Raw genomic sequence first — 144,179 nt, 5'->3', positions numbered from 1 at the left:
GTTTAAATTGTGTCTGCAGTCAGGGACATTTGTTGCTTACCTTGCTTTGTCCTTTTATTCAGTCTGGGACCTCAGCTATTTCTCATTAGCTAGATAGATGGAGATGGAGATGGAGACAGAGATGGAGACAGAGATAGAGATAGAGACAGCGACAGAAACAGGAGACAAGTATAGGTATAGATATATGGATATAGAGATAGATAGACAGGCATTGATATAGAGATAAAGATACAGATATAGGTAGAGAAGTGATATAACTACATTATAATTTCAAAATAAAGGAAATAATTTTAAATAATGAAAAATTTAAAAAGCCTTTGTGTTAAGAACTTAGAGTTAGGTTAAGCAACACAAGGGAGACAGTGAAGCACAGCAGAGGAAATATGTAGGAAGAAACCTGAAATTCTAGGGCCACAAGTAGCTGAAAGATCATTTAAGGTCATATAGGTCAGATTAACTCTACTTTATTCTAACATCAATGAATTTAAAATAAAAGAGATAGTGTATAATTTAAATATATCAGAGTGACATCTGTATGGAAAATGATCTAGAGAGAGGAAAATTTGACCTTGGAAAGGCAAAGCAAGGGGCCAGTACAATAATAGTTCAAGGATGATGTCACAATATGTGAAGGTAATTTGGTTACAGGAAATTACAGAGAAGAAAATTATACAGAACACTGGTAGCCTACATAAAATTAGAGACAAGAAATAGTTTAGAGTTTATGTTGATTCATGAAGCCATTCAAAAATTATATGCAAAACAATGAATTTCTATTTTAAGAAACTGTATTTAAGTTGTCTTGCCTAAGAGCTAAAATCAGGTCAGAGCTAAATATTCAGGTCTGGAACTGGATACTGGGTGAATGATAACATTGGCAAAATAAAGATTAATACTAGCTAGGAGAGAAGGTATCAGTGTAGACAATGGAGAAGAAATCACCAAGGGCTTCAGAAAGATAAATTAAATGAGGCACATCTTAGAGGCAAGGCAAAGGATGTTCAAAAGTGACGAGTTACAGTGTTCTGTGTTGGTGATCACGTTCTGAACATCTAACCAAGAGGTGCACAGTCTGCACTCATCAGGGTTAGCTTTAGAGTGACATTGGTGGTCTCAACTTGAGACTTGACTAGATTCCAGTAGAATAAATATTCAAGCGAAGGTTTGAAGAGACAGGAAGGAAAGCAATGAGCCAAGAAAACCCTTATGAGAGGTTGGAGTACAAAGGCCCTGAGATGGGGTGGTAGCTAGAAAAAGAAATAGCTGTGGTTTTTAAAAATAGAATAACCTCCTTCAGAAAATCATTTGAGTCACTTTGTGATAAATGTTAAATGTACTATAATGTCTAAACAGAAATAGAAAAGTGCAACTCTTTCGAAGCTGAGCAGTCAAACACCGTTCAAGAGAGGTAAATTGTGATTGAATATGGAATTTTACTTAAGACAGCCTTCAAACTAACAGTAAGAAAAGAGTATGGGTCACATAACCTTCATTAGCTAATGGCAATAGTAAGAACAAATTATATTAATCCATGACTTGCAAGGTGCACACAGTAGCTCATTTGGTTCCTGTTAAACACATAGACTAGTTATTTCTGTAAATTTTTTTTTCCTACAGGGAATGAAGAGCCAAGATTACCAAGTAGGAAGTAGCAGAATGTACGAAGCGAACTACTTTGATTTCAAGCCCACACTTGTTCCTTACTCTGCTGCACAGCTGGATGGGTGCTGCTCTTCAGGGAAGTCAGAGTTCCTTCTGATGTGAATGTCTGAGAAAAACTTGTCATATGGGATCTCACCCACAGAACACAGGGTAGCATCATGGAGGATGCCCATGTGCTTGTAGTAGCCACCTCAGCCAGCTACTATGGGTACATGGCAGACAAGAGCAGCCTCTGTCCTATCCAAGAAGCTTGCCCGGGTTCTGCTTTCCCCTCCAACTTTACAGCCTTTGCTCACTCATTTTGTAAAATTTCCATTGGGATATCTCTCTATAAATGTCCCACTATATTGAGGTTTTTGAACATTTTACTAACTGATATGGTCAGGATATCTTTCCCTCCCTCCTTCCCTTCCTTTCTACATCTCTTTCTTCCTCCTTTCCTTTTTCTCTTCCCCTCTCACTTCTTCCTGTCCATTTTCTTCCACCTTATAGCTCTCTATTTGCTCTATTTGAGCCTATCATCCTTATATTAACACACACACACACACACACACACACACACACACATACACACACACATACACACACATACACACACATATATCATAAAATTTCAGGCAATTAAGATATAAAAGAATGAAAATATTAAGGATACTTAAACCATTCCTCTTTATAATCACTGTTAATAATTAAACACTCACTCTAGCCCTTTCTTGTGTTACACATATCTTCTGATTTAGGTTCTATGTTAACACAGTATTAGTGTAAATGAAATAAGACTATAAGTGGAAATTTACAAGGTACCTTCTTTGTTTATATATTTTGAGTCATTTCTAGTAACACATTTTTTTTGTAAGAATTCCACTATCCATTTTAAACATGGAGTGGTATCTCACAGGGAGGGTAAATGTTATATTATCACCTATTACTTTGCTAGGAGTCAAGTTTTCTTCTGGTTTGACAGTGATGGATGATGGTGCTCTAAACAACATTTCTGTGCATAGGAGAATTTTTTCCCATGAAAAATATTTTCCCATGAAAAAATTCTAAGAGGTTAAATTCTAAGAGGTTAAAATCAGAATTTTGTTTATTTAGAATTATTATAAGCAATAGTAATGTTAGAAAAATTAGCCTGTCTCAAAGGTACTGTTTTTAGATTAAGTATGATTATTTGTAGAAAATGGTGCATGCTTCTCACTTACAAGTTAATAGTAATTATTATTCTAGATTTATAAACTATGGCCAATCATTGAGGTGAGTTATGGGGGGATATCAATCTCACATGAGAATAATTTTCTATAAAACATTTTATTATTCAAACTCCTTATAAAAACTCTTTTAATCTGGTATTGCCATTTGAGATCATAATGAGAAATACTTCTGTAGCTTTCAATTTGGCAAGCATTGAATTAAGAAATAATTTTGTGTGCAGATGTCATTAATCTTCACATACATGCACGTTGTTATTATAGTCACTTTACAGATGAAAGTGAATCTGCAAGTTTTAGTCTGAGACATCCAAGTTTTCACAGATTGCATGTGGCTGGCCTGGGCTTCCAGCAAACATCCTAAGACCAATATCATACCATAGCTACTCTGGGAGGGAAGAAAAATGAGTCAAATTCAGGGAGGTTGTGATTATATTTAATATCCAGGTAAGCATATTTATGGACCTTTACACATTAGTGACATGGCAAGAGGCGAAAAGGGATGATATTTTCATAAGAAATCTAGGTAAACAGCGGACACATCATCAGTGGTAAAGCTGTTTGATCTTAATGCTTTTGTACAGTTGTTACTTCAAGGATAGGAAAATGTGTGAAGTGGATACTGTTCCAAGACTGTGGTTTCTCTTGATTTTTTTCTCACTTCCTTTTCTAAGTGGATGGAGGAAGATTTTGTGGGCTTAAAATACGTTCAAATAAGTATTTTCTTATTTACTGAATATATATGTCCCTAGTGATGTCAAGAGATAGCCAAACATCAAAACCCACTTTAGGCTTCCAGCATATCCTCTTACTTGACCATCTGAGTTGCTCAAGAGCCTGAGCACAGGGGACAGGTGTATGGATATTTGTAAAATCTAGCAGTAAAATCTATCCTATTAACAAATAGTGGACAACTCATTGCTTTGTTAGGATTTTCATAATGCAGGTGGTATTGTTTGAATCACTCAATAAGGACTCTCTTTTCCTTGGCTAGCTTTCCTAGTTCTAACCAACTAAACTATCTGGCTCAAGTACATAGCCTTTCAGTGAAAGGAGGTGGTGATTTTGGAGAGAAATACACGTTAAATTCTTGTTTCTGTTGTTTATGAGGTAACCATTTTCTTCCTATTGTGTGCTCTTGTGTATTTGCTTGTGAAGAATAATGAGATGGGTTTGTAGAAGAGAGATGTTGTTCCATTATGATAGATGGAATGCATTTATCCATCTATGGATAGATAAGTAGATGCAGAACCCTTTGAACTTTAACACTCCAGTGTTAATTCTCTTATTGTCAAGAACTGTATCCACTTCTGAGGTAGTGGGAGGATAGATGGATGTATCTGAAACAGTGAAGCTTTTTTCTTCCTTCCTTCCTTCCTTCCTTCCTTCCTTCCTTCCTTCCTTTCTTTCTTTCTTTCTTTCTTTCTTTCTTTCTTTCTTTCTTTCTTTCATACAATATATTTTAATCAGTGTTTCCCTCTCTCCAACTCTTTTTCAATTTTTATTAGATATTTTCTTCATTTACATTTGAAATGCTATCCTGAAAGTCCCCATATCCTCCCCCAGCCCTGCTCCCCTACCCACTCACTCCCACTTCTTGGCCCTGGCATTTCCCTGTACTGGGACATATAAAGTTTGCAAGATCAAGAGGCCTCTCTTTCCAATGGTGGCCAAGTAGGCCATCTTCTGCTGCATATGCAGCTAGAGACACGACCTTTGGGGGTACTGTTTGGCTCTCTCTTTCCAGGTCTTCCCCACCTCCTCCAATGTTAATGTTCCTTCTCTTTCAAAATAACAAAAGAGAAATCTCTCCAACCAAAAAAACCCCCACAAATCCAAACACAAAAATAACCTATTGAAAAATTAAAACGGAAATTGAAACAAAGAAAAACAAGGTAAAATGTGCATACAAAACAAAATGAAACAAAAAAATTCTACTAAAACAAACAAACAAACAAGCAAACAAATACACCAACACTATGGCGTTCTATTTGTGTTAGCCGGTTATTACTGGGTAGGAGGCCTGACCTGGAGTCTTGTTTATATTGCCAGACTCTGTTGAAGAAAACTGATTTTCTATTTGGTGGTGAGTATTAGCTGCAAATAACCGTTTTGGTAAAATTCTCAACCTCAGGTCTACTTCCTACCTCTCAGTACTGGGATCCTGCCTGGTTTAAATCTGTTGGGGTCTTGTTGGTGTGTTGCCACAGTCTCTGTGAGTTCACATGTATGTCTATCCTCTTTGTGCCAGGAAGGCACAGTTTCCTTGGAGTCATCCATCACCTCTGACTTTTACAATCTTTCTAACTCTTCTTCTGCACAGTTACTCCAGACCCAAAACTTACTTTACAGCTTTTACAGGTCATCTGCCAGTTTGGTTTCTAAGCAGATCCTGAGGTCTGGTGTTCTCCTCCACATCTTCTCCTTTCCTAAACTTGCAATTATTCTTGTCCTAAAGAAGCTCTTAATACTGGCACTAGGATTGATGAACAAGGGATATAAAGAATGTTCTGGAGTGGGGTGGGAACTGGCTTGGTAGATCTTAGAAAATTATGAAGAGCACAGAAATTTAAAGGAACAAACAAAGCATTTGTAAACAAACACCCCACAGTATAAACAAAAGAAACCATACAACATTACAGGAGTGCAGATGTAAGTTCAGTTGGGCGTTGTGGCCTTTCTCTGACGATCACAGAGTCTGGCCCTTTGGATGCGTCCCAGACTGGACATGCGGAAATATGTTCGTAAATTCTTGCCAAGTAAAGACAAGAGAAGGGAGCCATCTGGTGTGGGAGGTACACGCTGGTTAACTCTATCAGGAAGCAGGTGGCCAGGCAGTAGGGGGTTTCCAGGCTGAGAACTAGCGAAAGTACAGACTGCACTGGTGTGATGGACAGTGAGCATCAGCACAAGAGACAGAAGTCTACTAAGTGGGAGGATGGATTTCATGAGGAAAAACTGCCCCTTTTGTTCTGTATTTGATTTAGGTAGGATTTAATTTTTTTCTGCAAGCATTTATTTAATGCCTACAATGTATAGGACACTAATTTTGGCAAAATAAGAAGAAATGTCCTTTTAGTAAAGGAAGATATATTCTTTAGCAAAGAAATGATTCTATAGGCACAACGCCTCATAGCTTCCTAAGTGTAAATGCATGACTTCAGGTATATGAAAATCTAGGTTTGTTACTTAACACAAGAAGGATGCTCACTGTATTTGCAATACACATCTCCTTGCTTTGGCAGCTTACTTTTCTTGGTGATATTACAACTCAGAAATAAATACAGAAAATTTATGAATTAAAAAAAGTTACGGCAACTTCTTTACTAAAAGACTAAGTCAAAGTGAAGAAGCCACTAAGTTTTGCCCAAGGTCACATGATTTCTTACAGCTAAAATTTGGGTCATTTTATATGTGTTTTAAACCTAGAGGTTACAGTGCAGCTAGCATACATGGCTTTCTGAATATGAGAAAGTATATGCCACTGTCCTTCTGATCTTCGATGTTTCCCTCTTTCACACACAATCCTCCTAATGATTCCATCATTTGTTTAAAATTATGTGAGTCTTTAGTCAATAGTCATTTAAGAATTTTACACTTTTTTAACATTCTGCTAAAATTACATTTTTGATTGTTTTCTAAATTAGCTGCCTATTCACAGCTAAGCTTTCTGAAAGTACCTCTGGCCAGCTGGAACATTAGGGCTTTTTCCTGTTTAAGTGAAAAAGTAGTGGGATACTTTAACTTTGCAGTGTTCACATCCAGTGCTTCACCATGCCTGAACCCAAGCCATTGACTTTCTTGGCTTCCCAACATGATAAACTACATCCCATATCACTGAGATGTATAGCTATTAAGATGCTGGAAATTTCTAGAATATTCCTAGTTATGTTTCTAATAGCTTTGTTCAGATCTAAAATTCTGTAGTTTGCTACACTTGAAAAATGTACTTTCCTATAATCTATATGTGGTGAGATTGAGAAAGATTAAATCAGAAGGAGTATTTTGTATATGAAAGACAGAATGCAAAAACTGATTTAAGGTTGGCTATAAAATATCAATGTGTTTTCTCTTTTTTCCTGTCTTTCTGTTTTTGCTTATTTAGACAGTACACACAGTGTAGTTAGGAGAGCTTTGAACTTGCAGTGACTCCTGCTTCAGCCTTACAAGTACATTTTTTTTTCTTAATTTAATGGAATTTTGACTGAAAAAAAAAAACCTGACAGAAAAGCTAAGGGGATGCAATCAATGTTTGAGGAAAGACTTATTTAATTATAACATACAAGAAATCTGTTCTTCCTCTGTGTTTTATTTATAACCTGATCTTACAAAGACATGTTAGAAGAAACCATGCATTCTGGCAACACACTGTGTAACTCAGTGAGCTGACACTGCCTGATCAACTATAAATACTGAGGCCCTGATGAAAGCTGTTGCTGCAATCTGCTACAAACCAGTTCTGCTCTTTCTCTACATGTAACAGCGGCACTTTCAGTCTACAGACCAGTGGTTATAATTCCATAGCAATAAGTAATTTCATACTAGAGCTCAGATTTTACACACAGTGTTTTGAAGTATCCTTTATTCTTCTGTACTGACTGAGACTTCTGAAATTTGGCCTACAAACAGCACTGAGTTGAGCTCTGAGAATGTAGACACTCAACCCTTGCAACAACCTGGAAAGCAGCCATTTTCATTATTTCCATTATACAGATGGGAACCTAAGTCCTCAAAGAGATGAAGTAAATTATCAATGCCATTCAGTCAGTAAGTGGGAAGACTAAACCTTGAATCCAGTTCATAAAACCCAGAGGCTGTATTCTCCACAGTTAAACACTGATAGTACAACAATTAGTATTGTTTGTGACAGTGACTTAGCTTATAATTCTGTAGCCAGCAGTTCTCTGTCTGCCTAGTCTCACTGTCAGTGGACTACATTAAAAAAACAAAACAAAAACAACAACAAAAAATGATGATAGTTGTAGGTAGAAAAATAAAGTTGTAGTCATTAGAAAATGATTGTTATCATCAAGTAACTTTCTGAAAGGAGGTTGAGCAAGCCAATGACGTTAGCATCCCCTGGGGGCTTGTTAGTGCAACTGCTATCTGTCCAAGAGCCTTTCAAACAATTTCTAGATAATGGCTTACATGTACATAGACCAAAGAACTTCTCATCTCAAACAGTATGTCAGACCTGAGAAGAGACTAAAGTGTTCACCCTAACTATTCAAGCAGAGAAATGCAGTATGGCTTTTATTTTTTTTTTCATTTTGATCTTTTGATAAATTTGATACTCCAAAATTTTATTTGAAACATAAGTATTTGATGCTTAAAAGAGTTGAAAACCATATCCTTTTACTCAACAATGAAAAGATACACGAGGAAGGTGAAGTTTTATTAACAATTTGCTCAAAGCAAACTACTAGCAGATCCTAAACTGGAACTCAGAAGTTCGCTTGCCTGCCTTTCAGCTCTCTCTCTCACACACACACACACACAAACATATATCTATATATATACTATTATATATAGTAGTATATGCAGACTATATATATATATATATATGTTATGAGGAGAGAGACTCATATATTTACATATGAATAAGCAGAGTTCTAGCTAGACCTAGAAGCAAATAGCATGTTCAAGGTTAGTATATGTATATATATATATATATATATATATATATATATATATGTATATGTATATGTATATGTATATGTATGTATATATATATATATGAATATGTATTAAAAGTACATACTAATATATATTCAATAAAATATGTACACTCAGTGTATTATGTAGGGATGACTGGCTGGATGTGTTTATAATGACAAGACCAAGGTTTTATTATGGATCTGTCTATAATAATAAGTTTGGTTATTATAAACTTGCTTGCCGACCTAGTTTGGTTCTGACTTAGTTTCCATGACTATAAACATTACAATGATTCTATTAATTGTCCTGACCAACAACTGACAGAAGCTTCTGAAAGGAGGAAGGATTTCTTTTGGTTCACAATGCTAGAGAGCTCAACCTACGTGACAAGGATTGAATGGTAGCTAAAGTGGTTTGATCTCTCTCTGGTAGTCAAGCTTATGGAAAGAGCCTCATATCTTGACAGATGAGGAAGCAGAATTTAAGGAGGACCTAGAAGCAGAGAGCACTCAGTGTCTGTGTCCAGTGAAGCAGTTAGGCAAGGTAGCATTCACATGCTCTTCCCCAAAGCAGTTACACCAGCTGGAAACAAATGATCAAACATGGGACATTCTATATTCAAAAGCAGTGGAGATTTACATAATATTTATTTCCATCCAACTTTTGTATCCAAAGATGTAAAAATATCCCCAAATTACTAATATGGCTAATATTTAAAAGCAACATACAAATTATGCCATAATAAAAATAAATAGCTGAAAAATAAAATTCAATGGGTTTTCTTCTACTCTCCTCTCAGCTGTGGCTCTTGCCTCATAAGCAAAAGCAATGCTTTGTCCTGGTACTTACTTACTTTCAGATGTTTTTTTTATGAATCCCTGATGTGTGTGCTGCATTTATGTTATAAAAATGATTCTTCACTTTTGAAGTTATGTCTTTTGTGGCTAAGGAGTTCAATGGTTACTTTTATGACTGCAAATTATACCCTTAGTATTTGTTCGTTTATCCTTTAAAGTATTTCTTTTGATAGTTCTATCCTGCCTGCTATTAGAAACAATGTAACAACTCTTATTAACTCTACACATTGTAGTTTGATTCCAAAATTGGAAAGCTAGCAAATAGCCATTATGGGAGGAGATGGATATAAATGTTGTTTACGAAGATTAACATTAGAAGGCTTTCATGTTGATGCCCTTACCTTGAGTGCAGGTGGAGCATTTGACTTAGTTTTCATGAATAGAATATGGCAAAGAGTGTTGTCTATAAGGACATAATAATTTGTTCGTGTGTTCACATGCTGTCTCTCTGTCCAATAGCTATTAGAAAAATAGGGAGACTGAAAATATAGATCAGTGATAAAGTATGTGCTTTATATGCATAAAAGTCTGGCTTTACTCCATAGTCCCCAAAGGACATAGAAGTCTCATTCTTTTTTTTTTTTTAATTTCTTTTTTTATTAGGTATTTATTTCATTTACATTTCCAATGCTATCCCAAAAGTCCCCCACACGCTCCCCTACCCACTCCCCCACCCACCCACTCCCACTTCTTGTCCCTGGTATTCCCCTGTACTGAGGCAGATAAAGTTTGCACGACCAATGGGCCTCTCTTTCCACTGATGGCCAACTAGGCCATCTTCTGATACATATGCAGCTAGAGACAGGAGCTCTGGGGAGTACTGGGTAGTTCATATTGTTGTTCCACCTATAGGGTCACAGATCCCTTTAGCTCCTTGGGTACTTTCTCTAGCTCCTCCATTGGAGACCCTGTGATCCATCCAATAGCTGACTGTGAGCATCCACGTCTGTGTTTGCTAGGCCCAGGCATAGTCTCACAAGAGATAGCTATATCTGGATCCTTTCAGCAAATCTTGCTAGTGTATGCAATGGTGTTAGCATTTGGAAGCTGATTATGGGATGGATCCCTGGATATGGCAGTCTCTAGATGGTCCATCCTTTCGTCTCAGCTCCGAACTGTGTCTCTGTAACTCCTTCCATGGGCGTTTTGTTCCCAATTCTAATAAGGGGCAAAGTGTCCACACTTTGGCCTTTGTTCTTCTTGAGTTTCATGTGTTTAGCAAATTGTAGCTTATATCTTGGGTATTCTAAGTTTCTGGGCTAATATCCACTTATCAGTGAGTACATATTGTGTGAGTTTTTTTGCGATTGGGTTACCTCACTCAGGATGATGCCCTCCAGGTCCATCCGTTTGCCTAGGAATTTCATAAATTCACTCTTTTTAATAGCTGAGTAGTACTCCATTGTTCTTAAAAGTACAGAGGGATTAATTCTGTTAACAACTGTCCCGACCTGTGGGATAGTCTAAAAGTGTCTGAGGAACCATCTGTGGAGAGAATGGAGAACAAGAAACACAAAGAACGTACAGCAAGCCTCATTGATCAAGCTGACAAATTTTATTTTCCCAGGCAGGTTTTATACCCATAGAAGCAGGATATGGGAAAGGGGATGAGACAGAATCACTTTGTTTCTGAGAAAACTCACATGTTTCCCAAAAGCAGGATATTGGCTAGGTAAAAAGTTCAGCAGGAGAAACACAACAGAATGGGTTGCTAGGTACCTGACCACAAGACCTATAGTTATTTGTTCTTAACTGGGGGTAGTACTTTCCTACAGAGGCCTCAACTTTTCCCACAGAAATCTCAACTAAGCTAGTACTTTTCCACTAAGGCCAAAACTTTGTAAGTAAGCACTTATGGCTGACAAGGCAGTTAACATTTAAACACGGTCACTCCTAACAAACAACAACCAGAATGAGTAGGAAGGTGAATTCTTTTTCAGTCGTGGCTCCAGATGAGAATGTAGCCATGCAGATACAAGCCAACACTGACTTTGAGCATAGAACAAACTAACCTCTACTCAAAGAGATGACCAGCAGAGATCACAAATTAATACATATATGCACTTTTAAGATCCTGCTTGCCACATCTTGTTTTATGAGTTGAAAAACTAATATAATGTAGATTCAATAGGTATTATTTTATCCATAGAAAGTGTAATTTTATGCCACTAAATGTATATCAATCAAAAACAGAATTTCTACATATTAAGCTCAGATTCTCTCTTAATACTACTTTACTACTTCATTTTTTATACTCCTACTTTTAGTAGGACTCAAATGCAGTTGGCTGAGTCAATTAGGTAGTTCATTTTCAATTGGTTATCATCTTTGGTTTGTGAATAATCTTTTGTTTTTTCTCTCCTTTTGCCCTACTCTGTCTCTGCTTTGTCTCTTTTTTTGCTTTCTCTTCCTATTTTCTACTTTCATTCTTTCTCGACTCTAGATATATACCACATATAGTTCAATGTGTAGCCATTTATTTGCACATGTTCAATGTACAGTTACCAAATAGGAATTGTCTCATAAAACACTACATTATAGATTTTATTGTTTCTCACCTTTTCCACCAGCACTGTGGATTTGGACCTACCACACTGTGCATACAGTAGCTACTTATTTTATAATAGCTTGGAGTGATGGTTTATCCTTGTAATTCTTATACTTCAGGGTGTTTCAGTGAGTTTAGAACCAGCCTAGCCTAACAGCACTACTCACAGTGAAAGGCTGCAGATCACTCCATGGCAAGCATTCCTTCTGATTTCATTGAGTTTCTTTTTTTTTTTTTTTAAAGATTTATTTATTTATTATATGTAAGTACATTGTAGCTGTCTTCAGCCACTCCAGAAGAGGGAGTCAGATCTCGGTAAGGATGGTTGTGAGCCACCATGTGGTTGCTGGGATTTGAACTCTGGACCTTCGGAAGAGCAGTCGGGTGCTCTTACCCACTGAGCCATCTCACCAGCCCTCATTGAGTTTCTTATAAGAAGGCACAATTACCTTCTTTAAATTTCTGATATCATAAATAAGGCTATTTATTCAGTTTTATTTTTTAACATGAATTAAGTACTACAATTATCGATTAAATTAAAATCCAGCTAAAATTTTGATTGGATCAAAGAGGCATTTAGGTTAGTAAGAGACATCTACCATCCTTATTAATGTAAAATAAATGAAAGTGCTATTTATTTATATGGCTTACCAGATTTTTTCCAATGATACATCATTAAAATCTTGAATTGTTTGATTATGAAAATAATATTCAGGTTGTCTCTTTCTCCCTTTTCTTTCCTTCTCACTCATCCTTTAGTTTTTTCCATCTCCTTTCTTTCATATTTTTCCTCCCCATCATGTGAATATTAAAATAATTTTCAAAGAAAAATCTTAATCCTTTCCCTTCAAATAATGTCTCTTGCTACTTTTATGTGTAAGAGTTATCTACGTCTCTTGGTTGGGCTATGTTATACAGTGATGTAAAGCACATTTGTTTGTTCTTGACCTTTAACTTTAAACTATTAATTGAAAATCATAATTAAAATTATTCTCTCCTTACAGGTTCCTTATTCACTATTGTATACCAAGATGCCTTAAGCTTTCTACCATAGTCTTTAATCACTTTAAAACATTTTAATGTAAAATTTCAAAGAAACACATAAGTAGGCAATGTTTTGTGAACCACTACAAACCTGTAATTAGCCCCAATTACTGCTGTTTCTCCCACTTTATTTCAACTCCCATCCCTCCCTTCCTTTCTTCCTTAAATATTTTAAAGAAACTCCCATGCTGTTTCATTTAATGTGTATCTTTAGCTGAAAAGAATTTCTTTTACAAAACTGTCATCTCACTGTAACACCTAACTAATGAACTACCATTCTTTAATATCATTTAATACCCAGTCTACATTCAACTTCCATCTAATTATCTGAGAAATATGTCTTCAGCTCCATTGGAAAAATGAACAAAACAAGATCAACTCATTATGTTTGGTTGTTAAGTTTCTTCGGTAACTTTTATCCTATAATTGTTCCCAGAATACTAAAAAAAGACATGCTATGAAAATATGTTTAAGCTACTCCCAATCTGGATTTATGAACTATACTTTCATTTTGTAGGTCATTTCACAAAATTTTCTATTCTATGTGTCTCTAAATGACTTGAAGAATTTGATTTAATAGGTGTTCTGTTCTATTCTTTATCACAACATTATTTTTTATTTAGAGGTAGACATGTCCTTCTGTGTCTATTATACCTTATGAAGGAAATTTTCAGTGCCACACCATTGTGCTATAATTTTGCAACTTCGTGGAGTGGCTTTGGAGTATGATTTCTTAGGGGAAACATACTTTCCACTCCACAGGGACAGTCACAAAGTCATGGGATCTTCATTTCAGGGCTGGTTTGAAAACCAATGGGTTATATTTTTCTTTTCATAAAATTTTAAATTGATAATATGCTTCCATTTTAAAATTGAATTTCAAATTCAGTTTTATTCACAATTACTTTTATAATAATTACTTCTGAGACTGGGGCATTTCATTCTCTGGTTAATTATAAGTTTTGCTTTTTAAATCACTTTTACAAATCAAAGTATCTAGAGGTTCCTTTTCCCCTGTATCTTAATGTATGTTAACTACTATTTTAATTATGAGAAATACTTTGTGACTTATGTTATAAAGGTCAAATATGAAAAGATGCTTTTAGTTAGAGGTCATATTTAATTACTTAGTAGCACATAAATGAGTAAATAAAACTTGATAAATTTGCTTATTTAATGGCAATCTTTGCTCTATGAAATAATTTTAGAGGTCAAGATATAGTTTAATGAGATGACTGCAATTGAAGTTCAATCTAGTACAATGTTATACCTATTTTATTGAGCTGTTTTGCATTGACATGAAGAATTGAGTTGGAATTTTCATGGGGGTTGATTGTGCTTAATAAAATGACTGATAGATCTGATGATGTTCAAAGGCAAGATGGTCAATCACCTGTGTATTATGGAAAATTTAGTTATGTATCTTAGTTAGAATTCATTTATTGTTGTAGAATACCATGACCATATGAAACCTGGAAAAGAAAGGGTTTATTTTAGCTTACAGATCACAGTCCAATACCTAAAGAAATCAGGGCAGAACCTCAAAGGGAGAACTCAGGAAGATATTTTCTAGTTCCATCCATTTGCCTAAGAATTTCATGAATTCATCGCTTTTAATAGCTGAGCAGTATTCCATTGTATAAATGTACCACATTTTCTGTATGCATTCCTCTGTTGAGGGACATCTGGGTTTTTTCCACCTTCTGGCTGTTATACATAAGGCTGCTGTGAACATAGTGGTGCATGTGTCCTTACTAAATGTTGGAGCATTTTCTGGGTATATGCCCAGGAGTGATATTGCTGGATCTTCTGGTAGTACTATGTCCAATTTTATGAGGAATGGCCAAACTGATTTTCAGAGTGGTTGTACCAGCTTGCAATCCCACCAACAATGGAGGAGTGTTCCTCTTTCTCCACATCCTTTCCAGCATCTGCTGTCTCCTGAGTTTTTGATCTTAGCAATTCTGACTGGTGTGAGGTGAAATTTCAGGGTTGTTTTGATTTGCATTCTCCTGATGACTAAGGATGTTGAACAATTTTTCAGGTGCTTCTCAGCCATTTGGTATTCCTCAGTTGAGAATCCGTTGTTTAGCTCTGTACCCCAATTTTTAATAGAGTTATTTGGTTCTCTGAAGTCTAACTTTTGAGTTCTTTGTATATATTGGATATTAGCCCTCTATCAGATGTAGTATTAGTAAAGATCTTTTCCTAATCTGTTGGTTGCCATTTTGTCCTACTGAGTGTCCTTTGCTTTACAGAAACTTTGCAATTTTATCAGGACCATTTGTCAATTCTTGATCTTAGAGCATAAGCTATTGGGGTTCTGTTCAGGGAAATTTACCCTTGTGCCCATGTGCTCCAATATCTTTCCCACTTTCTCCTCTATGAGTTTTAGTGTATCTCGTGTTATGTGGAGGGCCTTGATCCATTTGGACTTGAGCTTTGTACAAGGAGATAAGAATGGATGGATTTGCATTCTTCTATATGTTAACCACCAGTTGAAACAGCACCATTTGTTGAAAATGCTGTCTTTTTTCCACTGGATGGTTTCAGCTCCTTTGTCAAAGATCAAGTGACCATAGGAGTGTGGGTTCATTTCTGGGTCTTCAATACTATTCCAGTGATCTACCTGCCTGTCACTGTATCAATACCATGTAGTTTTTATCACAATTGCTCTGTAGTACAGCTTTAGGTCAGGCATGGTGATTCCACCAGAGGTTTTTTTATCCTTGAGAAGAGTTTTTGCTATCCTAGGTTTTTTGTTATTCCAGATGAATTTGCAGAGTGCCCTTTCTAATTCGTTGAAGAATTGAGTTGGAATTTTGATGGGGATTGCATTGGATCTGTAGATTGCTTTTGGCAAGATAGCCATTTTTACTATATTAATCCTGCCAATCCATGAGCATGGGAGATCTTTCCATCTTCTGAGATCTTCTTCAATTTCTTTCTTCAGAGACTTGAAGTTCTTATCATACCGGCCTTTCATTTATTTAGTTAGAGTCTCCACAAGGTATTTTAAATTATTTGTGACTACTGTGGAGGGTGATGGTTCCCTAATTTTTTCTCAGCCTGTTTATCCTTTGAGTTGATGAAGGCCACTGATTTGTTTGAGTTAATTTATATTCAGTTACTATGATTAAGTTGTTTGTCAGGTTTAGGAGTTCTCTGGTGGATTTTTTTTTTTGTGTCACTGAAGTATATATCATATCATCTGCAAGTAGTGATATTTTGACTTCTTCCTTTCCAATTTGTATTCCTTTGACTTCCTTTTGTTGCCTAGTTGGTCTGGCTAGAACTTCAAGTACTATATTGAATAGGTAGGGAGTAAGTGGCAGCCTTGCCTAGTCCCTGATTTTAGTGGGATTGCTTCCAGCTTCTCTCCATTTACTTTGATGTTGGCTACTATTTAGTTGCATATTGCTTTTATTATGTTTAGGTATGGGCCTTGAATTCCTGATCTTTCCAATACTTTTATCATGAACTGGTGTTAGATTTTGTCAAATGCTTTCTTAGCATCTAAAGAAATGATCATGTGGTTTTGCCTTTGAGTTTGTTTATATAGTGGATTACATTGATGGATTTCCGTATATTGAATCATCATAGAAAGAATTGGGTAGAGTACCTTCTGTTTCTATTTTGTGGAGTAGATTGAAGAATATTGGTATTAGATGTTCTTTGAAGGTCTGATAGAACTTTGCACTAAACCCAACTGTTCCTGGGCTTGTTGCTGTTGTTGTTGTTGCTGTGAGACTATTAACGGCTGTTTCTATTTCTTTAGGCGTTATGAGACTGTTTAGATTGTTTATCTGATCATGATTTAACTTTGGCACCTAATGTCTGTCTAGAAAATTGTCCATTTCTTCCAAATTTTCCAGTTTTGTTGAGTATAGGCTTTTCTAGTAGGATCTGATAATTTTTGGATTTCCTCAGTTTCTGTTGTTACGTCACCCTTTTCTGATTTTTAAAATTTGGATACTGTCTCTGTGCCCTCTGGTTAGTCTGGTTAAGGGTTTGTCTATCTTGGGTTTTTTTTGTTTGTTTTTTGTTTGTTTGTTTTTGTTGTTTGTTTTTGTTTTTGTTTTTCTCAATGAACCAGATCCTGGTTTGGTTGATTGTGTAGTTAGTTGTGTTTCTACTTGATTGATTTAAGCCATGAATTTGATTATTTCCTGCATTCTACTCCTCTGTGTGTATTTGCTTCTTTTTGTTCTAGAGCTTTCTGGTGTGCTATTAAGCTGCTAGTGTGTGCTCTCTGCAGTTATGTTTTGGAGGCACTCAGAGGTATGAGTTTTCCTCTTAGCGCTGCTTTCACTGTGTCTCATAAGGTTGGGTATGTTCTGCATCCATTTTCATTAAACTCCAAAAAGTGTTTAATTTTTCTTATTTATTTCTTCCTTGACCAAGTTATCATTGAGTATAGTGTTGTTCAGCTTTCATGTATATGTAGGCTTTCTATTATTTATGTTTTTTAAAAAACTATTTTACTTTAAATTTTTAATTTAGTTTTTATACTCCATATTCCATTCCCCACACCCCAACACACCCACCCCCTGTCTGCTCCACATCCCACACGTCCTTCCCACCCTACCCAGTCTCCACGTGGATGCTGCCACATCCCACTCCACCTGACCTCTAAACTCCCTGGGGCCTCCAGTCTCTTGAGAGTTAGGTGCGTCAGTTCAGAATGAACACAGACCCGGAAGTCCTCTACTTTATGTGTGTTGGGGGCCTCATATCAGTTGGTATATGCTATCTGTTTGGTGGCCCAGTGTTTGAGAGACCTCGGGGTCCACATTAATTGAGACTGCTGGTTCAATTACAGGATTGCCATTCTCCTCAGCTTCTTTCAGCCTTCCCTAATTCAACAATATCAGTCAGCTGCTTCTATCTGTTGGTTGTGTGCAAATATCTGCATCTGACTCTTTCAGCTGTTTGTTGGTTCTTTCAGAAGGTAGTCATGATAGATCCCTTTTTCTGAACACTCCATAGCCTCAGTAATAGTGTTGGGCCTTGGGACCTCCCCTTGAGCTGGATTCCACTTTGGGCCTGTAGCTGGATCTTCTTTTCCTCAGGCTCCTCTCCATTTCTATCCCTGTAATTCTTTCAGACAGGAACAATTATGGGTTAGAGATGTGACTATGGAATGGCAATGCCATCCCTCACTTGATGTCCTGTCTTCCTGCTGAAGGTGGGCTCTATATGTTCCCTCTCCCTACTTGAGTTCTCCTGTATTTCTTTTAGAGAGTTATTTAAGCCCTTTTTAAGGTCCCCTGTCAGTATCATAAGATGTGGGGTATCGAGGACATGCTGTGTTGGGAGTTCTGGGTTCTGTTGATGCCAAGTAGTCTTGGTTTCTGTTGGTAAGATCCTTGTATTTGCCTTTTCCCATCTGGTTTTCTCTAGTGTTAGTTGGTCTTGCTGTCGCTGGCTTGAGCTTGTCCCTCCTGTGTGCCTGTAAGCCTGTGTCAGCACTCCTGGGAGAATAGCTCTCTCCTGGTGGGGCCTTTGTAAAAGAGAACTATGGAATAGCCTTAGCTTCGGTGCAGATGGGGATCAGAAGGATCCTATTCTAGCTGCTCCACTGTTCCTGTATCTTGTGAGCTCCTGGCTGGTCCTACTTTGGACAGTTATTGGAGAGAAAGTGGATATCTCACCTCTGAGCTTGGTGGTACGAGCAGTCCTGGGAGATCAGCTCTCTCCTGGCAGGACCTGTGTGCAGAGGGCTGTGGAATGGCCATTAGCTCCTGGGTGCAAATGGTGACCAGATCTTTTTATTCTTTAACCCTTTTTTACAGTCCAGACTTCATCCTTTCCAGGTCTGTCCCCTGACTGCTCTTCATCCCATACCTCCTCTCCCCTGCTTCCTTCCCACACCCCTACCTATCCCCTTTCTCCAAGAGGATGTTCCCATCCCCACCTCCACCGGACCAGGCCTCCCCACTCCCTGGGACATCTAGTCTCTCTAAGATTAGGTACATCTTCTTTTACTGAGGCCAAACCAGGCAGTCCTCTGCTGTATATGTGTCAGGGGCCTCATATCAGCTGGTATATGCTGCCTGGTTGATGGCTCAGTGTCTGAAAGACTTGGGTGGTCCAGATAAGTTGAGACTGCTGGTCTGCCCATGGGGCCTTCCTCCTCTTCTGCTTCTTGCAGTTTTTCCCCAATTCAACCACAGGGTTCTCCAACTTCTGTCCATTGGCTGGGTGCTAGTACTTGCATCTGACTCTTTCAGCTGCTTGTTGGGCCTCCCAGAGGGCAGCCAGGCTAGTTTCCTACCTGCAAGTACCGCATAAGATCAGTAACAGTCTCAGGGCCCCAGTGCCTCCCCTTGAGCCATTTTGGGCCTGTCACTGAACTTCCTTTCTCTCATGCTCTTCTCCATTTTTGTCCCTGCAGTTCCTTCAGACAGGAACAATTCTAGGCCAGAGCTTTTGACTGTGGAATGGCAACCCCATCCCTACATTTGATGTCATGTACCTCCACTGGGGGTGGACTCTACAAATTCCTCCTTCCCATTGTAGAGTACTTCATGCAAGGTCCCTCCCTTTGAGTCCTGAGAGTCTCTCACTTCCTGGGTCTCTGGTACATTCTAGAGGATCCCCCACCTCCTACTTCCCAACGTTGCCTGTTTCCATTCTTTCTGCTGATTTCTTATAGCACCCAGGGCCACCAGCACAGAGCCGCATCACCTGCAATGTCTGGTCCCTCCCACACGATTCACTAATTAAGAAAATGCATTATGAACTAACCAGTACCCTGGAGCTCTTGATTCTAGCTGCATATGTATCAAAGGATGGCCTAGTCAGCCATCACTGGAAAGAGAGTCCCATTGGACTTGCAAACTTTATATGCCCCAGTACAGGGGAATGCCAGGGCCAAAAGGTGGGAGTGGGTGGGTAGGGAAGTGGGGGAGGGATGGGGGACTTTTGGGATAGCATTGGATGTGTAAATGAGGAAAATACCTAATTTTAAAAAAAAAGAAAAAAAAAGAAAGAAAATGCCCTACTGGCAGAGCCTGTAGAGCTTGATTATATGGAAGTATTTTCTCAGTTGAGGTTCTTTCCTCTCTAATGACTTTAACTTGTGTCAAGTTAACATGAAACTAGCCAGTAAAGTTAGCTTATCACATTTTGAAAGGTTGAAGATTAAAGCTAGAAGTTAGAGCCAGTTAATGAAAAGAATATAGATAACCTCCTAGAGAGGTCTCTCCTGGGACTATTTCCTCATAATTCTGAGAGAACAGAATTTATGATTGATAAACAATGGCCCACACTATATAATAGAACTACTTTAAGCTTGATTTCATAATTGCTTTACTGGCATTGGAAGTTAACTTTGGTGGAATGTTTTCAGTGAAGAGGTAAGCAGGTGTCAATAGAGCATGGTCTAAAAGAGGCAATAGCGATCTTAAAAGAGGGATGAAACTCAAGAAAGGAAAGCTGCCTGTTGCTGAAGGCATTGGTGAGCTCATGTCTGCTAACTGAAAATCAGTAAGGTAAGGTGGGATTGTTAAATATGGGTACATGTATTTTATACAAATGACACTTTGATAAAAACATTGGCTAAATTTGAGATGAATCTCCTATAACCATTTGAATGATAAATAATCACACTAAGAAAGCCTGTAGTTAGGGCTGTGGTCTTGTGAGCTTTTCCTTACCTGCATTGGCATGTCCATTCATGCCATCCTTGTTCAGCTCAGATTTAGACATTCATCTTGATGAGATATTATGGCTGTAGCTTCTGACATTACTAGGAGACACAATCTCACAGCAAACACCCTGATCTTCTGGCTCTTATATTCTTTCTGCCCATTCTTCTACAATGGGCCCTGAATTTTAGGTGTGACGATATTTTGTATACATAGGAAAGAACACAACAGTTGGTTGTCCAGTGCCAAGTGGTTAGCCAGGAAAATATACATACAAGTAACACAACATTGACTGAGTAGGTGATAGTTAGGAATACATGCATATGTATACATATATGCATGAGATAATAATTAATGAAAAAGGATGTCATGCATTTGAAGGAGAATGGAAAGGGGTATTATTATATGAATGCTTGGAAGGAGGAAAGGGCAGAAATGTTGTAATTATATTATGATCTCAAGAAAAATAAATTAAAGCTCATAAAATAAAAGAAGAAAGTCTGTTGTTAGATATGATGCTTGCTTTTGTATTGAATATTCATTTGTCTACCAAATATATAAATTCCTACTGTTTCTAGCGATACAACAGGAGAATATACGCTTCTAAGATTCTGATGGTAGGTAAAAATAAAAGTAGTTTTCTTATGAAAGTGTTTTTCCAAAATGCCCCGAACAGGAGAGCAGGCATGATCAGAAAGAGGAGTTAGAGGACTAGGTATAAACTCATGTTGACCAGTTGAGAGCTTAATTGAAGAGGACCGGGGTCTAGATATTCCTTTATGTGCTTGCTTTCTTGGGAGAGGTACAATTGCTTTAAGGGTTCATTTTAGGGAGTTCCTAGTGGCATTAGAAGTAATTTTTTTATGCTGTTATCCCAACAAATCCCCTACTGGTATTTTAAACAATAGACTCAATGTAAGTTTACCTAGACAAAGCAGAAATCTACAAGGTCACTTACTCAATTTAAATTGTGCCTACATTTTAAGTAATGGCTTACTCTGTGCTTTGTTCTGAATTGGTCTTTAGGGACATAAAAACTTACAGAACAAGTAGCCACTGAATACATTTTGTAGTATACGAGAAAGATTTATCTCTAGAGATTGAAATTCAAGGAAGTATTTTTCTTAATTATAAACATAAAATGTGTCTAGAATGCATTCACAAGCTATTCCAGAATCAAATGGGTGCAATGAATTGGTGAGCTGAGCAAGTAAATAAAGCAAATTTGAAAGTTCAGAGGCATGCTTCTGATTTAGGGGTCAAATTGAGCTGGTCATAGATAAGACAGAAACAAAGGAGTAAGATCTCAATTTACCAGTGGCATATGGAGTATGAGGGAGAGGCAGTAAGGGATGAATATACTTGTCTGTTATAGCACCCTTTCAGAAGATACTGCAGTATTTTAAGAAAGAATTTGAGATTTCACCAATAAGTTAGTTATAAGAATACAAAGAACCATATTTGTTTTTGTCATCATGAATTAGATGTCTGTTAGGGGGTCTGAAAAATGTGAGTAGCAGAGACATCTGTAAAACACAGGGACTTTCTTAGGTTGTAATGCTTCCGTGTTGCTCTGTATGTAGTGATCACTGACAAAATAGTATTGTGTGCTAAATTCCTTGTGTTCCTGTATCATACTTACTTCCTTACCTTTTACTGAAGAGCTGCACAGTCATCTCTTCATTCAGTAAACATCTCTCATACACCACATCCTGTGTGGCAGGCTAAGGGTAGAGATATAAAGAAGCAGCAGGCTTTGTTCTCCAGGAGCTCATAGTATAGCGAGCCGGTTTATAGCAGTCTTTCAACGGGCTACTGGTTGATGTTTCCTATTTCAGATAAAAATAGAAAACGTGCTATTTCTTCCCTCTCCTTTTCCTCCTGTCTCCCTATGATGCCAAACTTACAAATCAGTAGTCATTGTATGTTTCCAAGCTTCTATCACAGATTAAACCTATTTTTATTCTGGTCAAAGCAACTACTGTACTAGGTTTTTCTCTTTATCTCTTTCTGTTCCCTCCTAATTATTACTCCTAAAAATAAGTTGTTGACTGTATAACCGAGTAGAGCACTGATTTCAAAATTGCTTTTTATTTCTTGCTCTTTCAAACATGTTCTTAACATAAAAATATATATATATTTTTAAAAGGCCTAGCTTTCTAAGGAGTTTATAACCCCAAATTCAAACCCATAGATCAGGAGGACCTGATGCTTTTAAAATGAATCTGAGTTTCTGTGCTCCATTTCATTAAAGAAAACTCAGCATGGGTCTCTAAAATGGATCTCAGTTAGAACAGTAAATGAAGGCCAAACTGAAAAAGAAAATTCACGACCTCAGAGATTTGATGACTTTCTCAAAGGCTGTATGTCAGGACTGACAAGGAGAGCACTTTTCATAACCCACTGAACTTTCCACAGAGAAAACAAGATGGATGTGGTGTTGCATCCCTGAGGCAGCAGACATCTGGTTACTCAGTCTTAGGTCTATAATTTGTTACTGGTAAGACATCCCCACCTCTGTGCTGAGGCTTCAGCTGATACTCCCTGAACTGTGCGTTTACTTTTGTTGTGTTGGGATCTGTTTAAAGAAAGCATTCTGCAATTTTTTTCATTTATCTTAGAGACAACATCTTAAAAAAAAAAAACTGAAAATAAATTGTGAAAATCAGGAGAGTTTAACATGATCCTTCTTTGAAGTCCGAACTACTGCACAGTCTTTATTTCCTCAGCTTAGCTGTTATGACCTATGTATGACCAGCTCCTGCTGCTTGGACACCTTGCCTGCAAGTGAACACTGAGTATCTGCAATCAACTCTTTTAGAACCTACTTAGTCTCTCTGTATACACTGTGCATCTTGTTACTGAAAGACAATGTCATTTCCAGTATGTCCCTGACATTATACTTAATAACTAAATATATCTGCAAGGTTCAGCAGTGCCATTGGCAACAAAAGTTTCATAATTCTTCTTATAAATTAGCAATTTATAATCTGATATTAACTGTCAGGTTTGTGTGTGTGTGTGTATGCTAATGGGTTTTCTTTTTCTGAGATGTGATCTTTTCTCTACCCAATAATTAAAGGTGACAGAACAGAATTTCAACGTCTATTTTACATTTTTGTGTTTTGTTCCCCCAAAATATTATTTTGCATCTTCATTTTAGATAGTTATATTTTATTAGGCATTCTGTTCCTATATATAATCCTGCTCAGCAAATTTTAAGAGCAGCTGTTTCCTTCTAAATCTTTTTTTTAATAGAGAGAAATATTTTGAGGTATATTTTATCATAGCAGTATGCCAGCAGAGCTTTCCTAAAGTGTGCAAATATTTCAACCTTAAACAACACATCAAATCAAAACTTATAAAAATATGTTTAGTAAAGTAAATGGCTTGAGGAAAGAGACTTTCAAGTACACTTAGGCAAAATTTAAAAGAATGCCTGCCTGAGAGTTATGAAAGGACCGAGCATTGGATGAGCACTAACATTTCATTTTATTGCCAGTACAAAGTGTGAATATTGAAGTACAGCCTATTATGAAATAGAATGCGGTGGCAGCGGGAGTAAGGGTGTACCTAGTGGGACCATGCCAAGGTGTCCCCTGAGAAATCATGCCATTCCATAAGGAAGGTTTATTGTAAGAGAAGGGAAGGGAACAGGGACCTGGAGAAGGGGTAGAGGCAGAGAAAGGGGGAGAGAAAGCAGAGAAGGACAAAAAGAAAGAGAAAAGCCAGCTGGGAACACATGGAAACAGAGAAAGAAAAGGAGAGAGGGAGAGGAGGAGGGGTGAGGAAGAAGAGGAGAAAAGACAGAAGACTACAGAAGAGAAGAGAGGAGGGGGCTAGGGTAGAGAGCGTGCTCCTCTCTATACACTGCTATACCTGGCTCTCACTTGGCAGGCAATGGTGACAGATAGTGATGCAAGCTGTTGCTAGGTCACTGTTGGGAGGAGCCTAGCGGCCAACACAGTCTTTGTGTGGTTGTATACTTCCTTCCTGTTATACTCAGATTAAAAAAACAAAAACAAAACAAACAAAAAAACAAACCATGGATTGTGGTTTAGCTTGCAAAGAACTTCTTTTAAGTATATTTAGTCTCAAAATATTTACATGTAGCCAGAACTTTCCAGGACACATCCAGAAGCAAACCTCCTTGGTGATGCTTTATTAGAATGGTATTAATAATGAGGGGAAAGGAAGAAGCAGAGAAATACAAACAGCAACTATAAAGTGGCTTAATACTGAACTGGCCCAGCTACATTAAAGAACAGCAGCTGTCTGTATTTCACCATTCAATGAAGGTAAGTTCAAGAGATCTAGCACACTTTGAACAGTATTAGAACGTGATACAGAGAGGAATGTGTTCTCTCTCACCACTTTGGGGTCTCGTTACTTGTCCCATTTAGACAGTCCCTGTGAAATCCATGTCATCCACGTGGCATGGCATTTCATGGAGGTTTAGAAGAATGAAAAAGTTAGAATCTTGGCTTAGAGTCTGGAGCTGCAGCATACACTATTCTGATCCCTGTAAGCTGATAGTTCTTAGGTGTTTCAAAAAGGTAAGATGTTTCCAAAGCTCCCTGGGCAGTAGAGGGACTACAAAACAGATAAGGCAATGCACATCTGGGAAGACATACACATTGTTTATCCTGTAAGCCTCCTTTTGTACCTTTCAGGTGCATTCCCTATGATGCTTCAGAGCGGGTCCTCCAGGTTTTAAGAATATGCTTCTTCAATTTATCCCTAAGAAAGGAAGCAGTGGACGCCAGATCTTTTTTTAAGATGGTAGTTAAATATAACCTCTGTAAAAGTCAGTCTCTAAAACACGATAATCCCCTTGTTGTTAGTGCTACTACAGTAATTGGTAGTGTTTTTCAAGGGATTTTTACCTAGAAGGACCCTTCTCAATAAGGAACAAAAGTCTTTAGTTGTGCTAGCTTTGCTGGAATGTGGCAGCTGCTTACCACTGACTATTGTCCTGGACAAGTAAACAAGAAGAGAGTAGCTGTAAATTCTTTACGTTTACAAACTCTCGTTGCCCCAGTATGCTATGGTAAATAGGGTTCCCCTAGCTCCTCCATTCCTATAATTTTTTTAAATTTTACTTGTATTCTCAAAGACATGACAAGCACAAATGGCTACATAGTTGTCATCGGTTCTAAGCCAATGGAAATATCAATACATTTTCCAGTAGAAGTAGTAACCGTCTTTGCTACTGGACCCAATGTTCTTCACCTCCAGGTCTTATGCCTTTAGTTTGCACAAATTTGGCAAGTTGGTCTCCAGAAGTAATGGATAGTTTGTTGTCTGTATATTGAAGGCATACAAGGTATAGAAAGAACTTTATGGTGGACTACAGGTGGGTTAACAAGGAGAAAGATGGAAAATGGGTTTTTATGGGCACTATTAAATATTACCCAACAGGAAACTAACAAATATGTACATATAAAATTAACATTTCAAAAGAATGAGAATTGCGGCCAGCATAGCATCTTAAATTCTATTAGTACTCACTCTCTTAATTGACTGTGCTAAGCCATTTCATCTGAGACAGTTTTTCTCACTTGCTGCAGTTTCTGAGCATCACCTGCAATGGGCCCCTCTGCCAATGTTTGGCAGCTGAGTCCTGTAGACTAGAGTCTATGCAACCTTTCTCGATGAAATGCACTTCATTATAGAGGGAGTTGTCACTTCAGCCCTCAGGCTCTTCTCTCTGAAACAGTCACTGAGGGGACATCACTAAAGAGACATCACAGGGACATCATTGCTCACTACATATTTATGATGAGGGTAGTCTTCAAATTAGCTCATGGTTTCTCAATCTCATGTAGTATTTTTTTAGGTCCAAGTTAAATCAGTTTGGAAAGATAGCATTTATACAGGGACTCTTTATCTCTTCTTTTGACTAAAATCTGTGAGTTAATCTTCAAGCACAAACAGCTACAGCGATGATGGAGAAACTGAACCACAATTATTATGGTCACAGTTTTTGGTTTATTCTCATTGGCTTATGGGTACTCTAGTGGTTTTTGTTGTTGTTGTTGTTATTGTTGCTGATATAAATCATTTTGATGTCATACTGTAATGGTCCATGATTTGCCAACAAATAATACCCTGGATTCAAATGGATTAGTATGTAATCGAAAAGAGCATTTTATGCTGCAGAAGTCTAGAATGCTTGGGTCTCCCACTACCAAGAAAGAGAGACCCTGAAGTGAGCTAGCTAGGGGAATTGGGGAGGGGGTAGGTGACCTCTATCTTAATCTTGGCTCTATCTCTAAGGACATTCCAGAACCATTGCTGGCACCTGGGGATGGATGTGTGTGTGTGTGGGGTGTGTGGGGTGTGTGTGTGTGGGGGGGGGGTGTATGTGGAAACTGTTGCTGGGGAAGTCTAGAAACTGTTGCTAAGGAAGTCTGGAAACTGCTGCTGACCCATTGTTCTTGCCCCAGGGCAAATGGCCAGGCAGTTTCTGATGGTAGGACAGTTTCTGACTAACTGCCTAAAGTGTAGTTTTTGTTTGTTTGTTTGTTTTTGTAATTGACTTCCCTGGGCTTGCCTTGACTTACCTAGCTCTTAGGCATAGTCTCCTGGACTGCTAATTTAAAGCCTGTCATGGTATCAGCCTAGCCTTCTCAAGAGTAGATTATTTCTTGAGCTAAATTCTGGAATTCTTATATTTTTAGTATTTTATATCCATTCTCTATCTTCTGACAAGATTTAACCAGTGTGTGTGTGTGTGTGTGTGTGTGTGTGTGTGTGTGTGTGTGTGTGTGTACAGGTTCATATGTATGCAGATGAACATATATGTGTGCACACATGTGGAGGCCAGAGATCGAGATTTAATGTCTTTCAATCTCTTTCTATTTTTCCACGTATTAAAATTATTTATTGTTTGCAGGTGTGTCATAGTGCTTGTTTGGAGGTCACTGGAAAACTTGTAGCAATTATTTCTTTCCAACGTGTGGGTTCTGAAGACTGAACTCAGGTCATCAGACTTGACAGCACATGCTTGAATCCGCTGAGTCACATATCTGGCTTTCCTCCTTACTTTCTGAGGTAGGATTTTTCACTTAAACCTAGAGCACACCTATTTGGGTAAGCTGTTTGCCCAGCCAACTCTAGGGATCTGCATGTCTCTGCTTCTGTGTGCTGGGATTCTTAGTTTATGCTACCACATTTAACAGAGATCCTGGCATCAGAACCTAGATCCTCATGCTTTCTTTTTTTATTTTTATTTTTTTGAGACAGAGTTTCTATGTATGGCTCTGGCTGTCCTGGAACTCACTCTGTAGACCAGGCTGATCTCGAACTCAGTAATCCACCTGCCTCTGCCTCCCAAGGGCTTAAAGGCATGTGCCACCACACCCTGCTCACTGTTCATATTATTAAAGGTCATTCTTATTTTCACTTTCATTGATATTCTTCTATACTTGATCTTAACCAACAAGTTAGAAGTAATTATTGAATTTTATTCTTTTTTTTTTTTTCCATTTTTTTTAATTAGGTATTTAGCTCATTTACATTTCCAATGCTATACCAAAAGTCCCCCTTACCCACCCACCCCCACTCCCCTACCCACCCACTCCCCCCCTTTGGCCCTGGCGTTCCCCTGTACCGGGGCACACAAAGTCTGCGTGTCCAATGGGCCTCTCTTTCCAGTGATGGCCGACTAGGCCATCTTTTGATACATATGCAGCTAGAGTCAAGAGCTCAGGGGTACTGGTTAGTTCATAATGTTGTTCCACCTATAGGGTTGAAGATCCCTTTAGCTCCTTGGGTACTTTCTCTAGCTCCTCCATTGGGAGCCCTGTGATCCATCCATTAGCTGACTGTGAGCATCCACTTCTGTGTTTGCTAGGCCCCGACATAGTCTCACAAGAGACAGCTACATCTGGGTCCTTTCAGTAAAATCTTGCTAGTGTATGCAATGGTGTCAGCATTTGGAAGCTGATTATGGGGTGGATCCCTGGATATGGCAGTCTCTACATGGTCCATCCTTTCATCTCAGCTCCATACTTTGTTTCTGTAACTCCTTCCATGGGTGTTTTGTTCCCACTTCTAAGGAGGGGCATAGTGTCCACACTTCAGTCTTCATTTTTCTTGAGTTTCATGTGTTTAGGAAATTGTATCTTATATCGTGGGTATCCTAGGTTTTGGGCTAGTATCCACTTATCAGTGAGTACATATTGTGTGAGTTCCTTTGTGATTGTGTTACCTCACTCAGGATGATGCTCTCCAGGTCCATCCATTTGGCTAGGAATTTCATAAATTCATTCTTTTTAATAGCTGAGTAGTACTCCATTGTGTAGATGTACCACATTTTCTGTATCCATTCCTCTGGTGAGGGGCATCTGGGTTCTTTCCAGTTTCTGGCTATTATAAATAAGGCTGCTATGAACATAGTGGAGCATGTGTCCTTCTTACCAGTTGGGGCTTCTTCTGGATATATGCCCAGGAGAGGTATTGCTGGATCCTCCGGTAGTACTATGTCCAATTTTCTGAGGAACCGCCAGACTGATTTCCAGAGTGGTTGTACAAGCCTGCAATCCCACCAACAATGGAGGAGTGTTCCTCTTTCTCCACATCCTCGCCAGCATCTGCTGTCACCTGAATTTTTGATCTTAGCCATTCTCACTGGTGTGAGGTGGAATCTCAGGGTTGTTTTGATTTGCATTTCCCTAATGATTAAGGATGTTGAACATTTTTTCAGGTGCTTCTCTGCCATTCGGTATTCCTCAGGTGAGAATTCTTTGTTCAGTTCTGAGCCCCATTTTTTAAGGGGGTTATTTGATTTTCTGAGGTCCACCTTCTTGAGTTCTTTATATATGTTGGATATTAGTCCCCTATCTGATTTAGGATAGGTAAAGATCCTTTCCCAGTCTGTTGGTGGTCTTTTTGTCTTATAGACAGTGTCTTTTGCCTTGCAGAAACTTTGGAGTTTCATTAGGTCCCATTTGTCAATTCTCGATCTTACAGCACAAGCCATTGCTGTTCTGTTCAGGAATTTTTCCCCTGTGCCCATATCTTCAAGGCTTTTCCCCACTTTCTCCTCTATAAGTTTCAGTGTCTCTGGTTTTATGTGAAGTTCCTTGATCCACTTAGATTTGACCTTAGTACAAGGAGATAAGTATGGATCGATTCACATTCTTCTACATGATAACAACCAGTTGTGCCAGCACCAATTGTTAAAAATGCTGTCTTTCTTCCACTGGATGGTTTTGGCTCCCTTGTCGAAGATCAAGTGACCATAGGTGTGTGGGTTCATTTCTGGGTCTTCAATTCTATTCCATTGGTCCACTTGTCTGTCTCTATACCAGTACCATGCAGTTTTTATCACAATTGCTCTGTAGTAAAGCTTTAGGTCAGGCATGGTGATTCCACCAGAGGTTCTTTTATCCTTGAGAAGAGTTTTTGCTATCCTCGGTTTTTTGTTATTCCAGATGAATTTGCAAATTGCTCCTTCTAATTCGTTGAAGAATTGAGTTGGAATTTTAATGGGGATTGCATTGAATCTGTAGATTGCTTTTGGCAAGATAGCCATTTTTACAATGTTGGTCCTGCCAATCCATGAGCATGGGAGATCTTTCCATCTTCTGAGATCTTTAATTTCTTTCTTCAGGGACTTGAAGTTTTTATCATACAGATCTTTCACTTCCTTCGTTAGAGTCACGCCGAGATATTTTATATTATTTGTGGCTATTGAGAAGGGTGTTGTTTCCCTAATTTCTTTCTCAGCCTGTTTATTCTTTGTGTAGAGAAAGGCCATTGACTTGTTTGAGTTAATTTTATATCCAGCTACTTCACCGAAGCTGTGTATCAGGTTTAGGAGTTCTCTGTTGGAATTTTTAGGGTCACTTATATATACTATCATATCATCTGCAAAAAGTGATATTTTGACTTCCTCTTTTCCAATTTGTATCCCCTTGATCTCCTTTTGTTGTCGAATTGCTCTGGCTAATACTTCAAGTACTATGTTGAAAAGGTAGGGAGAAAGTGGGCAGCCTTGTCTAGTCCCTGATTTTAGTGGGATTGCTTCCAGCTTCTCTCCATTTACTTTGATGTTGGCTACTGGTTTGCTGTAGATTGCTTTTATCATGTTTAGGTATTGGCCTTGAATTCCTGATCTTTCCAGAACTTTTATCATGAATGGGTGTTGGATCTTGTCAAATGCTTTTTCTGCATCTAACGAGATGATCATGTGGTTTTTGTCTTTGAGTTTGTTTATATAATGGATTACATTGATGGATTTTCGTATATTAAACCATCCCTGCATCCCTGGAATAAAACCTACTTGGTCAGGATGGATGATTGCTTTAATGTGTTCTTGGATTCGGTTAGCGAGAATTTTATTAAGAATTTTTGCATCGATGTTCATAAGAGAAATTGGTCTGAAGTTCTCTATCTTTGTTGGATCTTTCTGTGGTTTAGGTATCAGAGTAATAGTGTCTTCATAAAATGAGTTGGGTAGAGTACCTTCTACTTCTATCTTGTGAAAAAGTTTGTGCAGAACTGGAGTTAGATCTTCTTTGAAGGTCTGATAGAACTCTGCACTAAACCCATCTGGACCTGGGCTTTTTTTGGCTGGGAGACTATTAATAACTGCTTCTATTTCTTTAGGGGATATGGGACTGTTTAGAAGGTCAACTTGATCCTGATTCAACTTTGGTACCTGGTATCTGTCCAGAAATTTGTCCATTTCGTCCAGGTTTTCCAGTTTTGTTGAGTATAGCCTTTTGTAGAAGGATCTGATGGTGTTTTGGATTTCTTCAGGATCTGTTGTTATGTCTCCCTTTTCATTTCTGATTTTGTTAATTAGGATTTTGTCCCTGTGCCCTTTAGTGAGTCTAGCTAAGGGTTTATCTATCTTGTTGATTTTCTCAAAGAACCAACTCCTCGTTTGGTTAATTCTTTGAATAGTTCTTCTTGTTTCCACTTGGTTGATTTCACCCCTGAGTTTGATTATTTCCTGCCGTCTACTCCTCTTGGGTGAATTTGCTTCCTTTTTTTCTAGAGCTTTTAGATGTGTTGTCAAGCTGCTAGTATGTGCTCTCTCCCGTTTTTTCTTGAAGGCACTCATAGCTATGAGTTTCCCTCTTAGAAATGCTTTCATTGTGTCCCAAAGGTTTGGGTACGTTGTGGCTTCATTTTCATTAAACTCTAAAAAGTCTTTAATTTCTTTCTTTATTCCTTCCTTGACCAAGGTATCATTGAGAAGAGTGTTGTTCAGTTTCCATGTGAATGTTGGCTTTCTGTTATTTATTTTGTTATTGAAGATCAGCCTTAGTGCATGGTGATCTGATAGGATACATGGGACAATTTCAATATTTTTGAATCTGTTGAGGCCTGATTTGTGACCTATTATGTGGTCAATTTTGGAGAAGGTACCATGAGGTGCTGAGAAGAAGGTATATCCTTTTGTTTTAGGATAAAATGTTCTGTAGATATCTGTCAGATCCATTTGTTTCATCACTTCTGTTAGTTTCAGTGTGTCCCTGTTTAGTTTCTGTTTCCATGATCTGTCCATTGGTGAAAGTGGTGTGTTGAAGTCTCCCACTATTATTGTGTGAGGCGCAATGTGTGCTTTGAGCTTTACTAAAGTTTCTTTAGTGAATGTGGCTGCTCTTGTATTTGGAGCATAGATATTCAGAATTGAGAGTTCCTCTTGGAGGATTTTACCTTTGATGAGAATGAAGTGTCCCTCCTTGTCTTTTTTGATGACTTTGGGTTGGAAGTCAATCTTATCAGATATTAGGATGGCTACTCCTGCTTGTTTCTTCATACCATTTGCTTGGAAAATTGTTTTCCAGCCTTTCATTCTGAGGTAGTGTCTATCTTTTTCTCTGAGATGAGTTTCCTGTAAGCAGCAAAATGTTGGGTCTTGTTTGTGTAGCCAGTTTGTTAGTCTATGTCTTTTTATTGGCGAGTTGAGACCATTGATGTTAAGAGATATTAAGGAAAAGTAATTGTTGCTTCCTGTTATTTTAGTTGTTAAAGGTGGCATTCTGTTCTTGTGGCTGTCTTCTTTTAGGTTTGTTGAGGGATTACCTTCTTGTTTTTTCTAGGGCGTTGTTCCCGTTCTTGTATTGGTTTTTTTCTGTTATTATCCTTTGAAGGGCTGGATTCGTGGAGAGACAATGCGTGAATTTGGTTTTGTCGTGGAATACTTTGGTTTCTCCCTCTATGATAATTGAGAGTTTGGCTGGGTATAGTAGCCTGGGCTGCAGTTTGTGTTCTCTTAGTGTCTGTATAACATCTGTCCAGGCTCTTCTGGCTTTCATAGTCTCTGGTGAAAAATCTGGTGTAATTCTGATAGGCTTGCCTTTATATGTTACTTGACCTTTTTCCCTTACTGCTTTTAGTATTCTATCTTTATTTAGTGCATTTGATGTTCTGATTATTATGTGTCGGGGGGAATTTCTTTTCTGGTCCAGTCTATTTGGAGTTCTGTAGGCTTCTTGTATGTTCATATGCATCTCATTCTTTAGATTTGGGAAGTTTTCTTCAATAATTTTGTTGAAGATGTTTGCTGGACCTTTGAGTTGAAAATCTTCATTCTCATCCACTCCTATTATCCGTACGTTTGGTCTTCTTATTGTGTCCTGGATTTCCTGGATATTTTGAGTTAGGATCTTTTTGCATTTTCCATTTTCTTTGATTGTTGTGCCGATGTTCTCTATGGACTCTTCTGCACCTGAGATTCTCTCTTCCATCTCTTGTATTCTGTTGCTGATGCTCAAATCTATGGTTCCAGATTTCTTTCCTAGGGTTTCTATCTCTAGTGTTGCCTCGCTTTGAGTTTTCTTTATTGTGTCTACTTCCCTTTTTAGGTCTAGTATGGTTTTGTTCATTTCCATCACCTGTTTGTATGTTTTTTCCTCTTTTTCTGTAAGGACTTCTACCTGTTTGATTGTGTTTTCCTGTTTTTCTTTAAGGACTTGTAACTCTTTAGCAGTGTTCTCCTGTATTTCTTTAAGTGATTTATTAAAGTCCTTCTTGATGTCCTCTACCATCATCATGAGATATGCTTTTAAATCTAGGTCTAGGTTCTCAGGTGTGTTGGGGTTCCCTGGACTGGGCGAAGTGGGTGTGCTGGGTTCTGGTGATGGTGAGTGGTTAGTTCCTGTTAGTAAGATTCCTCCGTTTACCTTTCGCCATCTGGTAATCTCTGGAGTTAGTAGTTATAGTTGACTCTGTTTAGAGATTGTTCTTCTGGTGATTCTGTTACCGTCTATCAGCAGACCTGGGAGACAGATTCTCTCCTCTGAGTTTCAGTGCTCAGAGCACTCTCTGCTGGCAAGCTCTCTTACAGGGAAGGTGCGCAGATATCTTGTATTTGGACCTCCTCCTGGCCGAAGAAGAAGGCCCAAAACAGGACCTTTCTCAGACACTGTGTTGCTTTGGCAGTTCCCAGGTGGTACAGACTCTCACCTAAGCAGACTAAATTCCTAAGTTCCTTGGAGTCCCGGGACCAAGATGGCGACCGCTGCTGCTGTGGCTTAGGCCGCCTCCCCAGCCGGGTGGGCACCTGTCCTCCGGTCCGGAAGGTGGCCGGCTGTCCCCGGCCCACACAGGGTGCTGCCTCAGCGCCTCTGTGCTTCTGCCTGTTCCAGAAGCTGTCAGGTTCTCTGGCGCACCCTCTCACCTGTTCAGACTAATTTCCTAAGTTCGGCGGGTCTCGGACCAAGATGGCGACCGCTGCTGCTGTGGCTTAGGCCGCCTCCCCAGCCGGGCGGGCACCTGTCCTCCGGTCCGGACGGTGGCTGGCTGTCCCCGGCCCACAAAGGGTGCTGCCTCAGCGCCTCTGTGCTTCCGCCTGTTCCAGAAGCTGTCAGGTTCTCTGGCGCACCCTCTCACCTGTTCAGACTAATTTCCTAAGTTCGGCGGGTCTCGGACCAAGATGAATTTTATTCTTAACTTATGTTTGACTTTTATTCTTATGTTTGACTTTCTGTAAGGAATGTCCATATACTTGTTTACCTCAAGATTATACATATCTGATAATATCTGGTCTTCATGCTATGTTGCCCAGATCCTACCTCAAAGAAAAAGTTTGTCAGCAATCAGCCAGCAGCCATTAAAATGTCAAATGGTACACAGTGAACAACAGGCAACTGAGGAATACTGAGAGCAGAAATAGTCTTCCCAAGGGAAGAGGCACCAACTATTTATCCAATTCCAAATGGTCAGCCCTGAAAACAAACAAAACATACATAAAAAGTAACTTTATATGGACTGAGTAGGTTGTATTTATGTATTTAAGATTACACACACATACACTTACAAACACACACATGTATACACATTAATGAAAAAGAGGCTATTAATTTGAAAGAGAGAAAGGATAGGTATTATGGAAAGCTTTGCAGATAAGAAAGGTAAAGAGAAAATGATCTAATTATACTATAACCTCAAAAAATAAAAGATATAATTTAAAAAATATAGGTGTGTTGTTTCCAATGAAGTATACTCATGGCAAATCCTTTTTATTAAAATTCTTTGGTTCAGTATTTCTTCCTGAGATTTTGTTACTTTGTTTTGACACTAACTGATATTATTGTGATGTCATCTGATACCAGTTGTTATGGAATCTTCTCCAGTTACCTCATACATACCAAGCTGTTCCTTTCTACAGTGTCACTTATCATTGTTACTAATGTCTCTAGTTCTGTGCATGAGGAACATAAGGCCAAAGGCAGGTGAGGTCACAGGGTCATATAACAACAAGGTTGGAAATTAATCCCAGGGACAATCTGATTCAAGAATATATTTGTAGCTATCATATGGTTTGCTTTTTATATAAAAGGACAGGTTTGGAAAACAGGTTTAATGGATTTGGTGGTTGGAGGTGTTGACAGTGAGGGTTATAAGCTATTTTTGTTTATCTATGGTTTTGATATGTTTAATTAATTTGAAAAGAAAGAACTAATTAAACCACACGCAGAAGATGTCGCTATTTAATTACTGGATCACTCAGATAATATGCTATGTTTAGAAAGATGAGTGAAAGAAAAAATGTGTTTAAAACTTAGCTTTTATTTGTAAATAGATGGAATGTTGTCATTCATGTGTGTTTTAAAGCACTGGAAGTGCCAAATTTTATTGCTCTACAACTGGCTTTCAAAAAAGTTTCATGTATGGAATAAATCTTGTTAAAAACAAATACAAATGACACTCTACAAACAGTTCTAAACATTCACAAGCGTCAAAAGTTCAGGTCCTGGTTGATAAGGCATGTTTATTAAAACAAAAGGTTTCAGTGACTTGCTTTCATGGTCAGAAAGATGACTACACTTTGGTACTTATTTTATCCAGTATTATATATAGTTTTAGAAAACACTTTTAAAATATATATAAAGAATGTTTTCAGTAGAAGAGATTCTGGTTATTTTATCCTCACATGCACCCTTTAAACCCAGTTTTGATTAGCAAGTGATTAGATTCAGATAACATAAGGTTTAAATCATTCTGTTGTCATTATTCATAGCTTATGATTTGGGAAACCTCACGTCAAGAAAGAAGGAAGTTCACCAATTTACAACACAGTGCATTTCACATCTGCCTCTGTGAATAGGAGTAGCCCTGTCTTTAGCCTGCAATGCATGTTTTGTTCATCTGAGGCCCTATGGTATATTGTGGATCTGGCTGTTGGCCATCCCTCAAACTTCTTAATCCTTCCCATGCTGCTCTCACTCCAGAGAAACTCAATAAGGTCTGGTTTTTAAAAATGGAAATGAAATAATACTTTAATAATTTAATTTTTTTCTGCCTGTCAGGCTATAATTTTTTTCTAAAACTATATTGTGCAGTATTCCTGGTGTTCCAAGAACATTGAAGAGGGAAAATTAGACACCATTATTTTTATTTAATATTGGGATATTGTGGTGCACCATCCTAAAATACAGGTGTTTTTTGTTGTTGTTGTTGGTGGTGGTGGGTTTTTGGTTTTGGTTTTTTTTCAGGAGCTATTTCTGGACAGGATTGAAAAGACAGAGTAAATGTCATTTTTTAATGACACTGGGAAAAATATCAATTCTCTGAATCCTCTTCAATTAAAAAAACATGACATGATCATTCTAGATCCACTATTTTTCACACATGGAAACAAACTAAAAAATAAAATTTAAGAACCCAAGGTTTTATAAAATTTTATGTTAGGTTTTAGTTTTGGTATGTGTATACTGATATTAGTTTTGACTTTAAAAATATTACAAATGTCTGCAATGAGCAGCTAGACAATTTCCTCCACTTTCTGATATGTATACATTTTATATCTACAAAAAAAAAACGAAACATTTTAAACTGGTAAATTTGAGACAATACTTCCTTTAAATAACCCAGGTATTTAAAAATTTCAAATACCCATCATAAATATTCAATACTATTTGTAGAGTGTTTTCTTATTTCTTCAATATTTCACTGAATCTTCATTCACAATAAACACCCAAAAATGGACTAATAAAGACTAAAACAGACTGGAGGTGAGAGGTAGCAACAGTTCTGTAACCAATGTGCCAATAAGCCATCAACCCTGGGGACTTAATGCATGACACAAAGGAGGCACATTTTAGTAGATTGGTTATTAAGGAAACCTACAATAATCCTATGCAAATATTTTTTTCAAATTCAGCCCCAGTATATTCCAAGAATTAATCAATAAAAGAAATCAATAAGTTCTGTAAGACCGATAAACAGAAACAAGTAAAATTGGGCCACGGATGATTTGAGTAATTAAGCATTAGTCTTTCTTATTTATCCCTTTCTTCATTCCTCATGATGCTTTGGGACTTCATTATAGAATTTGTTACTAACCAGTACCCCAGAGCTCTTGACTCTAGCTGCATATGTATCAAAAGATGGCCTAGTCAGCCATCACTGGAAAGAGAGGCCCATTGGTCAGGCAAACTTTATATGCCCCAGTACAGGGGAACTCCAGGGCCAAAAAATGGGAATGGGTGGGTAGGGGAGTTGGGGGGGGGGAGGCTGTAGGGTACTTTTGGGATAACATTGGAAATGTAATTGAGGAATATACATAATAAAAAAAAATGAAAAGAAAAACCCTAAAAAAAAAAAAGAATTTGTTAAATATAAAGTGTTTTCAGAAAACCTAGTAGGATTCTACAGGTGCTCCTTGCTGAACTCCATTCTCCCTAGGTTTTCCTACTCATCATTCACATTATCTAGAAATTATCTTTGACTCATTTTTACATTCTATGTCCAATGTTTTTGTAGTTAAACTTAAATTTTTACCTATAAGTCTCTACCCTCTGAGTCTAAACCACTGCACTTGCCTTCTTACTAGGAGTCCAGGGCTAACATGAATTTTCTAGAAAATAGGACTATATTTTAAAAATAGGAAATATTGGTTGAGATAGGTGGCTTACTGGATAAGACCTATTACTTTTTTTTTTTTTTTTTGCAGAGGACCCAGGTTGATTTCCAGCACCTAGGTGGGAGGTTACAACCTGTATGTCCAGTTTTAGGGACTCTTTCATGGCCTCATTTTGCTTCTCAGGGCTCTTGCATACATGTGGTGCACAAAAACTCACACAGGTGCACATACATATTCATGAAAATAAAAAGTAAATAATATGTGCATGAGATCGTTCTACTTCATGGCTCTATCAGTTCTAGAATGCTATATAGGAAAAGTTCAGTAGGATAAATAAGGAAAAGTTGCATATTCACCAAAAGTGAAATCCAAAATTAAAAGAAAGTTTTACAAAAAAACAACTCATACATGTATGCCTTTCTTTTAAGATGAGGGATTTGCAATTATTTTATTTGGTATGCCGTCACATGAAGTAAACACATAGTAACTCATGGTGGTGATGAATCAAGGATTTGAGGTGACAACATATTACTTAAACATACAAAGAAAGGAACATAGAAGTGACATCTAACAAAATGAGAGAGTGGCTGGGGTATTATATGATATATAGCTATACTTCTAAGAATCATAAGTTATATAATGTAAGTGGATAGACTATTTTCAAAGTTCATTTGTATTATTTGGAATTGCCATGTCAGTACATAAGAATCAAGATTCACACTCTTTTTTTTTTTTTTTTGTCTTTTGAGACAGGGTATCTTTGTATAGTCCTGGCTGTCCTGGAACTCACTCTTTAGACCAGACTGGCCTCGAACTCAGAAATCTGCCTGCTTCTCCTCCCAAGTGCTGGGATTAAAGGCATGTCCCACCACTGCCTGGCAGATTCACACCCTTTTAACTTGTTATCATTGAAACCAAAACTTAGGGGAGGCTAAGGGAAATATTGTTTATATTCCTTTATATATTTTCCCTATCACTTCACAGTCTATAACAGTAATACAAGTACCTAATTATAAGGAAAGTTATTTCTTTTCAAAATTATCCCAAAGAAAACACTTAGCTAATTTTTGAGATCTTTACTTTTTTTTTCTTTTATTACAGGATTCTTTCAATTATCTTTCTTGAACAAAAAATACCCTCTGAAGGAGATAACTTAAGACAATTTCAATTAATATATTTGTGTTTTCTATCAGGATCGTCTGAGTTAGTATATAAATGTTTGCTAAGGAAGTTGAAGTAGATTTGTATATATATCCCTGTGCATACATTTTTCATTAATAGAAGTATTGTAAGAATTTATAAATTAAACAAATGATTATGAAAAGCATCATCAAAAGAGATTATATTATAGAAAGTAAAAATAAATGTCTGCTATAGTCATTTTCAAACTCCAGTAAGCATCAAAACATTTGGAGGGATTGTTAAGGTATGATTTACCCTCAAAGTCTCTGGCTCATTATTCATACAAAGTATAGCATATTTCATTTTTTACAAGTTTCACATGTTGCTAATGATTTTAACACATAAATGTAAATCTAAATTATTATCATCATAAAAATAGTGATTTAGAATTCTTTCAGTTTTTATAAATATACTGACCCATTTAATGTCCATATCTTAAAATATAGGTTGATTATTATCACTCAGAATTTCTAAGTGTTGTTTTCATTCATTCCAACTGTGCTACACCGACAGAAAAACATGCATTTGATGTCATCATTAATTAGTTTTCATTCTGGAATTTCATCCAGCATCTTTTGTGTATGGCTCATTTATTTTTCTTTCCTGAATGAAAGCTTCAGGTTTAACTGATGAGTAATGTTAGGGCATGGAGATGCAACTGTTTCTATTTATCCACTTATGTGTTGATGAATATTTGGAGCCTTTCTAGCCTTTATGCTTTGTGGTAAGTTCATAGATATGGTCTTTCAACAGCTAGATGAAGTCAAAAGTGAGTTCTTTGGAAAATTGTTAGAAGGTGCCAACACTAGTTCTAATGATTAAAAAGAATGGTGATAGGTGTGTATCTAAAGCATTTCTATAATTTTTCATGGAATTAGAGAGTGGAAATAAAGTACTATGTTTTTATTACTTGAAATTTAAAAGATGTGTCATTCTCAAATTATTAATGTCAATTTATCTATAACTCCTAGGTATAAATATTAAAGTTGAACAGGTTTATAAAAATTATGGATGATCTTATGGATGAAAATAAAAGTTTGCCTTATATTTGAGCTATTATCTGACTATCTTAATTTCTTTTTCCTGGTGCTGTGATAAGATACCCTGACAAAAGCAACTTAAAGGATAAAGATTTGTTTAGTTCATAACTCAGATACAGATCTTCATGATAAAAATATAAGGCAGCAGGTATTAAAGCCGACAATCACAGCACATCCACAGTCAGGAAACAGAACAACAAGTGTGTGGTAATGATATATTTACTTTCTTTATGTTATTCAGTTCAGGGTCCCTTTCCAAGAGACCAACCCTCTCTACAGTCAGTCTGATTCTTCCAATAACAATGAACATGATCAAGATAATTCTTCACAGTGATGCCTGGAGTTCCATCACCAAGGTGAGTCTAGATTCATTCAAGTACATTGTTAACAATAACCATCACATCATCTATATGGAGGAATTAAATACATAAACAGAAGGCAGTTATTTAATATATATGCTAGTTATATAATAATGAATTGACATATAGATATACACTAAAAATGATTGTATCTTTATGCATAATGCTGGCCCCACAATTTAAAATAGACTTGAGTAAAAATTTCTGTTGATTTGTGACATTGGAAGTTGTTAAAAGATCACAATGCTCCAAACTTTTTCTCTGTAACTCCTTCAATGGGTGTTTTGTTCCAAATTCTAAGAAGGGGCAAAGTGTCCACACTTTGGTCTTCGTTCTTCTTGAGTTTCATGTGTTTTGCAAATTGTAACTTATATCTTGGGTATTCTAAGTTTCTGGGCTAATATCCACTTATCAGTGAGTACATATCATTTGAGTTCTTTTGTGATTGGGTTACCCCACTCAGGATAATGCCCTCTAGGTCCAACCATTTGCCTAGGAATTTCAAAAATTCATTGTTTTTAATAGCTGAGTAGTACTCCATTGTGTAAATGTACCACATTTTTTGTATCCATTCCTCTGTTGAGGGGCATCTGGGTTCTTTCCAGCTTCTGGCTATTATAAATAAGGCTGTTATGAACATAGTGGAGCATGTGTCTTTCTTACTAGTTGGAGCTGAGACAAAAGGCTGGACCATCTAGAGACTGCCATATCCAGGGATCCATCCCATAATCAGCCTCCAAACGCTGACACCATTGCATACACTAGCAAGATTTTGCTGAAAGGACCCTGATATAGCTGTCTTTTGTGAGACTATGCAGGGGCCTAGCAAACACAGAAGTGGATGCTCACAGTCAGCTATTGGATGGATCACAGGGCCCCCAATGGAGGAGCTAGAGAAAATACTCAAGGAGCTAAAGGGATCTGCAACCCTATAGGTGGAACAACATTATGAACTAAGCAGTACCCTGGAGCTCTTGACTCTAGCTGCACATGTATCAAAAGATAGCCTAGTTGGCCATCACTGGAAAGAGAGGCCCATTGGACATGCAAACTTTATATGCCCCAGTACAGGGGAGCGCCAGGGCCAAAAAGTGGGAGTGGGTGGGTAGGGGATTGGGGGGAGTGTATGGGGAGCTTTTGGGATAGCATTGGAAATGTAAATGAGGAAAATACCTAATTAAAATATTTTAAAAAAGGAAAAAAAGATCACAATGCAAAGCATTACTTGTTTGTGGTGGTGATGGAAGGATAAACAACCTTCACTGTTATTTGAAACTATAAACATGTAATTCTTCATAGTACATAATACTTGAAGATGATAGTGAATGATGATTTATTGTGCTGTACCATGTGTATTAATCAGGGATCTGTAGAGTCACAGAGCTTATGGATAGTCTCTATCTAGTAAGGGAATTTGTTATGATGACTTACAGTCTGTAGTCCAACTCCCCAACAATGGTCAGTAGTGAATGGAAAGTCCAAGGATCTAGTAGTTCTTAGTCCCACGTGACTAGTAGATTTTCTTCCTTCTTTCAATGTCCTTATGTAGGTCTCCAGCAGAAATACTGGTACAGTAGTATGAAATATGTTACAGAAGCAACCAACCACTTTATTTATTTATTTATTTATTTATTTATTTACTTATTTATTTATTTATTGCCCACTCCATTTGATGAAACCTATACCTGTCTCTGCTAGATGGCCATACCTAAACCTTGATAGGTTATAGACTTTCTGGGAAAATCTACTACTATTATTTTGCTAAACAAACATAGCATACTCATAATATATTCATATGGATATATTGCTACACATGTAGATCAGGGCATTACCCAACACTCATCAGAGAAGCTCCTTTTTGGAAGCATATGGTAATTAACAAAGAGGTCAATCTGGACAATGTTCAGAGAGTGAGACTTTGGAGGGCTCAACCCTAAATAGGATGTTCTCCCATCAAAATTTAGGGATCTATGAGGAAGAGGAAGCAGAAAGATTGTTAAGAGCTAGAGCTGGTGGATGACTCTATGGAACAGGACACAACAGTGCTGTTACACAAATACATTCACAGAGATGTAAGAGCATAAATAAAACCTGTACAAGTTTAAGCCAGATAAAACTCCAGGAGGGAAAGGAAGTGAAGAAGCTATTTGAACTGATACCTGCTGGAAGGAGAAAATCAGTTCCCTCACTTGGAATGACATTGGAAATATCAGTCACATTCCAATGCACGGCCCATACTCAGGAGTAACTGGTTATCACAAAATGGATTCCATAAAGTTTGTGTGCTTTTAGTTTGGAAATTTGGGTCTTACTGTTTTTTGTTTGTTTTGTTTTTCTTTTGGAGAAAGAGGAAGGTAGTTGTAGGGGGAGTGATGGAGAGGAAGCAGAGAGAGAGGTTATGAAGTTGTGTGGGTAGGGATGTGGGTAGAATCTGAGAGAAGTTGGAGGAGGGGAAAGAATGTGATCAAAATATATTGTATGAAAATGGTTTTAAATAGTAAGTACAAAAAGGCAAAAGAGGTATAGACTTGAGGAAGTACTGGCATCATGAGATCTTTATGACTACTCAGAGTTAGTACTTTTGCTGGATTCTTTTACCCTCTAGATTAAAGGAAATGGTCTCTTCCACATCTGTCTCTTCAGCTGTGTGGGGGCTATATTTATCCTTTCCAGAGAAAGCAACAATGGACTATCTTAACAACAGAGACCTGCCCCTCCATGGCTATGGAGGAGGTAACTTCAGAACTCAAAATTAAACAAACAACCCCCCAAAACAAAAAACAAACAAATAAAACCCCACAATTTTCTCTTCTCCAGTTTAAAGTATTGGATTATATTATAGAGGTAAAAGAGGGCTGAAGCATTGTCTACAATATCAATTATATATTAAATCTATTAAAATATTTAAATTTCTGATCTCTCTTTTTTAACAATCATTTAGCTTTTATTATTTCATGATTTCAATTACTGTGAGTTAATATAATTAATAATATGCCTCCAATTGTACACTATATCTGGATTTGAGATGTAAAAACAATAACCTTACCACTCATAAGGAAACTTCTGGAACGTGTTCTGTATGTATACCATCAGGTCTATCATTTCTCTTCATCTAGCACTTGTCACCCATCTTTTGAAAGCAGTAAGTGAAAATGGAGCTGTCATCTAGTCCTCAGGGTTTGTTGAGGAGCCTTTAGGCAGCACATTTCTGCTTTCTTGTCTTAAACACTGAGCTTCAGCCTATCCTTTCTTGATAACCAGAACTTGATTTTGTCTGCCCCTGTCATTCTAACCACTCCAAGAGATTTGTCCATTATTTTTGTCTCCAAAATCATTTTAAAGTCTTAGATATGATTATGGCTGCTTTCAAAAGTGATTTCTTCTGGTCATAGCTATATGTCTTTCTATGCATACAATATGTAGGCTATAAAGACCTTATGGAGAAAAAGGATGGCGCCCATAAAATGCAGAGAGGTGAGATGTTGTTAATGTACCAATATTAAGTGATGAAATGGTGGTAACATTTCAGGGTACCATTATTTTGTTTTACACAGAAACTGAGACCATCCCATTAAGTAATGCAATTGAAGCACTCATTTGTAGAGAGATTATTAAAATGTGCCCTGTATGTTTTTTCTAATGATAAATGTGATCCAATCAAATCATTAAGATGACTTAAATGTAGCTGGATGTCATTTGTTTCTTTCCATGGTGTTCCAAAGTAAAAAATAACCATTATGATCTCTTTAAAAGGTCTTAATTGCTCTGTAACCTATGACAGCTGTGGGTGACTAGTAACAGCCATTTGCCTTTTGTGGAAATTATGAACTATTAGGGTTGAAAGGTCATGTCTGCCTAACAGTGGAGAAAAGTGCTTCTTCCATTTTCTTGTAATATTTTTATAATTATCTAGAAAAATTAAAACAAGTCAGAATTTTAAACAGCCTAGTTTCTTTGCTTCAATCAATTTGGTGTCTTGTAAGATTTAATTTAGAACATGTTAGCCTAGTTATCATTGACCACATAAAGGAAATGTGAACTTTGGATCAAAACAGCTTTTAGTAAAACATACTCAGCCTACAAATTTGCTGTGTATTAAAAAAAATTTTAAATTCAAGTTGTAAAATACCATAGGTTAGGGAATAGCCATATCACAATGGTGGAAAAATTCTTGTAGACTATATATATGTATGTATGTATACATATATATATATATATATATATATATATATATATATATATATATTGTGGTTCATGTATTTAAAACATATTTACTAAGTTGTTTTAGAAAGTCTAATAGGTGTTTGTGGTAAAATCATCTAAAATTATGCATACCTCTTGGTGTTTCTCTGAGAAGTTTCCCTAGGTGGTTTCTGAGGCATGTTGTTCTAGTAAGCAGTGAGAAGAAAGCAAGTGACAGAAGGAGGGCATATATCTGCAGAGAGGCTCAGCGAGTGCAGGCGTAGAGGATAAATGTGATACTCAACTTTGATAAGAATAGAAGACCCACAGCAGTTTTACAAATAGCACTGGTGAAAGAGAGTAATAGAAGTGGCAATGTGCACAGGGACTCAGAGCCTGAAATGTTGTGAGTCTCACAGTAACCTTTCTTTTTAGGTTGTGCACAATGCCAGACATTTTATCAAGAAAACAGAATTTGGGTCACCATGAAAGTACAAAGGAGTAGAAGGGTATGAGGGAGAGGATGGTAGGGAAGATGATATAGGGATCTTTGTTTTAAAAAAAATTATAATGAAACTTAATTGTAAGCAAATAAAAATAAAAATTAGTATTAAAAACTGATTCTGCTGATACAAACTTGGTCCACATCATAAGGAAAGTAATTCTAAAACAAAAATACCTGGAGTAGAGGATATTAGGCATTTGAAAATATAGATCTGCTACTAGAAGAAAGCATTGATACTGTAAATTCATAACTGATTCCTTAAGAGCTATGACTCACACTGTCTTAATTTCTCCAACAACAAAGAGTGACATACAGAGAGTGAATTATCTGGACTCACTCAACTGGTGTGTTTTCATCTCTACAGCACAAACACTGACATTTGCTGCCTGCTCAATCACTCATAACCATCTCTGTCTCTACATTTCCTATTATATCTGATTTCCAGTCATGCAACATTTTGGCAAGGCATCCTTAAGATCTGTGTCTGTGTCTTTAATTATTTGGAATGGACACTGTAGTGACACCACGAGTGTTGTCAGACATACTGAAAGCATTAAAATATTATTGATTCAAAGAATAGGGAATGTCTTCTTGAAAACTCCCAAAGGGCTTTCCTAAAGGCTCAGGGCCTTTGTTCTTCATTTGCCACAAAAATATTTTTCCTTATCCGAATTTGGAATTCCCTAGAGAAGTAAGAGGTGACATGTTATCAGCATTCCAAGGATATGCTGGGTTAATTAAGGTTCCAGGATAAGTTCAAATGAATATGCATGTATATATGTATGTATAAGTACATACAGTTTGTTCATGTTTGGTATAAAGACTCTTATGTAATACTAATTTGTTTTTATCTAGTGGTCAGGAAAGCTAGTATTTTGATTTTTTTTATTAAAGCATAAGTAAATGAAAACAGCTGAATTTAATTTTGCATTTTGAATTAAAAAAAATTTAAATTCAACCATAATTAACAGAAATTTTTCTCACAAATACTAAGATCATATTAGCATAAATTTTAAAGTAATATACCTTTGGTTATGATATTTAGTTTTACTATGTGTGTTGTTAATCTTGACTGGCAACTGACTAGTCATACCTATGAGGGACTTCCACCACCAGGCTAACACAATTGTAAAGACTTACTCTAAATGTGGCGGCCCTGTCCAGTGGCAGCACAGATAAAAGGACAACCAAGGGAAAGCTTTCTGCTTCTTAGCTGCTTGCTCACTGGTCTTTGGTTCTTGCCAGTAAATCCATCTACCTTGTTTCTCACTGCAGCTGCCATTACTCTTCTGCAGATATCACAGGCCAGTTTCTTTGAGTTTTCAGTGTAGATAGAAGGCCAGTAGCTATCCTGATATCCTTGATGCCTTCTCTGCCAGACTGGCTTTGTTGAGGTATCCAGGCTTAGAAGCTGAGCAGCTACTATGTTTTCAGCTCGTGTAAAGACAGCCATGGCTGGACTACAGAGATAGTATTTTGTGAATCCATCTATTAAACCCCTTTTAAAAATACATGCATTCTATTGGTTCTGTTTCTCTAGGCAGTGATTTTTAACTTGTGGGTCTTGACCACATTGGAGTTTGAATTTATTTACCAGATTTATCTAAGATTAGCAGAAAACAGATATTTACATTACGCTTCACAACAGTCGCAAAATTACAATTACTAAGTAGCAAAAAACAATTATAATTGGAGGTCACTACAACATAAAGAACTGAATTAAAAGGTCAAAGCATTAGGAAGGTTTAGAACCATTGTTCTAGAGAACCATGACTAGTCACAGGATATATATATTATCAAAGTAATATTGGTCCTTGCTCATGCACATGCATGCTACTATATTAATAAGGTCATTTGCTTATACCTGTTCAAAAAAGTAAAACAAACAAACAAAACTCACATTAATAAGAAAATTTCTATAGAATCAGGATTTTAAGTAGACTTTATTACAATATTACCATAATTTCTGGACTTTGCAAACTATGAATGGTAAAAGATGCAGAAATCCCAAAAAATCATTTTGCTAGCTTATTCAAGCAAAACATGCTATTGGACATCTTGTTGAGTAATGCAAAGAATATGTGACAATTCATTTAAAATTTGAAACATAGTAGTATCCATTTACTACACTAGTTGGTAGCATTCATCTGGGAGAGTGGGACCTAAAACGAGGTGGACTAAAGTCTCATGCATTAGGCTACTTTATTTAGAGCATCAGACAATTTATACTCTGAGGGTTAAGAGCAAAAGTGAATAATCACAAGGATAAGCTGCATTTGACAAAAATATGTTTTTGCATAAAGTCATATGAATAACATTAGCTGACATAAACTCACTCCTATCTGCTATACTTGGGAGGAGCATGAAAACACATTCCAAGAACAATTATATGTTTTGAAGATCCTAGGGTCACTAGATTCATGTCTTGTTTTCTTAGAGTTCTCTCAGTAGGTCTCAGAATTTTCACACAACTCCATTCTTTGAATTTCAAGAAGAATCCAAAAGTTATTTGGGAATATGTAACAATGTAGTCAATATATTAGAAAACATTGTGCATGAAGAAAATCATGACTATGTCTGATGGCCAGGAGCTCATATATTTCTTCCTTTTATATTTTTTAGCATAGCATCTACCATTTGGTGAGGGAAGCCAAGGGCCCCAGAAATGAGCTACATAGATGCCTACATTTCCATCAATTAGAGTCATTTGTTTAACAAGTACAATACCTTGGGAAATACCACCTGGAAAATTTACTTTTTCCAGTTTATAAAGCAAACATACATGCTCCAAACATGCAGATTCCAGACATAGTATAATTGAAGTTTTAAGCTAAAGGAAGTAAAAAATTGAGGAGGAGATCTTGACCGTGGCTCTATCAAAAAACAAAAAATATAAACCACCAACAACAAAACAGACAACAATAAAAACAAACCTATCTCTATATTTTAGCCTATAGCCAAATACTCACAATTTAATGGTTAAGCAAATAGGTAGAAATATGTGCACTCTCAAATTATAATGTATCTCATTTAATGGAACAGACAGGCTGTTTCAAAATAATGTATTTATTAATTCTTTGACTATTTTACACAATATATTTGATCATCACATTCCCCTCCTCACTCCTTTCAGATAGTCCCCCAAGATGAGCATTTGTAATTCTCTTAAATTATTTTATTGTTTAATAACTGGAGAGTGTGTCTAAAATATAGGCTGTTTTTGTGTGTAATCTCTCACAATCCCAAATTTATAGTACCAAGTCCCATCTAAGATTTGGTTGTTTGTGGCAGGCTGTAAGTGTCTGTGTTGTGCCCTACTGTGATAGATGAACCACCCATAATTCCTGGTCTTAGAGTTGACATTCTAATAGAGAGTACATAGTGAGTATAGCATTATCTAAGTAAACACAACTGTGAAATAACAGCTATGACACACAGATACAGAATGTAACTGAGTCACTATTTAATAAAAATTCTTTACAGTTACTTGTCCTATTTACTTAAGAACAAAGTACTTTTATCTAGGTTTACATATATGTATTAGGAGTTACAATTTTCTTACCTTTCAAAATATTTATGTACTCATCAGGCAGGAAGGAAAGTGTTACTCAATATCTATAAAAGTTTTGTGAAAGAAACTGACGAAAATTTGCTATAAATGTGCTTTTCTGTTCTCCTTCAAATCCTTATCCACTGGATAAAACCAGGAACCTTCTCATGCAGACTGAACTTTATTGTCCTCTTCTCTCTGAATTTTGAAGTAGCTGTAGTTTGGCATAGTCATATTAAGTCCTGCTAAAGAGTCTTACATGGAACAGTCCAATAATATATATTCCTGTGCACACTATACGGCTGTTGTCTACAGTTGCAATTTATTCTCTAAAAGAACTTATGGATAAATCCCCATAGGGAGTCACAAGCAAGTATTTATTTGTGTTTCTTCCTAGCAGCAAGTTTATATTATAGGGCATGCAAGTTAAGTAACTAATGCTGCTGTCTGTACTTGGCTGGATGCAAGGAAATTGAAATTTATGATCCTTATCCAGCAAGTGGATAGCATTTTAAAGCATGTATTAAAAAAATTAACTACCTGTTTTTTAGACTTAATTTTTCCTCTTAATTTTCTATTCTAATTTTTCCATTCTTTGCTGTTTTATACATACTGTCACCTTAAAGCAAGCAAGTTGAAGTATAAGAATCAATCTGATGAAGCTCTAAGCAATTGGTTCTGGAGAACTGTCTAAAAAAATAATTGTTCTGCACTAAGCTGAAGCGTCTACTTGATCATTTTTAGCTCTTTATACATACTAAGCTCTTTTCTGGAGAATTTCATTTTATGAATTTTCAAGAACACGTTGAATAAAACTCCATGTATTTCGAGCTCAGTTTCTTGCTCTGTGAAGTGTTCCCTTTGCTATGTTACATTTCCATCTACTCAGGCTCTTATGAATGTGGGTAGTCTTGTGCTTTGAGTTTGCTTCAGCAGAATTCCTCATAATGATTGCCTGAACTTCCAAGTCTTACAGCCTTTGAGTATTCATTCTTGGTCTTGTGTCCCACAGAAAGTCTCTTATAAGATAGCCCTGGGAATTTCTAAGTTGCTGTAGATGGACTCCAGCATTAGCTCATTACTTACCAGAGAAGCTCATGTTAAAACTCAGACCTGTGATACATTTATACCTGTTAGCAGAGTAGGCTTTTGGTAGTTGCCTATACTTACTTATGTCTATTTATATGTCTCTGTCATTTTGCTTATCTGTCCTTCATGTGGAGGTTTTCTTAAAAAATGAAGTCATGTGGAGGCCCCGATTCAAAGGAAACTATCAGTGTCATTTGCCCAATAACATGACCTCACTTTTTGTGTCCATTTCACACTTTTGCATTTCTCTCAATAATTCAATCTTCAGTATTTCTGCATGATAATATGTGACATGTAATTTTCATATTCATATTGTAATCATTATAATGTTGCCAGTAATGGTGCCAATATAAAATGGTAAGCTTAAATGATAATGCATTTTGGATGTTTGTCTATCTTCCTTTTGTCAGTTTCCATATTCCCTGACATACACTATTGACAGCATGTCAATTAATAACCCTGAAATGGCCCCTAATAGTTCAAGTAAAAGAATCACATAAATCCCACTTTAAATAAAAACCAAATAATTAACTTAGTGTGGAAGGAATGCTGAAAGTTGACATAGGCAGCTCCCTTGTGATAAAAAGTTACATATTTGTAAATGCAAAGGACAGGTTCTTAAAGAAAATTAAAAGTGCTACTCCAGTGAGCACATAGATGATAAGAAAATGAAACAGCCTTTTGCTGATGTGGGGAGAGTTTTAGCAGTCTGGACAGAAGAGCGAAACATCTCTTAAACCAAAGTCAGTTTTAAAGCAAAGATCAACTCTAAAGGTTGATGTGAGAGAGATGAGGACAGTGCAGCTGAAGAGCTTGAAGCTAACCCAGGTCAATTTGTGAGGATTAAGGACAAGTCATCTTCCAAAGTATAAAAGTCCAAAGTTAAACACAAGTCATGCAGGCAATGTAGATAAGACAATTGGTGAAAGTGGCCACCTTCGTAAATTTTCAGTGTAGAAATTGAACAGGGAGATGTTTTGGAATTGATATAATCCCATGGCAAGACTGTAAGAAATGAATTAATTCTAATGGGTGACCAAAGAACAGCTATCCCTTAATAACAATGGAATAAATATTGCTGAGACTGATAACAGGGGGTTTAAGATTTCACATGAACATAGCTGATAAATCAGTGGCAAAGGTTTAGTGGTTTGACTCCACATCTGAAAGAAATGATAGTATGCATAAAATGCTACCAAACAACATTGCATGTTGAGAAAATTCTTCACCGTAGAAGAGCCCATTGGTCTGACATCTTTCATTGTTGTTTTACGATATTACCAGTGTTTTAGTCTTTAGCAACCATTCCTTTATAAGCAAGAAATCACCAATAACACCAAGGAGCAGCAGGACTTTAGGTGGCTGGATCTCAGTTGTTCACTAGCATGTTTAGAAATGAAGTCTTTTGAATAAGAATACATACTAGCTGCTTCTTTCATTTCTATGGCAAACAAAACAAAACAAAACAAACAAACAAACAAAACCAATAGGAACAATTTAAGGGAAAAGGAGCTTATTTGAGCTCAGAGTTTCAGAAGTTTAGCCAATTATAGTGAAGAAGTAGAGAACGCATGGCAACAGGAGTGTATGATGGAGACACTTGTTATAACACATCAGCCAGAAAGCAGAGAAAGCAGATAAGAACCCAGAGTTTCAGGTATAACCTGAATGATCTCTTTTTCTTTTCTAAACAGCTCCTACCTCCTAAGGATTCCATTGCCCATGAGAAAAGGACCACAATTTGGAAATAATCATTTGATACATGGCCTTATAGGGGACATTACAGAACAAAACCACGTCGGGACTGTATGTAACACCACTAATAGACTATACTATAGTATAATGCTTTGTCGTATTCCTGTGGTCTAGAATAGAAGTTGCAAGTATGCAGCAATATTTAAATCATAAAAAAACTTAAAAAGAAGATAATAAAATCTCTCTAGAAAATTTGAGGTACCAAAACAATCTTTTATTATTAGGCCAGTAAATAATTATTGCAATAAAAGTGCACCTTAATATGACCTACAAGTTTTGCCCAGGGAAGGCTAAGTATTTAGAAACAATTTTTTATTGTTTGTTTATTTTGTGTATATGAGTACACTGTAGCTGTCTTTAGACACACCAGAAGAGGGCATCATATCCCATTACAGATGGTTGTGAACCACCATGTGTTTTCTGGGAATTGAACTCGGGACCTCTGGAAGAACAGTCAGTGTTCTTAACCACCAAGCCACCGCTCCAGCCCCTAGAAACAACTTGTAAATTCACCTGTGATCTGTTTGTGCTTGTGTTGCTGATTGCTAAAGCCCCTTGAGTGTAAAGCAAGCTATCTACCACTTGATATGGCTCTAGCCCTCTTTTATACTTTCTGAGACAGCATCTAAGAAGGTTTCCTATGCTGGCCTTGAACTTGAGATCTTTCTGCCTAAGGCTCAGAGGCTGGAATTCAAGTCTCTACCACCAGTCCCAGCTTCTCTGCACTTTTATATAAGGATATCTTCTACTTCCTACAATAATAATATAGCAGGAATATCCACTAAAATGAAAGAGAAAAGAAAAACAAAAGAGTGCCTTCTTTCTGTGCATCTCCTGGGTGAATTACTATGTGACACTTCCTATGCTGACGGTAATTATTAAACGGTGCTCTCACTTGTCCTCAAGATGTGAACTGATAATTGTTCTGGAAGCCTCGATAAAAGATAATTAGTATACTCAACTGAAAAAACTGAACAGAAATTGCTCCTTATATTATGTTAAAGAAGTTCGTACATATAACCGAAAATGCTATTTTAGGCTGAAATGTGTGTATATTAACAGTATATTGGAGTTCTTAGATATTACAACCATAATGGCTATTCCTGATTGTCAACTTGACTATATTTGGAATGAACTACAACCCAGAATGGGAGGGCTCACCTGTAATCCAGATATTGAGACTGGAAGACACAAGTTTCTGACCTAGATCTTGGTATAGAGGCATAGTTGCTATAAAAAGCTTAGGCCCAGGCAAGGTAGTACATGCCTTTAATCCCAGGGACTAAGTCATGGATATCCCTGAGTTCAAGGTCAATCTACAGAGCAAGTTCCAGGACAGCTAAGGTTAGGTAGTGAAAGAGTTAGAAAACAGAAAGCTTGTGATAATGTAATAAAACAAGTAGGCCATGTTCTAGGACCTGCAAGCAGCAGAACTCAGCAGTTTCAACCATGTGGCTCTGGTTTTAAAGTGAAAAAAGGAGGGTACTACTGGGACAATTGATACTGGTTAGATGTAGCAAAGAAATTAGTGGTGATTTAGAAGAGACCAGTGCCACTGAGATGAAATCTTCTGGAAGTGTTTTCTAAGAGCACGAAGAAATTCCAGAGGTAGCCAAGGTTGTACCTCATGCTGCAGCTGTACTTGGTAATGTGTAAGAGTCACCCAAGTGGTACTGGTTTTGAAGGCATGAAGGCTGTGAAGTGGTCATGAAGAACAGCTGAGGCTTGGCACTATGAGAGGCCATGGAAGTCCATTGGTGAAGATGCAGCCTCAGTTGCAGTTGACAGCCCAGGATTGAAGGGATAATGCAAAGGAGTTGAGGCTTGACACCATGAAGAGAGCCTATAAGAGGCTATTGGTGAAGCCTAGCTGCAGTAGAAGACCCCAGGCTATTGGAAATGTCAGTAACATGGGATGATCACTAAGAACATCAGCACCAGTGGAGTGGATCAACCTGAGTTTAGAGTGATACAGAGGACAGAGCTGGAGAAGTGACTTCAGCCCTTTGGAGGAGCCCAGAAGATCATGTGTGGATCCCAGACAGTCACAAGAAGGTGTAACGTTGAAGTTGCCTTGGAAACCCCAAGATGTTTGAGATACCAGAGCTGTGGGATATCTGCTGAGGAAAGTTGCTAACAGGGAGTGGAACTAGCTCAGGAGAAAGAAGTTTGTTGCAGTCAACAAAGATGAAAAAGGAGTTGGAGATACGAAGACCACTTTGACATCAGACATGGAGATGCAGAGTTTGGACTTTGTCCATCTGGTTTCCTGTCATGCTTTGGGGATTACAGTTAAGCAATTTCATGAATCTCAGAAGAGACCTTGAACTTTGGACCTTTAACATTGTTGAGGCTGCTATAGATTATGGGGACTTTGGAAGTTGAACTAAATGTATTTTGAACTGTAGAATGTTTTTTGTATGTATGGCTCCCATGGTCTCATGTGTTTGCACAGGCCTATTGGGGCCAGAGAGTGGAATGTGTTGGTTTGTATATGCTTGGCTTAGAGAGGGGTGCTATTAAGAGCAGTGGTCTTGTTGAAGTAGGTGTGTCACTGTGGGAATGGGTTTAAATACTCTCATCCTAGTTGCCTGGAAGCGAGTATTCTACTAATAGCCTTCAGTTGAAGATGGAGAACACTTTATCCTGTACCATGCCTGCGTGGATACTGTCATGTTCCCGCCTTGATAATAATGGACTAAACCTCTGAATCTGTAAGCCAGTCCCAATTAAATTTTCTTATAAGAGTTGGGGCTTCACCACAGCATCTGGGGGAGCCATCTTGGATTCCCAGATTCTACCAAGACTGGTCTGCACAGGTGAGAGTGTGGACTGCAGAGGCTAACAGCTTCTGGGACAGGCAGAAACAACAGAGTTCCTGGGGCAGATCATGTTTTGGGCTCCAGACACCCATGCACCTTCCCTACCAGAGGAGAGGTGTCCAACCCTGCCTGGGAGGGCATTGCCACAGCATCTGGGTGAGCCATCTTGGTTCCGGGATACCACCTAGACTAGTCTGCGCAAGGGAGAGTGTGGACTGCAGAAGCTAACAGCTTCTGGGTCAGACAGAAGCCACAGAACTTCACAGACCGCATTTTAGGCTCCAGACATCCAGGCACCTTCCCTGCCAGAGGAGCGGTGTCTGGCCTACCCAGGAGGGCTTTGACACAGCATCTTGGGGAGACATCTTGGTTCCCGGATCACGCCAAGACTACTCTGCACAGGTGAGAGTGTGAACTAGAAGCTACACAGATTCTGGGACAAGTTGTTTCGGGCCTTTATCTTCTGCCAGAAGTCAGGTCCAAACGCCAGATGCCTGTCCACCTTCCCTACAAGAGGAGAGCTTGCCTGCAGAGAGTGCTCTAACCACTGAAACCCAGGAGAGAGCTAGTCTTCCAGGTCTGCTGATAGAGGCTAACAGAATCACGAGAAGAACAATCTCTAACCAGAGACAACTATAACAACTAACTCCAGAGATTACCAGATGGCAAAAGGCAAACATAAGAATCTTACTAAGAGAAACCAAGACCACATACCATCATCAGAACCCAGCACTCCCACCTCAGCCAGAACTGGATACCACAACACACCCAAAAAGCTAGAGTCAGATTTAAAAGCATATCTCATGATGACAGTAGAAGACATCAAGAAGGACTTTAATAACTCACTTAACGAAATACAGGAGAACACTGCTAAAGAGTTACAAGTCCTTAAAGAAAAACAGGAAAACACATCCAAACAGGTGATGGAAATGAACAAAACCATACTAGACCTAAAAAGGGAAGTAGAAACAATAAAGGAAACCCAGAGTAAGGCAACGCTGGAGATAGAAACCCTAGGAAAGAAATCTGGAGCCATTGATGCAAGCATCAGCAACAGAATACAAGAGATGGAAGAGAGAATCTCAGGTACAAAATATTCCATAGATAACATCAGCACAACAATCAAAGAAAATGCAAAAAGATCCTAACTCAAAACATCCAGGAAATCCAGGACACAATGAGAAGACCAAACCTACGGATAATAGGAGTAGATGAGAATGAAGATTTTCAACTTAAAGAGCCAGCAAATATATTGAACAAAATTATAGAAGAAAATTCCCAAACCTAAAGAAAGAGATGCCCATGAACATACAAGAAGCCTACAGAACTCCAAATAGACTGTACCAGAGAAAAGATTCCTCCCAACACATAATAATCAGAACAACAAATGCACGGAATAAAGACAAAATATTAAAAACAGTAAGGGAAAAAGGTCAAGTAACATATAAAGGCAGACCTATTAGAATAACACTAGATTTCTCACCAGAAAATATGAAAGCCAGAAGATCCTGGACAGAAGTCATACAGACCCTAAGAGAACACAAAATCAAGCACAGGCTACCTTACCCAGCAAAACTCTCAATTACCATAGATGGAGAAACCACAGTATTTCATGACAAAACGAAATTCACACAATATATTTCCACAAATCCAGCCTTTAAAGGATAATAATGGCAAAACACCAATACAAGGATGGAAACCACTCCCTAGAAAAAGCAAAAAAGTAATCCTTCAACAAACCTTAAAGAAGACAGCCACAGAACAGAATGCCAACTCTAACAACAAAAATAGTAAAAAGCAACGATTACTTTTTCTTAATATCTCTTAATATCAATGGACTCTACGCCCCAATAAAAAGACATAGACTAACAGACTGGTTACACAAACAGGACCCAGCATTTTGCTGCTTACAGGAAACCCATCTCAGGGAAAAAGACAGACACTACCTCAGAGTGAAAGGCTGGAAAAAAATTTTCCAAGCAAATGGTCTAAAGAAACAAGCTGGAGTAGCCATTCTAGTATCAAATAAAATCGACTTCCAACCCAAAGTTATCAAAAAAGAAAAGGAGGGGCACTTCATACTCATCAATGGTAAAATCTTCCAAGAGGAACTCTCAATTCTGAACATCTATGCTACAAATGCAAGGGCAGCCACATTTGTTAAAGAGACTTTAGTAAAGCTCAAACCACACATTGCACCTCACACAATAATAGTGGGAGACTTCAACACACCACTCTCATCAATGGACAGATTGTGGAAAAAGAAACTAAACAGGGACACAGTGAAACTAACAGAAGTTATGAAACAAATGGATATATCAGATATCTACAGAACATTTTACCTAAAACAAAAGTATATACTTTCTTCTCAGTACCTCATGTTACCTTCTCCAAAATTAACCATATAATTGGTCACAAAACAGGCCTCAACAGATACAAAAATATTGAAAATGTCCCATACATCCTATCAGATCACCATGGACTAAGCCTGATCTTCAATAACAAAAAAAATAACAGAAAGCCAACACTCACGTGGAAACTGAACAACACTCTTCTCAATGATACCTTGGTCAAGGAAGGAATAAAGAAAGAAGTTAAAGACTTTTTAGAGTTTAATGAAAATGAAGCCATAAAATACCCAATCTTATGGGACACAATGAAAGCATTTCTAAGAGGAAATCTCATAGCTCTGAGTGCCTCCAAAAAGAAACTAGAGAGAGCACACACTAGCAGCTTGACAACACACCTAAAAGCTCTAGAACAAAAGGAAGCAAATTCACCCAAGAGGAGTAGACAGCAGGAAATAAACTCAGGGGTGAAACCAACCAAGTGGAAACAAGAAGAACTATTCAAAGAATCAACCAAACAAGGAGCTGTTTCTTTGAAAAAAATCAACAAGATAGATAAACCCTTATCCAGACTCACTAGAGGGCACAGGGACAGCATCCTAATTAACAAAATCAGGAATGAAAAGGGAGACAGAACAACAGATCCTGAAGAAGTCCAAACACCAACATATCCTTCTACAAAATGCTATACTCAACAAAACTGGAGAACCTGGATGAAATGGACAAATTTCTAGACAGATACCAGGTATCAAAATTAAATCAAGATAGGTTTAATGATCTAAACAGTCCTATATCCCCTAAATAAATAGAAACAGTCATTAATGGTCTCCCAACCAAAAAAGCCCAGGACCAGATGGGTTTAGTGCAGAGTTCTATCAGACCTTCAAAAAAGATTTAATTCCAGTTCTTCACTAACTATTCCACAAAATAGAAGCAGAAGGTATCCTACCCAATTCATTCTATGAAGCCACAATTACTCTGATACCTAAACCAGAGAAAGACCCAACAAAGATACAGAACTTCAGAACAATTTCCCTTATGAATATCAATACAAACATACTCAATAAAATTCTCGCTAACGGAATCCAAGAACACATCAAAACAATCATCCATCCTGACCAAGTAGGTTTTATTCCAGGGATGCAGGGATGGTTTAATATACGGAAATTCATCAATGTAATCCATTATATAAACAAACTCAAGGACAAAAACCACATGATCATCTCCTTAGATATGGAGAAAGCACTTGACTCATGATAAAAGACTTGGAAAGATCAGGAATTGAAGGCCCATACCTAAACATGATAAAAACAATCTACAGCAAACCAGTAGCTAACATCAAAGTAAATGGTGAGAAGCTGGAAGCAATCCCACTAAAATCGTGGACTAGACAAGGCTGTCTACTTTCTCCCTACCTATTCAACATTGTTCTTAAAGTCCTAGCCAGAGTAATTCAACAACAAAAGGAGAAAAAGTGGATACAAATTGGAAAGGAAGAAGTCAAAATATCACTTTTTGCAGATGATATGATAGCATATATATATGTGACCCTAAAAATTCCACCAGAGAACTCCTAAGCCTGGTAAACAGCTTCAGTGAAGTAGCTAGATATAGAATTAACTCAAACAAGTCAATGGCCTTTCTCTACACAAAGGATAAACAGGCTGAGAGAGAAATTAGGGAAACAACACCCTTCTCAAAAGTTACAAATAATATAAAATACATTGGTGTGATGCTAACTAAGGAAGTGAAAGATCTGTGTGATAAAAACTTCAAGTCTCTGAAGAAAGAAATTAAAGAAGATCTCAGAAGATGGAAAGATCTCCTATGCTCATGGATTGGCAGGATCAATATAGTAAAAATGGCTATCTTGCCAAAAGCAATCTACAGATTCAATGTAATCCCAATCAAAATTCCAAATTAATTCTTCAATGAATTAGAAAGGGCAATCTGCAAATTCATCTGGAATAATAAAAAACCTAGGATAGCAAAAACTCTCTTCAAGGATAAAAGCACATCTGGTGGAATCACCATGCCTGACCTAAAGCTGTACTACAGACCAATTGTGATAAAAACTGCATGGTTCTGGTATAGTGACAGACAAGTAGACCATTGGAATAGAGCTGAAAACCCAGAAATGAACACACACACCTATGGTCACTTGATCTTTGACAAGGGAGCTAAAACCATCCAGTGGAAAAAAGACAGCATTTTTAACAAAAGGTGCTGGCACAACTGGTGGTTATCATGTAGAAGAATGCTAATTCCTATCTCCTTGTACTAAGGTCAAACTAAGTGGATCAAGGAACTCCATATAAAACCAGAGACACTGAAACTTATAGAGGAGAAAGTGGGGAAAAGCCTCGAAGATATGGACACAGGGGAAAATTCCTGAATAGAACAGCAATGGCTTGTGCTGTAAGATTGAGAATTGACAAATGGAACCTCATAAAATTGCAAAGCTTCTGTAAGGCAAAAGACACTGTCAATAAGACAAAAACACCACCAACAGATTGGGAAATGGTCTTTACCTTTCCTAAATCAGAGGACTATTATCCAATATATATAAAGAACTCAAAAAGGTGGACTCCAGAAAATCAAATAACCCCATTAAAAATGGGGCTCAGAGCTAAACAAAGAATTCTCAACTGAGGAATACAGAATGGTGTAGAAGCATCTGAAAAAATGTTCACCATCCTTAATCATCAGGGAAATGCAAATCAAAACAACCCTGAGATTCCACCTCACACCAGCCAGAGTGGCTAAGATCAAAAATTCTTTTGACAGCAGATGCTGGGGAGGTTGTGGAGAAAGAAGAACACTCCTCCATTGTTGGTCAATTGCAAGCTTGTACAACCACTCTGGAAATCAGTCTGGCCATTCCTCAGAAAATTGAATATAGTACTACCGGAGGATCCTGTAATACCTCTCCTGGGCATATATTCAGACGATATTCCATCTCGTAAAAAAGACACACGCTCCATTATGTTCATAGCAGCCTTATTTTTAATAGCCAGAAGCTGGAAAGAACCCAGATGCCCCTCAACAGAGGAATGGATACAGAAAATGTGGTACATTTACACAATGGAGTACTACTCATCGATTAAAATCAATGAATTTATGCAATTTCCATGCAAATGGATGGACCTGGAGGGCATCATCCTGAGTGAGGTAACCCAAACACAAAGGAACTCACATGATTTGTACTCACTGATAAGTGGATATTAGCCCTGAAACTTAGAATACCCAAAATACAAGGTACAATTTGCAAAACACATGAAACTCAAGAAGAATGAAGACGAAAGTGTGGACACTTTGCTCCGTCTTAGAAATGGGAACAAAACACCCATGGAAGGAGTTACAGAGACAAAGATTGGAGCTGAGACGAAAGGATGGACCATCTAGAGACTGCCATACCTGGGGATCCACCCCATATTCAGCCCCCAAACGCTGACACCATTGCTTACACTAGCTAGATGTTGCTTAAAGGACCCTGATATAGCTGTCTTTTGTGAGGCTATGCCTGGGTCTAGCAAACACATAAGTGGAGGCTCACAGTCAGCTATTGGATGGATCACAGAGCCCCCAATGGAGGAGCTAGAGAAAGTACCCAAGGAGGTAAAGGGGTCTGTAACCCTATAGGTGGAACAACAATATGAACCAACCAGTACCCCCCGGAGCTCTTGTGTCTAGCTGCATATGTATCAGAAGTTGACCTAGTAGGCCATCAGTGGAAAGAGATACCCATGGGTCTTGCAAACTTTATATGCCTCAGTACATGGGAACGCCAGGGCCAGTAAGTGGGAGTGGGTGGGGGGAGTGGAGTGGGGGGGTTTGGGGGACTTATGGGTAGCTTTGGAAATATAAATGAACAAAATATCTAATTAATAAAAAAAAATCTTAAAAGAAAAGAGTTGCCATGGTCAGGTTGTCTGTTAACAACAGTAAAAGCATAACTAGGGCAACAACCCTGTGGTATTAAGTTATTCACTTTAATTTGAACTGTCCTGACTGAAGTTGACTATGCAAATCATATGTGTGTGTGTGTAATCTAATACGTGTATATGTATGGTGTATATGTATGTGTATATGTGTATTCCACTTTTGATTGTGCTCTTTACATTTTTGTTATTACATATTAAAATATTACATCTTAATGTTCTAAATATGCTGATTAATAAGGATCTCATTATTTATACATGTTGCAATGTGTAAGTCAACCTTGTGATGGGAAAATAGGATGGAGAGTGAGGTGTTTCAGGCTCCTGTGACTCCTTGAAGAGTCCTGATCTGTCAAAGTTGACATTAGATCTAAGATGGCTCCTGGCACACTGGTGAGACAGCAAAAAGGAACCTAGGTTATAGCATTTGGTAGCTTCCATGTCTTCACAGAAGTCCTAACAGGTGACTGATGATTTGCCTCATCAGGAAGGGATTTTTATCAGGGAATATTGGTGGTGTGGCAAGATAGGATTGGCCAAGGATTTAGGAGCTTGGGATTGACTCAAACACTGTATATAAACTTATATAGTAGGCAATAAACTCAGATCTGCATCCTGATGCTGGACTTAGAGTCTGATTTCCCAGGATTTGTCATGTGACTCCATTGCCTTTCACCCTCTCATCCTTGGTCCTGTTCCCACACAACAAAACTTCAACTTTAACTCCCTTTAAGTATCATGCTCCACTTTGTCAAGCATGGGTTTTTGATGCTGCTGTTGTTGTTGTATTTAATGCAGATTAACCACAGAAAATTAAAGAATGCAGAGCTCAAGGGTGAAAAGAGCCACACAGGTGTGGTGCGGTATTGATGAACCAAGACTGAAAAGCATGAGGTCAAATCAAATGGCTCCAGGTCATTCTTAGCCAGTTTGCAATATAGAATTGAATTTTCAAGGGAATCTATTTTGATTTTTTTCTTATTAAGTCATAAATTTGTGGCTATAATATGACTGGAATACCTATTTGAAATTTTTTTCATTTAATATATATTTCGAAGAAGTTGCATGTTTGCAGGTATAAAATCTTTTTGCTAAATTCATGCTTTGACTGCATGGAAATAGGTGCTAAATCTATGTTTCCTCTTGAAATTATAAGATTTTGTATAAACACTGACTTTTGAATGACTTTTACTATTAACTGCTACCAGCTACTAAAATTCATTATTCAACTGTCATTCCTGCTTTGATTGCAGAAAGATAAGTGGAAGATATCAGAGATCGAGGGCCTCTAAGGTTTTGATAATAGCTTTTGTAGAAGGATGTAACTTTTTTACTACTTACAAAGAAATAAGGAAAGGAAAAGATAGCAGTAGAATAGAAAATAGAATATATTTAAATAAAATATTATTGTATATAAAAATTTTTTTCCAAGTAGGAAATGGATTACTGTGTCTAGGAGGGTTTGAATAAAGGGAACAAGAAAGCAACCATAATCTGAAAATTATCAAAATGTGTCTGTTACAGTGAAACTATGACTTTTAATAACAATTATTATTTTAATGACTCCAAGCTATGATGTCGCATCAAGCTTTGAGAATCACTAATGAAAATAAAGTTACTTAAAAGTCAAATTCATCATTAAAATGAAAGTACTGACCTTGAACATTATAAGTGATTTTTGTTGGTGCGAAGATAAGATAAAGCCTTGTTAATTCAGATTCTACTTAATTTAGAATTTGTGATCATTTTCTGGCTGACATTTCTTTTTGCATTATCTTGAACGTTTTCACTGAATTGATGAATAGCTTTAAAAAGATGGAGGGAACATTTAACCTTTATAGGAGAGACAACATAATTTTAGAAGACTTTATAACATTGTTTATATGCAAATAGATGCTATTATATATGAATTGATTTTTGTCTAGTAAGGCAAGCCTAGACTAATTTGTTTTTATAAATATAGTTTTAGTTACTCTTGCATACATAAAATAATTCCAACTAATTAAAGACAGTGAATTGGCTATGCTTATTAGTTATTCAACTGCTAAATAAATATTTGTTGAAGAGTGTAAAAAGACCCATACATGGTTTAGAGACAAACATCATAGTTTTTAATTTGGAGGTTTTTTCTTTATCATCTATTGTAGAATGTTTAAATCCTTATTTGCTTAATTCTGTTAGCATATATTTTTTAAAATGTATCACTAATGTAGTAGTCAGGGTTCTCCAGAGTCACAGAACTTATGGAATATCTCTATATACAGGAATAGCCATTGCATTCATATTTATATTTTCTGGATGTTTTAAGAGAGGGTCTCATGTAGCCCAGATAGATCTCAAATTTGCAGTGTGCCTGGTGCTGACATTCAGTTTCTGATTCTCTTGCTTTCAACTTCAAAAGTATGATCATAGCTGTGTGCTAGCATGTCCATCAGACATATGTACACTTATTTATAACTCACATTCCTATAGTATTCTAATAGTATATGGGCTTTATTAAAAACCAATTTAAGATAAATATGGACAAAATAAAATAAAAAAAGACAGAAGTCAAAGTTTTAATAATGAATCTTTGTATATATATATATATATATATATTTGTCTCCTGCTTCTCATATGAGAAGCTGCTTAGTGGATAAATAGGCACTTATATAGTGGAGGGAAAATATGTATATATTCATAAATATAATAAGTACTGTAGGACTATGATATAGCTCAGTGGTAGAGTGTCTATACATAGATACACAAGGTCCTATGTACAGTCTCCATCACTACAAATAAGTAAGAAAGTAAGAAAGCAGAGGAAACAGAAGATGGTAAAAGAGAGTCATAAGATATACATGTAAAAACTAACAAAATCAAATAAAACCCATTATAGAAGAAAGAGACTGAAAAGAGGGGAGGGAAGAAAAAGGGGAGGAAAGGAGAGATAGAACCTGACAGAGACTGACAGGCAGAGAGAGAGAGGGAGACAGACAGAGACAGGCAGAGACAGAGACAGATAGACAGACAGAGAGAGACAGAGAGAGGGGAGACAAGAGTCTGAGTTACACAATGAGCTTGGAAATATCATATTGGTGAAGTATTTGGACTGAGTCCTAAATTAAGCAGATCAAAAAAATTATAACTGAGTTTGTGGTAGGAAGGAGTTTGGTGTCTGTGAACTGAAAGGTTGCCAGGAAACTGGGCTGTTAGGATAAGAAGGGTTTGTGGCAACCATAGAGTCTCACAGGGTAGGACAGTAGTAAGAAATTAGAAATTCTCTCTCAGTTCTCTGATGAATAGCTGCAGGGTTTTAGGCAAGCAGTTGACATTAGTTGCTTTGAACTTTAGAAATGCAAGTTGTCATGGTAACACTAGGATTTTGACTTTAAAGTGCAGTGGTTGATGTTCTACTTTCTGAGATGAGTAAGACTGGAGAAATGGAATTGTATTAGGAAAATGCTATATTTGAGATTGTATTTGTGAGACTAATGTCAGCTGTCATTACAGCTAAATTCCAAATTTCAGACATATGAAAGAAAAATACCTTGCTCTGTCCACACATTCACTCAATGATTATGAAGTTTTCCATCTTGGGTGTCTATACTGAGACAATGAAATCCTCTGAAACTAACTTCTGGAAAGGGTAGAGTCTGAAGAATGCACACGCCTTTCTTGTTGTGCACAGAGTAGAAAGACAGCTATCTAATGTGTTTGAAGGAGAATTAATTACAAAGTCCCATCAAAATAGGAAGTACACTCTTGGCTTCAATGAGCACATATCAATAAGAATGATATTTTCTTTCTCTGCCTTAGTTTACTTAGTGCAATATTCTCAGAAGTGTTTGGATATATGAGTAGAAAAGAATAAACTACTACATCCTGGACACTCCCTAGAGTATCAAGTACTCTGAAACACTGCTTTCTAAATATTGCCTCCAGAATATGAATATAAATAGACATCTTTGGTAGTAGAAGAAAGGCAGCCACAAGTGAAGAAATTCATATATTTTCATGTAAATTCTCTCTCTGTCTCTCTGTCTGTCTCTGTCTGTCTGTCTGTCTGTCTGTCTCTCTCTCTCTCTCTCGTGTGTGTCTGTGTATGCATGCACACATATGTGTGTGAGGAGTGGGATATAGAAGGTCAGTTTACCTTACAGTAACATTTTTTATTTTCTGAGTGTGAAGATGAGAATGTGGAAGAGCCTTTTCCAATGATGATGAAAAAGACATATCTTTGTTTATGGGTAAATCATGAGAGTGTGACAGAGGAACAGACCTTTAATCATGTCTAAGGTTCTCCATGTGAACAAACCAGAGCATTAATCTTGAATGCTGGTGTAGTCATAAGTTCTGGCTTGTCAAGCCCTAAGCCTTGTGACAGGTGTTTGTTGTCACTAATGACTTTTTCCTTTTCATCTTTGCCCTTTGTAAAGGACATGAAGGATATCACCACATATTCTTTTCCTAGTGTGACTTTGCCCATTATTTTTCTTATTGCTTTGAGGTTTGAGGTATTTCCAGCTAGACTCTTCAGACGCATCCGCAGTTTTATGCTCACTTTTTTATTACTGGCACTGGGAGAGACAATATACTAGGCATTTCTTAGCTATAGTTGAATAACTGAACAGCCTCAGGAATGTAGAAATAGATCTTTATACTATTTTAGTGTAAAATTGCTACTAAATTTTGCTAAAAACAATATATGTGTGTATACATTTTTAGTTAAAATAAGTATATTTGACCTTAATGATGAAAAGTCAGCAGAAAGAAAAATAAATAGAAAAAAAATTATAAAAATGGAGGCTGTCTACTCTATAAAAACATCACAATTCTTTCAAAGACAGAAGTAATTAAAAGCCAATCTGACAAGGGCAATAGACTGTCATTCTTGTTAGAGAACTGTGCAAGATCATGTCACTCATGCATGCTGCTATGTAGGCTAATCAGCTGGACCTGTGCTTTCCCTTGTAAAACAGTGGAGCCCTCAGTGTTCTCGCCATGCAGCTGGATGCCCTTTTTGCTCTTACAGTGTCAGTGGAGCCTTGAGATCTCTCCAGCCATTTTCCTAGTGGTCCTTTTCTTTCTACTTCACTGGTCCTTTGACTTCATGCTGTGCCCTCCTCGCTAAGGCTACACCATCATTTTCTCCCTACAGTTTCCACCAACATTTACACAAATTAATAAAAAAAAGGTGTGTTTTGATCAAAAAGAGATATGAACTTACTGAAAATAAATTAATTAAAGCTGATTTTTTTTAACTGGGAGAAAATACAAGTGAGACATGAAAATTAATTCTGAAAATTTTGACTGTAATGTTTTATATATAAAGACTCTGTTTAGTAATCTTAGGAATTGAGAATACTGTTAAGTATTCATGATTATAAAACAAATTGTTTAATTTACTATATTAGGTAAAATATTAATTAAGCATGCATTAACGAATGGCCTTCTCTCCTGTTAGTAAACTTCTCAATCACATTTTATTTCAATTAATTTCACTTCCTTTTTGCGTATGTTATGAATAGGAATAATGTTTTTGGAAACTGACTAACCAAGTTTTCTGTTTTGCATTTATAGCTATTTTAAAGTCAACAAATTTTTATTTCTTGGTTCTAAATTTACAAATTGAGCATAGGTGTAAGTAAAATAGAAAATGAAATAAAACCCAATACAGGGTTTTGTTTTCTTTTTCTAAAAGTTGGGATAATATTTTTAGCTTTTACTACAAAACATTATGACCATAAAATTTGAATAGCATATGAATAATTATTGATCCAGTATTATTGGGTCCAAATAATACATGAGGAATGTGAGATTTATGCTGCACAGTTTAGACTGCTGTTGCCCACCTTTGCCTTTTTAATGCTGTGATTAGTACCTGAGCTGACTTCCAGAATGCCAATGAATATGAATATATACCTTCCTGATCAGTCATAGCCCATGGAGTGAGTGCCTGACTTATCCTACTGGAATTCTATGTGGTGATGTTTGGTCCAAGGGATCCACTAGCCAGGATGGAAGTCTTACTGCAGATACATGGCCTCAGTATCTGTTAATTCTGTTATTGTGTAATACCTGAAATACCTTGCCTTGTTAAATACTGCATCATTCCATCCTTAAGTATATGACACTAGCTTGGGGACCAAGCTCTGAAAGGGTAGAGCCATTATAAAATGCTGCCTGATTACATTTGTAGTTCCTCTGTCCACAACTTTAAACGTTCTGGATTAGCGGTCACATTCCTATGTCAGTCACCATATTCTTAAACACCTAAAATAATCAGCATATAAAGAGAACGGGATTATTTTGACTCCTGGTTTCAGAGGTTCTTGTACATAATTACTGGTCCTGTTGGTTTGAGATTGTAACAAAAGATCAAACAATGGAAGAAAAGTATGATAGTATGATAGATCAAATTGCTCACTTTCTGACCATTGGAAAGAGGAAGTGACCAGGCTCCTACAGTATCCCTGGAAGTATGCTCCTTGACTTTCCAACACATTAGGTACTAAAATTTCACGACCTATACTGCCCATATGTGAGTCAATTCTATTACACATGAGATTTGGGGAAGGGTCAAAAACAGTTAGAGCTGTTTTCAAGAACAGGAAGCAAGGCTTCTCCTGTGGATATGGTAAGTGTTTCACTAAATTATAGCTATGGTTTACACAGTCACTTTGTGATTTCACAGTAGCAGATGAGCAGCTGAAGAAGCAAGTTATCATTCTGACTCAAAGTTATCATTATGGTCCTTGCTATCAAGAGAAGGGAAAGTTGTTGCTACAGATGGATACAAGGAAGATTGTCTAGCATTCATGGAATTTTGTCAGATTCCCTTCGAGTGAAGAGAAGCTCTACCTGACCAGGGCACAGTAATATTGGATTGGATCTCAGGAATGGGAATGTGGGTCACTCTACCAGGTAAGCACCAAAAGAAGCAGTAGCACTAGCCAGGCGAGCTTCTCAGGAAGTGATAGAACAAACAATAAAGGAAAAAGGCAGTGCATGCCGTTTCTGGTTTCAGATTTTACACATACACTCTATTCCACTCTTGTGCTGCATTATTACAAAAGGCAATGTGACTAGGTGATCGGATGGGGTGACTTTCACATGGTGTGAGTGAATATGAGTTGTCTAAGGGGAAGTAGCAAGATACCCACCCTAGAGCCTTAGTTTAGTATTTTCACAGATCTCAACTCTTCTTCTGACTTGTAGAACTTGTAGCTCTTCGGTTTGAAGCTTCTGCTGCCAACAGATGCTTCTCTGCCTGCATGCCTTCATCCCGCATATATCCAATGCCACTGCCCTCCTGATCTTTTGATGGGAATTAAATCTCATACCAAACTAATCTTAGAAGTCCGTCTTCTCTTTCATTCCAAAAGGTTGAAGTCCCAGTTACAAACAAGAATATCTTGATTCGTAACACATTGGTTTTAAATTTCTTTCGTTTGTTTCCACTCAGCTACTGGCATTTGGGAATCACTTTCCACGCCAACTGATTGTAGTGAAATATTTAAATTAGTGTGTGAATCTGAGAAACTCAAACTAAGATAGAAAATGATTTGTAAATGTCATTGCAATGGTAACAACAGGGCTCGCTTTACTGCATTCCAGTACTGGGCTTGGAGTTTATTAGACTCAGACCTTTATGTAGCAAGGTTACATTTAACAAACCACATAGAAAAAAAGGATTCCTAAAATCTCTCTCCCATCTCTTTTTGTTTAGGTCAGTTGGGATAGCCAACTAAGATGAATTTGAACTTTACGAAGAAAATTTAATGCATAGCCGCGTGTTCTTATTTCTTTCTTTGTATTAATTCTTTTTCTCACTGCTGTGACTTAATATTTGACGATAAGCAAATTAAGTTAGGAAGAGGTTGTGAGGCTCACAGTTCTTGGGGATACAGTCTGCTGTGGCAGGAAAGATGGTAGCATCTCACATCTGCAGGCAGAAAGCAGAGAGAGGAATTCCAGCGTACAGCCCCCTTTCTCCTTGTTATTTAGTCTATTTGTTATGATACACTGAATGTCAGAGTCGTCTTCTCTCCTGAGTAAAAACTTTCTGTAGACACCCTTATAAACACATCCAGAGACGCATTTCCTCGTGATTCTCTCTCCAATCAAGCTGATAATAAAAATTAATCATCACATACTCTGATCCCTTCTTAAAGCGGGTGGGTGTATTTGGACAGTTACTGGGCTTTTCTTCATAGTCCAGAGTCTGATGATGTAATTATTGCTGAGAGTGAAGTGGACTGCCCTCCACATTTCTTCTGCATGAAGAATAACTCAAGACCAGAGAGTTTGGGTTTCTGGGGATGGCCAAGTATAGATGATGTTAGAATATGAACATAAAGGATGGGAAATTGGAAAGTAGCATGCATGTGGGTGTTCCTGCACTGGTGAGCTAAAGTGTCACCTTTTAGCTAGTGACACAAAACCCAAAACACAGGAGAAAGAAATGGGCGTGTTAAGTTTCTGTGAGGAACTACATTGTGTGAAGAATAGGGAGCATGGCAGCATTTGCTAAAAAGAGCCTTAACTGTATTTCACTATTTCTTTCCTGTTTTCTTAAGAATTAAATGCAGGTTATATGTAATTTTTATTTAATTTTGTTTGACAATTTCTATGATTGTGATACCATACCTGACTAGATCACAACAGACCCCTGTAATTTTCAGATTAGAAATCATGACATATTCTACAGTCAATATATCTTAAATAAAATTCCTACTAAATTTAGTTTGTGAATCTTCTTTTACCTGTGTAGGAGGCTTGGAGTTCTGATGAGACAGCATGACTATCCTTGGATGTGAGGTAAAGAAAGAGCAAAGAGTGAAGAAGCAGAACAGGCTTAATTTAGAAATGATACCAAGAGAAAAGGGTTGTGTTCTAAAATAGTTGTGTTCTTTCGTGTCAGGCAGAAGGCTCAGGAAGTTCACTTATTAGAGGGGCCAAAGGAAGTAAGGGCATAGTACATGCTCAGACTTCTCCTTAAGAAAGGGAGTCTGTCCATGAAAGAGCCACAGTGGAGCTGGACACAGGCAACTTGCCTGGAAATGACAGCTCAGTGATGCTTCTACCTGGGAGCAGGCTCTCTGCCAGTGTCTAGGCGAGTTGCAAACTTTGAGCTGATCAAATATGCTGAGTCAGTAGGAAAAGAGAAACAAAGGAAGGTGAAGGGTGGTAAATATGTTCCATTGACTTAGCTGCTGTGATTCTCTAACTGGGCTACCTTAGGGAGGAGCTTCCCAGGAAGAGTGAAAGGACTTGTCTAGTCTACAAAGGCCTGGGCTTCTGGGATGCCTTCAAGGGAAGGTGACACAGGGGACTCAGAAACTCCATTCAAACCAGGGAATGCTGATTAGAAACTCAGGTGCATAGCAAGGACAGCAAGAGGCATGTCTGAGATAATTAAAAACAAAAACATTCTAATAATGGATTACTTATAAGCTTTAGATTAGGCAGGGGGAAAGGTGGATCTAACTTCAGGGATGAATAGAAATCTTGCTTGTGTTTTTAGTTATTTATTAATCTGAATGAGGCAAGACTAAGGAACTTCAGGAAGTAAATTACAGGTGTTGTGGGTGGGGGTAGCAGTGGTGGAAGCTAAAGGCAGATGGCAGTGGCTCTGGTGGCAATGCAGCGTCCGCATGCAAAGGTGAAAAGAGAATGTGATAGAAACTTCAGGATGAAATATGCTAGGACTGAATGACACCAGGAAGAGAGGAAGTTCAAAGAAACTCTTGAGAGAAAATTGGTTCTTTCTTCAGTGTTGCTCACCACAATGAACATGTGCTTAATATCACTGAAGTAAACAAGAACAGCCTGGGAGCCCAGTACCATGGCACAGGCGTTCAATCCCAGCCCTTCTGGGGCAGGTGTAGATTTATATGAGTTTCATACCAACCAGGGCTACTTATTGAGCCCCTGTCTAAAGACACAAATAGAAAAACAGGCCATGAAGTACAGTTACACTGAAATTTTGATTGGCAGAGAGCTATTTGAAAAGCCAATGAAAAGTTCTCTTGGAAGCTGGGAGGCAGGAGAAATAGCTGCTGATCTATAGAAGTTAGGAAAAGAAAAGTGAAAAGGCAAAAAGCCAAGACAAAATTTATTTTTAAAACACTGGTTAGGCACATGGTTGAAGTGCTCTGAACATTATTCCCGACAGAGAAGGAAATTCCCATTGCTGAGCTGCATCATTTACACCTCGGAGTGGATGCAAAGGAACTGTAGCAGCAGCTATAGAATCTAAGAAAAAGAAAAGGAAAGAAAACAAGCACACAAATATACAAACAAGCAAAAACAGGTTGGGAGCTTCTTGCACAAAGTGAAATGACCATAGGGAAAAAATGGAATATTAACAAGATAAGAAAGAGATACTTGCTAATCTGTGTTATAACACATTAAAAAGCCAAAACAAAAGTCCCCCATACCCTCCCCCCCCACTCCCCTACCCACTCATTCCCACTTCTTGGCCCTGGTGTTCCCCTGTACTGAGGCATATAAAGATTGCATGACCAATGGGCCTCTCTTTCCAGTGATGGCCAACTAGGCCATCTTCTGGTACATATGCAGCTAGAGACACGAGCTCTGGGGGGTACTGGTTAGTTCATATTGTTGTTCCACCTATAGGGTTGCAGATCCCTTTAGCTCCTTGGGTACTTTCTCTAGCTCCTCCACTGGGGGGGGTGGGGGACTTTTGGGATAGCACTGGAAATGTAAATGAAGAAAATACCTATTTTTTTTTTCTTTTAAAGATACTTACACACTGGTGGCCACAAATGGCAGAAGAAAGTTCTGGTTCCTGTTTCTTTGTTTTATCCTAAGTGAGCACTTGTAACTACAAGGTTCTAAGTATTTATGACTGAAACTGAAAGAGACAGCTGACTGTGTAGGTAGTAGACCAGCTCATCCTCTCCATAGTACCTAAGTTCAGTTTAAGCCACAAGTCCTTTTGAAATGGCATCAGACTAGCAGCTCAATTGTATCCTAGTTCCTGGGACTCCTTCTACTGTACAGCAACTCGGCTCTCTTTCTCTCTCTGCCTTAAGCTCCTTCCTATGACTTTGTAATAAACTTCACTCTAAAAACTCAAAAAAACAAAAACCAAAAAACTAAAAACAAAAAAGCCAAAACAAGACAAAACATGCACTTATGTATTCGCAGGTTGTTACTCTAGTGCATGGAAGTTTTAGGAAGCAAAGTCTCAAATACTGTTAACTGGACTACATGAGAATTGGGAAGGGAGTACAAGGGGAATGGAAAGATGAGTGGCATTTAAGTTCCACCTTCACGGGTAATGTACTTGCTGTCATAGGGTGTTTAGCTTCCTTTGCCACAGCACACTGAAAAGACAAAGATGCTGATCTTTGTGAAAGCCTTTAAAATTAACATACTCAAATTACAAAGAGCTTGTGCAATTTAGAGTCATTTTTGAATTAGCATGTTTACATAGTAGGTTCATTTCTAATTTATAAACATTTTTATACTACTATTACTGCTTAGTCAACTCTTTCAAGCTTATGGTGTTTTGGTATAGCAGCCCAAATTGACTAAGACATATTGTTAAGATATCAGATATATACATGGGAAATGGAGGACAGAGGGAATAGAGAATCATCAATATATGATAACATGAAAAACTATCCTGAATTAAAAAAATACTGAGAGAGTAATAGGCAACATGGAGAAGCCTACTGAAACCGGAATGGAATTGAACAGGCCATAATGACCTATTAGTGAATTAATATTTTTAAGTGGAAAAATTCTGATGGAAGAATGAGTGAAGGGTAAGATGGGAAGACGAGTTTCTTAAGAAACTTTCCTATGAAAGTTGGCAACCAAGATGGTAGATCAAATACAAGGAGATTCAGGGTTGAAGGAGAAGATTTATAGTTTAAAGACAATGGAACCTTGAACGTGTCAGTGGCAGATTGAATATCAAGATCAGAAAAAGAGAATCAGCAATGTGGGATTCACAAGGATGGCCATAAGCAAAAGTACCAAGAAGATGTCTTATTAAGGTTACCATTGGTATGATGAAACATTATGACGAAAAGTAATTTAGGGATGAAAGGATTAGTTTGGCTTTGATTCCACATTATTGTTCATCACTGAAGGCGGTCAGCACAGGAACTCAAGAACAGCAGGAACCACTGTAGCATGTAATTTTAAAAGAATCCCAAGCTCTCTCTGGCTAGATGCCAGCAAAGGTGGTCCTGCCCAGCCCCCACAGCTAGCTCCAAGTGGTCGTCTGGCACTGGCTCCTATGGCTAGCCTACAGACACCAACAGCCACTCTGGTCTCACTCAGCTCCCTCTAGCCCCATGAAAGGAAAACACTAGAAACTATTTATACCAGCCAGATTTACATTGATAAATCTCCAACCCCAATATGCCTCTGCAAAGAACATACAACTCAGTAAATATATTCACAAGCTGCACGCCTAGATAGGGCAGATATATATCACTATACTACTCTATACCCAGCTATGAAATCCCTAGCTTCTTGCAGATCCTCTAGGCCACATGGGTCTGCTCTATCTTCCACCTTTTCTTCCTCCATTTTCTTCCCTCCCCCTGCCCCCCATCTTCCTCTTTCCTCCCTCTCTGTCCCCACCTTTTCCTTCCACTGCCCAATCACAGGCTCTAGCCTTTATTATCAGTTAAATTGGGGAGAAGTTTCACTTGGACTCACCTGAGTCTGTGATCTGCTCCTAATGGGGTGGGGGGGAGGGGGGAGGAGCAGAATTAGCATCAAAATACAAACAGCACCAAGACAGTCCACAACAAAATGAGGCAAGAACTGATGCAGAGACCATGGAGGAGTACTGCTTACTGGCTTGATATTCTTGGTTTTTCTCAGCCTGCTCTCTTATAGAACCTTGGACTACCATCCCAGGGGTGGTCCCATACACAATAGGCTATTTACTTCTCCATCAATCCCTTATCAAGGAAATGCCCTACAGCCATATCTTACAGAGGCATTTTCTAAATTGGGTTTTTCTCCTCCAAATTGTGTCAAGATGTCAAAAAACAGAACAAAAAAACAAAACAAAACAAAACAACAAACCCTAGCCATAACAGGAGGGGAGTAAACAACCACAGGAGGCAGAATCCCAGAAAAGGGGACTGAGCACACACATGGATGAAGACTAGATTATCAGTCAGGGCTTATTTTCCATTACAGCAGAAGAGGAAGTGGACAGTAGATGTTAGAAACGAGGGAGGCCCATTGGTTTGGTTTGTGGAAATAAAGGTGGATGAAGAAGTTTAGGTCTTCATGAAACAAAACCTGGAGGTATTCCTGCAGAACCAAAACGAATACAGTGGTAGGCTTGATTATTTTGGCTGTGAGATAAAGAACTTCCTCACTAGAGATATGAAGCCCTGATGACATTCACATCATATAATAAACTTTCTGCATTTTTTCTTATGGAATATAAAGTCAGTTATTGACAACAAATCCCCTTATCATTTCCAGAAAATCTTCAAATAAGAACTCTTCTAGAGGTTATTAAAAGTATATCTAGGGAACTCAACCTGTCTATCAGGTTGCAATTGCACCCTGCTGGAATACCAATAGTGCAGATTCCTTTAAAGGAACCCTTGTTGCATTGGGCTTAGTATTAAGAAGAGCTTGAAGAACAGGAACTGACTTGTAATAGGCCAGCATTGTATTGAACATCTTGCATTAGTTATTCCACAGGATCTCTGAGATATGAATATTACCTTACTTTTCCACGTGAAGTGTTTTAGTCACTGATCAAGGTAGCTCTTATAAAAGAAAGCATTTAATTGATCCTTGCTTATAGTTTTTGAGGCTTAGTACATTACTAGCATGGTGGGATGCATGGTAGCACACAGGGAGACATGGTGCTGGAGAAGGAGCTGAGACCAAACCACTAGGTCTGGCTTGGGATTTTGAAACCTCAGTGTCTGCCCACAATGACACACTTGCTCCAAGGAGGCCACACCTACTCCAATCAAGCCACATCTCCTAATCCTTTTAAGTAGTGCCATTTCCTAAGCATATTCATATATAAATTTATAGGGGTTATTCTCATTCAAACCACCACAGGAAACAACTAAGGCTGCCCATAAGGAACTTATCCATGAGAATATAGAGCATACATGAGTTCCCATTTGTGTTAGTCAGAGGCAGAAAAAAAAGAGTCATCATGTGTATGTGTGTACCTGTATGAGTATATGTGTTTATATATGTGTGTGTGTGTGTGTATGTGTGTGTGTGTGTTTGTATGTGTTTATGAGTATATGTGTATATATGTGTGTGTGTGTGCATATGTGTGTGTGTATATGTGTGTGTGTGTTTGTATGTGTTTATGAGTATATGTGTATGTAAATATATATGTGTGTGTGTATGTTTGTGTGTATATGTATATATGTATGTATGTGTCTATATGTGTTTTGCATTTATGTATGTATATGTATGTGTTTCTATATGTGTGTATGTGTATCTCTATGTATATATGTATATATATGTGTTTGTGTGTATGTGTGTAGGTATGTGTATCAGTGTATATATTGTCTATATGTCTATATGTATGTTTATGTATGTGTTTGTTTATGTGTTTCCTTATATGTGTGTGTCTGAGTACACATTCAAGAATAGGGTAACAGAATAAGTGAAAGTTTTGAAACTGACAAATCAGGACATTTACAAGCTATACGTTCCATTTTTCTGAATTAGACATATAAATCTGAAAGATTCAACAAAATAAAGTACAGGTAAAGTAAATAAGCACAACAGGTGCCATAATATTGTGGAATTTGTCACTGGAAAGTAGGAGAGGGAAAAAATTAAGTGTATTTTAGTTTTACAACCAAATGAAGGCAATAGAAGGACAGATAGATGATAGGCAGGTGAGTAGATAAATAGGTTGGAAACTGACAGAAATGGTGAGCTAGAGTTGCTAGATTGTGGAATTATATATTTCTTGCCTGGAAGCAACTTCAGACAGTACCCAAATGAATTAAGGAAGGTCACAGTGGAGCAATGGTTTACTTGAGGTCAAAATCAAGGTTCATACTTTGAGATTCATCTTGGATTTCTTGCCTTTCTGACACTCTTTACTGAGTATTGGACTTGATGCAAGCATAGATAGAAAAGGTCAGAATATGCATTAAAACAAAACAATTAAAAGGTGACAACAGCATAGAATTGGGTTGTGGAGAAAAAGCACAAGCACAAGAGATCAGGTGCTACTTATGGTAAAATATCTTGAAATGCATGTCAGTAGCATAAGGAAACATGGGCAGGTTTAGATGAGTGTGAGGAAGAGTCGAAGAACAATTGTAGTCTGTTTTAAAATGAGTTCAGGAGTCAGGAAAGAATAAAATTAGCAGCTGGCAAGAGGGCCCAGCCTATAAAAACACTTACTGTGAAAGTTTGTCAACCTGATTTTATTCTTTGAACCCATGGTAGAAGAGAACCACCTCCTGAAAGCTGTCCACAGGTGTATATACAGAGAGAGAGAGAGAGGGAGAGAGAGAGGGGGGGGGAGGGAGAGAGAGAGAGAGAGAGAGAGAGAGAGAGAGAGAGAGAGAGAGAGGGAGAGATGGGGACAGGGAGACTGATGATGATGATGATGATGATAACAATATAAAACCAGGAAAGGAATGCCAAATATTAGAATTTGAAAAGGGAAAGAAGACCTAAAAGCTTGTATAGAAAAGTTACAGTCATCTTGGTGTGAAAGCTAAAATACTGAATTATAGGAAATATTTGAGGAATTCTAGGAAATATTTGAGCCTTCTAATAATGGCTAGTGTCTCTAATGGGTTGCCTGTCCCTGTGGACTCATTGCAAATATTCTCAAAAACTCTTATTGTTTGATACTTTGTGGCACAGTACTGTGCTATGAACCACAAGAGAATATCCAGCGAACTGAAAATGGCAAAATGTGCTATGAAGAAGGTGAGGGTTCCTAAGTTACGTGAGGACAATATATCTGAATGAACCTAGACTGCCTACGTAACATGGAGGTGGAAAAAGACAAGATGACAGGTGGAAAGAAATTAAATGTCTTTCTCATGTAGGTGGTCCCTTCTCCTCCTCATGAGAAAAATGTGTTGGCTTTATAGCTAAGACTACAGTTGGGCACTTCCAAATGAATAGGAGACAGGTGAGCTTTGTTTGACAAATGACATGACTTAGGCTGAAGCAGGAGGGTGAGAGAAGATCCCTGACAGACAATAGCAGTAAAGAGTGTTGAGGAAGAATATTAAAAAGTAGTAGGCACCAAACTTTAAATGGATATTGCAATTTGCCTGTTGTAAGCTGTACTACACTATTCTCTATAATGAAATCTGTTTGTGATTGAAATATAACATGATAAAACCTTTTAGTATTGACTCGTGGTATGCATTTTTCCACTCAACTAACATGAGGTAACTTAAAAAAAAAAGTAATGAAATACGATTGGAAATCTTGAAATTAAACAGGGTATCATTTTATTTTGTTTTGTTTTTAGGCAAAGCCGATAAAGCAAGAGAAAATTTAAATGGTATTATGGAATGTGCTTTTTGCTTTAAATTTTGGATTGATAAGAATGTTACATGTATTTTACTTTACTATATTCTATCATATAAATAAATTTTTTACTACCAATCAAAGCTTGCCCTTTGTTTTAATTAAAGTGTAGTCTAAGATTGTTGTTCTTTATCAGTAAGAACGCTAAAATTTTAGCGGAATAATTTTAATAGTCTAGCAACTAACCATGTATGATGCTTCCCTATTAATACTTCAAGTTATAACACCTACCACAGACTATCTTCAGTTTTAATGATAGGTTCTAGGTATTACAAAATTATTATAGACTACTCAAAAGCATTATGAACTGTGTGCTACAGGAGATCAAACCTAGGCTTCTCTCTCTCTCTGTGTGTGTGTGTGTGTGTGTGTGTGTGTGTGTGTGTGTGTGTATGTATGTATGTATGTGGGTAAAGATTACTTATTTTATGTATATAAATACACTATAGCTATCTTCAGACACACCAGATGGGGGCATCATATCCCATTATAGATGGTTGTGAACTACCCTGTGGTTTTTGGGAATTGAACTCGGGACCTCTAGAAGAACAACCAGTTCTCTTAACTATTGATCCATTTGTCCAGGCCCCTCAAAAGGATTTTAGTGTTAAAATAATATTTTGTTCTAGAACATTATTTTTGGTTTTCTTGGAAATCAGACACTTAGCATTGGTTCCTACCTTTCATACATTTTTTTCAATTGCACTAGAAATAGAATTTGCTTGAATTCTTGCTAGGGTGGTTTCCACTAGTGATAGAAAACTAATAAGACTTGAAAGATGTGAGGGTAGCAGAGAATATTGTTCTACAACTAAGGGTAGCTTGTCATGTTGCCTTAGAAACTGTGAATTTAAAGTTCTTGATATTGAGATTCAACATGTGTCTTCTAAAATGCACTAATATTCAGTCTACAGCTTGCAAATGTGTGCATGTGTATATGTTTGTGTAATTGACATCCTGAAAGTGTACAGAATATTTTTAACACTTAGGAGATTCCTTCATGTCACTTGTCAATCATATCCATCATCCAACATCAGATATATCCATGATTTAGACTTCCAGCATCTTAGATTAGCTTGCTTAGTTTTGATACTAATTTTCATTGATAGACACAACTATATACTAATTTGTGTGTCAATTTTCTTACTTAGCATAGTGTCAGTAAGACTTATCCAAAGTGTCCCACATGGTGGTATGTTATTCTTTTTAGCTCTAGTCTAACAGTTCATTGGGCGACTATGCTGTGCTTTTTTTAATCTGTCATAATCATGGTGATAAATATTTGAATTTTCACCAGGTTTTAGTCTTAGTGGATAAAGTTTATATGATCATTTTCATATGAATGTATCCAAGAGAAATGTGGAATAATGTTAATCTACCTTAGTCTAAAACCTGGACCTTCCTGGAGGGTCCCATATAAACTGAATCCTAGTTCTTAGAGAGGCCGTCACTGTGTAACAGGTAGGTCCTGATCTAACCAGATTTCCCTCAAGTCTCGTGATAAAATTGAAAGATAAGTTCATAGCAGCCTTATTTATAATAGCCAGAAGCTGGAAAGAACCCAGATGCCCCTCAACAGAGGAATGGATACAGAAAATGTGGTACATCTACACAATGGAGTACTACTCAGCTATTAAAAAGAATGAATTTATGAGATTCCTAGCCAAATGGATGGACCTGGAGGGCATCATCCTGAGTGAGGTAACACATTCACAAAGGAACTCACACAATATGTACTCACTGATAAGTGGATATTAGCCCAAAACCTAGGATACCCAAGATATAAGATACAATTTCCTAAACACATGAAACTCAAGAAAAATGAAGACTGAAGTGTGGACACTATGCCCCTCCTTAGAAGTGGGAACAAAACACCCTTGGAAGGAGTTACAGAGACAAAGTTTGGAGCTGAGATGAAAGGATGGACCATGTAGAGACTGCCTTATCCAGGGATCCACCCCATAATCAGCATCCAAACGCTGACACCATTGCATACACTAGCAAGATTTTATCGAAAGGACCCAGATGTAGCTGTCTCTTGTGAGACTATGCCGGGGCCTAGCAAACACAGAAGTGGATGCCCACAGTCAGCTAATGGATGGATCACAGGGCTCCCAATGGAGGAGCTAGAGAAAGTACCCAAGGAGCTAAAGGGATCTGCAACCCTATAGGTGGATCAACATTATGAACTAACCAGTACCCCGGAGCTCTTGACTCTAGCTGCATATGTATCAAAAGATGGCCTAGTCGGCCATCACTGGAAAGAGAGGCCCATTGGACACACAAACTTTATATGCCCCAGAACAGGGGAACGCCAGGGCCAAAAAGGGGGAGTGGGCGGGTAGGGGAATGGGAGTTGGTGGGTATGGGGGACTTTTGGTATAGCATTGGAAATGTAAATGAGCTAAATACCTAATAAAAAATGGAAAGAAAAAAAAAAGAAAGATAAGAGGCCTTCTTCCTTCTTTCAAATATGTTTATGCACAAAGATTTCTTTATCCAATTCCATTTGGCTTGGCTTTCTGTTTAGTAACAGAAATGTTTGCAGGATATGGCCTGTCAAAGAGAGGAATCTGGGGCTGTTTATATCACCAAGGATTGCCAGAGAAGCTACAGTGTTCTTAGTTACATTGGAATTTCAGAAAAACAACAACTAATGCCTTATTCTATGTGTGGTCCAAAAAACAGTGAGCTCTTCACTTGGTAAATGTGTTAATCCTAGGTGGATCTAGTGTGGAGAAAGCCAGTTTCTCATTAGCAGATACAATTAGATCTCCCGGGGTGCAGAGGAATGCAGTAGCTGCCAACCATGTAGCCCATGGTTGCCAGGAATAAAACCAAGGGAGGATGAGACTATTGTGGGGCTGTTAGCATGTCACTAACTACAATAAATCTCAACTTGTTCATGTAATCTATAACATTTGGATAATTAAGAATTTACATTAGATTATCAGATTTTTAAAAAGTACTTTAGATAATTTTCTTATTTCAGAGAACAGTATAAATCTAACCTAAACTAGTATGCTCAAGAATAAGATCACTCTTCTTAACTGAAAATGCTGGGGGCAGAGCAATCTTCAGAACCCAGCTATATTAAATGTCTGGTAATTGTCTCCTGCTTGTTACACTTTTAAAATAATTTATTAATTTATTATGTACATATTTCAATTATGTGATTTTATATATGTTTACCTGTGTAAGTACTTAACGGACCTGTCTGTCATTCCCAGAGACTTCTTTTATTTCTTTTCCTGTCTTTTCTCTCCTCTGGTCTCAGGAAACCACTATTCTCTGGGTTAGCACTGTGTGCCTGCTAGGGTTAAGAACTGGGATAAAGCAAGGAGCAGTGGGGGTAAGCTGTAGGGGAAGGTCTGTGGGATCCACAGGAAATGAGAACAGAGGGGCAGTGAAGGCTTTCACAGGTCTTGTGCCAGAGAGCTGGGCATTAGCCTGGGAGATTGGATTTGGGAGAACAGAGAGAGATCTTCCATCTGCTTGCAGCCTACTTGGTTTTCTGGCTGGTATAACCAGTTGGTAACCAGGGGATGTCTGCTGAAGTTGGGTCCTGTAATTAAGTGACAAGTGAGGGAAGCCTGGTTAGTAGGGAATGATCTGTGGGTTCCATAGGAGATGTGGAAGACAGGGAAGGAAGGCTGCAGGTGGGTGTTTTGTTGCAGCAGGAGTGGTGAGCTAGTGACTGATTTTTGATAAATATACAAAGATTTTGAGATACATCCTACCTGTTCAAAACTAGTTACCTTTTCTCTATATTCTTAGGGTTTATATGCTAAATTTTATGATAATTTTACATCTACATTAAGGATGGATATTAAGTTTTTTCTCTTATTCTCTAGTCTTTCCTTAATTTGCAGGAATGATCAGCTTCAATGGATGGCTTGGAAAGAATTTCCTACTTTGGAATCTGATAAAAATCACTGGTTAAGTGACTTGATACTAAAGTTCTTTTGGATAAAAGTCTGTTAATTCTTCTGGGTATATGCCCAGGAGTGGTATTGCTGGGTCCTCAGGTAGTACTATGTCCAATTTTCTGAGGAACCACCAAACTGATTTCCAGAGTGGCAGTACTAGCTTCCAATTCCACCAGCAGGGGAGGAGTGTTCCTCTTTCTCTACATCCTCGCCAACATCTACTGTCAACTGAGTTTTTAATTTTAGCCATTCTGACTGGTATGAAGTAGAATCTCAGGGTTGTTTTGGTTTGCATTTCCCTGATGACTAAGGATGTTGAACATTTCTTTAGGTGCTTCTAAGCAATTCAGTATTCCTCAGTTGAGAATTCTTTCTTTAGCTCTGTACCCCATTTTTAATAGGGTTATTTGGTTCTCTAGAGTATAACTAGTCTAGAGTTCTTTGAATATATTGGATATTAGCCCTCTATTGGATGTAGGATTGGTAAAAATCTTTTCCTAACCTGTTGGTTGCCATTCTGTCCTATTGACAGTGTTCTTTGCCTCACAGAAGCTTTGTAATTTGATGAGGTCCCATTTGTCAGTTTTTGATCTTAGCATAAGTTATGGATGCTCTGTTCAGGAAAATTTCCCCTGTACCCATGTGTTTGAGGCTCTTCCCCACTTTCTTTTCTATTAATTTCAGTGTATCTGTGGAGGTCCTTGATCCACTTGTACTTGTACAAGGAGATGAGAATGGATCGATTTGCATTCTTCTGCATGCTAACTGCCAGTTGAATCAGCACCATTTGTTGAAAATAGTGTCTTTTTTCCACTGGATGGTTTTAGCTCCTTTGTCAAAAATCAAGTGACCATTGGTGTGTGGGTTCATTTCTGGGTCTTCAATTCTATTCCATTGATCTACCTGCCTGTTACTGTACTAATACCATGCAGTTTTTATTGCTGTTGCTTTGTAATACACCTTAAGGCCCAGGATGCTGATTCCCCCAGAAGTTCATTTATTGTTGAGAATGGTTTTGGCTATCCTGGATTTTTTTGTTGTTCCAGATGAATCTGAGAATTGCTCTTTCTAACTCTATGAAAAATTGAGTTGGAATTTTGATGAGGATTGCATTCAATCTGTAGATTGCTTTTGGCAAGATGGCCATTTCTACTATATTAACCCTGTCAATCTACAAGCATGGGAGATCTTCCCATCTTCTGAGGTCTTCAATTTCTTTCTTCAGAGACTTGAAATTCTTGTTATACAGATCTTTCACTTGTTTGGTTAGAGTCACACCAGGATACTTTATGTTGTTTGTAACTATTGTGAAAGGTGTTGTTTCCCTAATTTCTTTCTCAGCCTGTTTATCCTTTGATTTTAGGAAGGCTACTGATTTGTTTGAGTTAATTTTATATCTGGCCACTTTACTGAAGTTGTTTATCTGCTATATGAGTTCTTTGGTGGAGTTTATAATAGCAGCTTTATTTATAATACCTAGAAGCTGGAAACAACCCAGATGTCCCTCAGCAGAGGAATGAACACAGAAAAAGTGATACATTTACACAGTGGAATACTACTCAGCTATCAAAAACAATGAACTTATGAAATTCTTAGACAAATGGTTGGAACTAGAAAATATCATCCTGAGTGAGGTAAACCAATCACAAAAGAACACACATGGTATTCACTCACTGATAAGTGGATCTTAGCCCAGAAACTTGGAATACCCAAGATATAATTCACAGTTCACATGAAGTTCAAAAAGAAGGAAGATCAAACTGTGAATACTTCAGTCCTTTTTAGAAGGGGGAACAAAATACCCATGGGAGCAGATACAGAGACAAAGTGTGGAGCAGAGACTGAAAGAGAAACCATCAAGCGACTGACTTACCCACTTGGGGATCCATCACATATAGAGTCACCAAACCCAGACACTATTGTGGATGCCAACCAGTGCTTGCTGACAGGAGCCTGATATAGCTGTCTCCTGAGAAGCTCTGCCAGTGCCTGACAAATACAGAGGTGGATGCTCTCAGCCAACCATTGGACTGAGCAAAGGTCTCTAATGGAGGAACTAGAGAAAGGACCCAAGGAGCAGAAGAGGTTTGCAGCCTCATAGGAGGAACAACATTATGAATCAACCAGTACCCCCAGAGCTCCCAGGAACTAAACTACCAACCAAATAGTACACATGAAGAGACCTATGGCTCCAGCTGCATATGTAGCAGAGGATGGCCTTGTTGGACATCAGTGGGAGGAGAGGCCTTTGGTCATATGAAGGCTCGATGCCCCAGTATAGGGGAATGCCAAGGCAGGGAAGCAGAAGTGGGTGGGTTGGTGAGCAGGGGGAGGAGGAATGGGATAGGGGACTTTTAGAGGGGAAACCAGGAAAGGAGATAATATTTGAAATGTATATAAAGAAAATATCAAATAAAAAAAGTCTGTTAAGTCAGCCAAAATTACTTCTTGTCAGAGAATATTTCTATTTCACGTATTTATGTGACTTTATTTGTTTCTTCAAAATATTCAACTTTATTGGCATGAAGCTATACATAATATCACCTTATCCTATTGATATTCATGAAATTTTTCATTATGCTTTTCCTCTATTCTGATATATTCATTTTGTACTATAAATTTCCTGTTTTAGCTCCATGTTCCAAGTCACTTATATTTCATTCTTATTTTTGAAATTTTTGTAGAATTCCTATAAATTTATTTTTGATTATTTTATTTTTTAATTCATTACTTATTTTTCAAAGTTTGGAGGTAAAGTTATTTTCTTTTTAATTTATTTTTAAATCAAGTTTATACTGAATGGTTTAGGTTTTCCTTTGATTTATTAAGCTTTTTTGATATAGAATAAGGGCTATTTGTTAATTGTTTTATAGTTAAAGTACTTGTTATATGGATGGCTATGTAGAATAGTCATTAAAAATATCAATTTTGTGATATTGATTATTTTGGGTTAGGTATTTCCCCCTTTTTCCCCATTATTGAAAGATAATCATTCAAAATCTGGCTTCAGCTTTGAATCGAGATATTTCTCTTTGTAGTGAACTGTGCTGAATGCTGAGAAATAAGTGGGATTATCAAAGTGTTAACAATAAGTGAAAGTTGAGTACCCGATCTACACAAGGTATTTATACTGCCTTCTCTCAAACTCCAGGAACATTGAAGAAAAGAGGGGTTGAGGGGATGTAAGATCATTAACATTGGGGGAAAGGCTGCTGTATGTCATCTTCTGCAGAAGACACAGCCATTGAAATCATGAACTGACAGTAGCTATGGTGGCCTACTTTGGGCCTGTACAAGAATGAGCCTGTCATCAGTAAGTCATAGACAAAGGGAGGCCTCATGGGATTATACTCCAACCTATTGAACTGTTAGCTACAGGTAGATTCCTGGGGAAAGGAAGTCATTTTTCTAATTTATGTACCCACAGGCAAGCCTCCCAGGATCTAATTGACAGTTCAAAGCTCATGGTCACACAGAAATTCCTGGTTAAACTCAGTGGGTCACATGACAAAACAAAAAGATTTGGATGTGAGAAAGGGACTTAACTTAACGTAGGTAGGCAGGCTTTGAAGGGAGACGGGAGGATGGGGATGAGAATACCCAGAATGCAATATACATGTACGTATACATATGCATCATATGCAAATGCACACACACACACACACACACACACATAATATACATATATGTGTGTGTGAATGAAATTGTCAAAGAATAAATAAAAGTTTGATATCTATAAAAATCCTCTGAGCATAATTGTGCACTTATGTACTTGTTGTACATCCATAGCATTTTGGATGTATTTCCCAGGCTGCTATGAGGTGCATAAACATTTATATTTTGTTTTTATGGGTTTTTTGTTTGTTTGTTTATTCTGTAAGTCTGCATTCCAAAGGAATGCTTCCTTAGGACTTTATGAGAACCCCATCCAGTGAACTTCCTTGCATGCTAACTAAAGATGTTCATATTTTTATTATACAAACACACACACACACACACACATACACACACACACACACACGCGTGTGTGTGTGTGTGTGTGTGTGTGTGTGTGTGTGTGTGTGTGTGTGTGCAGGCATGCTTGCCTATGCAGGTACATGTTTGATGCTTGGATGTCTTCCTCTATCACTGTCACATCTCATTTTCTAAACCTTGGTCTCTCATTGAACTTGTGGCATACTATTTTCAGCAAAACCTCAGGATTCTCCTGTCCCTATGCCACAGTACTAAGGTGACAGGCCCATTCCACTGCACCTCATTTTCACATGAGTGCTGGACATCCAGACTCTGGAACTCATAATTTTACAGCATGATGTTTTCCACTGAGGTCTCCTTGAGCCTCGATTTACTGTTTTAAATGAAATATCTGAAAATGAGTTATAAATCATCAAAGCCTACACACAGTAAATCAATCATTGTGGCTTGGAGGACACTATCTCCACATGGAACACCTGCCTCTCAACCACAGAACCAGGATACTCTAGACAACATAAGAAGAGGCAAATAGAACTGCTTTCGGAGAGATCCCAACAGTGCCAATGTGAAAAGGAAAAGTAGTTGTCTCAGAGGAGAAGATGAATACAAGCCTCTGCTGGGGAGTGCTGGCTCTTAGAAGCTCATTGTGTGAATTGAGGGAAGACAAACAAAGGAAACTTACTTAAGTCCTTTGATGAAGAAGCTAGAAGTCATATTCTAATTTGTTGTATGTCTGATCATTTGTCTTGCTCTTGAGCCATTGAAAAATTTTGGTTTCATAATAATTCTGCCTAGCTAAGTTAATTTCAATATTATTAATGCTCTCTTTCCAAGACCATAAATGATATATCCTTTTATTAATAAAATCTTGGTATAGAAAATAATACCAGTAGCTTCAGGGTTATTATTGTTCAATGCCTAATGTTTGTAACATCTTTAAAACTGTTTAACTTCTCAGTGTGTCTGTTTTTAATACCTCTGTAGCTTATTTTATGTTAATGACTAGAATATATAATACCATCCCGTTGTGAAGTAAAGTAATCATTTCTCCCTTTTTGTACACTTTTAAATTACTTGGAGACAAACAGATTCCTATGTAGAAAATCAGCAAGATTTTCATAGTGTACATTACCTATTTCTTCAAAGAGAACATCTACATTTAAAGTAGAAGCACCATTAAAATAGAACTGAAGCATGTTATTTAAAACACTGTTTTTACAAGTAAGTGGTAATCATGCAGCTTATATTAGAGTCCTTTTCTCTTTCAACTGCAGCTGCTCAACATGGCATGAAATTATTTTACACCTTGAAAAAGTACTGGACTAAGAATTTTTTTCCATCAAAAGTTCTGTGATCTAAAGTTTTTTTTTTTATTTGCCTAGTTTACGGAACAATGGAATGCCTACCTGGAAGTACTAGCTGGAGGTCACCACCCTGGATGCTTTTAATTTGCACCTGGCTTACTTCTGACAAGGTACTCTTAATTGCAAACTGTTATAATTACCTGAGTATGAATGGCTACATTTACACACATCAGAGTATTTGCTGTAGGTATGCTTGAGCTTTCTATTCAGCTGATATTATTGTCCTGAGAGAATGGTTGCTTAGAGAAAATTATAAAGCAGCTCATCAAGCTAAATTGAATAATCCCTTCCATCCCAACGGCTACATCAATGCAAGCTGTGTGGTTTTGCCATCTTCTTCATGACTGGGTAGTTCTCATTTATCTCTACTTCTATTTCAACTACCTAAAACTTCATCCAATACTCTAGAAAAGTAACCTTTACAATATCTGCCTAAATATTCTAAAACAATGAGTCAGAATATCAATTGACCAAAGAAGCAGCACCTTTTTTCATTTTGTTTTTTATTCATTTGCTTTAGGTGGCTCCAACGTATAATTTTATTTTTCAAGATACTTTTTGAAATGTCCTCAAATTATAAAAACCAAAGAAAAGAAGAAAGGAAAAAAGAAAGAGAGAGAGAGAGAGAGAGAGAGAGAGAGAGAGAGAGAGAGGAAGAAAGAAAGTAGACATGTGAGGAGCACAGCCAGAGTCAGAGACACTGCAAAGCAAGTTGTTTAAATAAAGGAATAGTAGAAAAAATTACTTTGAAACCTGTTTTGTGAGCTTATCTCTCCTTAGAGTCATATAGCAAATTAAACTGTTTCTTTCTAAGCTGGAGACCTAGAAAACGGAGGCTTGAGGCCTGGTTTTACATAAGAAGAGAAGTGAGGAGGACGCTCAAGCCTTGGTTGCTGCTCTTAAAACTTACAAATCAGGAGCCTAGATATCAACCCTGTCGGAGACCTGAGAAGGATACATTTTACCAGAGTAAGCAGGAAGTACAGACCAAGCAGCTCCTTAATCTATTAAAAATGACAGAAACTTGCCAGTTACCTGGACGATCACTCCAGGTCCCTTCACAGTAATTGGGCACAGAGGTTCCAGGGCAGAGTCAATCTTTGGCCACCAGGCCCAGAAGATCTGACAGACTTTTCTCTGGAGGCAAGACTGACCTACCTGTCTAGGGAAAGAGAACAATCAACTCACCAGTATCCTGCTTGTCCACAGTTTGGACAGAGTCCTGGTGGCAGTGAGGTAAAGGGCAACTTTTCAATGGCTGGCTTGGCCACATTTAAAGTAAGCTCTAGGTGGGGTTCTTCAGTGACCCACCAACTTTTTTGGAAGATATCAGAGGGCTACTGCCAAGAGCTGGTACTTCTCGCTATTGTGGGATTTTTTTTTTTAATAAAACATTTTGAATGCCATACTCAGCAGATATCTGACGAGTTTGAGGACCATCAATCTTTTAAATATATCTAAACTAAATAAACTTGGCTTGCTTTTTAGTTACTTATTTTAGGCTAAATTTTAAAAACATATACAAAAAGCTAAGTACAGCTTATTTCTATAATTAATTACATTAGTACTGAACATGACCACAAGTATAGTTATAAACACTAAAGTATTTGATTATTATAAGGTGATTATTAACTTTCATGTCTTAGTAATCTTTATTATCAAACATGTTGTTTCTAGAAGTGTTAAACTATTAGCAAAGATATTAGCAAAGATTCACATAGATGTGAATCTTTAAGTCAGCTTTTGATAATCTGACCAGACCTTTATAACCTTGAAATTTTATTAACATACAGAGATATTTCTATTGTAAACCAGAGTTGAACCACATACAGAGTTGTAGAAAAATATAAATTTAAATTTTTGACATCTTACAAAAATTCATGCTAATCAAAAATATTTTGAAGACTTGTTGCTTCCTTAGACTAAAAAGAGATATAATGATAAACTAGGTATTCCTTATGACTGAGAAAAATTTTAATTGTTGCTTCATGCCAAGTGGTCATCTTAATATAGTAAACTCATTTGGCATGTATTCTAACCTTAGTAAAGATGGCCACCAGACATGTGGCTGTTTACATTTTGGTGAGTTCAAAGCCTTGAGGAAAGCAAGTCACGTGGTTGTTGTTTGAAACATGTTTTTTCAGTAGATCTATGTTTAAAACAAGAGTTGAATACAAGTTACATATACAGTATACTCTAAGCCAGAGTTGAATCACATATATAAGATGTTATAGCAAATTAAAATTCATATGTTTAGGTTTGAACTATAAGCTTTTGCTATAAGTTTTAAGACAAATTTTATTACATATTTTACATATTCTTTAATCATGAATCCTAATGAATTTATGAATCCCATGAGGAAAAATGTTTGCCTAGCAGTCTTAACAGGTTTCTTGAGATCAGAGCACAGAGAAATCATAGAGAAAAAAGATTTAAGAGTGGAAAGTTGTAGATTCTTAGAGATAAGAGATCATTTGGTTGTGCTGTGGCAGAAGTTGTTACAATCGTGGAAAATTTGGAATCCAAGTGTGCTGACTATAGCCAACAAACTATACTGAGGCCAAGTTGTTTTCAGTAAGACAGAGAGTTGTTTTCAATAAGACAAAATATCTGAGTTCAAGAAAAGAATTGCGTCCAAGGAGGAAATGAGGAAGTGCTACAAAAAGAACTCTGACTTAGGGAGAGTTAGACAGCTAAGAGACAGGAACTTCACCAGAGTGTGGGTTCCAATACTGCGGAAGTCATTAAGGCATAGAGAAGCTGTAGGACTTAGGAGCTCCTGGGAAAAGGCAAGGAAACTAGAAACTTATGAGCCAGGAGGGTACAAGGAGAGGTAGACCAAATAGCTCCAAGAGGAGGGGCAAGGAAAGGGTCACAGACCCAGGAACATAGAGAAAGCTTCTAGAGGAAGGTTAAGAAAGTTCTAGGAAAAACATGAGGGTAGCAATCCATGATGAAGTGGAGGAGGTTAAGTGTCACAGTAACAAGAATTTCAATCTGGAGTATTCCCAAGTGGCCTGAGAGAGTTGTCAGAGTGAAATGCCTCACATCACAAAGGAGATGTGACTCTCACATGCTGAGGGCCAGCTATGGTGAAAGGAAGCTTCCAGACACATCAGTGTGGCTTTCCAACTAAAGTTACTCAAAGCAAGGAGCTCCTTATCAGCCTTTCCTAAGTAGAAATATAGAAACAAGTGGTTAAGGAGAAAACATCAGAAGAGGTACAAGTGTATTTGTGAAAGTCACTTTTATTCTCTTTATGTAATTTATGTCTCAGAGGCTTAATGCTAAATAAGCTTACCCTTTTTAGTTCTTTCTGAACTTTGTCTTGGTGGTTCAACTCAGCTATTCTGTCTCAAACTCCTCCTTAAGCCCACTGATTGAATCTGGATTCTTTCACCTTCTTTCTGAATTGCTCTGCTCTGCCTCAAACTAACTCTGGCAATTTGTTCTAATTTTCTGACTTCTAATTCTCTGGATTCAACTACCTCTGCTGGCCTACATTGAACTGTATAACTTGAGGAATTAACTCAACTCCTCTGCACTGCACTAAGTGTACTGACTCCTTACTGACTGACTGAACTGACTTCACTCAACTGAACTCGATGGACAGAACAAACCTGACAGACTCTCTTTCACTGTACTGTTCTTGAATAACTTTTCTCTTCTGTGCTGTTCTCTTGGAAGTTGGATATATCCTCTCTCTGACTCATTCTTTCAAATCTTTCTCAAATTGGTGAATTTGTCTGCCCTCCAATTAGAAGTCACTTTCCAACATGGCTGTTTCCTTCTACAAACTAATTTTACCATAAAGGTTTGTACTAAGGGCATGTCTTTATTCCATTCAGATGGATCAAAGGTGTGTGGTCTTTCGGCAGAGCAGTCATGTTGCTGAATTGAATTCTTCTACATGTCTTAGTAAATAGAATCGGTCACATATTGGGGTCCAGAAGGTCAGAAAGGTCAGAAGAGGAAGATGTTTACATTGTGGGTGGCCCAAAATAGTATTGTGGGGAGAGAGGACACTGAGTAGGTGAAGAGAGATGGATGTTTAGTTAAGGTGGTAGGAAGAAGCAGCTGAAGAGGCATATGTGTGTGTGTGTGTGTGTGTGTGTGTGTGTGCATACACACACATCCATCCATCCATCCATCCATCCATCCATCCATCCATATATCCCTTAGGATAGTCAGATCAACAGCTTGATTCTCCGCAGCAAGTTCTTTGGGAGGGAACTAATTTAAGCCATTCCCAGGGTTTTGGCACCAGATGAATGAAAAGAAAATGAAGTTAAAAGAAAAGGAAAGGACATGACTGGTCTGAGGTATGGTGGAGGAGAAAGTTTATTATAGATATATTATAGATATGTGTGAGAGCAGAGGAAGAGTCTGAAACATCTGGAAGAGTCCACTGTGGAGATGACCAGACTGAGCTGGTCCATGTGTGTGTGTGTGTGCGGGGGGGGGGGGGGGGGAGGAAGAAGGGAGAGAGGGAAACCAGGTACAGCAGCCAGACACGTGGTAAGATAGTTTGCAAAGAACAGACATGTGGTATTTCTCTGGAGGCATCCTGAGAAAAGAGAATATGTTTTACTAGAACAGATGCTTGAGAGAATATGTGATATTTGGAAAGGATATAAATATAGTCCAACAGATAGTATGCCTTGCCATTCTTTGCTGATCATTGTTGAGCTTTGCTGAAGCTGGTCTTTGCTGTCTATGCTGTGTGGTATTGATACGTCTTACCAATCTTTATTGGTCATCATCTGTCATGATTACATAGAGAGAAATACACCAAAAATCTTCTGGTGCTGTTCTGGTGGCTTCTTAACATTTACCCAAACTCAGGTCAATTGGCAGAGCCTTGCGGTTTCTTCTGGATCAACCCGCTCTGGCTGATTCATGAATAATGTTTGCAAGTGGATCAGGCTGCCACTGCTGATACATGTGAACTGAGCTGCTGATATCCTGACAAAACAGATTAGATTAGCTCCAAAGAACTATTTCTAAACAGGTCCACAACCTTCCTTGCTCTCTTAGCCTTTTCTTTCCACTACCTCTGGTGGGTGGTAGGCTAGAAGGGAGGTTAAAGCATTTAAGAATATTTACTAAAAGGAGGCTTAGAAAAAATCAAAGCCTACAGATATGCCAGCTATACATCTGTAACAGGGAGGGACTAAGGGTAGTGGGAGAACCTGGAAGCCATGTCCACTTTGATATATTAAATAAGAACCTCAGCTATTTGTTCCAGGTTTGAAATTTAACAATTTCTTGTTTATATTAAATTTACCATAGACTTGATAAAGTCGAGGAGTCAAGTGGCTACTACTTTGAAAGTTATCTCCAATCTCTGTAAATATGTATGTATGTATGTATGTATGTATGTATGTATATATATATATATATATACATATATATATATATACACACACACAAAAAAAATATCACCTAGTGCTTTTAATGGCATATTTTTAAAATATTGGCAGCCCGTCTTTAAATAAATACATTTAAAGTTAAACATTAGGTATTCAGGGATGACCTCAGAGATTCAAGGCCTCTTCAATAGCTCAAATTTTATATTTTGTTAGAAAGTAGTTATGTATTTGACCAGGAATGCTATCTCTCAGGCAAGTGTAAAACAAGTGAACAGATCAATAATGTTACTTGAAAGATTCTAAAATAAGGTATCAGGCTAACTATCTAAATACAAACAGCAAACAAGGTAATTCATGAATGGCAGTAAACATGAGATAAGCCTATCTGCTGGCTCAGGATGCCACTCTGTGACAGCTGCCAGACTGCAGTGTAGGGTGAGGAGCACTTACAGAGTCTGGAGGTGTCTGGCAGAGGAGGTCAGGGCATCCAGGGTTCCCAGAGAAAAGAAGTAGACATGCTAGGGGTATGAACAGAAAGAAACACCTTCTTCTGAGGGATGTTCTTCAGGTATTTAGCAAACAAATCAGTACATATACACTAGGAACCTGTTTGGGTAGGGAGCCACCTTGAAAGAATAAGAATAATAATAAAACCCTGACAAGTTGAACACAGCCAGAAATACTGAGTGTCCCATAAACCAGATTGGAAAACCTCATAATTTCTGAACACTGAGTAGATTCCTTAGGAGGACATTGCTTAATTGGTACAAACTTCATAATTCTAACTAAACTGTCTTGTGGCCTCACATATCAAATTAAAAAATAAGCACTATAAAGGAATGTGGTAGATATTCAGGATGAAATACTGTTTATAAAAGGAGAATCATTCACCTTTGTGGTGAATGTGTATGGTTCTGGGCATTATGCTAAGTAAAATAAACGAGTACACAGAAGACAAATGTTTTATAACCTCAGTGATAACAGTGGAGTCTGAAACCACTGATTTGATAAAAAACAGAGTTGTGGATGTTGGCAGGTTGATAACTTGTTAAAAGAACATAAAATTAGTGTTATGAGAAATAAATTCAAGTAATCTAATATACCCCATGGTAATTACTGCTTAAGATGATATAGTCTATTCCAGGAAAATTCTGTGTGTGAAGACCACGACTTAATAACAAAATGGTGACTTAATATATATGTTTAGATTAAATTCTGCACTATGTATGTATATTGGAAAGTATCATTTTTCATATGATAAATATTGCTTTAAAAGTTATTAATTAACTCCATAGTTCTTAATATGACCTGGTTAGTGCCCCAGTAATCAAGGCAACGTTCTAAGGATTTATTTAATCAACTTTAACAGAATTACTGGGTGAATTACCCCTAATCTATTTTTCTATATGCTAGGCTGTTAATTCCCCAGCTGTGCTTCCCAAATACTTGCTATTTAAGTCTCATGGCTGTGTGTGTGTGTGTGTGGGGGGGGGGGGGGGTTAGTCACTTTTATTTAACCAATAGATTTAAATTTGGAAGCAAGGTTTACACAACATAGGCTGATATATGTGAGAATTCACTCTTTTGGGGGCAACCAGATCTTGAGGTTCAGAATTTAGCATTTGGATACACAGTACCAGACCAATTCCAACAGTTAAACACATACAAGCTTATTTACAAGTTAATGAAAAATGAAGAATGAATGGGTAGATTTCAATGATCTCACGTAATGTACAACACACACACAATATGTTAAGTTTCAAACCTGGAACAAACAGCTGAGGTGCCTATTTAATATATCAAAGTGGAAATGGCCTCCAGGTTCTCCCAGAAACCTTCAGTCCCTACCTCTTACAGAGCACAGCTGGCATACTCTGCCCCTTGTACCTTTGCCTTCCTGGTGCTGCAACCAGTTTCCCCCTCTCCTGTCTTCCTTCCCCTCCTCCTTTCACTACATGGACCAGCTCAGTTTGGTCATCTCCATACTGGACTCTCTCATGTTGTTTCTGACTCTGGCTATGCTCTCCCACATATCTATAATTAACTTTCTCCTCCAACATACCTAAGAGAAGTCATGTCCTTTCCTTTTCTTTTTATTTCATTTTTCATTCGTCTGGTGGCCAAGCCCTCAGTCCAAAAACGGCTGGCCAGGAGCTATCTGGGCATTTAGGGTCCCTCCTGGCAACTGGAGAAACTCTTTACTAGTAAATATGTTGGTGTGTGTTTGTGAGCTTGCTTCCACAAACCGTGGGACTGGTGTGGCCAGAGGCTAGCTCCACATGGTGGGCCATAGTGGCACAGCTATGTGGTAGAAGTCTGTGAGTCTCTCAGCAGCTGTGATGGTCTGTGGCAGTGGTGGAAATCTACATGGTAGATGACAGCGAGTGTCAGCAGATGGAGTCCACGTGGTGTAGCAGTAGCTGTAGGCGGTGATGGCGGTGGCAACAGTCCACATAGAGTCAGTTCTTCATAGTCATGCCAGCTCCCCTGCATAGCAATACCCGAGTCACCCGATGTTGTGATCATTGTGTGGCTCCAGAAAGACTACACCAGGCCAAACAGTTCCATGTGAGGTTTATTGAGAGAGAAGGGCAAGGTGGTGGCAAAAAGAGAAGTGGGGAAGAAAGAGAGCAAGATCAGAGGGTCTTCCTTTTATATGATGCAGATAATGACATAGTCACAGGTGGGAGGTGAGCCAAGTAGATTCAGGGGAAATGGTGACTGTTGCCTTGACAACAGTTGTACAGGTTGCACTGTTGCCTATGTGCGATGTCAATGGTTTCAGAGGTCCTGGTACCAACAGTAGCCACTTGACTTCATCAATTCAGTTGTAATACAGCCAATTACTGGAGAATAGAGGTAGATGGGGCTTTGGTTACCAGGCTGTGGGTCATAGGTAGGTATCACAAGAAAAGAGAAAGAGGAAGAAAAAGAAGGAAAGAGGAGAAGGAGGAAGAAGGAGAAAGAAGAGAGAACAGGACATCTCCTTTAGACATGATGAACCAGAAGCACATGATAAAAAAGAAGGTGAAGAGGAGGAGGAATGGGAGTAAGAGGGAAAGTAGGAAGACGAGGAAGAGAAGGGAAAAACAGAAACAAAGGAAAGAAGGAAGGAAGGAAGGAAGGAAGGAAGGAAGGAAGGAAGAGAGGAAGGAAGGAAGGAAGGAAGGAAGGAAGGAAGGAAGGAAGGAAGGAAGGAAGGAAGGAGGAAGGAAGACAGATAGGCCATAGTGAACAAAACAAGGCTATGGAATAAATGCTATGCAATCACTAATTGTATTTCTAAATGCTGGTGATGAATAAATAAAGCTGAAGTTGGAAAACAATATAATAGCAAGGAAAATGAATTTATATAATAAAAAGCATTTTGGCCTACTCACAGATTATACCATATTGTAGAAAGAAATTAACTTCCCAAATTCATGTAGCCACATAATATGTTGCTGATCCAAACAATTCATAGTGTTATTGTTACATACATTGACCCATAAATATAGTGAAATCCAAATTAAAATCCAAGAAGTCTGTCTCCCTGCCCCCTGATAATTGATTCCAAAATTCAGATTGAATTGTGAAGGACCTCTAATAAATAAAAAGAACTTGAACAGAAAAAAAGTGAAGTTAAAAGTTATCCTTTTGGCATTAATTTTTATGCAAGTTAATACATGTAGATTTAATTTCTTTCTTCTGCATGTGGACATCTCACTTTCCCGGCACTATTTATTTCAAATACTTTCTTTTCCTCTAGTGAGAGAAGTTATGTGTGCTCATGTTTGGAGGACCAGAGTTTCATTCATGGTACCCACATGGTGGCTAACAATCACCTGTGACTCCAGCTCAGGGACAGAGCAAGTCCTGTGCCCTTTGCTGGCTACCTCAGGCACCAGATTAGCATGTGGTACACCTGTTGGCATGTATCCAAAACATCAATACACATAAAATGAAGTTTTAAAAAAAATGAGCAAGACCACAGAATTGAACAGTCACATACCAAAGAAGACTTATACGTGGCAAATACATGAAGAGGCATTAGAAAGATGCAAATTAAAGCCACATACATCCTGGATGTAGCCAAAGTGGAGAGAGTTGGGACACACCAAGTGACAGAGAATGAAAAGAAGCAGATGTCTTCACATTCTGGTAATTTGAATGTAAAAGGGGATAATTTTGTAAAACAGCTTTCTGTCTTTAGGGTTGCAAGCTCACACTTTAACTCCAGGGTCAGCTCACTTTGACCCAGAAACCCTGTGGAGCAGTACTGTTCTTGCAAAACTTCATACAGTGATTCTCTCTCTTTTTTTAAAGTTTTTATTTATTTATTTTATGTATGTGAGTACAGTGTAGTTGTCTTCAGACACACCAGAAGAGGGCATCAGATCCCATTACAGATGGTTTTGAGCCACCATGTGGTTGCTGGGGATTGAACTCGGGACCTACAGAAGAACAGTCTGTGCTCTTAACCACTGAGCCATCTTTCCAGCCCTACACAGTTATTCTAAGCCACTTTATTTTCAGTAGCCCTCAAGACAACATAACATAAATGTTTGTCAGTAGGTCAACAAACTAACAATTGTACTAAATACAACACACACAAGTTAATTGTAGTCAACAATAAAAAGAATTGAGCTCTTGACATTACGCCAGTACAACAATGAATCTCAAAAAAACTGTTTTATAAAAATGACCAGCACTCTCCTTCCAGGCTATCTATTCTATTTAAATAAAATTGTGAAAGAGAAAATTAATTAGTAGTGACAAAAATCAGATCATTCAAAGATGTAAACAGGAGATGAGGAGATAGGTGAGACTGGGTTGGAAGGAAGAGTTATGAATTCTAAAGGTTATATACTTATGACCTTGGTTCTAATAGTCATCTCATGGGTGCATATATTCATCAGAACTACAGAAATAAAATTTGTATATAAATTAGGTTTGTTTTATATTGATTTTTCGTGATAAGCTCATTTTAAATATCGGTCCTTCTGGAACTTATTACTTTTCAAAATCTCTGGTGAACAGTTACATGGAGAGAGAAAGGGCAAGTACAGCTTTTCCTGCTGTCAGGGAGATGAAACACCACAGTGCTCAGGTTCCTTGGATTTGTACTTAATCTGGGCTCTATAGCTAGACTCCAGTGGCCTTGCCCTAGGGATCAGTGGAGCCTGGGGTTGGGAATTTTCACAGGTCTGGCTGAGCCATAATTTTGGATGAGACTCTAATAACCTCTTATAGTGAACAGTAAAAGCAGAAAATCCAAGTTCACTTACAGGCCCATGATTTATGATCAACTCATGTCATTTAACTTTTTCAATTGTAAAGATTTAACATCTTTTTGGTCTAAGTTTTAAGTGAAAAAAGAAACCTGCTATGTGTTTATAATGATTGGTAATGAAAATCAGTTACTTGTGCGATTTTGAATTTCTACTTTGTGTTGAACTTAATTACACATGGCATTAAGAAACAGCTGCTTACGGGCAGATCCTGCAGTGAGTGAGCACTATATGGAACAGTTCTGACAACTTCTGTATCTATGTAGTTCCCAAGCCTATAACACTAATGTAATTCTTTCAGCCGTATACCTTAAAGCCTAGCTAAAAATGTCTGTTCATTGAAGAACATACATTTGCAATTCAAAATTAATATTCTGTCCTTTATAGTCATTTATTTACATGCACAAGACTGAAAAAAATTAGTCTGCTGTCCACCATACATGTTCTTGGAAAAGGAATGTGACATTGTCTTCCCTACCTTTCTTCATGTCCACAATTTCTTTTCAGATCTTGTTAGGGCCATATTTCCCATAGTTTTACACTTTCCTCAGAGTTTTCATTTATTCAGTCGTCTCCTTGCATGGTACAATGGGCTTGCTGTCTAGTGTTCTAAACACAAGTTGGCAGGTATGTGCCTTATAGGAAAACTATGACTATAGTCTTAGATTCCTTTGGACTTAAGCTCTAGAGGTGCTTGCCATAAGAGAAACATTAATAGATAATAACACTGCACAGCCACAAACAAACAAACAAGAAAAATGCAAAACAAAAACAAAGAAACCCATCCTTTGATCTGCCTATGAAAGCCCCCCACAAACAACTTTTTCAATAGCATATGTCTTCGGGTTTCCATTGATGTGAAGAGACATCATGACCAAGGCAACTCTTATAAATGCATTTCAATGGGGAAGGCCTACAGTTTCAGAGGTTTAGTCCTTTATCATCATGGCAGGAATCATGGCAGCATCCAGACAGACAAGGAGCTGGAGATACTGAGAGTTTTACATCTTGTTTTGAAGGTAACCAGTAGAAGCCTGGCTCTTCTGTAGGCAGCCAGGAGGAGGGTCTCTTCTGTGCTGGGCAGATCTTCAAAGCTCTCCCTCACAGTGACATACTTCCTCCAACAAGGCCACACATACTACAGCCAGGCCACACCTCCTAATATTTCCACTCCCCAGGCCAAACATATTCAAACTACCCCAAGAATACTAGATGGCACTTTTGTGAGGCTGAAAGCAAAGTCATGGCTACATTACCCGGCTTTGGGTACATGAACTCTGTGCTGAGTAGCTTATATGTTACAAAAGGCCATGCAATGTGAGAAAATCTGAAACTGTCGAATAAGGAGGGTTCTGTAGATTGTGATGATAAAGAAGCATCTCAAAAATACCTGTGAAGTGTTAGGGGGCTGCAGGAGTCTGCACCAGGTCCTCAACATACATTGTATAGCTTTCAGTTTAGCATTTTTACATTACTGCCAAGTGTGTGAAAAGGTAGGCCTCTGATTCTTATGCCTTCTTTGTGCTCTTTACTTTTGTTGGTCTGCCATGTTCGATTTTGATTTGTTATATTTTTGTCTTGTGTTATTCTATTTTATCTTGGTATGCTTTCTTATTATTTAGAAGCCTGTGTTTAACTGAGAGACAGATAGGAGTCTGGACAAGTCGAGAGGAGTAGAGGAAACTGTGATCAAGTTATTTTGTATGAGAAAAGAGCCTATTTTTAATAAAATGGGAATGGGGAAGAAAATAACAAAATGTTGATGTGCTATGTAAGAGAAAGGACAGTGTTCAGCCCTGATGAGAGTCAGCAGTGTAGCAGGACATGGCACAAAGGCTATAGAATGCATGTAGTATGTTAATTACTGAGAGTGCTGTGACCAGATCATCACCACAACCCAATCTTAAGTTTCCTTCAGGAGTTTAGGGCCCCCTAGAATGTAACTTCTGCAAACAATGAAAAGAAATCAAATGTATTTAGCAGATGATTTATCTCCACAAATTTGCTATCTCTTTTCACTGAGTAATCTTCTTTATATCTGCTAGACATTTATTTACCTGAAGAATATAATTAATTTTTGTGAAATCCTTGTTTGTTTTATGTAATAACAATAAAATAATTTGTTTTTTGTGCACAGATAACTAAAATATCTCTGGACTGTAGATAATTAAAATTTAAAACTTCTGTTCTTTGTGGTCTGTAATACCTAGTTTTGTAATTTTCTGGTAAACATTAGAGATGGCTGAGGGAGGGTGCTTACTTTCTTGAATAGGTCATTACTCTTAGAGACTGTTAGTCTATGGATTTAGAGAACAGAAAAATTAACATTAATCCTGCCTTTATCAGCTTCCTATATTGTATGTGCTTGTCAGTGTGAGAATAAGCTAGTAGAAATTGTCACCAGGCTGCTCTGTTGGTGGATTATTGCACCTTTGTTTCAAGACTTAGGAGCATATCGGGTAAGGGACTATTGGGGTCACTTGCTATGGTTCTTTTTGCTTTCTGTTCTTACCGTTTTCTGTGGTCTTGGCTCTTACAGCCAAGTTTTAAGCAATTCATAATATAGAAAGATGTGGATTCCCTGAGCAGGTAAATGAGATCACACGGTATATTAAGATGCTAAGAGATTCGTTTCAGTTTTTTAAGTTTAGTATTAACCATCTGCTAAGATAGAGCTGTAGAAGTAGCCATATGTTTAGGTTGTTTTTCTCATCCAACGTATGTAGTTTGTTAGAACCTTTAGGTTCTATTTTACAAATATCTCATGGAGTACTTAACGACAATCACTATTACTAATTCAGACCCTTTATTTTCTGGAATTTTATCATAATGAAGAACAACAAAAATGTCCTTGTATCACATTAAACATTTTAATCAATGGTTTTGTTTAGTTTTTAATTATTCAATAAATTCAGTAGCATTCAAAGCATTTACATATGTAATATATGTAAAATTGAAGCACATTATTTTCATTTTCCAAAAGATCCTACTAATTATATATTTGGCAAGCACATGGCATTTTATGCTGAACTTGATAAAAACTGCTAAATTGACTTTTTACTTTACTTAAAAAACTTTTGTTAATCTATTGTCTAGAGCATAATGTTTAATTTATTGGTTTATAGTTTTGTACACTTCCAATATAGTTGTCATTCTTAGTACTTAAGAAAAAAAAATCTTGGATTTTTTTGAACACATCCATATTCATAATAGTATGATTCACAATGCACAAAAGATGGAAGCAACTTGATTGTGCACAGAGGTATGAGTGTGTAAATGGTACCATATGCATGCACAACAGATTGTTGCTCAGTCTTAAACAGGAGTTTTGTCACAGGTTACTGCATGGATGATACTTAATGAAATGATGCTAAGAGAATAAACTGAGCACAAAAAGGCAAACATTGTTTTATTCCACTTGTGTGCTTTACCTAGAATAGTTAAACTCAGAAATAACGCAGAATAAGATTGTCAGAGAAGTAAGAAAAAGAGAAATGGACGTTTTGTTGTATGGATAATAAAAACCTTGATTGAGGAAGACATGAAATTTTTTGAGTTGCTTGTATAGCAAAGTAAATAAACTTAACTCTTTTAGTAGGTAGACGTAAAACTATTTTAGATGGAATGAGTTATATAATAAATTATATATCATATATAATACATATAGTATAATGTTTCTTTTTTCTGTGACAGAACATGTAACAAAAGCAACTCAAGGAAGTGAATGTTTACTTTGGCTCGCAGTTCCATGTGCTGTCAGTCATGGCAGGGTAGTAAACATCAGAAACATGAAGCAACTCGCCAAATTGTAGGTGCCGTTAAGAAGCAGAAGATGACAGTCAGTACCCAGTTTCTGTCCTTTTCACTTAATTGGGGCCTCAGCCCATGTCCCATCCAGCTGGACCCAGTTATTCGTGAGTGCAAGGGGGACCGCAAACCTGAAAGAGAAATGAGCAAGAAAGAAGAGTAGAGACCAAGGAGGATTCCTGTCAAGGTCTCAGTTTATTGGGCTGAAACGCCAGGTTATAAGTACACAGAGAGGGGAAATAGGGAGGGGCTGAGGGGGAATTAACAAAGAACAAAGAAGTGGGCATCTGGGAACATGAAGGCCGAATTCAGACTGCAGGTAGGAGGCACTCTGAGTCTTATCTCAGGAATGTAGATTCCTCCTTAACAGTCCTTGGTCTCAGCACATAACTCATGTCCTTAGAAGTCTTGGGAGTCAGGAAAAGATAAGGAAGAGGGGACTATAATTCAGCTTTTAGTGTCTCTGGTGCCAAGAATAGGTAGGGAGGAGGAGGAGGTGACCGGCTCCTTAACACAAGGCCATTTGGCTTATTAGGGTGGGAAACTGAGAAAGGCTTACTTTCTCACGGTATGGTCTCCAACAAGCCCATGCAATGGTGTGACTGCATTTAGGCCAGCCATTTCCACCTCACTTGTACTTTATTGAAAAGACAGAAGCTTGTCTTTTAGATGACTGCACATCCTCTCAAATTAAAAGTCAACATACTATTCAATGTACATTTTCTATAATCAATTTATTATAAAAGATTGATCAGGTGTTTACTAATTAGCAGCATATAATAGTGTTTTTAAATACATTTCAACCTAAAATATCTTTCTACCATTAAAATATTTTGTAAACATATGAATACAGTTTGGGTTTTAAGTAGATCTGTCTGCTTTGGGTGTACATATTTATTTTATAAACCCACAAATGCTATGTTACTCATTTATTAAATTAAAATCCTTGATCAAGAAGTATAACAAGTTTTCACTTCTACTTAACTAAATGAGAAAAAAAATATGGTGGATGATTTTAATGCTGTTTTTTATGACCTGACACTTTCCTTCCTTTTAAAGGATTATCAATTACAGTTTAATTGTTGCTTATCTGCATTTTGATAAAAATTGTCTTTTGCTCTAGATGCAGTAGTTTGACTATCACTGAGTACAATTCTAAAATTCTTCTTGGCTTCTTGCTCCCTTTGTGACTTACAATCTGAATGTTTTCCAAGCTTATGCTTTATATTAACGCTGTTGCCAGTATAGGCTCTGATTTTCATCTTTTCCAGCACTTAGAAGTTTAGTCTCATATCTATAGAAGCAGGCCAAATTACTCAGGGCCAAGCCTTATAAGTAATAACTCACATTTAAAAGTGTTATTGCATAAATTAATGTGGTTTCATCCATTGATTCATTTTTTACCCCCTCCCAGGTACTTCAACACAAATAAAGCACACACACACACACACACACACACACACACACACACACACACCTTAACGTAGCCTTTATGAACATGGTAGAGCATTCACTAAAGAGAAAATGAGTAAAGACAGTTATAAAGCCCGGCAGTACTGGTACATGGGTTTAATCCCAGCACTCAGGAGGCAGAGGCAGGTGGTTTTCTGTGAATTTGAAGCTAGCCTCCTCTATGGAGTGAATTCCTGGACATCCAAGGCTACACAGAGAAATCTTGGTTCAAAAAAAAAAACCCAATAAATAAACAACTGAACAAATAAATAAATATATAAATCTAAAAAAACAATGAAAGGACATAATATAAAACATTTCAAGATGTGAAAGTGAAAATATAATAATAAAAATAAAACTGAGGGAAATCTGAAAATGAAAAATTTAGGAACCTCAGAGGCAAGTCTCACCAATGGAATGCAGGAGATGGAAGAGAGAATTTCAGGCATTTAAGATGTGATAGAAGAAATGGATATATTTGTCAAAAAAAATCATGTTAAATCTAAAATACTCCTGATTCCACAAAATTCCAGTGGAGAATTTAGTTAAAGCATGCTGTGAGGGAATACTGAAGTTGTGAAGGTTTTGATTTATACAATAAAGTTGTAAGGGTAAGAGGAGAAAACAAAGGTAGTAGAGGTGGCACTCTCTGTGGAGGTCCATGGTGTCTGAGAGACCCATGGAGGCTCTGAAGGATAACACAGCAGCAGAAAAGGAATTTTCAGATCCCATAATAGTTCCAGAACAACCAAGAAAAATAAAAGGAAGTCTTATGGGAAGATGCTTTTAAAAAGTGGACTCATAAAATTGGAAAGAAAGATGTCAGATCAGAGCCAAGAAACAGGTCAATATTAAAGAGGGCTGGCTCTAGGCCCACCAGTCAGCTCCCCAAATGGAGCAACTGAGGCAGGTGGCACTCCATGCTGCTTGCCCAGCTGGTTGGTGAAAAGCATGGGGCAAGAGTGCTGCACACAGCCTACAAGCAAATAGTCATATCCCACTGCAGACACAAAGGAAGTGTGGTGTGTGGCAGCCTAGAGTTCCCACAGTGGAAACATGTCATTATTGCATGCTGGACTGAGAGTTCTCACAGGCGATCCTGTACGTAGAGGTGTAGGGATTATTGAACTAACCAGACAAGGCAGAGAAGGAGAAACCCTGCCATTGAAGGGAGTCCTCCATAAAGAGCCAAGCCCCAGACAGCTATTTGGTAAGTGGTAGATTTCTCCCTTAATTAGAAGTTTTTCCACCATGATCCATGTTCCTGTTGACTGTAAAGGGCAAGGAAGATAGTTTTGTTTTGGTATTGATGACTGTAGATTCAGTTGAAAATGAAGGACATTAAAGATCTCTGTGACAACTCTTCCCCTTCCCCAAATTAACAGTCTCTATTAGACATTAGGCCATCAAAAAGAGCACTTTAAAACTGCAATAAGGCTCTTAAGCTCTCACTTTTCTTACTCTCATGTCTATCTCTCTTTTCCCCCCTTCCGTCGCCCCTTCTCTTCACATGGCCATGGCAGGCCTCTCTCTTTCTTTTACCTTCTCTCTTTCTCCCTGCCTTTCTACAGTAAAGCTCTAAAACCATAAAAAAATTGCAATAAGGATGCTGAAATGTAGCTCTTCACAGTCGATGGTTTCTGGTGGGGAATAGGTGGGGAAGGATTCCACTCTCTTTAAGGAGCTGGCCACTAGGAGTTTGGCCATGATCCAGTGAGTATATGGACTACGCAAATTAAACTTTTTTTCTTTCTTTTATGGGGGAGGTCAAAAGGGTATATGAGCAGATCTGAAATGACTGGGATAAAGTGTAATAAAGGTTTCACTATGTGAAATTCCCAAATAATCAATAAAAACATTATGAAAAAAAACTAACAAAAACAAAACAAAACAAAACAAAAAAACCTTCAGATTCAAAACTTCTAAGAAATCTAGAGAAATTACCCAAGGAGCTAAAGGGAACTGCAACCCTATAGGTGGAACAACAATATGAACTAACCAGTACCCGGGAGCTCTTGTCTTTAGCTGCATATGTATCAAAAGATGGCCTAGTCGGCCATCACTGCAAAGAGAGGCCCATTGGACTTGCAAACTTTATATGCCCCAGTACAGGGGAACGCCAGGGCCAAAAAGGGGGAGTAGGTGGGTAGGGGATTGGGGGGGTGGGTATGGGGGACCTTTGGGATAGCATTGAAAATGTAAATGAGGAAAATACCTAATTTAAAAAAAAAGAATTAGAGTAGGAATTGAGGAGGGGAGACCGGGCCTGAGGAGGGGGGTGGATCAGAATATATTCTATTTAAATCAAATCTATTTACAATTAAAATAAGTTAAAGAATAACCAAAAAAGAAATCTAGGACACTATGAAGAGATCAAATCTAAGAATACTAGGAATCAAGGAATACGTACAAACCCAAGTCAAAATAACAGAAAATAATTTCAACCAAATTATAGAAGTAGATTTCCTTACCTAAAGAAGGAGATGCTTATCAAGTTACAAGAAGCATATAGAATACTCAGTAGCCCGGGCCAGAAAAGAAAGACCCTTCACAAACAGTAATCAAAACACAAAATGAACAGAACAAAGAAAGAATATTAAAAGCTGCAAGTCAAAATGTTCAAGAAAGATATAAGGGCAGGGTTATTAGAATAACACCTGATTTGTCTATAGAGATCCTAAAAGCCAGAAGGGCATAGAAATGTATTCTATAGACTCTAAGAGAACACACGTCAGCCCAGGCTGCAAGAACCCACAAAACTCTCAATCAAAATAAGTAGAGAAAATAAGACATTCTGTGATAAAACAATTTTAAACATTATCTATCTACAAATGCAGCACTATGAAAGGTATTTCAAGATGAATCAACAAATACTGCTCATTGATATTACACAGCATTGATGGTCTCAATTCCTCAATAAAACACACAATCTAACAGAACATATATAAAAATAGGAGCCATCCTTCTCCTGCATCCAAGAAACATACCTTAAACTCAATGACAGACATCACCTCAATTTAATAGATAGGTAAAGATATTTACCTATCTAAAAAGAAAGCTGATGTAGACATTTTAATATTTGACAAAATAGAATTCAAACCCAACATAATGAAAGACATATATGCTCATCAAAGAAAAAATTTCACTAAGAGGATTTTGCAATTCTTAACATCTGTGAAGCAAATACAAGGATAACCAAGTTTGTTAAAGAAACAATACTACAATTGAAATTACGTATTTCTCACACTGAGAATGTGAGACGTCAGTATCAAATACAAGATAATAAACCTTCACTGAACCTCATGGAACTTTATCCAAAACTGATCACATTAGTGGACACAAAACAAGTCTTAGTAGATACAAGAAAAGTGAAATAACTCCTTGCCTTCTATATGGATTAAAGCTGGATATTAACTGCAATAGAAACAACAAAAATGTTATGTATCAATGGTAACTGAAAAATTCACTACAGAATGAAAAAGGAGTAAATATAAAAGTTAATCAAACAAACAAAAAAATCTAGAATTAAATGAAAATGAATGCCTCACATATACTAAGTTATAGGACACAATAAAAGTGGTTCCAGAGGCAAGTGCCTACATAGTAAAATGGAGAGCTCTCATTTGAGTAACTTAATAGGGCATCTAAAATTTGTATAACAAAAAGAAGTAATCATACTCAAAGGGAGTAGGAGGCAAAAACATCATCATCTCAGGGCTGAAAAAAAGGACAAAGTATCAATGAAAGAAACACATAGTTATTTGGAAAAAAAAATCAGCAATGGTAAAGAAATTTTAATCCAGCAACATGGCTGCTGTGGAAGGAATCACATCCAAAGATCTTCTAGGTCTATATTATCTGGTTGGAATGACACACCTTTAATCCCTCTGGCTGGGATATGGGCACAGACATGTTCCGAATATACATTTTTAATCCCAAACAATGAAGGAAAAGTTAGTTTGTAGAAGGAAGCAGCCATGTCTGAAAGTGATATCTAATTTAGGGGCAGACAAAGTGATGAATCAGAGAAAGATTTGACGGCATGAATCAAATATAGGATACACTCAACTTTCATGAGGAAGGACAGGAAAGAGGTGACTTAAGAGAGCAGCAGAAATAGAGAAAGAAAGAAAGAAAGAAAGAAAGAAAGAAAGAAAGAAAGAAGAGAGGAAGAAAGAAAGAAAGAAAGAAAGAAAGAAAGAAAGAAAGAAGAAAAGGAAGGAAGGAAGAAAGAAAGAAAGAAAGAAAGAAAGAAAGAAAGAAAGAAAGAAGAAAGAAAGAAAGAAAGAGAAAAGGAAGGAAGGAAGGAAGGAAGGAAGGAAGAAAAAGAAAGAACGAACGAAAGATAAGGAAAGAAGGAAGGAAGAAAAAAAGAAAGAAAGAAAGAAAGAAAGAAAGAAAGAAAGAGAAAAGGAAGGAAGGAAGGAAGAAAGAAAAAGAAAGAACGAATGAAAGAAAAGGAAAGAAGGAAGGAAGAAAAAAGGAAGGAAAAAAAGAAAGAAAGAGAAAAGGAAGAAAGAACGAATGAATGAAAGGAAAGGAAGGAAGGAAGGAAGGAAGGAAGAAAGAAAGAAAGAAAGAAAGAAAGAAAGAAAGAAAGAAAGAAAGAAAGAAAGAAAGAAAGAAAGAGCCATTTTACTGGGATAGTTTTACAGAGACCGGTTGTTGGTAAAGATAGAACAAGTTAGAGAATGAAATAAGAACAATTGCCAGAGTTAGTGTGATACCCAGCTGTAGTGTGTAGTTTTAAAAATGAACACTAAATCTGGCTATTCACTGGCATCAGCAGTTTTGCCCTACCCCCCCCCCCCCACACACACACACACACACACACTTGCATAGCACTATGCAGCTGTCTTGCCCTGGCTTCTGTGCTAGCTTGCAAAGCTACCCCAACCGGTTTTCCTAAAATGCCTGGAGCAGCTGCTCCCTCTCATTTCTCAGGCCATCCACCTCCTGTAGCTGGCCTGCAGAATGCTCCCTTTATTTAGCCCCATGAAATGAAAACACTAGACTTATAATATTCTAGCCAGACTTGTAATGGTAAATCTCCAACCCCAAAATGTCCATGCAAAGAACACATAACTCAATAATATAATTAATTGTAAACTGCACGCTTAGATTAGACAAAAATACAACCTCACTACTCTATTGCCCAGCTAGGAAATTTCTAGCTACTTGTGGTTCTTCCAGAACCAGATCCATGGTTCTGGTTCATCTTCTTCCTCCATCTTCTTTTCCCTCCATCTTGTCTGTCCCGTCCCTGCTCTCCTCTTCTCTTCATGTTCTGCCTGGAAGATCCTTCCTCCATATTTTCACCTAGTGATTAGCTTCCTGTTGGCTTTATCAGCCAGTCAAATTACTAAGGGAAATTCCCCTACACCAAGCAGAGCAATTTAGTCAGAAGCCAAGAGAAACCAATTTCAATCAGTCAGCTTGGAGACGATGTTGGGCTGGAACAGCTGAGTTGAACCAGCCACCCAGAGTTCAGAAAGGGCTAGAAAGAATGAATTTATTCAGTGTAAGCTTCCAAGACAACAATTACATCTGTCGAATAAAAGATAGGAGGCAGTTCAGTGAGTACAGTTCAGAGAATACAGGTCAGTTGAGTTTAGGCAATGCAGTAGAGTTCAGTTGATTTCAGTTAAATGCAATTCAATGCAATTCAGTTGAATGCAGCTGAGTTGTGCAGCTCTGTTCAGTTCCATTCACGTTTTGTAGTCAGTAAAGTTCTTGGAATTCAGAGGCAGTTTTTCTTTTCTTTTTTTTTTTTTTTTTTTTTTTTTTTTTGGAATTTCTTTTTTTTTCTTTTTTTTTTTTCCATTTTTTATTAGGGATTTAACTCATTTACATTTCCAATGCTGTACCAAAAGTCCCCCATATCCACCCACCCCCACTCCCCTGGCCACCCACTCCCCCTTTTTGGCCCTGGTGTTCCCCTGTACTGGGGCATATAAAGTTTGCAAGTCCAATGGGCCTCTCTTTCCAGTGATGGCCGACTAGGCCATCTTTTGATATATATGCAGCTAGAGTCAAGAGCTCCGGGGTACTGGTTAGTTCATAATGTTGTTCCACCTATAGGGTTGCAGATCCCTTTAGCTCCTTGGCTACTTTCTCTAGCTCCTCCATTGGGAGCCCTATGATCCATCCATTAGCTGACTGTGAGCATCCACTTCTGTGTTTGCTAGGCCCCGGCATAGTCTCACAAGAGATAGCTACATCTGGGTCCTTTCAATAAAATCTTGCTAGTGTATGCAATGGTGTCAGCGTTTGGATGCTGATGATGGGGTGGATCCCTGGATATGGCAGTCTCTACATGGTCCATCCTTTCATCTCAGCTCCAAACTTTGTCTCTGTAACTCCTTCCATGGGTGTTTTGTTCCCACTTCTAAGGAGGGGCATAGTGTCCACACTTCAGTCTTCATTCTTCTTGAGTTTCATGTGTTTAGCAAATTATATCTTATATCTTGGGTATCCTAGGTTTGGGGCTAATATCCACTTATCAGTGAATATATATTGTGTGAGTTTCTTTGTGAATGTGTTACCTCACTCAGGATGATGCCCTCCAGGTCCATCCATTTGGCTAGGAATTTCATAAATTCATTCTTTTTAATAGCTGAGTAGTACTCCATTGTGTAGATGTACCACATTTTCTGTATCCATTCCTCTGTTGAGGGGCATCTAGGTTCTTTCCAGCTTCTGGCTATTATAAATAAGGCTGCTATGAACATAGTGGAGCATGTGTCCTTCTTACCTGTTGGGGCATCTTCTGGATATATGCCCAGGAGAGGTATTGCTGGATCCTCCGGTAGTACTATGTCCAATTTTCTGAGGAACCGCCAGACTGATTTCCAGAGTGGTTGTACAAGCCTGCACTCCCACCAACAATGGAGGAGTGTTCCTCTTTCTCCACATCCACGCCAGCATCTACTGTCACCTGAATTTTTGATCTTAGCCATTCTGACTGGTGTGAGGTGGAATCTCAGGGTTGTTTTGATTTGCATTTCCCTGATGATTAAGGATGTTGAACATTTTTTCAAGTGCTTCTCTGCCATTCGGTATTCCTCTGGTGAGAATTCTTTGTTCAGTTCTGAGCCCCATTTTTTAATGGGGTTATTTGATTTTCTGAAGTCCACCTTCTTGAGTTCTTTATATATGTTGGATATTAGTCCCCTATCTGATTTAGGATAGGTAAAGATCCTTTCCCAATCTGTTGGTGGTCTTTTTGTCTTATTGACGGTGTCTTTTGCCTTGCAGAAACTTTGGAGTTTCATTAGGTCCCATTTGTCAATTCTCGATCTTACAGCACAAGCCATTGCTGTTCTGTTCAGGAATTTTTCCCCTGTGCCCATATCTTCAAGGCTTTTCCCCACTTTCTCCTCTATAAGTTTCAGTGTCTCTGGTTTTATGTGAAGTTCCTTGATCCACTTAGATTTGACCTTAGTACAAGGAGATAAGTATGGATCGATTCGCATTCTTCTACACGATAACAACCAGTTGTGCCAGCACCAATTGTTGAAAATGCTGTCTTTCTTCCGCTGGATGGTTTTAGCTCCCTTGTCGAAGATCAAGTGACCATAGGTGTGTGGGTTCATTTCTGGGTCTTCAATTCTATTCCATTGGTCTACTTGTCTGTCTCTATACCAGTACCATGCAGTTTTTATCACAATTGCTCTGTAGTAAAGCTTTAGGTCTGGCATGGTGATTCCACCAGAGGTACTTTTATCCTTGAGAAGACTTTTTGCTATCCTAGGTTTTTTGTTATTCCAGATGAATTTGCAAATTGCTCCTTCCAATTCGTTGAAGAATTGAGTTGGAATTTTGATGGGGATTGCATTGAATCTGTAGATTGCTTTTGGCAAGATAGCCATTTTTACAATGTTGATCCTGCCAATCCATGAGCATGGGAGATCTTTCCATCTTCTGAGATCTTCCTTAATTTCTTTCTTCAGAGATTTGAAGTTTTTATCATACAGATCTTTCACTTCCTTAGTTAGAGTCACGCCAAGATATTTTATATTATTTGTGACTATTGAGAAGGGTGTTGTTTCCCTAATTTCTTTCTCAGCCTGTTTATTCTTTGTATAGAGAAAGGCCATTGACTTGTTTGAGTTTATTTCATATCCAGCTACTTCACCGAAGCTGTTTATCAGGTTTAGGAGTTCTCTGGTAGAATTTTTAGGGTCACTTATATATACTATCATATCATCTGCAAAAAGTGATATTTTGACTTCCTCTTTTCCAATTTGTATCCCCTTGATCTCCTTTTGTTGTCGAATTGCTCTGGCTAATACTTCAAGTACTATGTTGAAAAGGTAGGGAGAAAGTGGGCAGCATTCTCTAGTCCCTGATTTTAGTGGGATTGCTTCCAGCTTCTCTCCATTTACTTTGATGTTGGCTACTGGTTTGCTGTAGATTGCTTTTATCATGTTTAGTTATGGGCCTTGAATTTCTGATCTTTCCAAAACTTTTATCATGAATGGGTGTTGGATCTTGTCAAATGCTTTTTCTGCATCTAACGAGATGATCATGTGGTTTTTGTCTTTGAGTTTGTTTATATAATGGATTACATTGATGGATTTTCGTATATTAAACCATCCCTGCATCCCTGGAATAAAACCTACTTGGTCAGGATGGATGATTGCTTTAATGTGTTCTTGGATTCGGTTAGCGAGAATTTTATTGAGGATTTTTGCATCGATATTCATAAGAGAAATTGGTCTGAAGTTCTCTATCTTTGTTGGATCTTTCTGTGGTTTAGGTATCAGAGTAATAGTGGCTTCATAAAATGAGTTGGGTAGAGTACCTTCTACTTCTATTTTGTGAAATAGTTTGTGCAGAATTGGAATTAGATCTTCTTTGAAGGTCTGATAGAACTCTGCACTAAACCCATCTGGTCCTGGGCTTTTTTTTGGTTGGGAGACTATTAATAACTGCTTCTATTTCTTTAGGTGATATGGGACTGTTTAGATGGTCAACTTGATCCTGATTCAACTTTGGTACCTGGTATCTGTCCAGAAATTTGTCCATTTCATCCAGGTTTTCCAGTTTTGTTGAGTATAGCCTTTTGTAGACGGATCTGATGGTGTTTTGGATTTCTTCAGGATCTGTTGTTATGTCTCCCTTTTCATTTCTGATTTTGTTAATTAGGATTTTGTCCCTGTGCCCTTTAGTGAGTCTAGCTAAGGGTTTATCTATCTTGTTGATTTTCTCAAAGAACCAACTCCTCGTTTGGTTAATTCTTTGAATAGTTCTTCTTGTTTCCACTTGGTTGATTTCACCCCTGAGTTTGATTATTTCCTGCTGTCTACTCCTCTTGGGTGATTTTGCTTCCTTTTTTTCTAGGGCTTTTAGATGTGTTGTCAAGCTGCTAGTATGTGCTGTCTCCTGTTTCTTCTTGGAGGCACTCAGAGCTATGAGTTTCCCTCTTAGAAATGCTTTCATTGTGTCCCATAGGTTTGGGTATGTTGTGGCTTCATTTTCATTAAACTCTAAAAAGTCTTTAATTTCTTTCTTTATTCCTTCCTTGACCAAGGTATCATTGAGAAGAGTGTTATTCAGTTTCCACGTGAATGTTGGCTTTCCATTATTTATGTTGTTATTGAAGATCAGTCTTAGGCCATGGTGGTCTGATAGGATACATGGGACAATTTCAATATTTTTGTATCTATTGAGGCCTGTTTTGTGACCAATGATATGGTCAATTTTGGAGAAGGTCCCGTGAGGTGCTGAGAAGAAGGTATATCCTTTTGTTTTAGGATAAAATGTTCTGTAGATATCTGTCAGGTCCATTTGTTTCATAACTTCTGTTAGTTTCACTGTGTCCCTGTTTAGTTTCTGTTTCCACGATCTGTCCTTTGAAGAAAGTGGTGTGTTGAAGTCTCCCACTATTATTGTGTGAGGTGCAATGTATGCTTTGAGCTTTACTAAAGTGTCTCTAATGAATGTGGCTGCCCTTGCATTTGGTGCGTAGATATTCAGAATTGAGAGTTCCTCTTGGAGGATTTTACCTTTGATGAGTATGAAGTGTCCCTCCTTGTCTTTTTTGATAACTTTGGGTTGGAAGTCGATTTTATCCGATATTAAAATGGCTACTCCAGCTTGTTTCTTCAGTCCATTTGCTTGGAAAATTGTTTTCCAGCCTTTCACTCTGAGGTAGTGTCTGTCTTTTTCCCTGAGATGGGTTTCCTGTAAGCAGCAGAATGTTGGGTCCTGTTTGTGTAGCCAGTCTGTTAGTCTATGTCTTTTTATTGGGGAATTGAGTCCATTGATATTAAGAGATATTAAGGAAAAGTAATTGTTGCTCCCTTTTATTTTTGTTGTTAGAGTTGGCATTCTGTTCTTGTGGCTGTCTTCTTTTTGGTTTGTTGAATGTTTACTTTCTTGGTTGTTCTAGGGCGTGATTTCTGTCCTTGTATTGCTTCTTTTCTGTTATTATCCTTTGAAGGGCTGGATTCGTGGAAAGATATTGTGTGAATTTGGTTTTGTCGTGGAATACTTTGGTTTCTCCATCTATGGTAATTGAGAGTTTGGCTGGGTATAGTAGCCTGGGCTGGCATTTGTGTTCTCTTAGTGTCTGCATAACATCTGTCCAGGCTCTTCTGGCTTTCATAGTCTCTGGTGAAAAGACTGGTGTAATTCTGATAGGCCTTCCTTTATATGTTACTTGACCTTTCTCCCTTACTGCTTTTAATATTCTATCTTTATTTAGTGCATTTGTTGTTCTGATTATTATGTGTCGGGAGGAATTTCTTTTCTGGTCCAGTCTATTTGGAGTTCTGTAGGCTTCTTGTATGATCATGGGCATCTCTTTTTTTATGTTTGGGAAGTTTTCTTCTATTATTTTGTTGAAGATATTAGCTGGCCCTTTAAGTTGAAAATCTTCATTCTCATCAATTCCTATTATCCGTAGGTTTGGTCTTCTCATTGTGTCCTGGATTACCTGGATGTTTTGAGTTAGGATCCATTTGCATTTTGTATTTTCTTTGACTGTTGTGTCGAAGTTCTCTATGGAATCTTCTGCACCTGAGATTCTCTCTTCCATTTCTTGTATTCTGTTGCTGATGCTCGCATCTATGGTTCCAGATCTCTTTCCTAGGGTTTCTATCTCCAGCGTTGCCTCGCTTTGGGTTTTCTTTATTGTGTCTACTTCCCCTTTTAGTTCTAGTATGGTTTTGTTCATTTCCATCACCTGTTTGGATGTGTTTTCCTGTTTTTCTTTAATGATTTCTACCTGTTTGGCTGTGTTTTCCTGCTTTTCTTTAAGGGCCTGTAACTCTTTAGCAGTGCTCTCCTGTAATTCTTTAAGTGACTTATGAAAGTCCTTCTTGATGTCCTCTATCATCATCATGAAAAATGTTTTTAAATCTGGGTCTAGATTTTCGGTTGTGTTGGGGTGCCCAGGACTAGGTGGGGTGGGAGTGCTGCGTTCTGATGATGGTGAGTGGTCTTGATTTCTGTTAGTAGGATTCTTACGTTTGCCTTTCGCCATCTGGTAATCTCTGAAGCTAGCTGTTTTAGTTGTCACTGTTAAGAGCGTGTTCTTCAGGTGACTCTGTTAGCCTCTATGAGCAGACCTGGAGGGTAGCACTCTCCTTAGTTTCAGTGGGCAGAGTATTCTCTGCAGGCAAGCTCTCTTCTTGCAAGGCAGGTACCCAGATATCTGGTGTTCAAACCAGACTCCTGGCAGAAGTTGTGTTCCACTCACTAGAGGTCTTAGGATCACGTGTGGAATCCTGTGTGGGCCCTTGCGGGTGTCAGGCGACTCAGCTGGCAAGGTAGCCCGGGGCTCGAGTGGAGTGGAAGGGGTTTGTGCCCCAGATCAAGCCCGGGTAGCCTGCTTCCCTATGTACCGCAGTCTCAAGTTCCGCGCGATTGGATTGGGGCAGGCGCTGTGTTCCACTCACCAGAGGTCTTAGGGTCCCGTGGGGAGTCCCGTGTGGGCCCTTGCGGGTGTTGGGCAAGACTCTGCTGGCAAGGTAGCCCTGGGCTCGAGTCTCGAGTCGAGCGGAAGGAGAGGCAGTTTTTCTAAGCAGAGCAATTAAATTAAAAGCTGAGAGAAGCCAATTTGACTCATTCATCTTGAAGAGGAGTTTGGGCCAGAACAGCTGATTTGGAACAGCTAGCCAGAGTTCAGAAAGATCTAGAAAGGGTATGTGTGTTTATTGAGCAGTGAGCCTTCAAGACAATAATTATATATGGCAAATAAAATCATAAAGACATACTTTAAATTCCTCTACTACACTAAATTAGAAAATCTTAATGAAATCAATAATTATCTAGATAGAAACAGTTTCTACCATTTAACAGAGTTAAAATAAGATCATATAAGTAACTTAAACATGCATGTTTATCTATATATACTTATATCTCTACCTATCTATCTATATATATATATATATATATATATACATATATATATATGTATATAATTTACTGGGATATAGTAAAATAAAAACAGTCAGTAAGTCTCCAAACCAACAAAAGCCTAGTGCCAAATAGTTTTAGAGCAGTTTCAAAGAATAGATAAATATACCTCACATTATTCCACAAAGTAGGACAAGAAACACTATTGTCTCATTTGATTTCTGAAGTGTTACCCTGATGTCTAAACCACATACAGAAACAATGAAGAAAGATAAATGCAGATCAATTTCCCTTATGAACATAGATGCAGAAATACTAACAAACTTAATCTAGTAACATATTAAAAAGATCATCCACCATGATCAAGTAGGCTTTATGCTAGAGATATAGATATGGTTCAGTAAACAAAGTCAATAAATCCACCATATAAACAAACTAAAATAAACCCCACATGATAATTTTATTAGATACAGAAAAGACTTGAAAAAAGTCCAACAGTGTTTTATAATAGAAGTCCTGGAGAGATCTGGGATTCAAGGAATATACCTAAATGTAGTAAAGATAGTTTTCCACAAGCTTATAGCCAACATCAAATTAAATGGAGAGAAATTCAAAGCTATTCCACTAAAATAAGAAAAAACATAAGGTCGCTCAGTCTCTCCATACCTGTTTAATATAGTACTTGAAGTTGCAGCTAAATTAATAAGAAAAATGAAGATCAAATTAGAAAGTAAGAATTCAACATATCTTTATTTGCAGATGATATGCTAGTATACATAAGTGACCCTAGAAAGTCTACCATTAAACAGTTGTAGCTATTAAACATTTAAATAAAAGTAGCTGGATACAAGTTAAACTCACAAATATCAGTATTCCTCCTTATACAAATAATAAACAGACTGAAAAAGATGACAAGGAAATAACATTTCACAGTAGCCTCGAATAATATAAAATATGTAGGATACCTCTAGCTACCCAAATGAAATACTTGTATGATAAAATACTTGTGTGATAAAAATTTTAAGATATTGAAGAAAGAAACTAAAGAAGATATCAGAAAAATGGAAAGATCATCCATGCTCATGAATTAGTTTTAATAAAGAAAAATCCTACCAAAAGCATTCTACAGATTCAGTGCAACCCCTAAAAAAATTGCAACACAATTCATATGGAAACAGAAAAATCCCAGGATAGCTAAAAAAAATCTTGAATAACAAAATAGCTGTAGGAGGGAACATTAAGCCTGATCTCAAGTTGTACTAAAGAGCTATAGTAATAAAATGATGTGTTATTGGCACAAAACAGACATGTTGATCTGTTGAATTGATTTAAAGACTCAGATATTAATTTGTACACCTAAATACATCAGATATTTTTATAAATCAGTCAGGAATAAGACAGCATCTTCAACAAATGCTGCTGGTTAACTGAATATCTACATGTAAGAGAATGCAAATAGATCTATACTTGTCACCTTGCACAAAACTTAATTAATGGGTCAAAGACCTCAATTCAAAATCAGATACACTAACCCTGATAGAAGAGAAGATAGGGACTAGTCTTAGCACATTGGCATAGGAGAAGATTCCCTGAATAGAATCCAATTAACAGAGGGACTAATACTGATAATTAGTCAATGGGACCTCATGAAACCAAAAATCATCAGTGATACAACCGACTCTATCATTTGAAGAAAGTGGCACCCTACATAATGAGAAAACATTTTTTTTTTTACAAAGTATACATCTGATATCAAGAAACTAGATATCAAGAAAACAAACAGCACATTTAAAAAGCAGGATTCAGACTGAAATAAAATATTTTCCATAGAGGAAACTTAACTGATTGAAAAACCCTTAAAAAATGTTCAGCATAATTAATCATCAGGGAAAGGCAAATCAAACCTACTTGAGAATTCATCTTTCACGCATCAGAATGGCTAACATCGACAAAATGAGTGAGCCTTTATGCTGTTGAGAATGAGAAGTAAGGAGAACATTTACCCGTTCATTGTTTTGGGGAGTACAAAGTATAGGTACTGTGGAAATCAATGTAGCATTTCCTCAGGAAGATTGGAATCAATCTACTTCAAGATCCAGCTATTGGGCTTGCATCCAAAGGATATTTCATTCTATAACATGGACACTTCCTCAGTTATGTTCATCAGTGTTCCATTCATAGTAACAAGGAATACATACAACCTACATGTTACTCAAAAGAATAGGTAATGAAAAGACAATGAAACTATCAAAAACAGAAAAAATGAAATATTAAAATTCACAGGTAAATTGTAGCATGCAATTTTAGGAGGCACACTTGCCTGGTCTCCTTGCCCTGTGCTGCAGCCCCTCAAAATTTAGTTCTCAGATCATGCCACCACTGCTGGCTCCACTTCCATACTGCCCATATCCCCTGGAAAACACCTGGAGCTATCCCCATCCCCCACTACCACACTGTGGCTGATTCTTCTGACTGCCAACTACCACACTGGTCTCACTTAGCTTCCATGCTAGCTCTCCTTGTCTCTGCTTGCTGCTTGCCCGATACCACAATGTCTGCTTACCCAGATCCCTTTAGCCTTGTGGAAGGAAAACACTAGAAACCTTTATATTTGGAATTGAGTTTCATCTTATTAAATTTTTGGCCAAAGAGATCCAATGGGAAAACCTAAACAACCCAAGCTGTTGCCAAGGTGATAGGTTCCTCTCCACAAACAGACAATAAGAACCCATTGTTAAATGCAACAACTATGGTAACCATTGAATATGGAGAAGTGGAGCCTACATGCAACCTTCACTCTTATACTCTCTCATCTGTGGTGCAGATACTTATTCTGCTGGCTACTGAATTACAAAAAATAAACACCAAGCCAGTCACCAAAATAGAAAAATAAGCTTCAAGCCACTCACAAAGCCTTTGATCTACAATGGTGTCTTATACTAGATAGTTCAGGGCTCTAGGGTAAAACCAAATACTACTATTCAAAAATATTTTAAGAAAATGACTTCTAATGGCATTCTGCTATACTTATAGATCAGTCATTATAAGAGAAGCTTCATCCTGAAGCATATGGGAACAAATACAAAGATCTATAGCCAGACATCGTGCAGCAAATGATAGACTTTGTAACACTCAGCCCTAAATGAATATCTTCATGTAATTCACCCTGCAAACCCCGTGGAATAGAAGCTAGTAAAATCTAAGAGCCAGAAGGGACAGAGAACACCAGAGAACAAAGGGCTCCAAATCAACATGAACCAAGTTCATATGAACTCACAAGAAGTGAAACAGCATATATAGGGACTGAATAGGTCTGCACCAGATCCACTGTGCATATATTATTGCTTCAGTTACACGCTTTTATGGGATTTCTGGGTTTGTAATAATCTGGATATATTATATGCCAAAAATCTAGTTTCACTAAAATAAAAGAAAAAGTAGACAAACAAAAATACCAAACCAAATCAAACTCATGGATGGGGTTTAGTTAGTTAAATGAATAGGAAAAATGATTTCTGATAACAAAATTAAAATTGGAAGTGAAGCAATACATTTGTAGGTTTAAATAATTATACTTAGCTGTAGCAAGTATAGAAGAGAGTGTGGAAGATTAATTCAGTTGTGTCACGTGATGACTATTCTACCCACCAAAGGTGCTTGATGAGATAAAAAAAGAATATAATTAAATGTGCTTGATTTCCATTGATTTAGATTTAATGCATAATTGTGTATTGACAGTGTACTCCAGGCCAAGAACAGCACAGAACATGTGGCTTATGCACTTGGTTGATGCCCTTGACTCATGAAGGTAAATAAAGTGTTATGCTGTTGGTGGTGAAGATGTTGCGGTTGAATGGAAACCTTCTCAGAGTTGGATCAGTAACTGGCACATTCACTGATTTGTAATCTCTTTGTGAACGTTTCCATCTAACATGCACCCTTCAGTTACATTCTGTTCCCTGTGTTTTAGGCACCCTCAAAGTTTTGGTTTGTGCTTAATTATTTATTTAATTAATTAATACAAGGGAATGTCATTGATTATAACCTTCATTTCAGTTTCCATCTTTAATCTGCTACATTTTTATCTAGTATTTTGCTATAACAGTAAAATTAACATGTCTCAAACAAAACAGAACATTTATTTAGTTAAATCCTTTTTAATAATTCCATTCTTACATTTTTAGGGTTAAAAGTCAATAGACTAATTTTGATGCATCTTGTGACTTCATTATCTCACTAATTTTTGTGCATTCTATCTTTTCTTTCTCCTCTCTGTATTCTGTCTATGACTTTGTCACACCAGAATTGCAGGGGTTTTTTGAGTCTCTTATTCACTCTGTTAAACAATTTTTAGAATAACATGCCAGGATCTGGGATACTACTCTTTAGATATATACAATGAGGTACAATAAAAATGAGAATTACAAAGCTAAGACTTAGCTCCACTAGAACTTAGGGAAATATATGTGCTCCAATATGCCTTATACTTCAGTAAAAATTTCTGTATTGATGAATTCTAATTCCCTGGTTGGTGTAGATGCACTGAAATAAGGAACCAACACTGGTACATTGAGTAAGAAAGAATATAATGGGCTCTAGTGGCTCCGAGGAAGTACTTCATGCTACATCATAGAGAATAAGCTAGTTAGAATCCATGCAAGTCAAAAGTTAGGAACTAAATTTAAAGACATAAATGCTAAAAAGCATTTTGACCTCTTTGTTTTATAGTACAACTTGAAATAAAAGATTGTGATACCTCCACAGGAAAATGCTAATCAAAACACCTCTGAGGTTCCATCTTATACCAATTAGAATGGCTATGATAAAAATCTCATGCAACAGCACACGCTAGAAAGGATATGAAGCAGGGGGCAGGGCACAGTCCTACATTATTTTGGTGGGAGTGAAAACTTATGCATCAACTCTGTAAATCAATGTGGCATTTTCTCAGAAAATTTGGAGTAGTCCTAACTCAAGAGGCAGCCATTTCACTCCTGGGCATATATCCAAGAGATAATCCACCATACCATAAGGACACTTGCTCAACTTTGTTTACAGTAACTTTATTCATAATAAAGGATTGTGATACCATCCAGAAACTGGACGCAACCCAGATGTCTCTCAGCCAAAGTGTGAATAAAGAAAATGTGGTTGGTTTAAACAATGGAATACTACTCAGCTATTAAAAAACAAGAACATCATGAAATTTACAGGCAAATAGATGGAACTAGAAAATGTCATCCTGAGGGGTCCCAGATCCAAAAGACAATGCATGGTATGTACTTACTTATAAGTATATATCAGCCATAAAGTACAGGATAACCACACTCCAATCCCCAGACCAAAGAAAGTTAAATGACAAGGAAGAACCAAGGGAGGATGCTGAATCTTACTCAGAAGCAGAAATAAAATGGTCATCAGAGGTGGATACAGGAAGGGACCTGGGTGCCAGAAGGAATGGGGTGGGAAGTGGGGAAGGGGGTATCAGGAGTATGGAGAGCCAGGGAGAGAGGACATTGAGAGTGAATGGAAATAGGTTGAGGGCAGGGTTGGGAACCTCTAGCACTTGTCAGAGATCTGGTATGGGAAAAGCTCAAGTCTATGAGGGTGACTCCTAGAATGGAAAGATATGGAACCTGAAATGGCCACCTCCTTTAGCTACACAGGACTCCCAGTGAAGGTATAAGGACACTAACCCACCCACAAAACCTCTGAGCCAAAGTTCATCCTGCTACAAGAAGTACAGGGACAAAGATGGAGTAGAGACTGAGGGAATGGCCAACCAATGACTGGCCCAACTTAAGACCCATTCCATAGGCAAGCACCAATCCCTGACATTATTAATGATACTATGTGTGGAGAACCGTGCTGTGAGCAATCGCCATTATAAGATGGCGCTGGCCTCTGCTGTGCCTAACTAGTAAACAAGCCTTGTACGCAGGTGCGAGAGTGAATTCACTCCTAGTCACTGCCCATTCTCGGGGCGTAATAGTGGGGTGATGGGCAAGCAACGAATCAGGAGCTGTCACGCCATATCAGGTGCTGAAACGTCACGCTGCGGGCTATAAAAGCCGCGCCATTTTCCCGGTTCAGGGTCTTCCTGAAGAAGTAAGCAATAAAGCTTTTGCCGCAGAAGATTCCGGTTTGTTGCGTCTTTCTTGCCGGTCGAGTGGGACGCAATAACTATGCTTTTCTTGCAGAGAAGAGCCTAGCACATCGTTCCTCTGAGAGGCTACACCCGCAGTTGATCAAAACACATGCAAAGATCCAGAGCCCAGCATTAGATGGAGCTAGAGGAGTCTTGTGGAAGAGCTGGGGGAAGGATTGAGGGGCCTGAAGGAATAGGGACTTCACAAGAAGACCAACAGAGTCAACTAACCTGGGCCCTTGTGGGCTCTCAAAGATTGAATCACCAACCCAACAGAGAACACCCATGGGCTGAACCTAGCCTTTCTTTCTTTCTTCCTTCCTTTCTTCCTTCCTTCCTTCCTTCCTTCCTTCCTTCCTTTCCTTCCTTCCTTCCTTCCTTCCTTCCTTCCTTCCTTCCTTCCTTCCTTCCTTCCTTCCTTCTTTCTTTCCTTCTAAATTTATTTTTTAATTAGATATTTTCTTTATATGCATTTCAAATGCTATCCTGAAAGTTCCCTATACCCTCCCTCCACCCTGCTCCCCTACCCACCCACTCCCATTTCTTGGCCCTGGCATTCCCCTGTACTGAGGCATATAAAGTTTGCAATACCAAGGGGCCTCTCTTCCCAAAGATGGCTGACTAGGCCATCTTCTGCTACTTATGTAGCTAGAGATACGAGCTCTGGGGGTACTGTTTAGTTCATATTGTTGTTCTACCTATAGGGTTGCAGACCCCTTCAGCTCCTTGGGTGCTTTCTCTAGCTTCTCCATTGGGGGCCCTGTACTCCAACTTATAGATGACTGTGAGCATTCACTTTTGTATTTGCCAGGCACTGGCATAACCTCATATGAGACAGCTATAACAGGGTCCCTTCAGCAAAATCTTTCTGGCATTGTGCAATAGTGTCTGGGTTTGGTAGCTGATTATGGGATGGATCCCCAGGTGGGATAGTCTCTGGATAGTCTATCCTTTAGTCTTACCTCCAAATTTTGTCTCTGTAACTCCTTTCATGGGTATTTTTGAACCTAGCCTTTCATGTGCTCCCTAATATATGTAGTAGATCTGCAGCTTGGTCTTAATGCAGGTTCCCCAATAACAGGAATAGAGGATCCTGTTCCTCTAACTGGGGCTTGCCTGGCCTTAATGAGAGAGGATGAGAGGATGTCCCTCATATTGTAGTGACTTTATGTGCCAGAGTGGGTTGGTACTCAGGGGGACCTCCCTTTCTCAGAGGAGGAAACAGGGGATTGGGTAATGGTCAGAGGGACTATGTGAGGGAGAGCTGGGAATAGGGAGGATACAATTGGCATATAAAGTGAATAAACAAACAATTTAATGGGAAACTCTATAAATATAAAAATAAATATATACATGTGTAAGAAAAACATTTTGACTTTAAAATGTAGTTGTAGTTAGATTGTCTATGTCATAGATGTCTACATTTGAATTATATCTGTTTTAGTTAGGTTTTCTATTGCCATGAAAAACACTGTAACCGGGGAATGCCAGGGCCAAGAAGTGGGAGTGGGTGGGTTGGGGAGCAGGGCGGGGGAAGATATAGGGAACTTTTGGGATAGCATTTGAAATGTATATAATGAAAATATCTAAAAAAAAAAAAAAAAAAAAAAAAAAAAAAAAAAAAAAAAAAAAAAAGGAAAGAAAGAAAGAAAGGAAAAAAAAAAGGAAAGAAAAACAGTGTAACCAAAGGTCAAATTTTGACATTTTTTTTCTTTTGGTACAGTGTTCTTTTTAATAACTACACTACATGTAGCTTATCCACTTTTCTGATGATAAATATTAGACTGTTTACCACTTTTTGATATTTGTAAATAAAGCTGATTTGGCATTTCAACCAGGTTTTGAATGGGCACATGTTTCCTTTCCTCATGAATAAATGCCTAAGCATGAAAATATTGGATCCTGGAATAGGCCCATATTTAACTATATAATAAACTGCCTAAGACTTTTTTTAAAAAGTGACTGTAGTATTTCATAATTCCATCAGGTATATGTGAGGACTTCTTCTGCTTCAGATTCTCATCACTAGATTATACTGTTATTATTTTCTATTTTATTTATTTAAACAGATATCAGACAGCATTTCATTGTTGTACCCCATTCATGTTCAGGGACCTTAACTATTTTTTTCACAAATTATTGAAACATTAAGCAAAAGTTTCACCTCTGGAAAATTAGAATTGCATTTTGTTTACATTTTATAGACCTTTGGTAGTCAGGCACTATCTTATTTGGGTGACATATTACTCAGTTAAGCCTCCATCACTCCAGTGGGAGTGAAATACCATTCAAAGATTAAAAAAGAAGGCAGCACATTCGTGTTCCTGTAAGTGCAGACTTTTCTTGTTAAAGGAAAATAAATATAATCTTATGCTTGGGAGTCTTTATTGAGTGATTAAGATTAATAGTATGGAAACATGACTTGTAAATGAGAAGAGAATGAAATATTATAGTGTGAAGGGATGGGGAAGTTGTCAGGGTAGACACATGGTTCTTACTTCAAATGGTCTCTGAAGTCTATGAAATTCTCTGAGCCATTCAGGTGTGTGTGTGTGTGTGTGTGTGTGTGTGTGTGTGTGTGTGTGTCCCCTACGAATGAATGTGTATGATTTTTATTTGGAACTAAGGCATACAAGTATTTTTTTAGGGATTAATAATTAAGTCTATAGATTAACAATGGTTTGACATAAAATTTTTAATTTTCCTTATTTTACTTTGAAAACTGATGTTTGGTGGCCTGGTCTTGTGCCAACAAAGAACTACCTTTTCAGTGGTCTTATATGTAATTTTTAGTTTGACTTTGAAAATTTTAAATTATTCAACTTGAACCATTTGCTCTAGGAGGCCACTTTCAAGAACAAATAACTTAGCATATCCCCACTCCATATTTGAATTATAAAGTATTCTAAGTATTATTGGCTAGATAAACTCAAATAATCTAAGCAGTGGCTTAGATTATCTCTGCCAAGTATATCTTACTGATCCTCTTTTCATTTCTATTTCAAAAATAGTGAGCATTTTGCCTATGTAAGTGGAATCCCCATGCATTTACAATGAATTAAAAGCTCTTTTAGCTTTATGAAATTGGACTTGAGAGGCTCCTATCAGTGCTGTAACTGGTGACAGAATCTGTGCTTCTAACTCTAAGGCAGGTGTGCCCGTCTTGGTTGTGGTAGAAGGAGGCTAATCCTGATGATGTATCCTCTATTATGTCATGAAAGATTTGATTGTTTTTTTTTTAAGGTTGGTTTAGTAAAGGAATTAGCAGAAATTGAGGATCTATTTTATTTTATTTTTTAACTTTATTTATTTTTTATTAGATATTTTCTTTATATACATTTCAAATGCTGTCCTGAAAGTTCCCTATATCCTCCCACTGCACTGCTCCCCTACCCACCCACTCCTGTTTCTTGACCCTGGCGTTCTCCTGTACTGGGACATATAAAGTTTGCAATACCAAGGGGCCTCTTTTCCCAATGATGGCCGACTAGGCCATCTTCTGCTACATATACAGCTAGAGACACTACCTTTGGGGGTACTGTTTAGTTCATATTGTTGTCCCACCTATAGGGTTGCAAACCCCTTTAGCTCCTTGGGTGCTTTCTCTAGCTTCTCCATTAGGGTCCCTGTGTTCCATCCTATAGATGATTGTGAGCATCCACTTCTGTATTTGCCAGGCACTGGCATAGCCTCATATGAGACAGCTATAACAGGGTCCCTTCAGCAAAATCTTTCTGGCATATGCAATAGTGTCTGGGTTTGGTGGCTCATTATGGGATGGATCCCCGGGTGGGGTAGTCTCTGGATAGTCCATCCTTTCATCTTAGCTCCAAACTTTGTCTCTATAACTCCTTTTATGGGTATTTTGTTCCCTATTGATATATTTTAATCTATACAGAGTTGACATTGGTCTTCTCTTTCCCCTTTCCTTCTACTTTTTTTTCCTCATCCTTCTCCTTCCTCCTCCTCCTTTTTCTTATTATCACTAATCTTTGAGGTACTGCTTTTCTGCAATCTGACCATAGTCACCTCTGTGACCTCATGATCAGAATGTTTTAAAATTTCATTGTATAAATGTTTTGCCTGTGGTATGTGTATGTCTGTCTGTTTGTCTTATGCATATATATATATATATATATATATATATATATATATATATATATATTCATCATATGTGTGCCTGGTGCTCAGAAGAGTAAGCCATCACATGGGAGCTGGAAATTGAACACTGGTCCTTTGAGAACCAGCCTGTGATTTTTAACCCTGAGCCATCTTGGTATAAATCTGAAAGTAAAGTAGTTCTATTAGTGTGAGTGTTCCTTTACCATCCTTTCCTTGTGTATTAAAATACGTTTCATTACCAGGTTCTACTGCTTTCATCCTGATCTCGGTTTTCAGTTTCTGTTAAAAGTATGTCCTAATAACCAATTCTAAGATTATGATGTCAGGCTCAACTTTTTGTAGTTCATCATACTTTTGTTTGCTTCTTTGAAGTCACACTTGAGAGTCTAGGGACAGAATCCCTTCTCCCTGAAACTTTCATTATTTGTTTTGAAATTATACTTTGACTTTTGTCCAAACTTTCATGGTTTTATGCATCCAAATAATCCTAGGACGAGTACCAATTTTTCTGTAGTTCACATTTTTACTGGTACAAATCTGTATAAAAACTTATGTAGCTCTAAAGGTATTAGAGGTGACCAGCAAATCTAGCGTTCATTTTTGTAAAGACTGGAACTCAATCTTAACTGCATTTCCCAAAGCTATGATACAGACATGTTGAATCATGATAACAGATCACACAAAGGGCCAACATATAGAATAATAATGTGTCTAATAATTTGAAAATAGAAATATAGCTGTTGGAAGGATTAGATATTTCTCATAGCCTGCCCTGCCTGAGTATCTGCCTACATAAAGTTCTTGGATCAGAAATGATTATAATGAGACCAAGATTTTCTAGTTGAATAGAAATGATATGTGATAGCATTCATGCTAGAGAGCTTGTTAGATGCAACTTCAGAGAGAAAATACTCATAGACAAATCAGTACTATGTCTATGCCTAACTGAAAAGTTCTTTTGTTATCAGTCTTTTTCCCCATTGCATATATTGCCTTTTGTAGCAACCTTTCTTGTTGTTGCTATCCTATAACTTTCTTTTGGGTGACATGCTTTTTACAAAGTGATAGCATCACTAGTCATTATACTGATTCAATTATAATCAATTATTTTATGTAGTATATGCTTATAATTATCATGTTTAATTTTTAATTATTTGAAAAAACAAACCATTATCATTTTCTTAATGTGCTTTGATTAAACTTTAATAATTATATATTTAATTACATGTAAATTTATACTTTTAAATGCATGTCATATTATATTTGAGCTTTTACAGTTGTGGATCCAGCCCTTAAAATTATGACAAAACCAATTATGTATGCTTGTAATTCCTTTCCTACTTCTAAACACCTGGTAAAATATTTATACATATCGTACTTTGACTTTTAAATCTGGTTGTACATTGGAGAAAATAGTCAAAACAAAACACACACAGTATTTTGTGTTGAATTAGAAATCTGAGATTGCAGCATTTCTTGTAAATTGTAAAATGTATTTTACAAAATTATGCACCCAAATACCTGGGAGATACAGAGTTAAAACAGAAATGGGCTATTTTAACATAGAGAAATATTTTAAATGTGGGAGGGTAGTATCTACAGCAATTTCTTAAGAGAACAAGAGCTTGTAAAAAGTGATATTTGAGTTGTGAAAGAATATGCTTTTGCTGGTCAGACGAGGGGCGGGGGCACACCACTAACTATATTTGAGAGCACTGGTCTTGCAACAAGTGGGATGCCAATCTGGGAAGAATAGTTAAACATAATTCTTCAGGGTCTTTCTTATTTTGATTGCAAATCTTAATACTTTGATCCAGAAATAGGGAGTGATGAACTCTTTTGTGCAAAAGAGTGCTATGACTTCCCACATGTGTTTGGTCTTGAAAAATGCATATCTAGACACTAAAAAAGGTAGTTTGGAGAAAAGGCAGCCTAGCAGCAGTGAGTCCAGCAATGATGTTAATGGCATGCTTAGATAAGTAATGCGTGTTAAACTGAATTATAATAGTAGTGAGAGAAAGGGTTCAGATTCAAGGCATATTTCTAAAGTAATTATTTGTGAAATGATCAAATTGGCATAAAAAAACAGAGGTAGCAATGGTATGTTTGTATTTGGGGGAACAAAGTAAAATTGTCTCAACAAGACAAGTGAAACATGTGAGGTAGACATGAGAGATTATCAACCTGACTTGTTGACAAGTCTTGGTATATGGACATACCAGGAGGCAAATGAAAGCAGGAGAGAGAGAGAAAGCTAGAGTCACAGAGACTACTACACAGAGTCTTTTTTTTATTGTTAGGTATTTTCTTTATTTACATTTCAAATGTTATCCCCTTTCCTAGTTTTCCCTCTGAAAACTCCCTATCCCTCCCCCTCCCCCTGTTCACCAACCCACACACTACATCTTCCTGTCTCTGGCATTTTCCTATACTGGGGCATATTACCTTCACAGGAACAAGGGCATCTCCTCCCATTGATGACCGACTAGGCCATCCTCTGCTACATATGCAGCTAGAGCCATGAGTCCCACCATGTGTTTTCTTTGGTTGGCGGTTTAGTCCCAGGGAGCTCTGGAGATACTGGTTAGTTCATATTGTTGTTCCTCCTATGGGACTGCAAACCCCTCCAGGTCTTTGGGTACTTTCTCTATCTTCTTCATTGGGGACCCTGTGCTCCATCTAATGGATGGCTGTGAGCATCCACTTCTGTATTTGCCAGGCACTGGCAGAGCCTCTCAGGAGACAGCTATATCAGACTCCTGTCAGCAAGCTCTTGTTGGCATCCACAATAGTGTCTGGCTTTTGTGGTTGTTTATGGAATGGATCCCTAGGTGGGACAGTCTCTGGGTGGTCATTCCTTCAGTCTCTGCTTCACACTTTGTCCCTGTAACTCCTTCCATGGGTATTTTGTTTCCCCTTCTAAGAAGGACTGAAGTATCCACAATTTGGTCTTCATTCTTCTTGAGTTTCATGTGTTTTGTGAATTGTATCTTGGGTATTCTGAGTTTCTGGGCTAATATCCACTTATCAGTGAGTGCATATCATGTGTGTTCTTTTGGTGCACTGAGTCTTAATTCCAAACAGAGAAACCTATTGGGTGTGAAGAGAAGAGTTTCAAGGCAAATATAAATGCTTGCATTCATACAATCCAAGGATGCTTGTTCGAGAATGAAATGCAAGCTCTAAAAATATCTAAAGGGGATGAAAATGTACCTCATGACAAACTGTTGGTCTAGTATACACAAGGCAGTGTGTTTGATTCCCAAAACAGAAAAACTCCATTTCGTCAATATGAGGGAGTATTTATGGAGGCATTAATTCTAGAAACCCTTGAAGACATATGGCTACATGTTTGAGAAATCAGGAAATGGCTCACCAGCCTCTTTCTTCTGCTCATTTCTAGACTTCAGTCTTCTATCTGTAAGTCAAATAAGCTTTCTTTCCCAGCAACTTAAATTTTCAAATTTTTCTGTTTTTTTCCTTCTGAAACCACGTTGAATATGCACCTCACCCTTTCTAGTTTTCACATGCCCATCTGTTGCTCTTTGCAACAGATTCTTTTTCCAGCAAATGGGGACTCTTTCAGTGTTCTATGTGTCTTTATATATCCATTGTCCTTTTCTTTGACTCTGTCCAGAAAAGCATCCCCTCTGTTTGCTTTATTCAAGCAATAGAACCTTGTCAAATTCCCCTCCCACTCTTCCCTTTTCTTAGAATTTGCTACTCCTTGTCAACCATTAAAAAAAAAAAAAAAAAAAAAAAAAAAAAAACTTTAATTAAATTTGTTCTTTGATAGTTTTGTACATCTCCACTCTCAAATTTACTCTTATTACTGTTAACTCTTCCCTACAAGTTTCTTTTCTAAACTCATTCTGCCCCTGTTAATTCTTCCCTGCAAATTTCTTTTCTTTTCTTTTGTCTTTTTTTTTTTTTTTTTTTTTTTTTTTTTGGGTTTTTCGAGACAGGGTTTCTCTGTATAGTCCTGGCTGTCCTGGAACTCACTTAAACCAGGCTGGCCTCGAACTCAGAAATCTGCCTGCCTTTGCCTCCCAAGTTCTGGGATTAAAGGTGTGTGCCACCATGCCTGGCTGCAAATTTCTTTTCTACACTCATGATTTTAATCTTCTTTGGGACTTGTAGGCTTTAGGCCATCTCTCTGACGATTAGTTTGAACTTATCCAACAGAATCTTGTAAGCTCATCAATCGATACACATGGGAAGACAATTGATTACTTCACTTTCCCAAGATTCCATTATAAGCCAATAGTTCAGTAGGAAGGGTGTCTTTGTTACAGTTCTATTGCTGTGAGTGGATATCTGAGGGTTTCTCTGTATAGCCCTGGCTGTCCTGGAACTCACTTTGTAGACCAGGCTGGCCTTGAACTCAGAAATCTGCCAAACCAACACTTTCTAATCTTTCCCAAATCGTTATACAAAACAAGGACCACACATTCAAACATATGAACCTACTATAGGCATTCTCATTCAAACCACCAGAGAGGAGTAGGTCTGGTGGACATTTCTCAGATCCTTAATTCAAACACCTTCTAGTTTGAAATCTTCTTTAAAATAAGTTGTTCCTTAACTTATATGACAACACACTTTCACAAATATTTATGCATATTTTCATGAAAGAGATTGTTCTTTATTGCTACAGTTCTTTCTTCAAATTATGGAGTTTTGAAATGTTTTTTGTTTATTTATTCCCAATTACAAGCCCCTTCCTCTCCTCCCAGTCCCACACTTAAGCAAATTCCTCCCCTCATTGTCCCCTCTCCTCCCAGTCCCACACTTAAGCAAATTCCTCCCCTCATTGTCCCCTCTCCTCCACAGAAAAAAAGCCCACCATGGGTACCACTTCATCCTGGGACATCTAGTTCCAGAAGGACTAAGTACATCCTCTGCCACTAAGGCCCAACAAGGCAGTCCAGTTTAGTTAAGGGGATCCAAAGGCAGACAACAGAGTCAAAGACAGCCCTAGCTCCAGTTGTTAAGGAACCCACTTGAAGACCAAGATGTACATCTGCTGCAAATGTGTAGGAGGCCTATGTCCAGCTCCAGCAGGTGCTTGGGTTGATGGTTCAGTCTGTGAGGTCCCATGGACCCAGATTAGTTGACTCTGTGAGTCTTTTTGTGGTGTTCTTTGCTTGCTCTGTCTTTATCTGGCTTGTTAAATTTCGTATTATACTCTTCCACAAGACTCCAGACCTCTGCCTGATGTTTGGGCTGCAGGTAGGTCTCTGCATTTATCTCCATCCCCTGCTGGATGAAGCCACTTAGGAAACAGTTATTCTATGTTCCTATCTGCAAGCATAGCCAAGCATCATTAATAATGTCAGAGGTTGATTATTTCACATGGCATGAATCTCACATTGGAGCAGTTTTTGGTTGTCTTGTAAGCAGGACAAAATACAGGTTTAAAGTTTTGTCAGAGGGTTGATGCCTCCATACTTCCACGAGAAGTCTTGCTTGGCTACAGGTGGTATACACTTCAGTTTCCATATTCGATGCTGATAAAAATCTCAGCTAGGGTCACTTCCATAGACTTGACTCCCATGAACCTTCCATGTCCCAGGTATTCAGCTAATTCTAGAGGTGCCTCCTTGTCTCCACTGACTTCCACTCTTACTCCAAGCCCCCTCTTCCTACACTTGATCTCCATCCCTATTCCCCTCCTCACCTCCTCTCCTATCCAGTTCCCTCTCTCTATCACCTCCTAAAACTATTTTGTTTCCACTTCTGAGGGAGATTCATCCATCCTTCCTTGGACCCTCCTTATTACTTTGTTTCTTTGAGTCTGTGGATTGTAGCATGGTTAGCCTGAGTTTATTGCTATTATCCACTTATAAGAGAGTTACACTAACATACATAACTTTCTGGGTCTAAGTTATCTTACTCAGCATGATATTTTCTAGTTCTATCTATTTGGCTGCAAATTTCATGATGTCCTTTTGTTTTAGGATAAAATGTCAGGACATCATGAAATTGCAGCCAAATGGTTTCACTCTAAGAGGCTCTTCATGTGTTTAGAAATGAGAATGCTTAAGCACAAAACATACATGACAATGAATAGCTTGGGGCTTGACACATAAATAGCTGCGGAATAAATGCTGCTACAGTCTCTTTGAAGAATTCTTCCCAAGTCCAGCCTGCCATGGTTGTGTATAGAGGCATCTGGGTGCTTTCCATTGTCAATGTACCTCCTCCTTTTAAAACCAACTTCTTTGGGAGTCCAAAATTCTATATAGTTTTCATGTTCTATATAGTTTTATCTGTCCTGTCTGGGACAACAGCACACACACACACACACACACACACACACACACACACACACACACACACACACATACACACACACACACACACACACACACCACAAAGGCTGTTTTTCCAAAGTCTTAGATGAGTCCTTCCAGGCATATAGCTCCTCCATTTCTTTGACACAAACAGATCATGTGTAATAATAGCTTGAAAATTCCCTGAATTCCTGTAAGCGCTCTGTCTTCTGTCAGATTGAATATGATTTTAGGGTTATGTGTAATTTTATGGGCAGATGCTGCTGTCTAAATTCTGTTGATTCCTTTTTACTGAGCTGCAGTCTCCCTGATCCATGGTTTTGCGTTCTGTGGCTTCAATTACCTACATTCAGCTCATATTCAAAAATTGTAAGTGGAAAATGCTGAAAATAAAAATTTGTAAGTTTTAAATAAAAAAAAATTTCATGATGTCCTGATTTTAGTAGCTGAATGGTATTCTATTGTACAGATGTACCACATTTTCTTTATCCATTTTTCAATTGAGAGACATTTACCTTATTTCCAGTTTCTGGCTATTACAAATAAAGCAGCTATGGATGTAGTTGAGCAGCTATCCTTGTGGTAAAATGAGGTATCTTTTGGGTATATGCTCAGGATAACTATTCCCAATTTTCTGAAAAACAACAATATAGATTTCCAAAGTGAGTTTGCAGTCCTCCAGAAATGGAATAGTGTTCCCTTTTAACACATTCTTGTTAGCATGTGGTATCACTTGGGGTTTTTTTCTCAGCAATTCTCATGAAAACCCATTTTTAAATTGGGTTATTTGTTTTGTTGGTGTATAATTTCTTGAGTTCTTTGTATATATTTGAACAGTAATCCTCTGTCTGATTTAAGGTTGGTGAAGATCTTTTCCCATTCTGTAGGCTGATATTTTGTCCAACTGATGGTGTCTTTAGCCTTGCAAAAGCTTTTCAGTTTCACAAGGTCCCATTTATTAATTGTTTATCTTAGTTCCCAAGCTAATTGTGTTCTGTTCAGAATTTGTCCGTATTGCCAATATGCTTAATACAGTTCCCCGATTTCTCTTCTATTAGACTTAGTGTGTCTGGTTTTATGTTGAGATCTTTGATTCACTTGGATCTGAGTCTTGTGCAGGGTGATAGATGTAGGTATATTTACATTCTTCTACATGTAGACATGTAATTAGAACAGCACCATCTGATAAAGATGCTTTGCAGTTTCCATTGTATGGTTTTGGTTCCTTTGTCAAAAATCAAGTGTCCATAAGTGTTTGCGTTTATTTCTGGGTCCTTGATTCTAGTCTACTGATCAACATTTCTGGTTTTATGCCAACACTATGTGATTGTTATTGTTATTGCTTTGTAGTATAACACGAAATCATGGATGGTGATACCTCTAAAAGTTCTTTTATTGCACAGTATTGTTTTAACTATCCTGATTTTTTTTCTTTTCCACATGAAGTTGAGAATTTTACTTTCAAGGTCTGTAAAAATTGTATTGGAATTTCAGTGGGAATTGCATTGAATCTGTAGGTTGCTTTTGGTAAGATGTCCATTTTTACTATGATAATTCTACTGATTCATGAGCATGGAAGATCATTATATCTTCTAATTTCTTCCTCAATTTCTCTCTTCAGAGATTTGAAGTTCTTGTCATAACAGGCCTTTCACTTGCTTTGTCAGAGTTATATCAAGATACTTTACATATTTTTGTGTCTAATGTAAAGGATGTTGTTTCCCTTATTTCTTTCTCAGCCTGTTTATCATTTGTAGAAAGGAAGGCCACTAATGTTTTTGTTTTTGAGTTAATTTTTGTACCAAGCCACTTTAGTGAAGGTGTTCATCAGTTGTATGAGTTCTCTGGTAGAATTTTTTGATTACTGTGTATACTATCACATCATCTCAGAATAGTGATACTTTTACTTCTTCCTTTATAATTTGTATTCCTTTGATATCATTTAGTTATCTTATTGTTCTAGCTAGAACTTGAAATACTGTGTTAATTAGATAGTGAGAGTTGGACCAGTCTTGTCCTGCCCTTGATTTGGTGGAATTGCTTTAAATTTCTCTCCATTTAATAGAGAGATGTTAGCTATTGACTTGCTGTATAGTGCATTTATTATGTTTAGATATGTACCTTGTACCAGTGATCTTTCCAAGACATTTAAAATGAAGGGGTGTTGGGTTTTGTCAAAAAGTTTGTTGAGCATCTAATAAGATGTTCATGTGATTTTTTTCTTTCATTTTGTTTGTGGGGTGGATTAAATTGATGGATTTTTATATATGAAACCATCTCTGGATCCCTGGATTCATCATGGTAGATTATTGGAGGAATGAGCCATCATATCCTGGCTGGAGCCCATAGTGTCCCACACATGCACAACAGCTACTTCTATATCTGGCAACACTGAAATTTGCCTGACGCCTGGAGACAAATGACAACAGAGCTTGTGACCAGAACAACTAATCTAATGGTGCCAATGACAGGGAGCAAGATATGTCATATGACTAATGGAGCAGGAGTGGAGGGTATAAAGGCACACCCCAATCCCAGAATAAAGGAGTCTGCTTCTGCTTCCTACTTGATCACCAGAGTCTGTGTCACTGATTCTGTGCCTTCTTACCCTCTACTCCCAAGGGCCATCCCATCTTGAGGGACCAAGGGCCAGAGCAACAGTGAATAAGGTCATTGATGTGTTCTTGGATTCAGTTTACAATTTCTTTGAGTATTTTTGCATCAATGTTTATAAGGGAAATTGCTCAGAAATTCCTTCTCTTTAGTGAGTCTCAATGTAGTTTAGATATCCGCATGACTGTGGCCTCATAGAATGAGTTTGGCAATGTTATGTTTTTACTTTTTGAAATAATTTGAGTATTGGCATTAACTCTTCTTTGAAAGTTGGTAGAAATCTGTACTGAAACCATCTTGTCTTGGGCTATTTTGGGTTGGGAGACTTTTAATAAGTGCTTCTATTTCCTTGGTGGTTATAGGACATTTACATAGTTGACCCGATCTTGCTTTAACTTTAGTATATCTGTCTAGAAAACTATCCATTTCATTTAGATTTTCCAATTTTGTGGAGTATAGGCTTTTAAAGTAAGATATAATGATTCTTTGAATTTTCTAAGTGTTTGTTGTTATGTCTCCCTTTTCATTTTTAATTGTATTAATTTGTATACTGTCTCCCTCTACCTTTTAGTTTGTTTGGGTAAAGTTTTTGTCTGTAATGTTGATTTTCTCAAAGAGCCAGCTCTTGATTTCACTGATCCTTTGTATTATTCTCTATGTTAGTAATTTATTGATTTCAGATCAGTGTTTGATTATTTCCTGCCATCTCTTCCTCTTGGGTGCATTTTCTTCTTCTCCTTCCTCTTCCACTTCCTCCTCCTCCTCCTCCTCCCCCTCCTCCTCCTCCTCCTGCTGCTGCTGCTGCTGCTGCTGCTGCGACTGCTGGTGGTGGTGGTGGTTTTTCCTCCAAGTGCATTCAGGTGTACTTTTAATTGCTAGTATGAGAAATCTCTGATTTCTTTGGGAAGGCACTTAGTGCTATACACTTTCCTCTTGGCACTGTTTCCATTTCATCCCATAGTTTAAGATGTTGTGCCTTCATTTTTTTTTTTAATTTTTATTAGGTATTTTCCTCATTTACATTTCCAATGCTATCCCAAAAGTCCTCCATACCCACCCACCCCACTCCTCTACCCACCCACTCTCCCTTTTTGATCCTGGCATTCCCCTGTACTGGGGCATATAACGTTTGCAAGTCCAATGGGCCTCTCTTTGCAGTGATGGCCTACTAGCTAGAGACAAGAGCTCCGGGGTACTGGTTAGGTCATATTGTTGTTCCACCTATAGGGTTGCAGTTCCCTTTAGTTCCTTGGGTGCTTTCTCTAGCTCCTCCATTGGGGGCCCTGTGATCCATCCAATAGCTGACTGTGAGCATCCACTTCTGTGTTTGCTAGGCCCCTGCATAGTCTCACAAGAGACAGCTATATCTGGGTCCTTTCAGCCAACGCTTGCTAGTGTATGCAATGGTGTCATCATTTGGAGGCTGATTATGGGATGAATCCCTGGATATGGCAGTCTCTAGATGGACCATCCTTTTGTCTCAGCTCCAGACTTTGTCTCTGTAACTCCTTCCATGGGTGATTGTTTCCAATTCTAAGAAGGGGCAAAGTGTCCACACTTTGGTCTTCGTTCTTGAGTTTCATGCATTTAGCAAATTGTATCTTATATCTTGGGTATCGTAAGTTTCTGGGCTAATATTCACATATCAGTGAGAACATATTGTGTGAGTTCCTTTGTGATTGGATTACCTCACTCAGGATGATGCCCTCCACGTCCATCCATTTGCCTAGGAATTTCATAGATTCATTCTTTTTAATAGTTGAGTAGAACTTCATTGTGTAAATGTACCACATTTTCTGTATCCATTTCACTGTTGAGAGGCATCTGGGTTCTTTCAGCTTCTGGCTATTATAAATAAGGCTGCTATGAACATAGTTGAGCATGTGTCCTTCTTACCAATTGGGACATCTTCTGTATATATGCCCAGGAGAGGTGTTGGTGGATCCTCTGGTAGTACTATGTCCAATTTTCTGAGGAACCGCCATACTTATTTCCAGAGAGGTCATACAGGCTTGCAATCCCACCAACAATGGAGGAGTGTTCCTCTTTCCCCACATCCTCGCCAGCATCTGCTGTCACCTGAATTTTTCATCTTAGTCATTCTGACTGGTGTGAGGTGGAATCTCAGGGTTGTTTTGATTTGCATTTCCCTGATGATTAAGGATGTTGAACATTTTTTCAGGTGCTTCTCTACCATTCAGTATTCCTCAGGTGAGAATTCTATGTTCAGTTCTGAGCCCCATTTTTTAATGGGGTTATTGGATTTTATGGAGTCCACCTTCTTGAGTTCTTTATATATATTGGATATTAGTCCCTTATCCGATTTGGGATAGGTAAAGATCCTTTTCCAATCTGTTGGTGGTCTTTTTGTCTTATTGACGGTGTCTTTTGCCTTGCAGAAGCTTTGCAATTTTATGAGGTCCCATTTATTGATTCTCGATCTTACAGCAAAAGCTATTGCTGTTCTTTCTATTCAGGAATTTTTCCCCTGTACCCATATCTTCAAGGCTTTTCCCTACTTTCTCCTCTATAAGTTTCAGTGTCTCTGGTTTTATATGAAGTTCCTTAATCCACTTAGATTTGACCTTAGTACAAGGAGATAGGAATGGATCAATTCGCATTCTTCTACATGTTAACAACCAGTTGTGCCAGCACCATTTGTTGAAAATGCTGTCTTTCTTCCACTGGATGGTTTTAGCTCCCTTGTCAAAGATCAAGTGACCATAAGTGTTTAGGTTCATCTCAGGGTCTTCAATTCTGTTCCATTGGTCTACTTTTCTGTCACAATACCAGTACCATGCAGTTTTTTATCACAATTGCTCTGTAGTACAGCTTTAGGTCAGGCATGGTGATTCCAACAGAGGTTCTTTTATCCTTGAACAGTGTTTTTGTTATCCTAGGTTTTTTGTTATTCCAGATGAATCTGCTGATTGCCCTTTCTAATTCATTGAGGAATTGAGTTAGAATTTTGATGGGGATTGCCTTAAATCTATAGATTGCTTTTGGCAAGACAGCCTTTTTTACTATATTGATCCTGCCAATCCATGAGCATGGGAGATCTTTCCATCTTCTGAGACCTTCTTTAATTTATTTCTTCAGAGACATGAAGTTCTTATCATACAGATCTTTCAATTCCTTAGTTAGAGTCACGCCAAGGTATTTTATATTATTTGTGGCTATTGAGAAGGCTGTTGTTTCCCTAATTTCTTTCTCAGCCTGTTTATCCTTTGTGTACAGAAAGGCCATTGACTTGTTTGAGTTAATTTTATATCCAGCTACTTCACTGAAGGTGTTTATCAGGCTTAGGAGTTCTCTGGTGGAATTTTTAGGGTCACTTATATATACTATCATATCATCTGCAAAAAGTGATATTTTGACTTGTTCCCCACCAATTTGTATCCCCTTGATCTCCTTTTGTTGTCTAATTGCTCTGGCTGGGACTTCAAGTACAATGTTGAATAGGTAGGGAGAGAGTGGACAGCCTTTTCTAGTCCCTGATTTTAGTGGGATTGCTTCCAGCTTCTCACCATTTACTTTGATGTTGGCTACTGGTTTGCTGTAGATTGCTTTTATCATGTTTAGGTATGGGCCTTGAATTCCTGATCTTTCCAAGACTTTTATCATAAATGGGTGTTATATTTTGTCAAATGTTTCTCAGCATCTAACGAGATGATCATGTGATTTTTGTCTTTGAGTTTGTTTATATTCTAGATTACGTTGATGGATTTCTGTATATTGAACCATCCCTGCATCCCTGGGATGAACCCTACTTGGTCAGGATGGATGATTGTTTTGATGTGTTCTTGGATTCGGTTAGCAAGAACTTTATTGAGGATTTTTGCATCGATATTCATAAGGGAAATTGGTCTGCAGTTCTCTATCTTTGTTGAGTCTTTTTGTGGTTTAGGTATCAGAGTAATTGTGGCTTCATAGAATGAGTTGGGTAGAGTATCTTCTGTTTCTACTTTGTGGAATCGTATGTGAAGAACTGGAATTAGATCTTCTTTGAAGGTCTGATAGAACTCTGCACTAAACCCATCTGGTCCTGGGCTTTTTTTTTGGTTGGGAGACTATTAATGACTGCTTCTATTTCTTTGGGGGATATAGGGCTGTTTATATCATTAACCTGATCTTGATTCAACTTTGGTACCTGGTATCTGTCTACAAACTTGTCCATTTCATCCAGGTTCTCCAGTTTTGTTGAGTATAGCCTTAGAAGATCTGATGGTGTAGAAGGATCTGATGGTGTTTTGGATTTCTTCAGGATCTGTTGTTATGTCTCCCTTTTCATTTCTGATTTTGTTAATTAGAGTGCTTTCCCTGTGCCCTGTAGTGAGTCTGGCTAAGGGTTTGTCTATCTTGTTGATTTTCTCAAAGAACCAGCTGCTCCTTTGGTTGATTCTTTGAATAGTTCTTTTTGTTTCCACTTGGTTGATTTTGCCCCTGAGTTTGATTATTTCCTGCCTTCTATCCTCTTGGGTGAATTTGCTTCCTTTTGTTCTAGAGCTTTTAGGTGTGTTGTCAAGCTGCTAGTGTGTGCTCTCTCTAGTTTCTTTTTGGAGGCACTCAGAGGTATGAGTTTTCCTCTTAGAAATGCTTTCATTGTGCTCCATAAGTTTGGGTATGTTGTGGCTTCATTTTCATTGAACTCTAAAAAGTCCTTAATTTCTTTCTTTATTCCTTCCTTGACCAAGGTATCATTGAGAAGAGTGTTGTTCAGTTTCCATGTAAATGTTGGCTTTCTATTATTTATTTTGTTATTGAAGATCAGCCTTAGTCCATGGTGATCTGCTAGGATGCATGGGACAATTTCAATATTTTTGTATCTGTTGAGGCTTGTTTTGTGACCAAGTATGTGGTCAGTTTTGGAGATGGTACCATGAGGTGCTGAGAAGAAGGTATATCCTTTTGTTTTAGGATAAAATATTCTGTAGATATCTGTCAGATCCATTTGTTTCATACCTTCTGTTAATTTCACTGTGTCCCTGTTTAGTTTCTGTTTCCATGATCTCTCCATTGGTGAAAGTGGTGTGTTGAAGTTTCCCACTATTATTGTGTGAGTTGCAATGTGTGTTTTGAGCTTTACTAAAGTTTCTTTAATGAATGTGGCTGCCCTTGTATTTGGAGAATAGATATTAAGAATTAATAGTTCCTCTTGGAGGATTTTAACTTTGATGAGTATGAAGTGCCCCTCCTGTCTTTTTAGATGACTTTGGGTTGGAAGTCAATCTTATCAGATATTAGGATGGCTACTCCAGCTTGTTTCTTCATACCATTTGCTTGGAAAATTGTTTTCCAGCCTTTCATTCTGAGGTAGTGTCCATCTTTTTATCTGAGATGAGTTTCCTGTAAGCAGCAATATGTTGGGTCTTGTTTGTGTAGCCAGTTTGTTAGTCTATGTCTTTTTATTGGGGAATTGAGTCCATTGATATTAAGAGATATTAAGGGAAAGTAATTGTTGCTTCCTTTTATTTTTTTGTTGGGGGATTACTTTCTTGCTTTTTCTAGGGTGTATTTCCCGTCCTTGTATTGGTTTTTTTCTGTTATTATCCTTTGAAGGGCTGGATTCGTGGAAAGATAATGCATGCATTTGGTTTTTTTTTTCATGGAATACTTTGGTTTCTCCATCTAAGGTAATTGAGAGTTTGGCTGGGTATAGTAGCCTGGGCTGGAATTTGTGTTCTCTTAGTGTCTGTATAACATGTGTCCAGGCTCTTCTGGCTTTCATAGTCTCTGGTGAAAAATCTGGTATAATTCTGATAGGCTTGCCTTTATATGTTACTTGACCTTTTTCCCTTACTGCTTTTAGTATTCTATCTTTATTTAGTGCATTTGTTGTTCTGATTATTATGTGTTGGGAGGAATTTCTTTTCTGGTCCAGTCTATTTGGAGTTCTGTAGGCTTCTTGTATGTTCATGGGCATCTCTTTCTTTAGGTTTGGGAAGTTTTCCTCTATAATTTTTTAAGATATTTGCTGGTCCTTTGAGTTGAAAATCTTCATTCTTATCCACTCCTATTATCCATAGGTTTGGTCTTCTCATTGTGTCCTGGATTTCCTGGATGCTTTGAGTTAGGATCTTTTTGCATTTTCCATTTTCTTTGATTGTTGTGCCGATGTTCTCTATGGAATCTTCTGCACCTGAGATTCTCTCTTCCATCTCTTGTAATCTGCTGCTGATGCTCGCATCTATGGTTCCAGATCTCTTTCCTAGGGTTTCTATCTCCAGCGTTGCCTCACTTTGGATTTTCTTTATTGTGTCTACTTCCCTTTTTAGGTCTAGTATGGTTTTGTTCATTTCCATCAGCTGTTTGGATGTGTTTTCCTTTTTTATTTAAGGACTTCTACCTGTTTGGTTGTGTTTTCCTGTTTTTCTTTAAGGACTTGTAACTCTTTAGCAGTGTTCTCCTGTATTTCTTCAAGTGAGTCATTAAAGTCCTTCTTGATGTCCTCTACCATCATCATGAGATATGCTCTTAAGTCCGGGTCTAGCTTTTCAGGTGTGTTGGGGTGCCCTGGACTGGGTGAAGTGGGAGTGCTGGGTTCTGATGATGGTGAATGGTCTTGGTTTCTGTTAGTAAGATTCTTTACCTTTCGCCATTTGATAATCTCTGGAGTTAGTTGTTATAGTTGTCTCTGTTGAGAGATTGTTCCTCTGGTGACTCTGTTACCCTCTATCAGCAGACCTGGGAGATTAGCTCTCTCCTCTGAATTTCAGTGGTCAGAGCAGTCTCTGCAGGCAAGCTTACCTCTTACAGGGAAGGTGCACAGTTATCTGGCCTTTGGACCTCCTCCTGGCCGAAGATGAAGGGCCAAAACAGGACCTTTCCCAGAAGCTGTGTTGCTTTGGCCTGTCCCAAAAGCTGTTAATTTCAGTAGTCCACACTCTCACCTGTGCAGACTACCTCCTGCGGAGTCCCAGAACCAAAATGGCTCCCACAGATCCTGAGGCTAGTGCCTCCCGGGCTGGGTGGACACCTGTTCTCTGGCCAGGAAGGTTGCCATATATCTGGAGCCCAAAAATGGCGCTGCTTCAGAAGCTCTGTTGCTCTGGCCTGTCCCAGAATCTGTTAGCTTCTGTAGTCCACACTCTCACCTGTGCAGGCTGCTTTCTGCCGAGTCCGGGAACCAAGGTGGCTCCCGCTGATCCTGAGTCAAAATCCTAGCCTCCCGGGCCAGACAGACCCCTGTCCACTGGCCGGAAATGTGGCTGGATGTCTGGAGCCTGAAAACAGCGCTGCCTCAGAAGCTCTGTGGCTCTCGCCTGTCCCAGAAGCTGTTAGCTTCTGTGGTCCACACTCTCACCTGTGCAGACAACTTTCTGCGTAGTCCGTGCCTTCATTTTCAATGAATTCTACAAAGTCTTTCATTTCTTTCTTAATTTCTTCCCTGGGCCAGAGATCATTGTGTAGAGAGAGTTGTTCAGTTTCCATGAGTTTGTGGGCTTTCTGTTGTTTCTCTTGTTGATTTCTAGTTTTAATCCATAGTGGTCTGATTGGATACAAGAAGTTACTTCAATTTTCAATGAGTTTGTTGAAACTTACTTTGTAACTGACTATATGGTCAAATTTGGAGATGGTTCCATCAGGTGCTAAGAAGAATGTATATTCTTCTGTGTTTGGATGAAATATTCTATAGATATCTGCTAGGTCCATTTGATTGATAACCTGTTAGTTTCATTATTTCTCTGTTTACTTTCTGTGTAGATGGCCTGTCCATTGGTGTGAGTGTGTTATTGAAGTCTACAACTATTAATATGTGGGATTCAATATGCAATTTAAGATTTAGTAATGTTTCTTTTATGAATGTGTGTGCCCTTGAATTTGTTGTATGGATGTTCAGAATTGAGAAATCATCTTGTTGGATTTTTCATTTTATGAGTATGAGGTGTACTTCCTCATCTTGTGTGGTAGTAAGTTTATTCTATTAGATATTAGAATTGCTACTCCAGCTTGCTTTTGGGTCCATTTGGTTGAAAACTATTTTCCAGTCCTACTCTGTACTGTGAAGGTGCCATATTGTTCCAGCTTTTGTTGATTGTGATCTTAAATTGACATTTAGCCATATGATTGTTTCTGGATGTTTCTTGCACAGCAGGCTTCTGGTGGGCCACCTTGGACTAGACAATGGAATTTAGGGGGCAAAGCATATCTCATAGCAGCTGGGCATGCTCAAGAGGGGGCAGGTATCTGGGGTCAGAGAAATGGAGCTACAGAAGGAATCTAACCTGTGTTTTTCTGGTGATGGTGAAAGCTAACCAAGAAGTGGCTGAATAATAGAGCTCTAGGGTACCATGTATCACTCAGGGCAGTTGGGTATGCCCTCAGGTACCTCATGTGCTGAAGAATGAGACAGGTAAGGGATCTAACTTTCATGTTCCTAGTGCTAAGTGCCTGGTGAAGGCCGGTGGCAACATGACTGGACAATCAAGTTTTATGCACTCACATAAAATCCTATCTGAGAAATGTTTGAAACTAATATTTCTAGACTTTTGTATAAAATCCTATCTGAGAAATGTTTGAAACTAATATTTCTAGACTTTTGTAAGTGCTAATACTCCATGATAAATGTTTACATATAATTTTTCTAAAGAGATGATTAACAATTTCAGTTAATTTTTAAGAGCCTACTTAAGGGGTTAAGGATCAAGATCTTATCTTCAACTTACAAGATAAACATGATTATATTTTTCTGCATTTGAAATAATTTGTGTAAATTTATATCACTATGTTTCTTCCTAACCTGGTTAGTATTAACATTATATTATCTAACTTAGTCATCATATTCAATAAGATACAGTAGTTATAAGCTGCCTTTCTATGATAATAGATGTAGTGTAAAACTTTCGGAATGTAGCTGTACTTAAATTTGTTCTTTGGAGAAAGAAAACTTTTTTTTTTCAATAACAAAAAATCAAAATGAGGAAAGTGGGAACTTCTGGCAGTGTAGAAGCAAAGTGTGTAATTTTCTAGCCATTCAGCTGCCACCTGCCTTGCCACCAGAGATTCAGTCTAATTATCCTCACTGATCGAGCCAGCCACAGAAAGAGACAAGATATATGTGAAAGGGGAGGTTCTTCAAAAGTGTTAAAGCAATCTTTCTCTATACACTGGTTCTGTTTTTGCTTTGATGCTTACTTTAATGGTTTCTTCCTGCCCATGATGCAAACTCAGTTTCCACAGAAGTAGGTGACAGAGTGGAAGATGACAGTACTAACATTAATCATGAGGAAGTCTAATTTTTCTAGCCTTCAGTTCCACTAAGTGACAGGGTGATTTTCACTTTTCTCTTCCAGAATTCTAATGTGCTGGATGATATTTCAACTTTCTTAAAGTCTCCCTGTGTCATACTGACAAATGACCATGTCTTCTGCATGTTCTGCATGATGCCAAGTTTCAGACCTTTAACTTAGCTGCTTCATCTTTTTTTTTTTCTAGTGAAGGAGAATTCTAATCTAGGTCGTAAGGGTGCTTTTTTGTTAATATCATGGGATTAAGCACTGGTTCTCCAATTTTTGAGGAAGTGTCAGAGCCGCTCAAGGCCATTGACCAATCTGACATTGATATAGATAGTACAACTGCCTTCACACAGATTTTCTTTTTGCTGTTTATGTAAATGTGATGCTTTGTAGGTGATGTTGCTAACACTTAGACTGGAGGGATGGCTGTCATATAATTATGACTTTTGGTAAGTTACTGTAATTTAGTTTAAGTTCCTTTTTATTAACAATTGAGAAAACTTGATTAATCAAAATGGCTTTGCGCTAGGGGCCTAGAGATAAAGGTCTCAACATTCTGGATTTCAAATTGTACTATAAAACTGGGTAATAAAAACAGCATGGTATTGACATTAAAGTAGCCACTTATCAGTAGAAACAGATTTAAGACCTGGACATAAATACTCACACATCTAGCAACATAAACTTTGAAAAAGAAACTAGAAATACTGACTGAAAAAAAAAACAGCAGTTTCAACAAATAGTACTGGTAAAACTGGATTTCTGCATGTAAAAGAATGCAAATAGATACAAATTCATCACACTGCTCAAAACACACCCTGAAGTGCATCAAAGACCTCAGTATAGATAAAGATACACCCAATCACATAGAAGACAGATATACATAACCTTAAACTAATTTGCATGGGAGAATAAGAATACTTTCTGAAAATAATACTATTAATGCAGGCAATAAC

At 37.8% G+C, this 144,179-nt stretch overlaps 1 long non-coding RNA gene across 3 annotated transcripts; it reads left to right on the top strand.

Moving 5' to 3' along the window:
- Positions 1–27,505: 27,505 nt before the first annotated feature.
- Gm40642 lies at positions 27,506–86,612 on the top strand. Of its 3 annotated transcripts, none has more exons than XR_871636.3 (3): positions 27,506–27,685; positions 40,422–40,536; positions 51,560–52,519. It is a non-coding gene; the product is annotated as a predicted gene, 40642 (long non-coding RNA). The 3 variants fall into 3 exon arrangements; XR_871635.1 differs by lacking the exons at positions 27,506–27,685; positions 51,560–52,519 and adding exons at positions 35,230–35,325; positions 86,560–86,612; XR_871634.3 differs by lacking the exon at positions 27,506–27,685 and adding an exon at positions 35,230–35,325.
- The last annotated feature ends 57,567 nt before the right edge of the window (positions 86,613–144,179 follow it).

Source organism: Mus musculus, chromosome 10 (genome assembly GCF_000001635.26).
Source record: "Mus musculus strain C57BL/6J chromosome 10, GRCm38.p6 C57BL/6J".
NCBI classification, from domain to species: Eukaryota; Metazoa; Chordata; class Mammalia; order Rodentia; family Muridae; genus Mus; species Mus musculus.
Note: the sequence above shows the minus strand (reverse complement) of the source record. Positions and strands in the feature narration are given on the sequence as shown.